This window comes from Girardinichthys multiradiatus, chromosome 17 (genome assembly GCF_021462225.1).
Source record: "Girardinichthys multiradiatus isolate DD_20200921_A chromosome 17, DD_fGirMul_XY1, whole genome shotgun sequence".
NCBI lineage: Eukaryota > Metazoa > Chordata > Actinopteri > Cyprinodontiformes > Goodeidae > Girardinichthys > Girardinichthys multiradiatus.
The window spans coordinates 18,736,280-18,862,837 of record NC_061809.1 but is presented as its reverse complement, the minus strand read 5'-3'; the positions used below and the strand labels follow the sequence as shown (position 1 = coordinate 18,862,837).

Below are 126,558 nucleotides of genomic sequence, written 5' to 3'. Positions count from 1 at the left end.
GTCTAAATAATACAGTTTTAGACTTGTATGTGGAAAATAACATTATTCCAGATGATCTGGTCAACATTCTCTCTGGCAAACTTCAGCCTGGCCTTCATGTTTTTCTGAGAGGGAAAACATTTTCAATTCAATTCAAAATTCAAAAATACTTTATTAATCCCAAAGGGAAATTAAATGTTGTTGTAGCTCATTATGAAGGTGGGCAGGAAGGATCTCCTGTGGCGCTCCGTCTTATAGCACATCTGAAGAAGCCTCTGACTGAAGACACTCTGTTGTTCATGAAGAGGATGCTCAGGGTTCTCCATAATGTTCTTCATTTTATGAAGAATACGTCTTTCCACAATGATCTCCAGAGGTTCCAGAGGAGTCCCCAGAACAGAGCCAGCCTTCTTTATCAGCTTGTTGAGCTTTTTTAAGTCCCTGGCTCTGATGCTGCTTCACCAGCAGATGATGGCAGAAGAGATCACACTTTCCACAACAGACTTATAGAAGATATGCAGCATGTTGCTGCAAACACCAAAGGACCTAAGCTTCCTCAAGAAGTACAGTCTGCTCTATCCCTTCTTGTAGATCGCTTCACAGTTGCATCTCCACTCTAGTCTGTTGTCCAGGTGAACACTGAGGTATTTATACTCCTCCACCACCTCCACTTCTTCTCCCATGATGGAAATAGTTTTTGACTTATTCCTGTTTCTCTTAAAATCTACAATCATCTCCTTTGTTTTACTCACGTTCAAAATGAGATGATTGTTTCTACACCATGCCACAAAGCGGTCCACCACCTTCCTGTACTCAGCTTCTTGTCCATCTCTGATCCACCCCACGACTGCAGAATCATCCGAGTATTTCTGCAGATGACAAGAGTCTGTCTTGTACTGGAAGTCTGAGGTGTACAGAGTGAAAAGGAATGGTGAGAGTACAGTCCCCTGTGGTGCTCCTGTGCTGCTGACTACCTGGTTAGACTCATAACCCTTCAGTCTCACAAACTGTGGTCTGTTTGTCAGGTAGTCTTTGATCCAGGAGATTGTTGAGGCCTCCACCTGAGTTTCTGGAGTTTCTGACAAAGCAAATCACGTTGGATTGTATTAAATGCACTGGAGAAATCAAAGAACATGATCCCAACAGTGCTGCTGGCTTTGTCCAGATGACAGTGGGTTTGCTGAAGCAGGTGTATGATGGCATCTTCAACTCCAACTCCACAGCGATAAGTAAACTGAAAGGGGTCCTGATGGTTTACTGTTTGCTTAATCAGGTGGGCCAACAGGAGTCTCTCTAGGACCTTCATGATGTGAGATGTCAGGGCAACAGGTCTATAGTCATTGAGGACTGATGGGAGAGTTTTCTTTGGTACCGGAACAAGACAGGAGGTCTTCCACAACACCGGAACCTTCTTCTGGGCCAGGCTAAGGTTGAAGAGGTGCTGCAGAATCCCACAGAGCTGCTCTGCACAGCCCTTCAGGACTCTAGGGCTGACATGATTTGGACCTGCAGCCTTATTCCGATTCAGTCTCTCCAGTTGCATCTTCACTTGACTTCTTGAGACACACAGGTGGAAGGGGGAAGCAAAAGAAGCATCAGCATCTTCTGATATGGTTGAAGGCAAACATGTAGAAGCAGAAGGGTCTAGGGCTGAGGTGGAAGATAAAACATTTGAGGTGTTACTGGACAGCTGTGGGACCTGTGGGTCAAAGGAGGGTGGAATGTCTGTTTTGCTGTGAGCAGGAGAGGAGGATGCGAAGATTGTTTCTGAACTGAACCTATTGAAGAATGTGTTCAGTTCATTTGGCTCTGTCCAGACCTTCATCGGTCCGATCATCCCTCTGCCTGAAGCCTGTGATCTTCTTCATACCTGTCCACACATCTCTGATATTGTTTTGCTGGAGCTTGCTCTCCAGCTTCTTCTTGTACACCTCCTTGCTGTCTCTTATCTTGACTTTAAGTTGCTTCTGTTGAAATTCATGGCTGAATATTATTTGATAAAATATTAAAATATTAATATTAAAATATTAATATTAAATATTAAATAATATTCTCATATCTATATTTACAACACTTATGTAAACTCCTCAATAATTATCTGTCTCCCTCTCTGAAGGTTCTTTTTTCTTGTTAAGCAGGTCCTTCAAGTCACTGGTGATCCAAGGTTTGTTATTGGGGAAGTATCTCACGGTTCTGGTGGGGATGATGTTATCCACACAGAAGTTTATATAGTTGGTTACACACTCAGTCATGGTATTGATGTCATCTCCATGTGGCTGGCACAGTGCGTCCCAGTCTGTAGCCTCAAAGCAACCTTGCAGAGCTTCTTCAGCTTCCTGTGACCATTTTCTCACAGTCCTCATTATTACAGGTTGCCTTTGAACAAGGAGCTTATATTTCGAGCAGAGAAAAACAAGATTGTGATCTGATTTGCCTAGAGGAGGTCTTGCTGTAGGGATGTCTGAGTCCTTGACATTTGCATAAAACAAATCCAATGTTTTGTTTTCTCTGGTAGAGCAGCTGACAAACTGTTGAAACATTGGAAGTGTAGCAGAGAGTGAAGCATGGTTAAAATCACCAGAAATTGCCACAAAAGCATTGGGATTTTGTGTCTGTAGCTTAGCAACAACTGAGCTGATGGCATCACATGCAGTGTCGGCAACAGCGGAAGGTGGAACGTAAACTGTTGCCAAAATAACACTGGTGAACTATCTGGGTAAATTATAAATAATATTTCTCCTCGTACTCTCCATGAAAGCTGGGAGGCCGATAGGTGGTGTAATATTGAGGCTGAGGATTTGCTTAGTTTGCTACAGTGTTATAGTAGGTGGCATGTGTGGCAGTAATTGTTATGGCTGGTGGTCCTATGTGCATATTTTTGTTTTTATAACTTTGTCCAAGGACTACTGATTGGCCTGCTGGAGCTATGGAAATCCCCATTTCTCACCATTTGACTGCTCAGCACTCCTCCTGCTGGATATCCCCAGAAATCGTTTTGGACTGTTCAATATTCTGCTCCACCAATCACACAGCCGACCAGCCTATATAAACTCTCCACATCGGTCCCTAGTAGCGGCTGTGATTTAACCTGAGCAGCTCGCCAGTTGCCCTCGTGTAACTTTGCTGGTGTTTACTCTTGTTTGTACAGCATATTACCTCAGTACATTTTTGTTTTACTTGGAACAGTACTTGAATTACTTTAGTACCCTCCTTTTTGCCTTTATTTTTAATTCAGCTGTTACAATAAATAATATTTTTTTACAAACTATATTCCATGGCCTTTATGTTACCACCCCATTTTCTCCCCTGGCTGAGCCGGGTCGTAACATAAATGGGGGCTCGTCCGGGATCTCCTTAAAGAGATCCTGTGACAAAAATTCCCTCATTTTGTGTGACTTAGAGGTCTAAAGGTTCAACTGCAAGTTTTTAAAGAGTTAGATATTCAAAGGGCCATTTTCAATGCTTATTACCCTGAGTCTCAAAGGCGCTAGTATGTTGAAATCAGATATTGAAGTCTGTGATGCGTAAATACTTCCTTGACAGTGAGAAAAACTAGGATGAATTCCTTTTGTTTGCAACTTGAGATGCCCCTCAAGAGTCCTTAGGCTTTAGTCCCGCTGAGTTGGTGTTTGGAAAAACACAACGGAGCCCATTGAAGGTTCTCAAAGAGAAACTTCTAGATTCTCACACTTCCCCACATCAAAACATTACATTTGCAAGTTTCGTGAATGGCTACAGTGTTCATTTGCTTCTACTAAAGAATTACTCTGTGATTCTCAGAAGTCCATGAAGCGACGTTATGACTGCTCTGCTGTTGCACGTCACTTTCAAAAAGGTGACCGAGTTTTTGCTCTGCAACCTCTAGCTCTAGCTGACAGGTTTTCTGATCCATATGAGGTACGTGAAAAGTTAAGTGAGACAGATTATGTAATCAGTACTCCTGAGGGAAGATGAAAAACTAGGGTCTGTCATTTGAATATGCTAAAGCCATGTTACACTCATGCCAAAACTCCAACAGTTTTCCCAGACAGGTCTGAAACACAGCCTAGCAGTGTTTCAGCTTTTCTAGTGACAAGTGGTGATACAGCTACACCTAGTGAGGATGGTCTAGCACTGTGTCCCATAGATTGTCAGAAACCTTGTATAAAAAAAAAAGTCTTACCTAGCCATCTTACACAGTTAACTTAGAGTCAACGAAGTGATATCCTATCACTTGTACACCAGTTTCCATCCTTAGTCAAGGATGTCCCAACTTGCACTGCCCTGCTTGACCATGACATTGATGTTGCTGATGCTAGGCCTATTAAACAACATCCCTACAGGGTGAACCCAGTAAAAAGAGCCCTGATGAAGAGTGAGACAGACAACATTTTACAACATGGGTTTGCTAAACCCAGTTCCAGTCCTTGGAGTTCCCAAGCTTGATACAGGTGAAACTTGACGGTTCTCATCATTTCATTAATGATTTCCGAAAGGTAAATGCTGTCACAGTTATAGATGCTTACCTCCTTGACACTGGGAATGCCCTGTTTGTGAGTACCTTAGATTTACTCAAAGGTTATTAGTGATTTCCACCTACTAAGCAAGCTTCAGAAGTCTCTGCTTTTGTAACGCCAGTTTTTTACAATACACTGTGATGGCTTTTGGCATGTGCAATGCTCCAGCAACTTTTCAACGTTTAAACACTGTGTTGGCTGGGGGTTCTTAGAGAGGGGCTGTGTGTGGAGCTTGCGCTGTGTGGGTGTGGCTTCATCGGCTTCTCGGCCACGGAGTTCACCTATGGGGGTGTGCCCCTGTGGAGGTGGGGATTCGTGGCGTTTGGGTTCGGGGGGATGTGTTCGATATCGGTGTCCTTGTTGGGGGTGGCCCTATGGGGAGGTTCTTGTTGGGGTTCACTGGGGGTGGGAGACTCATGGGGTTGGGATCGGAGCTCGTTGGGGGGTCGGGACTGCTCCGTCCTGGGGCGGCTCTGGTTGGTGGGTTGCTTTGGGCCATGTGGACCCCTCTTTTGTACATAGCCCCCTCTCCGGAGGTGGATGGGGGTTGTTGGGGACTGGCTTCGGGGGCGGGGGGGCCTGCCTCTGCCCCAGGAGGGAAGGGGACCACCTCCTGGGTCCAGGGGCTGGTTGCCCCTAGGGGGTACCGGCGCCTGGACCTGGGAGTATAGAGTATGCATGGGGAGTGTGAGTGAGTGTATGACGTCCATTGCTGTTTATCCTTACGTTGGGTGTGAGTGATTTTATGTGTATGCATGAGGGTTGGAGTGGGTGATTGTGACTGTGTGTGTTTTTTTGCGACAAGTTGGGTCTTGGACTGCTCCCTCTCCTGGATTAGCTTCCTCCCCGCCACACCACCTGCCGGTGGTTGGAGTCTCTGCCCGCTGGTGTACTTGTGGTTCTCGGTGTCCGGGGCTGGGTGCTTTGGTGTGTGCTGGCTCACTCCCGGTGGCTGCTTGCCGGGGCCTGGCCCCCTGGGCTTTGTCGGGCCTCTGCTTGGGGGGTGGTGTGTCCCGGGGTCTTGGGCCTCTGGGTCCATGGCTGGATCTGCTCGGGCGTGGATGGCTGCCGGCAGGGCCCGTGGGCTCGTTGCTGCGGCTCCCCGGGGCTTCTGCACTGTCGCTGCTGGGTGGTTCCCCTGGGACTCTCCACTGCTCTTCTCTGGGGGGGTTGTGGTAGTCCCAGCAGTGGTTCTCCTGGGCTTCCTGTGCTTTGGGGGGCCTTTAGATGTCTGTGGCTCGGATCTCCTCAGTGTCCGTCCAGGGACCATAGGGCAGGCCAGTGGGTCCTCACACTCGCTATTGCATATTTTTGTGGAGAAACCTTGTATACAAAAGCACGTCCACACCCATACTCACAGGTGTTAAGCTTCAGGTGTTGACAGATACACAGATGTTCTATATTGGGCTGTACCTCTCACTAAGTACATTTTACATTCAGAATTACCGTGTACTATTTTGTTAAAAAGAAAAAAAAAAAAATCAGCTGCAGGTGTATAAGCGAGCAGGGTGTAATCTTGTATTCTCTTCATCCTTCTTTCTCTCCTCCACTCTTTCCTCCTTTTCTCCCCTTTTTCCCCCATCTGTCTCTTTTTTGAGCTTCTTTTTTCTTTTTAATTTCAGTCTCCATGTCCGTAACAATTGAAATATTCCCAAAGAAGTTTATAATAAAGTTTCTTTTATAAATATCAAGCAGAGCTTTAAAGCATTAGCTGTGATGCTCTGCTTGTGAAAGTAAATCTGTTGGGCAACTTCTTGGCACTCAGACAACAATTCTGAGCGCTACTCTGCCGGACAGGACACGGTAAAAAAATAAAAATAAAACATAAAATAGACCTAACATGCATAGCTAATTCTTTATTCATGTAATGTCTTGTGAGAGCGCTCCAGCAGGCCATGCACATCAGAGGAATAAGCTGATGGGTCAGCTGGAAAAAACATGCACTGTTTTCCACTTTTTGCATGAAATGCATGTAATAAATTTTAACTGCATTCTTTTTGCCAAGTTTTACTCATCAGTCATAAGTGTGACTTAATCACAGAAATTAAAGTTTCCATGTTCTGACTTTTAACTGACTCGGGAATTTGCCACCAAAGTAAGGCAGATGCTTTAGTCAGTGTGCAGTCTGTTGTCATGTGTTATTTTCATTTCCCTTTTCGTTTCACTTCTGAACTCTCTAAAAGGAACCAGACGTCTTGCATTGGTCTTGTGACAGCTCATTAGCTTTCCAACAGTAACATGATTAAAATGCAGTGAGGGGTTTTCAGGACAATTTCATATTAATAACTAACAAGGTCTTAGTGGTTTTGTTTACCTTTTTATTCGCATTTTGTGTCTCTACTGGTAAAGTATCCAAACAGATTGAAATTACTCAAAACACACTGTATATTAAACATATATTAGAACTTATGTGTAGGTAATCAAGTGGAAAACGTTTACAGGGAAATCTCTAATCTAAACTTTGTTGGCATTAGTTATTATAAATGTTAAATTTCCAATTTGATTAAATTATATACATCCTTATTTTGGGTTTTTTAGACTCCCTGAATAAATCCATTGTGCAAAATCCTAATGTGACTGGCTGGTGAAGCAGCAAGTTATTAAAATAAATGTTATCATGGATGAATAGACAGTTTTGCATAAACTATTTTTCTTATTCAATGATATAAAACAAAAGACAAATATAAAGTTCTCATAGTTACCAATAATCAATTTCAGGCTGTTAATGTTTACAGGGATATCGGCTAAAAGGTATATGGAGAGTAAATGCGATGGTTCAAAACAGGCTATTATCTAATGAGTTTGTCATGGTTTTTGAGTATGTGACTGGTTTCTGGAGGTGTGGCCTTGACTGAGTGGTGCAGTCACACCTGACTGCCATCAACTCATCTACTTCAGAATACTTAAGGATCTCTCTGGTGGTCAATTGGTGGTTGATGGCCAACCACTACCGGTAGTAGGTCAAGTCAACCAATAGAGCTGTCCTGAAATATGCTTGGATATTCATGTTTTTGTCCTTTCCACTCTTGCAGAACAAACATGGGAAACTACTTACCCAACCAAAATCCTTGAGCTGATTTCCTTCCCAATTGCTCCAGGTCCAAGACACTGTTAAGCCCACCTCTCACCTTTCCATAAGCTCCTCATGAACCATACATCTGTCTCCCACTGACCTCCTGTACTTCCTAGAAATCTCTGGATCATGCCCAGCACCTCATCTCTAAGCCAAACTGAACCTTTTTCCTCTCAGAGCAACCTCCACCTATTAAGACATTAAGATATCAATATAACAATTTCCAAATATGATTGCCACCAATTACATTCCAGTTCTAACCCCTGACATTTCTACCACAGATACTTAACCAACCAACCACGTTTCCTTACAATAAAATTTCTAAAACTGAGTCCGGTCTGAGTTCTCTCCGAATGTGGGTCTAAAAGTGAATCAGAACATGATGGACTTATGCAAACAAAAAATCATGTTTATGCCACCAGAAAAATGACTACTTGCAGTTCATCTCTGGTTTACAACCCAACTTAATGCAATGAATAACAAAGAGGCAGGGACATGTCACCATCAATCATGCTGTTAGGCTGGAGTAATTGGGTTTTTAGGCTTTAAACATAACTAAACAAAAAAATCTAAGCCTGACTTCTGTATAAAGTTATGAGATCCACAATATGGATTGAAGATCCAGTAGCAATTGCATTTTACTTGTTACATATGTAATATCTCTGGCCAATAATGGATTATGACTCATCATTTGAAAGCCACCTCAAATAATAAGTCTGCAAGAAAAAGATTTAAAATGTCTGTTCAAATCATTGTGTAATCATCAAGACATCTTAATTAGGTGATTTTACTGTGATGGACTCAGTTTAGCAACACTATTGGATTTGTACCTCGTGAACAAGAAGGCTGCAGCAGACAAAGTTTCATTATGCATCAAAAAGCAATTCAAATTATCCTCTTGCAATCTCTGTGGTTTCCTGAAAGGAGTTCCTAATGTTGGATTATGTTTAGCTCATAGATTGAATCTCATTTCAGGGCAAATGTGGACACTGATGGATTTGCCTGTAGTGATGTGATTGGCCTCCCTGATATAAATCAAAGCAGTATTTTGCTGTTGTACCTGGAATTTAGTTTGATTAGAGACCCTGTGCCTTGGAATCTATGGGAAAGAGAGCATTGGAGTTGTCTACAGATCACTACCCAACAGTGAGGTAGAGGACTTTGTGGAGTTTTGTCTGGCAAACATCTTAAATGTTACACGGAGCACTAAAATTGGCATAGCAAAGTTGTCTTTTAAAAAAAGGAGAATAAATATTGTGTGACAAATAACTGAGGATCACATTACACAGCCTTCTGGGAAAGTTCACTCTAAGGTACTGCAGAGAATGAACAAACACATTTTTGAAACCGTGAATTGGAGAGGTGTTGCTTTGCTTGTGACCTTTCTCTGCCAGGTTGCCAGGGTGCACCTTAGAGACAGAATGATGAGACGCTGCTCATCTGGATTCAGATGAAAAGGGTAAGATTGTTTTGGGCATCTATATGATGCTCCCCAGATGCTCCTGTCTTGAGGTTTTCTGAGCACTAATCAGGGTCCCAAGAGGTATCTCAAATCATTTCCAAGCCTGAAGCAGTTACAATGCATTTACCCCTTTAGGCTTGGGAATAATTTGAGATACCTCTTGGGACCTAGAAAGATTCACTCAGGAGAAGGATCTCTGTTTTCTATTTTTTTTTTTTTTTTTTTGCATTCTAGGATAAACTGATGGCTAGATGGGTGGTTGAGTCTTAAGCAAATTAATGGATGGCAAAACCATACATATTTGTTAAGATTATCCTCTTTGAAAGCAGTCAGGGCAAGTGTTTAGTATCTTGGCAAAGCAAGAAGTTTAAAGAGTTACAGTTTCAAAACAAACAAAAAACGTCATATGTTCTGTACTGTTTAAAATAGTTTAAATAGCTTGCCAGAGAAAGTACCATAGTGACTAAGGTTTTCACTGGATGTATGGAACATACATCTACCAGCCTCTCCCCTGAATCCTGCTATGCACTACTAATCAGCTGGCTAAAGGAAGACTACTATACTTTTCCCAGACAATTGTATCTGTTTGGAAATTTATAGAAAATATTGAGAGTCATGAAGTGAAATCTGAAGAAGTGATATCGATCAGTCTTGTTAACCGCATTCTGGCAGAATTTATTTTGAAATATATAAAAGAACACTTATTTTGTTTATGTTTAGCAGTAAGGTAGAGCTTATACTGTTAATTTGAATAGAGCACAAACAAAACAATTGAACGTAACTGATCATGAACTGCTCATGAACCTCGGTATTTGATGAATATGAATCAACAGGCATTAGTGCCATACAATGGCTATGTGGTGGTTCAGTGCTACAGTTGGCAAGCTATGATCAGTATGTCAGTTAAGCAACCAACTGCAGCCTGGCTTCCCGAATCACCATCCTAATACCAGCTTGTTATGCTTGTGTTAATCTGTAAAGAATAGAACATAAAAAAGTGAAACATTTTGCACAACAAACACATGAAAAGTGGTTCTATATTGTTATAATGTATGGCAGAAGTGTAACCCTAACAACCAGCATACTAATTTATTGGCAAGGAAGAAGACTGTTGCTTTTCTGTTTTAAATAAAAGCAATGAGATCATGTCATAGTTGCAATACTGAGTAATAACTGTTGCTTTTTTACTCAAGGTTATTAAACTGTGAGACAATCATTCTGGTCAATGCCTATTTACCATTATTTTTCTGCGTTTTTTGTTGTTGTTTTTTTTTTCAAATAGGAACACAGTGCTACATGCCATCAGTCCGTAAGCTATTTAGCTCAGCAATTAATGCTTCAGGCCTTCTGTTGTTCGTCACTACTCCACCCACAGAGCTCTTCTCACTCTCTTCGAATCACTGTTGTTTTTCATGCAAACACAGTTATTGACTAGAGTCTAAACTCCCACACATTGCTGTTATTTGGGCTTGAAGGCATGCAGGTCTTAGTCCAGCAAATAATGGCAAGTGTAGGATGAAACGCATGAAGGTAGGAGTGCCAGGAAGAAGGTCTGCATCAGACCTCTAAAACGCTTTGTTCATAATGTAATCATTTCTACCTCCTTCTGCCCCCTCTTATTCTATCATCTTCTGTGGGAGAAACAGGATGAATAAGAGTGCGCTTGTGCAGAAGTGGTGGTCATGTGAGCGTCAGCCAGGTCTATTCCAGGATATTTATAGTTCTCATTAGCCACATCCAGCTAGAGCCAGGGTCACACCAGAGTGAGTGGGAATTGTAAGAGAGAGAAATATTTTCTCACACCAGCAAACACACACAGACACACACACATTCACTCGCTTTGCACTGCAGAAGCCAACAAAATGTACAGTACATCAACATACATTTTTAGGAACAAAGATCCTACAGAGATTTTAAGTCAGTTTGGGACATTCACAGCAACACACTGTCGAGCCAATCATCTGTCAGTTTGTCTGCTTGACAAATGGAAAAACCAACTGGTACAGCAGGTGGCCCGTAGGCGTACAGATTGGAGCCTGTTAAGACCAAGAAACAAGGGGTGAAATCAATGGAATAGAACTAATGAGGGGTGAACATGCTTAGAGGGTTGTCAAGTTTGTTCTCTCCTAAAAATGGGTGCTGATGAGTTCCCTTCTTCTCTGGACTAAACAATTGAGATATTGAACTGAGCTGTTCACTCCGTTGGCATAGCAACAAGTATCAGAGCTGAGAGAATACCACTTTAGCTTTGGATACATGTTACCACAGGCAAAATACCCCATAAATTAGCTATATGACATTTTACCCACTCTGATAGGTAAGACTGACAGATAGTACATTCATGGTATGTTGTAGCATGCAACCATAAATTTATTGAATACATGGTAAAATAAAATACAGTGCTGTAAAAACCTAATTGCCCTGTGTAGAATTCTCCTGTTTTTGTTTGTTTTACCACACTTGTTTGTTTCAGATCATTAAAACCAGGTATTAAATCAGATAAGGACAATATGCTGAATAAATAAAAATAAAAATGCTGTTTATAAATGATGAGTTGATTTTCTGAGGAATAAATGTTGTCCAAACCCTCCAGGCCTTATGTGAAAAGAAAACTACCACCTTAAGTCATTAGTGAATTGTATTTAACACTTTTTATGGAAAGCTGAGTTCAATTTCTCTAGCTACAGCCAGCCCTAACAAGTGCCCGACCATTTAGATGAATAAATCACTTAAATAGAACCTGTCAGACAACATGAAGTAGAATAGGAGATCTCCAAAACAAGCTATGCCCTAATGTAGGGAACATAAAGAACAGAGAGACATCCATCAGTCTGAAGAGGGTTATCAAGCTGATTCTAAGACTTTGGGACTGCAGTAAACCACAGAGGAACCCAGAACAACATCTAAAGCGCATTATTGTCAGTGTTTATGATTTAACCAGGAAAAAGAGACCAGGCAAAAATGGCAACTATTGGAAAGTTCCAAAGTGAAAACAACTGCTGATCAAAAAGATTGTGAAGAACTGTTACCCATTTGCCAAAAAACATTTTTGGATTATGTCAAAGACTTTTGGGAAAATATTCTGTGGACAGATGAGATAAAAGTAGAGCTTTATCTCACTGGCTGAAACCAACTACTACACCAAAATACTAATACAACATACTAAACCAAACACTAAGACAAATAACCAAAACGTTTCATAGAAAGAACATCATGCTAACAGTCAAACATTGTGGTGGTAGTAAAGTATTCAGCCTGGACAACATGCCATGAGTTATAGAACTTTGAATTCTGTTCATTATCTGACCATCAGTCTAAGTCCACATCTGATGGGCACAAAAAAAGCAAAATGAAGGTTACAGAGCGGCCTACACAATATGTTAGACAAATATTGATAGATGCTGCCACCAAAGATAGCACAACCAGCTATTAGGTTTAGAGAAAAATACTATTTCATATTGATCCATAAACCCAAGCTAACCATCAGTGTATGTCAATATGCAATTTCTTAAGAGGACATTTTTCTGGTCTTATACACCCACCAACAGACCATTCTGTCAGTTGCCATGGGAATTAATGAAAACTGCTACCTATCCTGCCAGACTCTATCCTATTTCCTATAAATCCTTCATTCATAATTGCATCCTTCGTGCATTTACATAAACAGGACCACTGTAGTCATCCTAAAATTTGAGATCCAAGAGAAATATATTAGAGGTGTGTGGCCATGGTTAAAGCTGTTATGAGGACAGAACAAAAATTAGCAAGCTTAACTTGGCTGCAAATCAAACATAAATAAAAAAGGTGCTTTTTTATATTCCGGTATATACACAAAACTGCAACATCTAAGGGTTGAGTCAAATTTACTTTATGAGCTCACGGTTTAGAAATACACATACACAGCCATGCTCCAAAAAACACCTGACTAGAACCTTACTGTGAATGAAAAAGGAAGATAGATTTTCTATATTCAACCAAAGTAGGTAAAATGTTTAAAGCAAGAAAGAACTGAAATAAACTATGGGGAGTACACTAATTTACATGGATTTAATCAACCTGATGATGATGGGATAGGCACAGGGATGTTCATAAAATATTATGAAGTCATCCATTATCACTCAAAGAGCCCTGATGGGAAAGTTACCTCATTCTTTATTTATATATTGCTGAGATCTGCTGATATCTGCTGATGTTTTTCTTCTGTCTTTTACACCCAGCCAAACGTTATTTTGAGAGTTCCCTATCCCAAATAATGCAAAACTCCAAAACAATCTTTCCTAAATAATAATGAGATATTTGTGTTTTTTCTTTTTGTGTCTTGAGTGTTTTATTTTTTTGTTGTATCGTTATAATTGCTTGAGTTTAAGATTACAAAGCTTCCTGTGAAAGTTTACATTTTTATTTGTTAAATATTGCAGCCTTGCAGAACTCCCTGGTAAAAGAGATATTGTATATCAATGGGACTTTTCTGGTTGAATACAGTGGATATAAAGGTCTACACACAGTCAGATTTTCACGTTTTTCTGATGAAAAAACGACCACAAAAAGTTGCATTTCCTACGAAAATTGAGTTTTGACAAAGATAGACTCACCTCCACTCCCTGGCCATCCTATGACTCCACCGTGCGTCTCTCCTCCATCCAATCAGCGTCAGATCCGCATGTGTCTTCAATCAATCATCCTCTGAGGCTTCGCTTTTAAGGACCTCCAGTCATGGATTCCCCGCTCTTCAGCTGAGCTTCGACCCTCATCTTTGTTATGAGATTCTGCACCTGGTACGCAGTGGTGCGATGGAGCTTGACCCCAAGTTCTTGGCCACTGAAATCCACATGTCAGATGTGAACTGGGGACCTGTGTCGAAGTCAGGTCCAGATGCACACCAAACCAAGCCACCCAGGAGGAGATGAAAGCCCAATTAATATCCACCGAAATTGTCGATAACAAAGAAACCACCTCTGGCCACTGGGTTGTCCTGTCCACCATAGTCAGGAGATGGATGAAACTTTGAGATGGGGTAAGTGGACAAACCAGGTCCATATGCACATGTTCAAACTGGTAATGTGAGTTTGTCAGTGTTCTTAATTTAATTAACACCAAAACAGCTTACACTGATTAACAACCTGCTAAAACAATCTCTCCTAAATAATAATGAGATATTCGAGTTTTTTTTTCTTTTTATGTCTTTTTATGTCAACCTACTAAATTGACCAGATCAATATTGTAGACGTTTAACTGACTTGATATTACACTCTGGGTTTTTTTTTCAGTTTGCATATTCCTCTGGCTAAAATCTTGCAAATCCCTGTGGAAGAATTTATTCTACCGTAATAACTTTTGCCCACAATTTCAAAAAGGTAAGTTTGGCACAAAAACAACACTCCACATCACCAAAAGAGCATCATCCCATAGGTAGTCGATGGAACCAATGTGCTCTCAACTTATGTTCAGAAAGATCTAGGCTTCTGGTGAAGTTGGATGAAATAATGACTAGTTGTAAATACCAGTCAGCTTTGACCCAAAACATTCAGGTAACTGCAAGACAGCTAATGAAGAGACATCCTCACAAGCTTATTATAATTACAAATCATAATCTGACAAAATGAATTTCTTAACCATAAATCCTCATTTCCGAATCGAGACCAGATATGTTTCTAGTGTTGTAATTGTGGCTCAACGCCTCTGACAATTACAACCGTTAAAAACTCCATAATAATTCATAACTATTGCCGGAGATGTCACTGTTTAATCGACCGTTTCTGCCGAAACGTGTGGAACTTGAACCTTATTTTGACTGACACATCACTTTTTGCACACAATGAAACACCAAACGCTCTCTCTTTATCTATGTGAATATTTATTAATTGTCACCTACTCAACATGCAAAATTCTACAAACACAGGGGTAAACAACATCTAAATAAGCAAAATCAACAAACGGTAGTGGGTATGTATTGAGTCAACCAGCAGTTTATGGCACTACAGACGAAGGGAGAGGATATGAAAGGGGGGTGTGGTGATGACTGGTGGGGGGTTGGAGTGCAGCTTAGAGTGTCTTTTATGATCTTCTGATCATAAAACTTCCCCCCTAACTCCTGATCACAAAGGATTGATAACTTTTGGCGGCAAGCTAGCACAGTGAGATTGAAGACAAAGGTAAAATGGAGAATTTTACCATGAGGTCGTTTTAACAGTCCAGTCTTGTAACGCACCCGTGTTCAGATAGTAAACACAAACAGCTCTGAGGGACACGGCGGATCCCGATATCAACATAACACATCGAAGTTTCAACAAGCAAGGTTACATGCACATATTATTCAGAACACATGAGATCCTAACCAGCGATTCTGATCGCTTCTACAACCTCTGACCCTGCCCAGGCCTTCTAATAAAGAAATTAAAAAAAAGAAATGGGGTTTACTTGTGTCGTCTTCTTCCGAGTGAGGGAATTCGAGCGAGGAAACGTGGGGTTAAGTTAATTGTGCGTCCACAATTAACTTCAGGGGAACGGTCAGTCTTTGTCCTTTGGTCTTGACAAAAAGGAAAAATATGATCTGACCATCAAAGTCGACTTGAAAATTAAACACGGTAGCGGTTCGTCTCTCCGAAGCTCCGTGTCTCCAGTTACGTGTTAACTCACGTCTTCAATCGGCAAAAGTGAAACCTCTGGCCTTCTTAGTCCACAGACTTCAGTTATGAATAGTTTGTTGTCCAACGAGAGAGAATGAATGAAACTCTTCACCGAGTTCCTCTCTTAAAGTGGTGCGCTTCAATCACCAGATCTGGTTTCCAGCAGAAGGCGTCTTTTCAAACATGAGCGCCTCCTATATAGCATCCTGTGATGTCAGACTGGGGACGCCCAGTCATATCAGTCGCAATGCTCGATGGGATATGTAGGAGCGGGCTGTCCTGGGTACAAAATGGCCGATGCCATTGGAGGGGCACATTGACGTCCAACACGTGCAGATAATCCAATACTCAGCAAACAAGTGGTCCAACATATGTTTATGTATAACTACACTATATCCTTATTTTATTTTTAATTCTGTTTCTTCTTTTTAACATATTCAAAATAAAGTTCAATTCAGTTGAATTTATGTTCTGCTTTCCAACCCATATTTCTTCCAGCTGAGGTTTTGAGGTTGTTTGGTCCTTACCTTGCATGAGGTGTACAACGGAAGTCAACCTCACTAGCCACCAGGACCAAAAAATGTAAAAAGACCACATACACTCACGCGTTCTTCTGCCTGGCTAAAAGAAAGGACAGTGATATCCCAACCGCAGCAGCAAAAAGAACGCTTGAAAGGGCAGGATTAGGGGAAAGGAAAATCACATTCCCAGGTATGCTTACAAGTATGTATTGAATAATATCTGACTGAAAAAAGGGGTTTTATTTACCCAAAAGAGGTTAGGGTTAGCAGAACCCAACACAAGAAATACAAACTTAATATAAAGTGAGTTTACTGAACAAACCAATGATGTAACTGCCCAACAAAAGACAAAACAGACATACTGAACTGGACACAAAAGGACATAAAACAAAACCCATGTGTATTGCTTTCTGTCTGTAATGTGCCATGTGCTTGAAACAAAGTAAACTACGTTAAGACATAATTACCTAAAAGTAGAAAGAAATTAAAGTATAAGTGCAGGGGGTTATTGACATTTAGACCAGTTGTGAGGCCATCAGTCAGTAAGACCAATGCCTTACCTGTGATACTTTAAATGTCAAAAATTGGTCAGCTATCTAATTTTAGGACACCATGATGTTGTAATAAAGTTAAATGTTTACATTTTACCCCTAAACTGGTTACAATACCTTTTTGTTTCTCAGATAAATACTGTGGTGCATCTGACTTTTCTGATCACATGGAGTTGAACTTTCCACAACTGAAGTACTGTGGTGGGTTTCAACACCTGCGGAGCCGGGGCTCTACAAGGTCCAAGGTCTTGGAAATCATTCCTTGCCCACAGAATGGGTATACTCCAGAGGGCCTGTGTAGCAAAGAACTTGGAGTGGGAGCAGCTGTGATTTACATAAGGCCACTCCAAAAAGATATTGACATGCAGGTAGTATTATGTATTTCTAGTACTATGTAGTATTTGATTCTCTGGAGTATGAAATCCCTGGCAAAGAAATCCCCAGCCAATAACCCTCACAACTGAAATATGTCTGTACAAAGTCCACTAAGTTCTAATGTGAAGAAAGATGTTTCATTATGTGATGCATATTTACTTGTTACTATTGTCTCATTTATGCCAGGATCCTCCCAGTTTGACCCTCACTCCTCAAACAACTGGACCACTGGTGGAATGTGTCTACTGTGCAGAGATATTTAGCTTCTCTGAGATTCAAGGCCACAATGACTGTTGTGAAAGGTGAGACATATTTCTTGTTTATACATGAATTTGTATAGTGTAAATTGTGAAGACCTACAGACATTTTATGTTCCTAAAACATCAGTTGACCCAAAAAAAAATTTTTATTTTATCAGTGTCTCACACACTGAACTATTATTGATGTTTTAGATTCCTTTAGTGTATTGACAATGTCCTGCTATCACTCCAAGGAAAAATAACTCAGATTCAACTGCTGAAGAAACCCTTGAGAATACCCAGGCAGGAACCTCAGCTGCTGCTAGCTCATCAAGCAACCAAAATCCACTTGAAGAAAATCAAAGTAGTAGCTCTGAAGGTGCAACTGTCTTATTGTTTATAACCATAAACAATTAATGGATAAAAGTACTGATATTTATATTGTCCTTACAAAATAGAAGGAACTTTTAGCTGCTGTCCTAAAAAAACTTTTGAAAAATATATTTTTTTCCAGTTTTCACTTATAATTACCGTATTTTCCGCACTATAAGGCGCACTTAAAAACCTTTAATTTTTTCAAAAAATGACAGTGCGCCTTGTAATCCGGAGCGCCTTATATATGGATCAATTGGTTAATTGGTTGATCCATACTGGTTGTACACGGCGCTCTGTCAAAATGTTTCAGTACGACTGGTAAACTACAAAGCCGCACCGCTTGCAGCATTACGGCTACCGTAGTCAGAGGTGTCGCCGAAGTAATAGCGGTAAACACCTGTACTGTGCTTACTCCTAGTCCAACACCACTTGTGTGTGTATAACGTTTGAATGTACTGTTGCAGGAATTGCCTGAACTATATGTGATTAGAAGCTCAGTGTGTGGGGTGTATGTTTCGTGTGTGTGTATGGAAGATGTTGACATTACTCCTCCGGACAGAGGTGGCGCTGTGTGCTGCCGTAGCTGAGAATCAAGAGTGAAGGAGTGACGTCGGTATTATTGTGTGTGTGGGGTGGGTAGAGACGGCGACCGGAGCAGCGGTGTATGAGTCTGTAAGCCCTGTGTTTTTACGTGCTGCAAAGTCATTAAAAAGAACCCCGAATCTCGTCAACAACTCAGTGTTTTGATGCTGTTTCTTCATGCTCAACTCAGCAACGTATGAGTGAGGAAGTTAACCCCGAGGAAACTAGTAACTTCGGCCCTGGAGAAAGCGTCTCCCCTGTGTCATCAGACTACGGTCAGGGGACAGAAACAGGAAAGGTTAACAGTACTAACGTTTGATTTAGTGCATCAAACTGTTTCTTTTACGTGTTTACTGAATCAAGGAAAAGTTCCCTTTCACGTTTTAACTAACGTTTGATTTCTACTTCAACTTCATAGACTCCAATGCATTCCTAACGTGCGGTTGGCTCTATTCAATAGAATTCTATGTAGAGGAGACCTTACCATGAGAGTGAATGGAGTTATCAGAACGCTGGTTTGTAGTGTATTATTAAAGTTTGACTGACTGACTTATCTGACTGTTTTGTTGACATTCTCTTTAGCACAGCTCCATCTAGTGGATGCATAACGCAACCCCAGTCAAACGTTTGACTGCAGTAGCTTCTATTCTATGCGCCTTATAATCCGGTGCGCCCTATATATGAAAAAAGTTCTAAAATAGGCCATTCGTTGAAGGTGCGCCTTATAATCCGGTGCGCCTTATAGTGCGGAAAATACGGTAATTGATTTTCAGAATGGACAACAGAGCCTGATTTTTACAAGGCAGCCAACATGTTTTGCCATCACTTGCTCAGCAATGCTGAACTCAAGCCAGGGTTGGTTGCCTGGCTTGACCTCGGATCCACCGAGGAAGATCGTGAAAGGGAGATTCTGACTTTCTACAAAAAACGGGAATTGACTGGGCAAGCCCATTTTCTGTTATACTGACTGGTAGGTATCTTTCATTAAATGCCTTTTACTGCAACATTTCTAACAAGAACAGTGATTACAACTTAAAACTAAAGTGAAAACTTTAACTAGCTGAATAGTCTTTATGCCCTGCTCCACTACTTCCTTAGGTTAAAGCAGCTCCTTTATTTTTTTTGTTTTACATTACATGCCAAATTGATTAATCCAGATGTGCCTTACCACAGCAGTCACAACAACCATGATCAGGCGCACCTTCGGAAAGTTGTCGAGCTAGGAATAAAACCTATTGAAATTGACTCTTACATTATATATACAGTCCTATTAAGTCTACAGGGTAAGTCCTTGTATTTCAGGTGATGCAGCTATTGGAGATGGTGTAAAACGGCATTTCCTGTCTATAGTAATGGAAAAAATCCAGTTTGGTTTCAACCTTGACTTTGGTGAGTTTTAAAATAAGTTTATTGTATTGTTTTTTATGTTAAAAAAAAACCAAACAATTTTAATCAAACACAAGTAATGGTTGGATGAATTGGCTCTGATTAGTTGGCCCTAAAGCCCAAAATTGATCTCAAATTGACAACTGCATTACATTGCATTGTGTTCTTTAACTGTAAATTGTCTTCTCTCATGTCTGGTATTTTGACTCACCCAAATCTGTTTGTGTGACACTATGTAAATCATTATCAGAGCTAGATATTTCCTTGAACTGCAACTGATAAACCTCAGGATAATGTTGTCTCAGCAGAAATCAGCTTTTATTTGTATCTTTTGTTTTTTTTTTTACTCTCAGAGAACACTGGCAGAACTCTTCTGTTCAATGGGACAGGCGATCACAAGGTCCCATCCACTTCCAAAGCCCTGATTGATGGAGACCTTTTCCGAGTAGCTGGACGTGCCATAGGACATTCTTTTATTCATGGAGGCCTTCGATTGACTGGACTGAGTCCAGCAATGTTGCAGCTAATTGTTGGAAGTAATCAGGAGTTTGCTGCACTTGAGCTTGCTGACTGCCCTGATACAGATGTCCTTGATATGGTGTGTGAAGTTGTTTTTATTGTCATGACACAAATGTTTTTTAAATTCACTTCAATTGATTATTCCTATTCTTTCTTGCAAATATGTTTACTTTGTGCTTAACATAAAAGCATAGACCATAAAAGTGAAATACCGTTGCCTTACTTTATTAATTGCAGCTTCATAGTCAGAGAGAACTGGCCCCACAGGAACGATGTGAGGTGAACAACTTAGCCTTTGGCTGGGATCTTCCTCCCATCAACGATAACAACAGGAGGTGGTTGGCAGAGAAAATTCTACAGTATATGAATAATTATAAATGAAATTAAATACTTTATCTTTTTTTGTCAATTATTCTATTATTTATTTGTATTATTTTTTTTGCTGCTGAAATAGCCACATATATATATATACAAGCACACACTTATGCGCACACATGCACACACACATATATATATATATATTTATATATGAAATTTTGCATATACAAATTTCACCCATTAGTTAGGCTACCTCCTTGTATGTCGTTTTTTTAATTCTCCACCCTTTTATTGGGTAAAAAACAATAAAAGTACTTCAACCAAACCAAATTATGCTATGTATATTGTAAAACAGATTCACTAGTGTTATAGTGTCTTTTCTTTTCACCAGCAACTGTATCTAAATTGTGATGGACTCAGGTAATTGGCTTCTAATAAGAAACTGCTGACTGTTTACATAAATATCATTGTGGTAATTGTCATTGTAATTAGAATACTGCTTTAAGTGTAACATTTGTATTTCTATCTTTCCGATAAAAATCCTCCACTTTTATATACAATTAAGGTTGCCTTTTTTATCTGTACTTTTCTGAATGTGATATTTGCAAAGTAGCTCTACTCTGTTGATATGCCTTTTTAACTGATAGTCTTTGAAAATGTTTTTACTTCTTAGACCATCTTGAAAAGGATCATCTGGCCAATGCCAGATAGTGAGGATGAGGATGACCACAGCAACGTGGAGGAGACATGCCTGGTGACAGGCTTTTTGAGAGATTACATTGAAAAAGGTCAGATAACACGTTAAAACAGATCCGATTCCGAACACTCTTCATATCCTTGAGCTATTGCTGATTATTCACATCGAGTTCGTATTTATGGAAACATGTTGGTGAGAAATAACATTTTGTGGACAATGTTTTATTTTACTGTAGAAAGTCCAATTTTTTAAAAGCACTCTACAGTGAAACAGTGACTAATGATGTTTGGGTCAACTTCAAAAAGGTATGACTGTCTTTGTAGGGTCTTCTCAGGAACTACAACAACTCCTGAAGTTCTGGACTGGTTGGAGTATACCCCCCCAGCACCTTTATGTTGAAGTATCTCCAGAAATTACTCTGCCAGTCGCTTCAACCTGCCTCACAACGCTGAAACTCCCACTGAAGTGCCAAAGTTACCAGGCATTCAAAGAAAACCTGGAAGCATCTGTGAGATCTAGAGTTTGGGTTTGGAATGATCTGAGATCTGCTTTAAAGCAGAGGTAGGGAGTAGGAGAAACCTAACTCCCACATTTCCATGTCTGGTTTGTAGTTTTTAAAAGTTTGTCATTGTCAATTGAAAAGGTTCGTGTGGTTGCTTCACATTGTTACAGCAGGTCAAAAGTTTGCTTGAATTACAGCACACTTTCACGCAATGTCCATTTCTATACATCCCAATTTGCGTGTGAAACATTGCGCTGCAAGGCCCATGACCTTTACGCTTTTGAGATGCTGTGTGGTGACTTGAAATAGAATGTACCTGCAAGGAAAACTTTAGATATCTCACAGATGAAAGTGAAAGTCTGACTCTTTTCAGGCTGTAGATGACTACATATAACTTTTTATTCAGCTAGATAACACATTTTTATTTATCATTTGCTTAATGAGTAAAGCTGGATTAACTGTTGTTTTTTAAGCACAATTAAATTAAATTATTTTCCAAAAAATATATAACTGAATATTTTATCAGGTGTCCTAATTGTTTCTATGACTATATGTGTCTGGCTCACTTGCTTCCTCCTATTGATTTTTCTGTGCATTCCTAAGTCATTTTTTTTTCACATGCAAGATTCTGGTTATCTGCATCAGTGCAATCAACAATGTGTTACTTATTCTCTCTGAGCAGTTTCAGTGGCTTCATCAAGATTGTAACGTTTTTTTTTAGCTGATTTGACTCTTTCCAGTGACCCTTTTACTGTGACACATTTTGACTAAAACCAACAGGCAACATCACTTCCCACAGATTAGTCAGCAAATACCTTAAAGTGGATGTCAGCTACATGTTGTGTGTGGCATCCTTAGTGCTTTCCTGTCACTGTTTTCCCACAGAAAGATGGTTGTTTTCCCACTTGATCTATAACCTAACCATAAGTGTTCTTTAGAGATTTTAAGAAGACATTTAATCTATAACAACCACTTGAAACATTAGAATATCTGTGAAGTCTGCATCTATTAGCCTTTAAAAATTCAAAAATTAAAAGAAGTGAAGTGACAAGAATGGAGATACAAGAACACAATATTAAGAACATACATTTAAAATACATTTTTACTCCTTAAAATCTTTCATATTTTGTCACTTACAACCATAGCCTTCAGTTTACTTCATTGAAATTTGAAATAACAGAACAACACAATAGTACACAGGAAGTAGTGGATTCTTATGGATCGGAGTGAAAATGGTCAACAGTTTTCAAAACCTTTCACAAACAAAATCCGCAATGTGTGGAGTGCATTTATATCCTACCAACTTTACTCTAACACCTGTAAATCACATAAAGTCACATCATTGTTAAACAGAGTCCACCAATGAGTAATTTAAGGTCATATTGTTTTGCAAAGTGGTCAGGGGTTTGTTAGAAACATTAGAGAACAACCAGAAGCATGAAGACCAAGGGAGACAGCAGACAGGTCAGGGATAAGGCTGGTAAAACTTTTCAAAGCAAGATTAGGCCACACTTTTCAGATTTCACTTGTAAAAAAAGTTAAATCCATGTCTCATTTCCCTTCCTTTTCACACTAACGCACTACTTTGTGTTGATCTACCACGTAAAACCATTGATAATTTTGCAAGGCACTATATAACATGTTGCTATGGTAATATCCAGTTCAGGGAACTGATACCTAAAGTGTATTTTGAAACTAACTTAAGAACTCTTGTCTGATCTACAGACTGGAGTAAAGTTTTATCAGTAACAATGTAGCCTACCACTATCAGTGTGTGAATGTGTACATGAGTAGATGGATGACTGTAGTGTTTAGCACTTTGGATGAAAGCTCCATACAAGTGCAGGCCATTTTACTCTCTACCTAAACCTGTATCTAGACATGAGGAAACAGAGTTCTCTCAAACCCCATGAGGGATATAAAACCTGCTGGCTGACCTGACTGCAGGACCAGCTTCAAAACAATGCCCAGGCATTCTAACTTCTGCCTCCATACCCTCCTGACCTCTTTAATGCTTTTATGAATGTGGTACAATCCATGACCAAGTGTTACCTGGTGGCCTTTGCGGCTGGATTGCCAGTGAGAAATAATAGCAAAGGCAGAGGAAGGTGGAAGTAGCAGTTGGTTTATTCAGGCGCACACTGTTCAGCCTAACAGCATCAAGCCCCTTAACAAGACACAATTGCAGCCTTAAATAGGCACAGCTGATAAAAGGACTAAACCATTTTCTACATGGAATTTAACATCTCACAACTTCCAACTCAAACATACATTTTATCAAATATATACATATTCCCCCTTACTTTTTATAAATATTTTATATTTTTTAAACCTACACACCAAAACACCATAAAACCTCACAAATACTAAATGCACAAATCCCCCCACATTTTCCATGGTCTCTCCCGGAACCTATAAATGGTGTCTTAATCCCCCAGGGAAGTATTTGTCCAAACACCCTGGAGAGGACACAGAAAAGACAGATGAGTCACTTCTTTAGCACAACACTTCTCCTTCAATAACACTTTTAAACAGATTTTACACAAACATTTGCTCACGTTTCAAAACAGTAGACCTTATTTGCTCTGACTAACAATTCTCCTTTCACAGACACCCACCCCACTTCTTAATGAGGAGCAGCTGTGCAGAGCCTGGAACAAAAGGCTACATGCTCATCACTAAAATACTCAATAAATATTCAATAAAAAGTTCAAACTTGTGTGCAAATGATTATGTGCAAATCCATGCCTAAAGTGCAGTGCTAAATAAAGTGTTAAAATGCTAGATAAAGTGCTTTTAATAAAGTGGAAAGGTGCTCTCAAAGTGCTATGAATTACTTAAATAGGGATAGTCCAAGTTATGAAGACCTCTTCATTGCACCAAGGTATGGTAAAAAAAAAAATATATAAAGCAAAAGCCAAGGAACAAAAATGAAATTTGTTTTACTAGTCGCACAGCAGAACTGTGCCTATATGGGGCCTTGTTTTGTTGTGACGATTCTAGTGGTGCCATATTTCAGCCTAATTGTATCAACGGAGTTAACTTCTGACATACAAGAAAACAACAGAAGCAAACTCAAAAGTTAAAGTGCCTGACTTCCCTCATTAACTACAAAGAACCTCCTGCTGAATCATTGCTGCAGCGATGGATAGAGAAACCAGATCTCCTCTATACATCTCGAGAGTCATCTTTCACTTCAGTTACAGCATCAGGCTTATTTCCCTTTTTAACTGATGTTTGTTGCCTTTGGAAGACCGTGCCACATAGACTCCAGGTGTATTTGCATAAAGAGACAGAGATGCACTATAATAGCAGCTGTTAGTAAATGTACTATAGGAGACACTACAGGAGCACAGTAAGCTTAAAATCTGCATTTCTAATCATTTGCCATCTTAAAACAAAAAATTGTTCATGTGCAAATGATCTCTGAAAAATATCAAAATACACTCAGAGTCCATAAGAGCCCTTGAGGGAAACATATGTCCACAAGAGATACTGAATTTGAACACAAAGGGGCTTCTATCATTTTCTGCTGCAATCGGACTTGGCCATCTTAAATGTCATTATGTAAGTCTGCCATCTAGTGGTTCATGGGCATATTAATTTCCCCTGAATTGTGTCCTTTCATTTGCACAGCAATGACCTGTTTGAAGAGTTTCAGTCAGGCTTCAGAGCTCATCATAGCACTGAAACAGCTCTACTGAAAGTCACTAATGATATTCTTATGGCCTCAGATAATGGACTTATGTCTGTATTTGTCCTCTTAGATCTCAGTGCTGCATTTGATACAGTCAATCATAATATTCTCTTAGAAAGGCTGGAATATGCTGTAGGGATCAGGGGAACAGCGCTAGGCTGGTTTAAATCTTATCTGTCCAACAAATTCCAGTTTGTTCATGTAAATGATAAATCATCTTTAAACTCCAGGGTTAATTGTGGAGTACTACAGGGTTCAGTACTTGGGCCAATTCTCTTTACTATATATATGCTTCCAATAGGTCAAATTATCAGGCAGCATAGGATAAATTTTCACTGTTACGCTGATGACACTCATCTTTACTTACCCATGAATCCTGATGAACCCAACCAGTTAGATAGACTACAAGCATGTCTTGAAGACATAAAAACTTGGATGACTTGAAATTTTCTGCTTCTAAATTTAGACAAGACAGAAGTTGTCGTCTTTGGACCGGAGTCCTTAAAAAAGAAACTGCTTAGTCAGTCATTTAACCTGGAAGGCATTAAATTGACCTCTGATAATAAAGTAAAAAACCTTGGTGTTATTTTTGACCAGGACATGTCATTTAAATCCTATATTAAACAGGTTTCTAGGGTTTCCTTCTTTCATCTCCGGAACATTGCCAAAATTAGAATTATCATATCCAGGAGTGACGCTGAAAAACTAGTCCATGCATTTGTTACTTCAAGGCTGGACTATTGTAATTCTTTACTATCAGGATGTCCACAAAATGCAGTTAAAAGCCTTCAGCTGATTCAGAATGCTGCAGCAAGAGTTCTGATGAAAATTAAAAAGAGAGATCATATTTCTCCTATTTTAGCTTCCCTTCTTTGGCTCCCTGTTAAATCCAGAATATAATTTAAATTTCTCCTCCTCACATATAAAGCCCTTAATGATCTAGCTCCATCATACATCAGAGATCTGATTGTTCTATATGTTCCTAACAGAGCACTTCGTTCTCAGACTGCAGGTTTTCTGGTGGTTCCTAGAGTCTCTAGAAGTAGAATGGGAGGCAGATCCTTTACTTATCAGGCTCCTCTCCTGTGGAACCAGCTCCCAGTTTTAGTCCGTGAGGCAGACACCCTGTCTACTTTTAAGGCTATGCTTAAAACTTTCCTTTTTGATAAATCTTATAGTTAGAGTGGCTTAGGTTATCCTGAGCTATCTGTGTAGTTATGCTGCTACAGGCTTAGGCTGCTGGAGGACATAATGACCACTTTCACCCTCTTCGCTAAATTCTCACACTACTCTCTAATTCTGCATTATTTGCTGTTATTTCAGTTTTTAACTTTATGTTCTCCCTCTTTTCTCTTCCTAGAAGCTACACCTGGCCTGGCTCTGTGTCTACCTGTGACACCTTTCTGGAGAGGGGCATCTTCCAAGCTTCTGTTGGCAACAATTTAATGCTCACCATCTACCGATGATCCACATAGCCCTGTCTTTTAGTGTTTAACCTTTTCTCTCTCCTAGACATGGCAATTGATTGAGCTTTTACTGTGACTAACTCTATGTGCCCTCTTTCAGACTCTAACCTTGAAAACTGGCTCAGAGTTTATCTGTTCTTTCTTTCTAGGTGAAACGACTAAAGGAGCTACATCCATTAACATTTACTTTTCCTTCCCATAGAACGTACTCCTGGATCAGTGCTTCTTTGTTCTCTTTGTGTCTCTGCTCTGTTCTCTCAAACCCCCAGTCGGTCGTGGCAGATGGCCGCTCACACTGAGCCTGGTTCTGCTGGAGGTTTCTTCGTGTTAAAACTGAGTTTTTCCTCTCCGCTGTCGCTACATGCATGCTCAGTATGAGGGATTGCTGCAAAGTCAAAGCCAGTGACTGTCCACTGTCTCTACATGCTCATCCAGGAGGAGTGAATGCTGCAAGTCACTGACTCGATGCAATCTGCTGGGTTTCCTTAGACAGAAAAACTTTTTATCCAATTTGAATAAATAACTGAATCTGACTGCACTGTTCAATGGTTAGTTATTAATAGGAATGTATGTACCTGACTTTTGTGAAGTGCCTTGAGACGACATGTGTTGTGAATTGGCGCTATATAAATAAACTGAATTGAATTGAATTGAATTTACTTGTCAATTTGTGTGCGGACAAGTTTAAGTAGAACAAACACAGAACACTTAAAATGTCGAGTTTAAGTTCATTTGCAGTATCTTTTAGTTTTCACAGCAAATACAAAAGAGTAAACACATAATATCTATTTCGAACATGATTTCAGTTTTATCTCAATAGGGAAGAAGTTCCTTAATTGATCCCCATCGCTGAGAAGCATTACACGAATCCACCAGATAATTTCCACTGGATGCTCCAAGAGCCCCAAAGCAGCAAGAGAAACCAAAGATCAGTGAGTGTCACCCTGTCGGCATTTTTAAATCAGTTTGGGATTTTAAAGGAGAATTATTGAAAATAAATCATATTCAGTCTAAAGAACGTGACAGAGATGCCATTTTAAATAGTGTCACCCTTATTTCATTGTATAGCAGCTTGTTAAAGTTTTGACATAATCCTTTTTCTGTGTATATGTAGAAAACGGAGCTCCACTCCAAAGGAGGCCATTTAATGCAGTTAAACTGAATCAATAATCTTATTTAGTTAAGTGCCTCCTTGTTTCTTGATGGACAAATTGACAAAACTTGTTGCTGCAAGATGGGTTGGATGCTCATCTGTGTCGTTATGGTGGGTCTGCACCTACGGAAATCCACCACCAGCTCCTAGGTTTTCCCCCACATTGATCAGGAGATGGTTCTGCGCTCTGTACTCCGAGTCGCCCTCACCTCTAAAAAGGCTGACTATGGCAGAGTAATCTGAGAACATTTGAAGATGGCAACCTGGGGATTTGACCGAGAAGTCTGCAGTGTAGAGGGTGAACAAGAACAGTGCTAGCACAGTGCTCGGAGGGGCCCCCGTATTGCAGACCAGCCTGTCAGAGACAGCCCGGTGTCCTCACAGACTGCAGATGGCCAGCGAGGTAGTTCAGTATTCACTTGGACAGATGGTGGTGCGCTCCTAAAAACTCCAGCTTGTCCCTCAGACGTCCCGGTTGGATGGTACTAAAAGCACAGAAAAAATCAAAGAACATGATCCTCACAGTGCATCCAGGCTTCTGTGGGTGGGTCAGAGCTCAGTGCAAGAGGTAGGTGATGGCATCATCCACCCCAGTGGCAGTCTGCAGGGGGGTGTCAAGAATGTTTTCGCTTGAGAGGCCAGTTACAGTGCACTATGTGCAAATACAGATATATAACAAATAAAAAATTGTAAATAAAGAAAAAGTATGGTAAAAATAAACAATTCCAGAGACAGGCATGACTGACAGTAAGTCCCCAACACAAACAATGGAACCACACAGTGCCTCAGTTTGGGCCATCACAGGTCACCCACTTTTTGCTTTTGACTTTTTGCCCGCATGTGCACCATCGTCCGATTTTGTTTTTTTGGCCTTGTTTGTTCAGTCTGCTGTGACTCTGTTGAGGGCTTCAACCTCAGGTTTCAAAGCAGGTGTATCTGACAGCAGAGGTGAATTTTTGGAGCCTCGGATGAAACCCACGAGTTCTGGGACTGCAGCAAAAAAATTAGTTCCTTCTCCAGTATCGCTACTGGAGAGGGAACAAATTCCTACTCCACATCTGATGTGATGCGCATCACTTTGAAGTCCACTGTCATCCTCACAATAAAGTCACAAAACTTTGAGCCGGTCACAAAGATGTGAGCCAGTTAGCTGTGTCAATCACGCTTGTGTTGGCGCTGCTCACACCCCACCCCATGTGTACCGTCGCTAGAGATTGCCACTGTGCTGGTTTGAGGTCAAAATATGGGCAGGTCATAGTCAATGTAAAGCAGATCGCTGCTGTTTTGTCCCTACCAGTAAATGTGGCATAGCTGTTTATCTGCCGTCTTCGGTGGACCTGTTTACTATCCAATGCATTCGCAGCAGGCGCCACTGTGGGTGAGGAACTGTGGAGGGCAGTAGCACACCAGCGAGCAAGGGGGACGGACCTTTAAGGTGTGCTAGTTCAAACTTTAAGGCTATGTCCACATTTTTCTCAGAACTCCCTTCTGCAGCTTTAATGGGACGTGTAATTATTTAATTGTGCATTTTATAATTTATTAGTATACATAAATATTTAAAGATGCATTAAATAAATTAATGGTACAATTAATTATTTAATGGGACATTTATTTATTTCATGGGGCATTCACATTTGTTTATTTCATGATATATTTATTTAATTAATTTGTTCCTTTTGGCCCTCCACGGGGGACCAGGTCAACTTCAGACAATGGGAGCAGGTCTTTTAAATCCCTTGTCCAGTCAACATTCTTATATGGATTAATTCCACTGATCTTACTACCTTTTTCAAAGTAACAAACCTTTGGAACGGGGTCCAGCTTGTTTTCAGTCTGTTCCTTCCTCTATTCCTCGCAGCACCTTATGTAAACTCAGCGATGGAAACTTTTGCCTGCAAACATGAGGACTGCAGGCCACAACATATTGCAATATCACTGACACAACCAACGTTTACACATAGAGCTTATTTGAGTAGGCAATGTGGGAAGCATAGTGGACCTTGGATATGTGTGGTTTACATAATGACCCCATCTATTTAGAGTTGATGCAGGCTAGCCTCTAAGGCAAGTTTTGTTAATATAAAAGGTAGAAAGAAATTATTGTCTGATGGTGTGCTTGTTAATTACAACTCTACATTTAGCTCAAATAATTTGTATTAATGTGTGATTGCCTGCATAAAACTGCTTTATGAAAATAAACTGCCAGCCAACATATGTAGGTGGGCCCCAAAAGGGTAAATATGGGACCTAAACCAAAAAACCTGTTGTGAATCTAGGCCATCTTATCACCCATCCAGCTGGAGCAAAATTCCTTTGCGGCCCTTATATAGACATTGATCGGTAATGAAAGCCACAAGCTGCCTCGCCTCCATGCCTTGCCACATTGATGCAGTAATTTATGCAAAAGGAGGCCCAATCAAGTATTAATTTCACAAAAATAAACATACTTGTCAGAAGCTTGACATTTCTGTTGAAAAAAATCCCTTTTTATCAATCTTATGAAATATTTGAATTTTCCAAGACACTGAATTATGGGTTGTCATTATCTGTAAGCCATAATCATCACAATTACAAGAAATAATAGCTTGAAATATTTCAACACATGCGTAAAGAATTTATGTCAATTTCATTTTCTGAAATGATTGACAACAAATATTGAACTTTGCACAATATTCTAATATTTTGAGATGTGCCTGTAAATGTTCACAGGACAGGCTTAGAATATTTTCTGAATTGTATCTGTTTTAGGGAACAATGGAAGCCATCTAAAGCTGATGGTGAAAACCTCCAGAAGGGAGAGCCACTGGGTTTTGTGGTCCAAGACGACCACCGGTCATGGAGCCGACAACACACTGATGGTACTACAGCTGGCCATGGCAGAGTTTAGTTCCTTTATTTGTTGGTTAATCAAAAATCTAGCCAGGGTTAAAAATGAAATAATAAAGGCATACAAGAGTTGAAAAACACATTTATGGCACCCCTTGTGAGGAAATTTAAAATGGCTTAAAATAAATGCATTGCAGCAGAATAATCTTACTTAATTTAAATACATTTATCCTGTACGAAAACAATTCCATACTACAAAAAATAATTGTTTTTGTACCCAGGTTCCCTTACAGTGTTTCTTTTGGGACTCGGGATGATTCTTTTTTTTTTGGCTAGAGAATAACTGATGAAGACCAAAGTAGAGCGAGTCCAAAGATGACATGTTTGTTGTGCTAAAATCAAAATAATAAAAAAGGTGATTCTTGCACATGAAGAGCATATACTTTTCTAAATGATTCAGGTCTGGTGAGCCATTTCTGTGTTGAGTTGAACTGATGTTTTAGTTCATTATCAGACTAATAATGCTAATTTTCTGTTTTTTGTAGAGTTCACAAGATTGTTATCTTTTTTTTTTTTTAAATGTCCTAGTATTTCAAATGATACTAGTCAATCTAATAGGGTTCCCAGGGCTATTTGGAAGAGTGTCGGATAGCATCAAATGTGCTCCACCATATTTAACACTGGGCGTGAGATGCTTTTCTCCTTATTCATTCTTTTTTTTCATGCCATGTAAAAAAAATTCTTATAATTAGAGTCCTCATAGCATCTAAAAAACTTTACACACTTAAGTTTGTGGTTTGTGAAGTATAAATTGAAAGAACACATTTAGAAAATTAATTAACCTGTTTTAAAGAGTTTTCAAAAATTTAGCAATTTTTCAACTGTCCATAGTCTTAAAGTACTCAGTCTTCTTTATATCCTTTCATCCATCCTTGTGTTCCTCCTACCTTCTTTATGTCTTTCCTTGTGTATTAGCTACCTTTCTTTCTTTCCTTTGGCATTCCTTCCATCCTTTCTTTATTCCTTTGGGCCTTCCTTTTTTCCTTGTGTCCTACCTACCTTGTTCCCTACCTCTTTCCTTGTGTTATTTCTTTCCCTGTTTAGGCCTTCTTTCCTTTATTGCTTCTTTGTTTCCCCCTTCTTCATGTTTCTTTTTTGCAGAATACATATTTAAAGCCAGTCTACTGTAGAAATAAACACCTTAAATTTTAAAGTAAACGTTTTTTGTATTCCAAAGTGAGATTAAGAACTGAGAACCCCGGATTATGCGGGAATGACCGCGTATGACCCTGCTTCCAGTAGGACGACAACTATGAACATTCAGCCAGGGCTACAATGGAATGCTTTAAATTAAAGCATATTCACCTGTTTGAATGGCCCAGATCTTCAAGTACAGATCTAAATCTAATCGATAATCTGTGGCAAGATTTAAAAACTACAACATTTACGTATATGTAAATATAAAAAAACGCTGACTGACCTAACCGATTGTAAGATAAATGTTTATTCTGTGTGGAAAATATTTCATTCAGAAATGTCACTTTGTCAAATCAAGTCCAGTTACCTTTACATTCCAAATGTATTGATCATCATTATTATTATTTTTGGTAGTAATATCATTATATTAAGAAATTTAAAAAACGTTCATTAAGAAATTATGTCACAGAGAAATAGGTGTGCAGACCCAACACACATGGCAAGCAGCATTCACACTATTATGTTTTTATGAACAAAGAATGTACTGTAAGTCATTTTAATTGCTTTTAATTTGGCATACAACAAGAACCGTTTGCAGGGAGTTCTGTCTCACTACATCTGCTGTATTGATGCATTAAACAAATTACACAGTCAAACTGCTTCAGGCAAAGATCAAATTGTATCTTTTTTTTAGTATTCCTATTTTTTTGTTCTTTTTGTCATCTGGATATGTGCCATGTTCTTTTTTGGTCTTAAAAGTTTGAAACCTGGGTGAAACAAATCCTGCAGCTTTATATCCCGGGGCTGTCTGTGAGAAAAGCAGCTATAGTTTTGAAGCTACAGTTTATTTTGCTTAATGTATCCATTTGGCTGTATTTCCATCTGTCAAACATTCAACACTACTTGGAATTACTTGGCAGTTAAAGTTTGGCTTTAGAATCAAATTAAGACCAGGGAGAAACATTCACTGTTGGGTAAATATGGTAAATCTTTCTCTTGGGAATGGTTCCAGACAAATTCATAGACAGTTTGCATTAAGTTGCTTGGCTAGTAAGGATTTCATACTTGATTCAATGCATTCAAATGCATTAGTAACAGTGGCAATTCTAGCAGATCCCAATAGAATATGCATTTTCATTTAAGGAAATTGTATTTTTTTCTTTTATGCTTCATGAACCTAATTAATCAAATAAATCAGCATGTGCATTTATCTATTTTATAAACCTTCTTATATTGCAAGGTAGCAATATATTTTTCCCCAAACTCTTGAAAGGGCTTCTATCTAAATCCACTCAAGTTTGGTGTAATGCCTGCTGCCTTTGCGCCATTTCTTAACACGTGTTTTTTTTTTTTTTTTTTTTCTACCACAACTTTTCCTTAAAACACCTTTTGAAGAGCATTGCTAGAAGCAGACTCTGAAGAGGCAGCTTAAATTAGCTAAAATAAATGCTTCAAATACATTACTTTGTGTAATGAATCCCTAAAATACACAGGTTTCAGTATGTTAATGTTTTCTAATATAACTAACTTTATGATGATATTCTAATTTACCCTAAAAAAAAAAAAAGTACAGTTAGGGACCAAAATCAAGTTTGGTGTGTTGGATTTCCTCCACACCTCTAGAGGGCACCCCATTATTCAGCCCTACCAAAGCAAGCGATTGGGTGTTTTGCTCTGTTCAAATACAACGTCTTTGAAACGTTAGCCAACATTTCTCTGTAGTTGTTCAGGGAGCGGGACCGATAGGAGGAAACGAATTTACATTTCAAATGCTTTTGAGTACTTGTTTATAGTACTGTGGACATTTTATTTTAACCAGAAGTTTATTTGGTTTCCAGAGAAGCGACAAATCCTGCCAACTAAACTCAACTTCTGCATTTTACCTCGTGGCTTTGTTTCAGTCGGGAGATGTGTTTAGAGACGATGGATACTGAAACAACGAAATTCTCTAAACCTGAGTATCTGCGACATGGATCTATGCCTACGTGGACGCCTTTTCGTGACCAAAGAGAGGTGAAACGTTCCTTCCAGCAGAACCGAAACACTGCGGCCGTCCAGAAACACCCCAGTCGGGAACTGATGTTAGCAAAGCGGGCTAAACTCGGCCCGTTTGTTACGGACTCTGGGAAGAAAAAGAAGAAAGGGAAAAGGGGACTGAGGAATGACGAGCTTGCTGCTCCGGCCTGTATGTATCTTCCACCAGCTGGAGGGATGGCGCCTAGAAACACCACGCAGTATCTGATGAGTAACGTATATGAAGACCTGACCGTGGAGCCGATAATAAAGTCATCTCCTCATGTGTTATCATGTAACATCTACAACGAGGCTCTGTCTCCCAGCAGTGTGTCCGCGGCACTGGACTCCTGCTTTGAAGACATTCTGGAGTACCAACTCAGAGACTTTGAGGAGCTCTATGACTTGACCTGGAAACCGGAATGAACCAGTTCGCATGGCCCTGTGGAACGGGTCCGACTCGGTTTGCAGACTCAATGACTGATCATGAGGAATTGTATAAAGGTGTGAAGAGTTATATTTGTAAATATAAATTGTATGATTTGTGTCGATGTATAGACCAGGTCATGTTATGTGGTCTGTTTCATGATTCATGGTTGGGCTTTATCTGTCCCACAGCGGCGCTTTTGGACGCTGCTTGTCCGGTAGGGGGCGCTCCCGAGCTCTTCATGGCGGCGTCAAGAGGAATCGACTAAACCGCACCTTTCCTCAGTTTTCATCCGGTCCACGGATTGTAAAATCCAGGTAAACCGGGGGAAGTGTGTACTTTGTGTTGCACTGGATTGTCTTTTATGACAGTAGTGGATTGTGATGCAGTACTTCACACAGTCACTGTTGTCTGAGCGTTTTCCAGGTCTCCATTGGCAGAACACGTGACCCGACTGGGAGAGAAGAGCAAGGAGGTCAGTCTTTATGACTGGCGCCTGGTGACATTTACTGCCACATCATCCTGACTTGTTTGGAGCATATAAATTAAATGTGTTTGTCCTGTTTAAGAGATTGTGTAATAAATTATTTTATATTTTTGATGAAAATGTAACTAGCGTGGTTTGTGACTTAAACGCTTAAAAAAATAATAAATCAGCACATAAACTATCACCTTTTAAAATGACCAGTAAGGTTAATATCCTTTCTCTCTCTATAGACTGGTACAGATTTTTACTGGTGTTTATGACTTTCTTTATAAGAATTGCCCTCACGGTGGAGCTATTTTGATCGCTAGGAATCGCTTCGTTTTGTGTGCCACCGCATCACTTTTACTTAAACATAAATGTGCATCAACATATTTTCCCAATTTTTATACGATGAGCGCAGTTGCGTTCGGCCCTCATGCATAACATATACACCAGTCTAAGTGTTAAACATTTGTAGAGACATTGATTCTGGTTGGATTTTTTGGTGCAAAGCTCCTTAAGTAATGCCTCCACCTACTTCCCATGGCCAGAAAAACAATGCTTTTAAAGGTTGTTGCAGCAGTTGTCAACTTGTAGCTTTAAAAAATTTGTTTTTAGATTTTTATCCCTTATTGCACATATATTATTTATTATCTGGGACTGGCAGAGACGAATGGCAGGAACATTGATTCCGAGCCGGTTCTGTGTTTAATCAAATATGAGTGCATTTACATTAAAAATGTCTCCACCTTGAAGTTACATTTTCAAGGAATTTTAATGCAGGGTACTCAGGGAAAAAAACATGGTAGCGTATTCAAAAAGTGTATTATAATGGGAACTAATGTCACCAGAATTGTTGAAAGGGCATGGTTTGTTACATTCAGTTATAAAACTTAAACGATAGAAAAACTTCTACTGGGTGATATTGGATAACATTTGTATCGAATGCCAGTTTTGGGGTGCCCAGGTCCAGTCCTGGAGAGCTACTATCCTGCAACCTTTAGATGCGTCCTTTCTCCAACACACCTGAATCAAATGAATGGGTGTCACCAGGCCTCTGCAGAGCTGGAAGACATGAGAGAAATCAGACGTGGTTTAGGTGTGTTGGAGAAGGGATGCATTTCAAAGTTGCAGGATAATAGCTATCGAGGACAGGACTTGGACACCCATGGTGTAAATCGCATTAAGAAAAAAGTAAGTGAATCATATTTATGTTTTATCTTCACTTTTTTTACCTTTTGTGTTGGCTATGGCATTCAAAACCCTAACAAGACTCAAGGAAGTTAAAATAAAATATTTTGAACTTCCTTTTTAGCTCTATGCTAATACCTTTTCAGGATTTAGCATTTAGGGTGGGTGCAGTCCAGTTCTCGGGTTCTCACTAGCATCTCATTCAGAGGTCTGGTAACAAGTCATTTGATTAACATGCCTGCTACCAAAGGGCTGTATCTCGGCATATTAATGGAAAGTTAAGTGAAATAATTTTTAAAGAGATGCATGAGGCATGTACTCCAGCTGGAGTCTGTTTTAAGAGCCATCATGTTATTCCAGTCTGTTGAGGCAATCCTGAGCTGAACACACTGCCAAAAGTACCAATACCTGGCCTAATAACCGCAGTATCAACTGTGCTTGACTGGACAACAGCTGGTTTGACATAATATATTTGATTAAAAAAAAGAAAAAAGGAAGTTGGGTTTTCGTTAGCTGATCATCAAAATAACTCAAATCTTAGCATATATCAGTTTGTATTGAATTTAAATATTTCATTTGTTTTTGTTTGTATAGGATTGCTGAGATAAATTAACCTTTCATTGATATTCTAATTTATTGACCTGTGTGTGTCATCAGTGTCGGGAAGCCCTAAGTAAATAACTTGATGCTCTTGCTTGAAATAGGCCAAACAATACTCAGCACAGTAAGATGGTTTTTGAACATTTAATTCCACAAGGGGGCAGTAGTGGACAACAAAAGACAAAGGGGCAAGCTCATGAAGGTCAACTTCAGTTGATTCCGCTGAAAGAGGTGTTGATTATTGCCGGTCCGCATTTAGATCATGCCGCATGGCATTTGTTTCAGGAAAGGGCACATTGCGACACATGTTTCATATTAAGTCTAATGGCAGGCAGCTCAAATTACAGGTTAGCCAACTGGGGGATGCTGAAATGTTACTCCTGAAACAATCCTCGTTTCAGCTCCTGTAAGTCCCTGCACACTGATAAGTTAATGGAAATCAGATATGAGAGGGATTTTAATGGGGGAAACTATTTTGGTCTCTTGTAGAGGTTTTAGACCCCCACATAAAATGTCTTTATGGGTGGCGGTGCTGTTATCTTGACTGTCTGATGCAGAGGCTGATGGCTTGTAGAAAGGGGCCATGGTTGTTGTGGAGTGACGCATTCGCAGAGGCCGTGGGTTCAGAGGCTGTCAGTCTTTAACAGCTCTCTGTGGTCCAACTGCCGAGTGTGATGGTCAGCAATTACACCTAGAGGGCCCCTCTCTGTGTGTGTGTGTGTGTGTGTGTGTGGGCAGCATCTTGGACAGAGCTGCTGCTGCTGCCTGATTGATGTGGGCTGCATGCAGCATCGATCCACTTGTGACTGGCACAGTGCTGTGAACAGCTTCTCTTATTAGCTGTGTTTTGGTCATGTTAGGCCTAGGATTTTGAAAATTTCAGGTGACAAGGTTACAAGAAACTCCTGTGGGAGTCTTGTCATGTTGAAGAACCCTTCAAAATGTCCACAGGCCTTTTCAGTATAAAGAAAGCTTCTCCAAGCAGATCATCCTGCTCTGGTCATTCTGTAATTTACCCCCACTTCAGCAGAAGTTTAGTCACGCTAAGAAGGATCTTTAGGCTTTTGATCTCCCTTTAAACGAAAGGGGACTTTGTGTCTGCGGACATTTGAGCCCCACTCACAAGGAGAAGATGCATCACGGATAAATGTCAGTTTACAGCACACGGGGAGGGAATTAGAAGGTAATCTTCATCCGCCAGTCCTCTGCACCCTACACCGAAGCAAAGCTGACACTGACGAGGGTCCACTCTTCCTGCTGTATGTTTTGGTGTGAGCCACAGGATGTAACTCACATCCCGTGTAAGAGAAATCAGATAAGAAGAGATATTTGTGTGTATGAAAGCAAAGGAAGATGTAATTTAGGCTCCCATGAGGAGGAATTCTGGCTTTGGTCATGATGCTGAGAGAAGTGACTCAAGTGTAAATATTTTAGCCCTTTTTTCTGGTACTTCACAAGAGTTTTCCAACTGAAATATGTGAATTTGTGGGGGTGAGTAGAGTTGAGTAATCAGAGTGCTGGAGGATTTGCAATAAGACCATAACCTTGTCATTTAAACAAGGTGGCAATAGGCGTTGCACCTCGGGTTAAACAACACAATTTAAATATCTTTAGAATACAAAAGCTACTTTAGTGAGGGATGTAAACCCATGTTTAATTCAGTAGCTCAACCTATTGGGAAGCCATTTTAAATACAAAAGAGCTTACTGAAAAGAAACCAAGAGTTTAAGTTGCTTCCTACCACAGTAGGTGGCAGCACAGGGTGCAACATGCAAGCCTTCAAGTGGTTAAAAGGCAAAAAAGCAAATCATTTCCATAGATATGTTACAACTTATTTTCTGTCTCATATGAGTTCTGATGAGCACTAAATTAAAAATAGGCACAGGCTTATGAAGTACACAAAATGAGACAGAGACCATTTTTATGTAAGAGCTTTCATAAGCTGCTGAGTCACGTCGAGAGAAAATAAACCACAGAAGAAATAAGGACCTTCTTTTTTTTCTGTAATCAGAAAAATTATGACTGCTGTAGTGGGTAATCAAACAGAAATTTAAATTACAAGTATGACTGAAACAAAGCAAATTGATTTATTTAAAGGTCATTAGAAAAATATAGATTTTAATATAAATTTCAAGAGGATACATGTTTGTATTTTTGGAAGTTTAAATTTAAAGATGAACCGAGAAAATGTTTTAATTCAAGATAACGAAAGTTTAGAAATTTCAAGAGAGTTTTCAACATTTCTTTTAAAGATGCTTTTTCTTTTAGGGTTAGGTCTTTATTTCTTTCAATCAAGCTCTGGGACATGGATTATAGTTTTAGACCCTGAATGAAAAATGAGAGCTCTTTTTTATTTGCTTGTTTGAGAACACAAAGGAATTATTTCAGTAGAAATTGAGCTGTGAGAGGGAGATCTGTGTCCTTTACAGGAAAATGACATCAAAGGTGACAGGGGGACGTTCAGGTGGTCGTGGTAACCTGATGACACTGAGTGACCTTAGAGTCACACGAACGCCCCCATTCCTTCAACCTTCAGCCGACTGGGACTCGCATGACGGCAGTTACTCACATATGAACACACATCTTTCTAATGTAGTTTAGTGGAGCATGAGTCACCCAGAAGTGCCAAACACAACTTTTCCAGGATACACTGACACAATAAACAATAAAGAATATAAACAAATTTGAGACCTTTTTTTTTTTTTTTTTTTTTTAAAGAATAAAAATCAATCAACTCATTATTGCCAGGTACATTTTAACCAGTTATTAACCTTCAGGATTTAATGCACATAGGGAGAAGACAAACACTTTATAAAATAAGTTGGGTATTGGACTCAGCAGCTCTTATGTTAACCTCTGAACAGCGAATGTTTATCTTTAAGTGAAGCTTAACCATTGGCACACAGCTAATGGTTAATCAGACATGTTGCATGTCAGTCGTTATTCTCTTCTCCTACCAACTGGACTTTTCTTTGTTTATTCGTCAACTTTTACTATCTTGAGGTCGGGGTTTGTGTTGCTCTATTCCAGGAACAACCGATGGTTGACCTCACACAGAAAAGCATGTGATCATTGTTCCACTGATAAGCTTTAGCAGTATGAGGTTCAAGGTTGTGCTCAGAGCCACTTCAACAATGCTGGATTTATCCTGTTGTTGAAGATCAAATCAGCATATTTTGGGTCATAAACTTGTGTCTTGATGGGGTTTGACCTGCAGTATATTTTTTGTGCTGATGTTTCTGGTTTCCCATCGCCCTGAATTTAACATGAGACATTTAACCAGGAGGAGACCCACTTTTTGCTTTTGATTTTGTATTGTGACCTAAAAAGAAACAGACACTAAAATAAGCAGGCATGTACTCACACAGACAGAAAATGGGGCAAGGAGAAGGGGGCACTGACGTTATCTATGCCTTTAGGGAATTAACCCCTCTGCAATATAGGCTCATTAGTTAAAATGGACTATGGTGAGGAACTGAAGGCTGTTTGAACCACATCTATTTCCATCCTCTGCTGCCTGCTTTGCGTCTCCTCTCTGAGGAGATTCAGCAGAGGTCGTTAATGGAAGTTGACCCAGCAGTTTCCGGGAGCTCGACAGGTAGGGAATGAATACAACATGGACACTGTGTCCAGTGGTGGAATCTGCCGAACGCAGTGGCAGGAATCTAACCGTGTCAAGGACATGAACGGAGAGCCAGAGAGGGAGACATAACCTGCTTTATTAAAATGTCTATTATACAAGCGCTCACACTTTCGAAGGTAAACACTTTTATTTGTTCATCTGCAGAACAAGATAACTGACTTCCCTCAGTTTTCCAAATTTAACACAAGTATGCTAGATTGATTGAGCTAACGTTTGTGTTCCCAAATTTGGCCACTTTGAAATATCTTTTAAAATGTCAGGGCTGCATTTTATGTGTGGCAGTAGCTGCTGGTTTGTGCATTAGGGATAACATAAGTGAAATTAATGACAGCTGAACCGTGTTTAGAGGTTCTGTCAAGACCCGAACACAAACGGGTCTAAAAAAATTATACTGAGGTGCTCTGAACTCAACAGGTTGTTCATCATTTGTTTCCAGAAGTAAGTTTTATTGTCAACAATTACGTGGCATGTTGCCTCATTAAACATTGTCCTAACATCTTTATAGCGTCTTTCTGTTGTTTCCAAGTCTGTTAAAATAATGTGTGACAGCTAACTTTTATACACTGCTCAAAAAAATAAAGGGAACATTCAAATAATACATCGTAGATCTGAATGAATGAAATATTCTCATTGAATACTTTATTCTGTACAAAGTTGAATGTTCTGACAACAAAATCACACAAAAATCATCAATGGAAATCAAATTTATCAACCAATGGAGGCCTGGATTTGGAGTCACACACAAAATTAAAGTGGAAAAACACACTAGAGGCTGATCAAACTTTGATGTAATGTCCTTAAAACAAGTCAAAATGAGGCTCAGTATTGTGTGTGGCCTCCATGTGTCTGTATGACCTCCCTACAACACCTGGGCATGCTCCTGATGAGACGGTGGATGGTCTCCTGAGGGATCTCCTCCCACACCTGGACTAAAGCATCCCCCAACTCCTGGACAGTCTGTGGTGCAATGTGACGTTGGTGGATGGAGCGAGACATGATGTCCCAGATGTGCTCAATCGGATTCAAGTCTGGGGAACGGGCGGGCCAGTCCATAGCTTCAATGTTTTCATATTACAGGAACTGCTGACACACTCCAGCCACATGAGGTCTAGCATTGTCCTGCATTACGAGGAACCCAGGGCCAACCGCACCAGCATATGGTCTCACAAGGGGTCTGAGGATCTCATCTAGGTACCTAATGGCAGTCAGGCTACCTCTGGCTAGCACATGGAAAGAAATGCCACCCCGCACCATTACTGACCCACTGCCAAACCGGTCATGCTGAAGGATGTTGCAGGCAGCAGATCGCTCTCCATGGTGTCTCCAGACTCTGTCACGTCTGTCACATGTGGTCAGTGTGAACCTGCTTTCATCTGTGAAGAGCACAGGGCGCCAGTGGCGAATTTGCCAACCCTGGTGTTCTATGGTAAATGCCAAGCGTCCTGCACGGTGTTGGGCTGTGAGCACAGCCCCCATTTGTGGACGTCGGGTCCTCATACCATCCTCATAGTCTGTTTCGTCCTGTTTGTGCACACATGCACATTTGTGGCCTGCTGGAGGTCATTTTGCAGGACTCTGGCAGTGCTCCTCCTGTTCCTCCTTGCACAAAGGTGGAGGTAGCGGTCCTGCTGATGCGTTGTTGCCCTCCTACGTCCTGCTCCACGTCTCCTGGTGTACTGTCCTGTCTCCTGGTAGCGCCTCCAGGCTCTGGACACTACGCTGACAGACACAGCAAACCTTCTTTCCACAGCTCACATTGATGTGCCATCCTGGATGAGCTGCACTACCTGAGCCACTTGTGTGGGTTGTAGAGTCCGTCTCATGTTACCACGAGTGTGAAAGCACCACCAACATTCAAAAGTGACCAAAACATCAGCCAGAAAGCATAGGTACTGAGAAGTGGTCTGTGGTCCCCACCTGCAGAACCACTCCTTTATTGAGTGTGTCTTGCTAATCGCCAAAGATTTCCCCCTGTTGTCTATTCCATTTGTACAACAGCTGTGAAATTGATTGTCAATCAGTGTTGCTTCCTAAGTGGACAGTTTGATTTCACAGAAGTTTGATTCACTTGGAATTATATTGTGTTGTTTAAGTGTTCCCTTTATTTTTTTGAGCATTGTAGATTAGGGTAAGTAGGTAGCTGTTTTTGTGGAGGGTGATTACAGGCACAGAATCATAACGAGAAAATAAAATAGATAAAAACATCCTACAAAGTAAAATATCAGAAAAAAGACTGATTAAACAACGGTTTTAATAGTGATTTAATGACATCCACAGAGTCAGCTAAGAGCAGCTCTAATAGAAAATTGCTCCTTGGTCTTGGGGCCACAGACTGATGAGTCACACTTAGAGCAAATTTGACAAAGCACAACATTGTGTGCTATGTGTATGGTCTTTGTTGCGTGTATCTCTTTGTCTTTCTTGGGTGGAAACATTAGCCACACCATGGCTGTCATTTATTTTGTGTATTCTTTGTTGGACTATAAATAACTGCGATATTAATCTAATTTTATGATTGTATTGTATTATAATCATCTGAACTGATTTTATTTCTATATAATTGACAACGAATTAGATATGTTGCACTTCTAAAGGGTCTTTGAACACTTGTGAATTGTGAATTGGTGCCATTTATACACTATATTGTCAAGTATTAGGTCACTTACCTTTACACACATGAACTTGAGTGACCTCCCATTCTTAATGCATAGCGTTTAATATGGTGTCGACTCACCCTTTGCAGCTATAGCATCTTCAGCTCTTCTAACAAAGCTGTCTACAAGTTTTAGGAGTGTGTTTAGAAGATGCATTAACTAAGCTACCAGAAGCACATTTCTGAGGTCAGGCACTGATGTGGGATGAAAGAAGGGGCTCAATCTCTGCTCTAATTAATCCCAAAAGTGTTATGTCGAGTTCCTCCACAATAAACTTGCTCTTGATGTCCTTATGGAGCATATGGGCTTTTTTTAAGGCAACAACAAAATTGCTACTTAATTGTCCTTTCACAGGGCAGGACTATGTTAGGGGCAGGATAACAACTCTGGAAAAAAAAAGTTACCACTCTGTTGTGTCTGAACCATCATTCTGTTGTTTAATGGCATCTTCATTCAAGGGCCATTGAGCGTCCTCATGTTGTGCCTATTGTAAGTATTGTAAGAAAATACTGTATGTCTACACCATGGCTGAGTAATAGTACTGGAATTGATATCTGATTCATAGTGTAAATTAGAGGCCTAAATCAAAAGACAATTTCATAGTTTCATTCAGCTCTTGTTTAAAATATAAAATACTTACAGTGATCAAACTTTAATTAGATTATTCAATTTAAAATTCATTTTTTGAAGCACAAGACCAACTGTCAAACCTCAAATCAACATTACTTTGTACTTAATAACTATGGTGTACTAAGTTAATGTTTTTTGCAGAATTACTTTTTGGTTGTGCAAGGGTCAACTGAGTCGTGGTGAACTAAAAGGAGGGAGCACCGGGGTGGCTTGCCCAGGGAGCTCTAAGATCCGCCACTGGTGGCAGGACCCAATCTGTAAGATGGCCAAAATGAAATCTCTAAGCTTAGTGACTTCCTTAACCTGCAGTTTTTTTTTTTTAAAGCAAAGGCAAGTGTTAAATTATACAAGTGGGATAATAAAAGTTAAACTGTATCCACCCAGGTGAAATTCTGCCTTTTCTTGCTTGAACTGGTTCGTGTTTTCAAAAGATCAAGGTCTCGTTTGTCCTAAAAAGCTGTTCCATTTTATAAATCAAATTCCACAGTTAATACATTGCCTTCCTCTTTCTTCACCTCTCTGGGGATAAATGTTAGAGTAGCAAAAGGCTAATCTTTGTCACTATATACTTAACTGTCTGGGTTGCATCAGGTGGGTGAAGCCACATTTAGAAGCCAGGGAAACGAGTATTACAAGTAATAATAAAGGCATGCCAATACCATTATGGTTTCTTTTCATGTTAGCTTTTGGGTCACAGTGCCGTGTGGCTTCTCTCTTTATTTTTAATGGCACAACTCTGTTTTTTAATACAGAGGAGATAGCAAAAATACTTTCGTCTTTCTAACCATTGGATCAGCCACATTTTTCAGCGAATCTTTTAATTAGTTTGAGCAGTGCAGTGACAGCGACACACAGGCTCACTAAACGCTGTAACTGCATCGGAGGTGCAGCTGTGTCTTTGTCAGATTATTGTTGATGGCAGCAGAATATAAACAACAGATGGTCACGTTAGCACCTGAACAACATGTCAGCTCTAACCGTTCAGCTCTCGTCTCCAGCCTGTAGATACAGTTCCTCTCTGGCAGCAGTTGAATTTATTAGAAAATCGCTTTGCCTTTTCATTTTGGATCATTATTATATGGAGGGGTGTGATGACTACAATATATTTAAAAAATCCCCCCTCATCTATGTGGAGCATTTTGGCATAGAATAACATGCTGTTACTTCTGTGTTTAGAGGTCATGATCTGTTTGTCTTCTGATGATGCTGGTCATTTTGCCCTTTGCTATTTCACACCTTCTCAGTTTTGAATGTTTTGGGTCAAACTTTGGCACAAAATGAAGCAGTCTTCCACTGGTCACCTGAAAGTCCAAGCCTGATTTGGTTATGCAGCAGAACAATGATCCAAAGCACACCATCAAATCCACCTCTGAATTGTTTCAAAAAAGACCAAAGGTTTCTTATTGGCCTAATCAAAGTCTGGTCTCATATTCGATTGATTTGCTGTGGTGTGACCTTGAACAAGCTGTTCATGCTTGAAAAACCCTCCAGCATTGCTGAATTAATTACATTTTGCAGGATAGCGATGGAAAAAGCTCAATGCCAGTTATTACAACACTGGATGGCAGTTGATAAAAATTCCAAATGGCTTGAAAATTTTCACCTTTTACATATACGTTACAGCATCTAAACTGTTGACCTGATTGTGCAGTTTTTCTTTTTTCTAAAGATTAGTCTTCAGTGCTCCCAGTAATTTAGGAAAAACAAGCACCATTAATGAAAACACGTTTTTGGGGATGTATTTGAGCTGATTCTTCCTGCTAGCAGCAGCTCTTTCTGTTTTTATTTGACTCTGACTTTGTTGTGCACCTCGATAGAAATAAGTATTAAGATTGAGTCAATATGGAGCTGTGAGTTTTGGGAACAGCTAAATAAGATGCAGTGAGATCAATATGATGAGAGAGCCAGGGACGACTGGAGGCTCCCACCCCTCCCACCCATCACCTGCAACAAGGCACGCTGCCTGTCAGCTATTTGTCACGTGGTACACAAAGAGACACAGTGTTCCTCTCTCACCACATTACTCTGTCACTGCCAGCACTACTGAATTTGGGTTTGAGGCACAAACTGTGCTCAGATACAAAGAAATGTCTATCCAAAAGCCAAATTTAAATTTGTGAAAACTACTTTTTAGCAAATTCCATCAATATCACTTGTGATCAATAAATGCTCATAAATCCATGAGTGAAACAATAGGCAAACACAATGAAAAAACATTTATGGAAGAAGGTGAGAGCCTCGAGGATGAAAGCTGCAGAATCGATTGTGCTTATTCTGCCTTGCAAGTGCCAGGGGAAAAAAAGGAGGTAGGAAAATTGATTTAGTAAATTCTCTGTGATAAAGAATGACACACACTCTCTTGCCACCTCAGATGATGTGTGAGAAAAAAACAGAAAAGTGACAAAACAGCAGTGTAACAAACAATGCATTTGCCTTTGTGAATGAAGACGCACCTGCAGCATCTGAAGACCTCCCAGAAGAAATGTGTCAGCCCGTCGATACAGATCTGCTTCAGAATCAGTCATCATTGCCTCTGCAACTGGAGCACTCTGCTACCATTAATTTGATATCATGCTATATGTTTGGCTGACTAGATATTCAGGAAATAAAGAGTCACCTGGCTTCTAAACTGTTACATGAAATACTGTCTGCCTTTAGGTGGTAGTGTGTTTATTGCTCACGGTTTGGGTTCACAGGATATGTGTGTGCCCGTGTGTTTCCATTGGTTCCAACATGGGCCTACGGTGACATCTGTTCGCCCCACATCCCTGACAGGTGCTAGTTATGACTACATGGCCTCATGCAAATACAAAATGGACCCCCTATCCAATTAAATGCAGTGCTGTTGATGTAGCCTGATGTATTCACTAGGCATCTTCTATGTTTGGTGAAAAGCAGGCAAATAAGTTGGAAACTGAGTGGCGGAGTGTTAAATTCTCTAGTTGTCCCCAAAGTACCTGATTATTCAAGAGGGCATCCCCCAGGGCTCCACATTGGGTCCCATGTTATTTATTATTTACATAAATAACTTGTATCCAAATGTAACTGTTGCAAAGTTTACTTTTATGCATCATGACACTATTTTTCGTAGCTCAGCGTATTCATTAGCAAGTGCAGTAGAACATTTACCTTTGACATTTATCATAAATATCTCTAGAAAGATAAACTAGATAACGATAAAAAAAAAAACTAAAAATGGCTGGCTTCTCAAAACAAATGAGTACAGGAGAAAATGCTGTTAGTTACAATAAATTGTTTTTATTATTTAACAGGTACTAGTTTACAAATATCCTGGATTTTTCTTGTGTATTTGTCTTGTGAATATATGCAGGGTTAATTTGAGTTATATTTTTGAAACAAATATTTTGGATGTTTTGCAGTCCTATTTACTGTGCAACTGAAATGAAAGCAAAAGTAATGTTTAATAAAGGCAAATACTTAATATGTCACATATAATTTTTCATTTTAAGGGGATTTTAAGAAGTCAGTGAAAATCTTGTCCTAAATATTGATAAATATAGTTGTTCGTTGGCATCAAGTCTATATGCTGGGGGGCCAAATTTATATCATCCTTGAGTACAGGTCAGAGGCTGTGCAAAAATATTTTAAGGGCCGCACTATGGACACCCCTGCTTTAAAGTATTGTAACACTTATTGAACAGTTAATCATTAACAACTGTACAAAATATTAAGTCCACAGTAAAATATTGCATTAGTTTATTATTCTTCAGGCTTAAACCATTAAAATCACAGATGTATAATAAAAAAAACAATTAAGCATGGACAGCATACCTCATTCCAGCTGCCCATCCCTTAGGAATCTACATGATTACACAATTAGCTGTACAGTCTGTCATAATTTAAGTCTGTCAAACACCAACATTTCAGGTTAAAGGTTTTTATAAATACCAATCGCGACAAAAACAAACAAAACAAACAAAAAATAATAATAATCTCAACACTTGTTGTGTGGCTTTCTGCTGTTTTTTTGATGTTGCAAAACTGTTTGTGTGATGGCAGCAGTGCTTTCCTACAAGCACCGAGATGTCTTATAATGTTCAAGACTCATATGGATGCTAATATTAAGATTTAGCCTTACACAGTTTGTGAAAGCATATAAAGAAATCTGAAAATAGTTGACTGATTTCTCAATGTCTTGATTTAAGTCCGATTAGCTGGATCAGTTAGCTTGGATTTAATTGAGCTTTAACTTTATTCTTAATGCATTCTTCAAAGCCTTGCATCATAGCCGTCTCTCTCTTTTTCTTTCACATCCTACAAGTCTGTTTCCCTTGACAACCATATCTACTGTTCACAATCTTGCACATGAGGTGGATCTCTGGGACAAACACAGGATAATAAACAGCCAACCTCCTTACCTATCCTTGTGTTTGGCTATGCGAACTTAGGTCAAGGCAGGAGTTTAATTAAATGTCACATCTCATTTACTTTTTTTAAAAAATATTTTTGATAAAGGTTGTTTTATAAATGAACAGGATTTCACAGTAGGATACATGTAAATCATATTTAAGCCTCCCACTCATCCTGAAATGGACAGAACTGCAAATAGATTGACATTTTCCTCCTTCCACATTCATTCCTACAGTCTGGAAGGATCTATTCCTGTAGCGTCTGCAAGCGAAAGTCATTTCCGGTTCGTCAGCACAAATGCAGTATCCACCACTAGCCACCCGAACTGCATTTTTTTTTTTCTATCTTTCCCACTCCAGAAGTCCATTTCCAAGGAGAACAAACAGTCCTTTTTCTTTCCTTCCATCCATTTTTCCCTCATTCATCCGTCAGTGTAATTGCCCTCCCTCCAAAAATAGAAAGGAGCTGCCACAGACTGTCAAAGAGCCAGTGGTTAAAGTGTCCTTAAGGAGACAATTCAAACACTTGGGGAGTTTTACTTGGTTCTGAATAGTTTGTGGAATAGTTGTTCACACCTCAGCTGTTTTGGCCCAGTTGCAGGAGTTAGGCAAGACTTGAACCTTCAGAGTTATTCTTTAAGAAGAGAAATTTATTGCAAAGTCCAGTTATGAAAAAAATGGCTTTGATTCTGAGCATAAATAACACAGCGACACAATTATTGTCCCCTGCTTTTGTCTAAAATTACTTAAAAGATATTAGGAATAACTTCTCTTATTTTCATCCAAATTACACGCACATATTTACTTTATTCTACTCAGCAGCACATTTCTTGAATCTCATTATGCATCTTTTAGTTACTGAACAGTATTTATTTTTTATGTTGTAAATTCACCCTTACTTTAGTCCTTTTTTTAAAATCATATTTCTACCTTACGTGAGTCTGCATGCTTCCATTTTACTAAATTAGATTAGAGTTTATATGTTTTTTTTTTTGTTTTTTTTGCTTAATACAAAACATGAAAAGTCAGAAAAAAGAAGAAAATAAGTCCAAAAAATTCAGAGCAATCACTGAAAACATTACAAAAAATATTATGCATTGCATGTTATGAAGATATTCTTGTGACAAAACTATCAATACACCTCCATCATCATCATCAACTTTATTTATATAGCACTTTAACACCAGCCACAGCTGAAACAAAGTGCTGAACATCAGGGATAAGATAAAATAAAAAGCATCAAATAAAATAAAGCTAAACACACAACAATGTAAATAACTTAAAAACTCAATAGAAACATAGTAAACACCAAACAACAAAACAAATAAAATCAATATCTATAAAAGTTGAGTAAAATCAAGTCCCAGTTAGGTTGAAGGCCAATGAGTGATACGTTTTTAGACGAGTCTTAAAAATGGACAGTGAAGGGGCCTGTCGAATGAGCAAAGGTAAAGTTCCAAGAACCTGCTGTCAGGTTCCTGGAAAACCAGTTAAAGCTCTTGTAAAGATTCAAAGAAGAAATGTTTCTTTTTTTCCTCTAATGTCTAAGAAGCCTCATGCTGATGCAGGGAGAATTGGTTGTTTTAGCCCCTATCTTATACGGCCTGCTGAACCAAGGATGGCTTTATGGACAAAGAAAAGGGAGAATTCAACAAATTTGATTTCCATGAGCTCCAGTTCTACCTCTGGAGAGTGAAGATGAGCAGACTCCACCTGGCACACCTCCTGTCTAATGAGTCATTTGACGCTTGAGTGTCATCTCTATGTAGTGGTGCAAAGCCTCCTAGGGCAAATTCTTGTTATTAATTCCTTGGTTAATTATACTTAATTGCCTTTTATTTCCTCTGAAGGGAGATTTCAGGAGATCACCTAATGCTCCTCGCATGAAGATTGGTTCTGTCAAGCAGTAAGCCTCAGTAAACCTACCTGGAAGTTACCTGGCTCCATGACTGCTCCTAAGGAGCTCCTAATATCCACTCGATACCTCCCTGTCCATTTGTTAAGGCTCAGCTCTGGAGCTCCTCGCTCCACTTCCTGGATTCCTACCCAACAGCGCCACACTCACCACGACAGCCTAGTGATCTGACGTCATTCCCCTCAAGCCTGTAACTCACGTCCTCGCAGTAATCACTTTCCTGCACACCATTTCTGTAAGGAGATGATAATCTTACATGTCTCCTCCTCGCAGATATTTCTAGAACAACAAAGGGAACCATCTGAGATTATATGTATATTTTTTATCTGTTACATGTCTTTTTGAGTCTCTTTGAGTCTCCTGAGTTGGCTGTGGGCCTGAAAAATTGCCATCCAACATGATAGTTTGTCCTGTAAGGCATTATAGGTTTGATGTGCAGGGCAACAACAAAAAGGGTATGAAGATGTTGTAGCTCCTCACCCTGTCCCCTAGGTAGAACCGAGCTACCCTTTTGTGGAAGCTCATTTCATCTTGGATTCAGTATCTCGTTCTTTCAGTTATCACCCAGGTAAATAATAGGATTCAGGGCAGGTCCTAAAAAAACAAACAAGTTTGTTTTCTTAAAGCTGATAAAAAATTCTCATTACTCTATCCTCTCTGTTAGACTGATTAAACTCCAGTTTGCTCTTCAGTTATTACTTCATGAATTCAACTTTTGTCCAGCACTCAGTCAGTAAAATGCATTGTCTTGAAGCAGACGTTACTTGCTGCAAGGACATCTCCCTCGGCAGAAACAGCCCTGAAAGTGTTTTCCGAGATCTCTCTGATCTATTGCTATGTCTCACTTTGTCATCTCCTCCCTTCTCTGATTTTTGTCTAATCAATCAGTTTTTCTTACTGGCACTGGAAAGGAGAGAGTAAGATGAGATTTACTGTCTACCCTTTTAACCCATTTTGTACAGCATGTGAGTCTGCAGGATAGAGGTAGTAACACAGAGCTCTCACGTGTTGCATAAGCTTGTGTTCGTGATGCGAGGAAGCCGTCACCATCACCCTCTCTGTAAAGTGTCTCATCTCTGTCATTAGCCAATCTTGTGAGTCTGCCTCTCTGCCAGCCTTGCTGATAAAATGCTAATGAGGCCTGCACACTGCAATTACAAAAAAAATAAATAGATAAACACAAACACACCAGTGCAGATCCACACATCGCTTGTTGTCACCCATTAGGGGGCATTACAGCCCCCATGTTGAGCTCCGGCTTACATCATCAAGCAAACTTCGCTCTGGATTATCGTATTAGTTGGAAACGTTTCATTAGTCCAATTAAAATCTAAATGAGAACATTTGTCTAGGATGTTGAAGAAATGTGCGAGAAGGAAAAAAGGGGAGGAACTTCATTAAGACAATCTAAACAATAACCAAAAACATTTATTGCCCCTCGGAGTAAGGTTTTAATAAGCACTGTCGGAAAGTAAACAATTAATTTTGCTTTACTTTCATTAGAAGTTCATAAGTCACCTGGAAAACTAGCTTTTTCATCGTGTGCCCTCAGACAAACACAAAGATACAAACGAAGTATCTTGGACACCTTTGTTATCGCACAGAGACACACTGAGTGAAATGGGGAGGCAAATTTTATGTGACAAAAGGCCTCTTCTGTTCTGGCATCAAACCGGGGACGTCACAGCCACATGACAGGCGCCTTCAGCCAGTGCAGCCACCCACACAGGGATTAATGTTGGGGGAAAAAAAGTGATCTGGCAACACACAAAAAATGTGGTTCAAAGTGGCCAGGCATGATCACAGATTGTGTCAACTCAATACTTTTAAAAATTCTTAAAGTATACTAGCAGAAGACAAGGATGATTTGAATAAAGAATATAAATTAGTCTAAGTGATCAATAAATTAGAAATATGTAATCATCAACAATGCATGGTAGAGAGAGAGAGAGAATTGGTAGTGCAACCCTGTCTAAGGTTTTATTTCCGAATACAATATTTTCCTCTGAAAGTTTTTGTTCGTCTTCACATTTAAACTTGAGGGGCATCCTATTCTTAATCCATGTGGTTTAGTATAAAGTTAGCCCATCCTTTTGCAGCTATAACAACGTTCCAGGAGGTTAAGGAATGTTAGTGAATTTCTGACCATTCCTCCCGAGGGCCATTTGTGAGGTCAGACTCTGATGTTGGACAAAAAAGCCTGGCTCACACTCTCTGCTCTGATTAATTCCAGAGGTTTGGGAACAGGACTGTCTCAAGGCCAGTCAAGTTCTTCCACACCAGAGCAGCTCATCCATGTCTTCAGGGGCGTTTTATTGTTTAGTGGTGTGCAGTCATGTTGGAACAGGAAGGGTTCATCCCCAAACTATTTCAGAATGTTGTGAGCATGTATTACATCACTAATAGTAGACCTTGGAATATTTAGAAATATTCAACAAATGGAGTCATTGCACAGGTGGCATCTGATCATTGTACCAAACTGGAAATAACTGAGCTAATGTCTACTTTTATAGAAGCTGTCTGCTTCTTAACTAGGTGCTGGATTTTGTACACCTATGACCATAAAAGTGTTTGGAACCACTGAATTTAATGATTTGAAGGGGTACAATTATTCCTGTTTATCTTTAAAACCATGTTGGTCCTCTTCTCAAAGCAACTCCTGAGATATTCTCTCAGGGCATGTTTTGATACTTGATTTGCCAACATCTTCAATGTAAAATGTGACCCTCCTTTTGGAATGTTGAATACATTCCTCTATAAAGATTTATTTATGAAGTAAATGCCAAATACAAAAACATTTGATATTTTTCTATATAAAGCTGTTCAGCAATTGGCACAAGCTACTTCTAGCTTTGTTTAGGATTCACACTTTGACCAAAGAATGAATTAAAATATGCATTAGAGCAGTGTTTTCAATTGGTTGGAGGTGTGCATAATTGTGCCAGAGCATAGCAGTTGTTCATTCATATCATGTATTTTCTGCTAAACAAAATTTAAAAAAATCCTGATGTCATCGGACTATATATCCAGCCTTTCAGCAGGTACAAGTATACTTTGTACAGCTTTTTTTTCCCCATGAATGTTGTATTAAGTTTATGACAGTTTTTAGCTCTGCCACTAGCATGTGACATCTGCGTACTTTGATCCAATGGTCATCAAGTCAATAAAAACAGCCTAATAAGCTATTTTCATTTTCTGGCAGTTGTGTTTCAGCTTTTTGTTTTAGCTATACACATCTAATTTTGTTTTGACCACAGGTAAAATTTACAGTATGAAATTTGCAGTTTAAATTCTAATCTCAATAAAAATCATTTTGGACATTATGATGTTGCCTCTTTATTTCTGCAGAAATAAAGTAAAATTAAAAATCCTTAGTTTTACCCTAAGAACTACTTGTTTGGTGATCTGGGTTTCACCCATTCTTCTCAACCCCTCTTGGTAGCTGACGTTAAACATGTTTTTTTGGGTTGAAAACATAAACCAGTATGCTTGGATAAATCCTCAGCTGGGCCCTGCTGTGTTAAATCTACCCAGGGCTGAACCGGTCCATGTTTGAACCAGGATTGGGTCAGCTACCCAGCACTTTTTAGGGGATGTCATCTATTTTGTGTGGCAGAAGCCAAAGCTTGCTGCAAAGCTTGCTACAAATACATGCTGCAAATATTTGCAGCATGTATTTGCAAAAACAGTTTTTTTTTTTTTTTGGGTAAAATAAAAAGATTAGATTTAACTTCCTCAAATGTTTTCATAATCCCCTTCTGTGAGCCAATGAAATCTTGGATTTGTTTTATTTCTCTATATGCCGGTTTTAACCTGCTATTAGTTCTGCATGCATGGTACAAACCTAGTATAACCCCAAATAATACTGCACCTTATGTTGGCTCACTAAGGTAATGATTTCTCAGGATTAAACAGAATCTGAGTCAATAGCTTCACGTGCCAAAATGTGTTTTTTTGTTTATGATTCAAGCCTAATTCTTCTTATTTGTGTTGCACTACAAGTTTGTACACTGTGATCCTTTTTAATCACAAAAAGGGGATTAGGTTTGTACATAAAGGTTAATGGTTTCATTTATGCTGATTAATCTGCAGGTCTCATGAACATATTCCACTAAATAATTCCTGCTTTACAGAACAGCATGAATGTAGCACATACAGTAGGAGGTTATATTTTAGGTATTTCTTATTCAGAATGTTTTAATCTGGTATAGACATACGGTTGTCATGAGTGTTCAGTCAGGCATCCGTGCTGTTTCATGTGAGAGAGAGGGACAAAATAACCTTGCTAACATGCAGTTGCCAGGTAGAGCTATGCAGGGATTTTACGGGGTAAGAACGCTGTCAAAAACAATGTGTATGTAAAGACGGAAATGTGTGCATATTAGTCAATAGTTGTCCAAGATGACGGACCAAGAAACTACACTACAAAGCCAGGTAATGTTAAAAAGTTTATATATGTCTTAATGTCGTTAATATATGCTCTTGGTCCGTCATCTAGGCACTAGTGCTGCTGCTTCTTCTTCTGCTGGCGGTTCGCAACAACTTCAGAGGTGCATATTGCCACCTACTGTACATCATTGTATAACTCCACCCACTATATTCTATGTTTTAGTTTTGTATTTCAGAAAAATAAGAACAATGCTTTATTTATAATACTTTTGGTTTCCCCCAATCTCGTCTCTGTTCCTAATATTCCTTTTAGACTGAATTATCTCCCATTACCTTTTTTCTATCATCCAATCCCAGCACTACCTTTACTGGTGGTAAAGGTAGTGTGACAGCGCATGCGCAACGCGAATCGATTAACTCTGCGCTCCACTAACCAGCCTGAGATCACATGCCAAGTCGCTGATGTAAATTCGTATTCTCATAGAAAAGAAATCGTACTCACAAACGGTTATAGCATATTGTATTCATAAAGAATAAACCACAATTGTAAACTTGAACTTTGTGTTTGTAATTTCTGGAAGCTGTAACATTTTATTTTGTATTCTTATAGAGAAAATATACAATACCTCTTTTGGATTTTACTTATGCACAACTATTGACTAATATGCACACATTTCCGTCTTTACATTCACATTGTTTTTGACAGCGTTCTTAACCCATGGGATTTGATTTTAAGTGTGTGTGTGTGTGTGTGTGCATGCGTGTGTGTGCATGCGTGTGTGTGCATGCGTGTGTGTGCATGCGTGTGTGTGCATGCGTGTATTTTGGAGAAATTACTAAGGGAGACTGTGCATGGTAAAATGGTTTTGTTGACTCTGTGGAAAATCAGTGACATGTCTCCTTCTCTGCCTGCCTCTGCAGTGCCTAGAGGCGGGCCACGTGGCTCACATGGTGGCGCTCTGACTCAACATCTTTGACACTCAGTCCTCTTCTCACCTGAAAGCCTCCTCTCTAATCCACTTGTGTTTCCTCTACCGCTATCTCCAATGTCCTCTTGTGCCTCTCTCTGTTTTCGCTCCTGTGTTGACAGAGACTGAATGGCACACCATCTGCCGTGGGCATGCTGCTGCAATGTAGTTTACAAAAGGAAATGTTTTATCAGCATTGCTTCTTGCATGGATTGTGACCTGGCATGGCTGCACAAATCCAGGCACACATATATATATATAAGTAAAAGTGGGAACATATGAGTTGATGCAAGACAGTTATTCAAATCTGAACCCTAAGTGTGATGAATTTCATTATCATTAAGACAAACTGATGGAGGGAGGGGTGGATGAGGGAGGAAAACAAAAACGGAGCGAGGGTTGTTTAATTCTGTCTGAGCTGGAAGCCTCAGCCCCACAGTCAGAACATGGAGGCTTGTCTCTTCTAGTTCCAGAGAGCGAGGTGAAATGCCCCGTGGAGGAGATGCTTGGGCAACAACCAATGGAAAGTCGGTGTGAACTGAATTCACATGCCTGTGTTAGAGGCGTGGGATTTCTAATTAGGGTATTTAAATCAGGGGAGTTGGTGTATGTGTGTGGAAGATCTGGGTGCCTGGATGTGTGCAGTTCTGAAGAAAACAAATATTGGTCCTAAATTACCTCTATAACACTAGCACACAGGAGCTGTTTTTAGCCACTGTACAACCGCAAACTTCATTCCATTATATCTATTTTCATCAGACTGACAAAAAGTAGTGCATTTTTCAGAAGTTTAAAGAAAGAAATACATGGCTTTCAAAATCTATTAAACGTACAAATCTAAAAAGTTAATATAATGTTTTGCTATAAGCCAATCCATTTTGTCGCTGGTGGTATTCTGCTGAATGTTAAACCTTTGCCCCGGTCAGAAGACCTTTGCAGTTTCTAACAGGATTTCTTCTGCCTTTTATATAGCACCATCTATCCATGGTGAAGATTAGCATACCCACAGCAGGATGCCACCATCATCATGTACAGCTACAATTTTCTTTCATACCATTAGCATTTTGCATGTAGGTCAGAAACTCCAATTTTGGTTTTATCTGACCAGAGCACTTTCTTCTACATGTACGGCAGCTGTGCTGTACTTGTTTTGGTGTTGCATTTTGCTTACATTGTACAGTGCTTTATGGGATTATTAGTTTCTAGGAACTAAGCTTTCTCAGGACCTGAGGTCGTCCTCACACATAGACACTGTTTGGAGGCTCGACTTCCTATGGCAACTCAAAAAGTACAACCTTCCACAGGAGCTGATCTTCTACACTGCCATCATTCAGTCTGTTTTTGGTCTACTCTATCTCTGTGTGGTTTGGCTCATCTACAAAGCAGGACCGGTTCAAACTGCAACAAACAATTACATTTGCAGAGAGGATCATCAGGGCTGACCTCCCCTCCATCCAGGACTTCTATAGGTCTAGGGTCAGGAAAAGGGCAGCTAACATCTCTGTTGACCCTACACATTCTGGACACAAACTGCTTAAGCTTTTACCTTTCGTGTCAGCGCCACAGAGCATTAATAGCAAAAACGAACTACCACTTGGACAGCTTCTTCCCCCAGGCTGTCTCTCTGTTGAACACAATGAACACCTCACAGCTAGAGTAGTCAGCTACTCTGCAGGAAACAAATAAGCATACAGCTCTATCACAAGTGACCAGACATAGCATTTTGCTTGGTGGCCCACAAAATAAATTTTAGTGTCATCTGACCAGAAAACCTTCCTCCAAACAGGTGAGGACTCAACCACATATCTTTTGGTAAATTCAAAACATGCCTTTGTATTTTTAATACTAAGTAATGACGTTTTTCTGGCCATCTCTAAAGAGTGTATGGAGGGGGGAATACTTTTGCAAGCAAGTTCATACAAATCTGAACGCTAACTTAGAAAGGGAAGAGAGTTAGTGCATCTTCTTTCCCTCTTGTACAACTTTTCATCTCAGCTCCGGATGGCACACAAACACACCGAGAACAGAGATATTGACATGCGTATCTTTCAAAGCAGACCTCATTACTGTGAACATTGCTATTGAACAGTGACCATTAAGCATAATCAATCCCAGAGCTGTGACTGATCTGTTTTCCCACAGTGCAGCAACCAGACATGAAGACATTTTCAGGGAGATTTCTCTTTGATTGTAAAGATTTAAAAAAACTCAACTGCAATATTTATTAGCACACACTGCACAGTGTTTTCACAATTCAGCACCGTAAGGACTTACTGGTGCGTAATGCATTCTATTTTGGTAATGATCACTATTTTCATGTAACATAATGCAGACTGTCAACAAGAAATTATATCCAGGCATGTCTTTTTAATCAATGGGCTTACAGAAGATTCATGTGCTGGAACTTACTAGTGCTGCTATATGGAAAAGTAATTTTCTCGATAGTTTTATGAACACTTTACATGCCCAGGCCAAGCAAATGTGCATTAAGAATAGGAACATTTAACATGTCCAGATGAAATACCCTCCATAAGACACATCCAGTTCTGTGTGTAATGTTCAAGAGAACATTCATTCTACATACAGTGAAAAGAAACTATGTACGTTCAGAAAAATACAAGTATTACAAAATCTGTTCTTTTTAGAGAAGAAAAAGTTGCTGCACATCATCTATCGAAGATTGAAAGGTGATTTCCAAACAATATGAAGTCTATCAATCTACAATCAAATATTTAATATTTAATATTAAAACTATTTTCAATTAGGACAATAAGGAGGACAATTAAGACTGGAAAATTATGGCATACTTGGATGGTTACCAGGAGAAAATAAGAATATATCAATGCAACTTAGGCTTGTCAAGTTGCATCAGAATGAACTACAAGACCTCAGACAATTCCCTTTACACAAATGGGTCCAATGTAGGGATGTTTGATTATGAAGCACAGAACCATGTTTAGAGAACACCAAACTCAACATATCAAAACAAACACCTCACACCAACTGTTAAGCATCATGGCGGTGAGGTGATGATTTGGGCTGATGTCGAAGGCATGAAACTTGAGCATCCATTCACCTATGATCTCTACTGTATATTAAATTATTTTAAAGTTAAATGTGAGGTAATCCGTCCAACAGCTTGGTACAAACTGAGTCATGCAACAAGGCATTGATGCCAAACATAGCCCAGGCCCAGTTAAGGTCCAGACCATAACCCAATTAAAATGCCATGGTAAGACCTTAAGAGAGATATTCATATACAAATGCCTGCAAATCTCAACTAAGGAAACACTATTATAAAGTGGAGTGGGTCAAATTCCTCCTGTAACTGATAAAGCCAAACAGAAGATGATAACGGAGTTATTGCCTCTAAAGGTAGTTTTACAAGCTATTGAATCTTTAGGTATATTTAGTTTTTCGAATGACTGAGAAAATTGTTATTCATAGATTTCCTTCAAAAATCATAACAGCTTGTACAATGTACTATTGATTAGAAAAATTACTTAAAAGTAAATCTAAATTTGTATTGTTTATTTATTTAGATGTAACAGGGTCAATGTAATATAATGTAAATACCTCACAGATGCACTTAGAGTGGCTACCATTTACTGAAATTGTACTTTAAAGAATTCTAAAAACTGTCCAACAGAATCATTCTTTTCTCCTAATTAGCTTTTCTGGGAAATATTTTGAATCATTTTTGCTGCATTCCTGTGTCTCTGAAAAATAAAGTGGTTCAATGAAAATCATTACATTTCTGTCTTTGTTCCATTAGCTTTTTGATAACTTCATATGATACCATAGTAAGGTTTTGAAGCATTATTGAGAGCAGCAGTAGTGAATCAAATATCTTTTTTTTCCTCTTTAATTTTAACTGAGTGGTGATAGAAAACTATACGTTCCAAGGTTCCCTGAACATAAGTGATTGGATCAGTTAATGTGCTTCTGTATAACTTGATGCTGAAACTTTGTATAAACACAGTGAGGAGTAAGTTTTTACTTAGAAAAAATTTATGTTGGCTACATGTGATTTGGACATTTAAGTCTTTGCAACTTGGCTTCTGTGTGTAAATGTAACATCTTAACATCATATATGGTCAGCTATGCACTAGCCTAGCATGATAAACATATTTGTTATTCCAGAGGTAAAGTGGTGCAAGCAGCTAAAGGATATTGTACCTGTTTGTTACAGTAGGTTCATGTAAACTAACTCCTCAACTAATTATTGGAGCCAAAACGCTGCTCTGTGATAAACAGAAATGCAGGTGCAACTATATAAACAACTGTCTTGGATTTATTCTATTTTGATCATTTTGTTTTAGTAGCTGGTGAAGCAAAGGTGAGAACAGGCCAAAAGGGATGAGAGAGTGAGCAGAGAGGCTTCAGGTGAGTGCAGCTAGGTTTCAGTTATGTGGGCTGTAAGTGTGCTATATCCAGGCTGATAAGCTTTCACATCTTCTTATGGAATACCACATTTGTTTGAAAAGTAGCTTTTATCACACAATTGCCACTTTATCTATGGGACTGCAGTGAGCTATGAACCTGTAAATCTGCAGGGAATAATGTTTTAGAACCAAATTCTCAGCGTTCATCAGCTTAGGGCTGGATGCTGTAAATAAACCTTAATTTCTATCAGTAATTTTCCTTGTTTTTCACTCCTGAGAAAAGTGGTGGAGCTGATGTTGAAACTTGTTTGAGTCACTGAAGGTTCGTGGTCTGTGTGGGGTAGTCACAGGGCAAGGAAGGCTACAATCATTCTGAAAACCTCTGGTATTTTTCTGTTGACTTGGCTACCTTGACATTGTTTTATTTGTTTTCCATTGTTACTAAATAACTTTTTCAAAACATTTGCATGTTAAAACAATGTTATCTGAAAGAGCATTAGAATGATACACATGTTGTATGTAGGTTAGACATTAGGGCAGTTTCAGCTGTTTAGAAGCTGAATTGATTTAAAAAAATTATTTAAAGAAATATATTCCCACAAATAAATAGCTGGAAATACAATACATTATGTTGGTGGAATTTACACCTTGCATTGGCTAATTAAGAATATGCTCATGTATTAAATCAGAGGACATTTTTTTAACAGACATTTTGTTGATTTAAAAAAAAAAGACAAATGTTTCAGGTAAATTGAATGTTAACAAAAATGACCAAAAAAAGATGACAAAACATTTCTGGACATGTTTATTTTCTGTTATCAGAACCTCTGGAAACTCCACCATGTAGTACCAAATAAAAAGCTTCTCTTAAGGGAAAGGAATAAATCACAAATAGGCACTCAGCCACCGATGGTAACACATCACCACATAGGTAAGTTAATTTTTACATTATTAAACTGCATGCATATTCTCCTATTGCCAATGATACTACGAGGTGATAATTGGTACACAGTGTTCTGCATCCAAGGATGTATTTGAGTCAGACTGAACCAGTGGAACCACGCTGAATCCTAAACAAGGACTTAGTTAATGATGAAGTTTAGGAAGAAAACAAATTTATTTTTTATAATCAAAGCATGAAAAGCTTTCCATAGGGAGGAGACTGCTGAAGTGGCAGGGAAACACAGCCACATCCTCTCTGCAGTTATGACTCTTTGACTATTTGGCTCGTAACCTGTTTTCTTTAGTTTACTTAAGTTTGCAGGAAGGTGTTTCTACAGTTTCATAAATTCAGCACTTTGCATGTGGATTTTAGGGGCAAGTATTTCAGCAGCACTCTATTCGGGTCTCTGCTATACATGCCTGTAGGTACATTTCTCTTCAGTCAGCTGGCAGATGATCTGGGTAGAAGGGTTGTAAAGAGGCGAAGGAGTTTTTTAATCCTTTATTAGAGGTCTGCTTTAATTCTTCATGGCATAGATTAAACACGATGTCAAAAACATTCCTAAGATATTTTTGTAATTTTTGACATGATGGCATCGCACAGTTGATGGATGCTGCATGTTCATAATACACCACATCTTAATTGTACTCTGGGATCACGAGATCTGGCCAGTGTGCATTGGTAGTACAGTGAACTCATTTTCAGGTTCATAAAACCAGCTTTTGATAGTTTAAACTTTGTGACTAAAAATATATATGAGGCTGGTTGGAACGTTCAAATCACTGTGGTGAGTCCGGTTAGAACCCCAAGATAAATCCAGTCACGCTCCAGTGTTTTAAAAGCTTGAATTTCTGTTTATTCCTCACTTGACAGAAATGTGTGGTTTTCAATTTACACACACACAAGGCAAAAATAAATTGGAAACAAACGGTGAACACCAATGGAAGCAAAACAAACTTTAACTGTAAACTCTACTGCAGCGCCTTTCTCATCTCTGCTCTCCTTGTCTGCCTGCTGCTGTCTAGGCTCCGCCCCTTAAAGAGCCAGCACGAGAGTCCCTTTTGGCAGCCTTTTCCACAGCCGCCCCTCCATTCACTTGTGAATACAAACAACAACAAAAAATGCTGAGTCAAAAGGGTAGATCAATCATCCGTAGGCAAGGCAGGTAGGCTGACAAGTCTTGCCACGTGTGTCTGGTCCAAGAAAAATTTGAGAGACCTTCCCCACCGGCCAAAGGGCCTGCGGAAGGTGGTTATTCACAATCATGACCACATCTCCTACTTGTAGGTTGGCCGATTCAGTCTGCCACTTCTGGCGGGCTTGGAGTCCTGGCAGGTAGTGCTTCAGGAAATTATGCCAGAAATGATCAGCTAGAGTTTGGCTGTGCCTCCATCTTGTTCGCCCGAGAATCTCTGGGCCATCATAGACGACTTGTGGCAGTGAGGCATCCCGCCGCCCCATGAGGAGATAGTTGGGGGTAACGGGTCAGGATCTGTTTCAATCAAAACTGTGTAACACCTCTTCAGTGACAGTTTGGGCTCCAATGATGACTTGAAGAGCAGTCTTTAGCGAGCAGATTTCTCGCTCCCCGCAACCTCCGAAGTCGGGGGATCCAGGAGGTTTGAAGGCGAATTTGATTTGCTGGCATGCTAGCTGCTCTTTGAGGTTAGGATAAAGTGCTTGAATTGCTTCCTGCAGCTCACACTCTCCTCCTCGAAGTTTGTCCCCTGGTCACAGAGAATCTCCTTGGGTTTCCCACGCCTAGCTATAAAGCGTCTCAGAGCCAGTAACAACTTATCTGTGTCCATACTGGGGATCAGGTCAAGGTGGACTGCTCTTGTAGTTAAGCATTTAAACAATATTCCCCACCTTTTCTCATTACTGCATCGGATCTTGATGGTGTACGGCCCAAAACAATCAACACCTGTGGAACAGAATGGCGGCTTGAAAAGGCGCAGTCTGGCTGGAGGGAGGTCCGCCATCCTGGGTGAAATTGGATGAACTTTCCACCTCTTGCACTCAACACAGGATCTCTGATTGTGGCGTACTGCTTCACGTCCACGTAACACCCAGTATCTCCTTCTGATCTCAGCAAACACCCTTTCTGGCCCAGGATGCTGGAGCTTATCATCATAATCTTGTATGATGAGTTGGGTCAAAGCGTGTCTGGGCCCCGAACAATGGGGTACACTTAATCTAAAGCCAGGTCAAGATTGCGGCGTAACCGGCCCCCTACTCTGATGAGCCTAGTTTTCTCATCAAACTCAGGTGCTAGTAGAAGAAGGCGACTGGATTTGGAAATGGGTTTGCCAGCCTCTAGCTGGGTGACTTCCTCAAGGAATCACTCTATTTGGGCTTGTTGTAGCTTGTTGCAGCGCACAACTCTAGCCGAGGAACAGATTGTTGCTTCTTAGGGGAAACATGAGACCGAGCTGCAAGAAATGCGACCTCAACTTCTCCCTCTGGACTCTCTGTCCTCAGATAAGCCACTGATCCATGTGCCTGTTCAGAGGCATCACAGAACACATGGATGTCTCTCCTTCAGTTGGGTTGGTTCAGTCTGGGACTGGTGTAGCACCTAGGCAAGGTGCTACACCATGCATGCCACCTTTGCAGGAGCTTCTCAGGGAGTTGTGGGTCATCCCTATCCCTCCTTTGCTCCCAAAGGTGGCGCACAATAACTTTGGCTCGGGTGGTATAAGGGACTATGTAGCCAAGAGGGTCATACTGGATAGCTAAAAATCTATAGATGTTCCTCATAGTAGCCACTGAGCAATCATTGTGTCTTTGTTTGTAAGTGAGGGTGTCAGCCTTACAATTTCAGTGTAGTCCGAGGGCTGGCTCTTGGATGTCGGACTGACCTTGACTGAGCCACAACTCACAGCTGGATGACTTGATGTCCGGAGGAAGATGGAGAATGACATTTGGATTGTTACTTGCCCAATGCCTTAGCTCAAACCCCCCATCAGCCAGAAGGTGGCGCAGTTTGTCCCATGTCCAAGTGTCTTGGTGGCCACTGGACATGGGAGACTCTGTAAACAGTTGTCCACGTAAAACGACTTGTTCATGGCAACATGCACGTCGTCTTCTGGTTGGCTGTGGTCTGTGACGTGTTTCTGCAACGCGAATGTTGCATAACAAGGGCTGCAAGTATTTCCAAAGGGAAGTGCCTGCCACTCGTAAACATCAGGGGGAATGTCCCGCTTCATGTCCCGCCATAAAAACCGCAGCAGGGGTCGATCTGCAGATGGGAGCCTCACTTGGTGGAACATGCCACGGATATCATTGCTGAAGGCTACAGCATGCTCCCAGAAGCGTAGTAACACTGCTAGCAAGGGAGGGCCAAGAGTGGGACCTGGTAGGAGGAGCTGGTTCAGGTTGTAGCCTTGGTATTGGAATGAGCAGTTATACACTACCTGGTTCTTCCCATTATGCTGAACCATATGATGGGGTATATACCAAGCTTCAGCACTGGTCTTCAATTGGTGGTCCACCAACTTCACTACATAGCCAGCTTCAACAAGCTTCTCGATCTCCCTCTGATAGGCAGCAGCTTGCTACGTCCCTTAAGGCCCAACTGTTGGCAGCCAGCTGGAGCAGTATTGTCTGCTCAAATCCATCGTCTAAGACTGCACTGCATAAGTATCGAGGGACCTGTCACCATTCCTCAGGAGTACCTTACTGATCTTCAGTAGTACCTTGCAGTTGTAGACTGGATGGTCAATGTACATGACTTTGTTGGTGGTATTAACAAGGCAGCTTTCTACTGAAGGTGGTGCTGATGTTGGTTCCTCCTCTACTCTCTCATTCACCTTGTTCAACACAAGCAGATGTCTCCTACCACAGGTCTTGCAGGGAGCTGTAAGTGTACACTTTGTAGCTTGGTGATTACCTCCACAACGCCAGCACTTATTATTCGCTTTAATCCATGTCACCTTCTGTTCTTTGCTCAGGTTCTTAAAGTTAGAACAGTTGTTCAAGAAGTGCTTGTCATTATCACAATAGGGACAGTAGGCCATTACCTTCTCTTCTCTTTTGGATTTGTGGGCTGGATGTCCAAGAGCAGATAGGGCTGCCACACTGCTTGATCCTGAAACCATCTTACTTTGGGATTTGGGAGTGCGTTTGGTGTCAGATTTCTTGTTAAACAACTCCTCTTTCTTGGGAGGCTTCATGCTGTCTTCCTGAACTTCTAACTCGTATTGTAGCCAATCAGCAAAGTCAACGAGGGTGGGAATGGACACTCTTAGGGGGTGGATAAATATATCTTAAAGCTGGCGTTGAGGTCATGGGGAAGTTTACTTAAGAGCCTTCAAACATGAGAGCCGCAGATTAACTCTACTTGTCCTCTTTGTCCCAACTGTTCTGACATGCCTACCAATGACCACACATTAAGGGCAAACAAACGGAAGCTTTCAACATCACCGCTGTGCATATTTGGACCATCCATTAACTCTGCAATCTGTTGCACTGCAAGCTTTTGGGGCTGTCTATACATCTTGGTGAGAGCCAGCATTGTATCTGTGTAAGGTGGCCTGGAGGTGCAACAGGAGTCTGCCACAAATGAACCCTCTTCACACCTGAGGTGGTCTGTAAGGATCTGGTACTTGTATCTTTCAGTGGCATCATCTGGTGATAGATTCTCTAGGGCAATCTTCATTTGTGCAAACACTCTGGGGTCTGGTGATGTTAAGCTGGGGATGGTGGGTTTTGGCCCCCTGTATGTGGTGTCTGTCTGTGGCTCATTAAAGCAGGGTGTTTGGAGAAATGAAGAAGTTCTACCTGCATAAGAAGGTGCCCTCTGCTGGGGTGTGGCTGCATAGTACGGGTTATAAGGCAGACCACTATGGGGTTGGGAAATTCTGCAAGGACCGAAATCTTGTGGTAGGTTTCCTTGGGAGCTGAGTGTCGGATATTGTATCTGCTGGTATGCTGCAGCATTGGTTGGGAGTTGGTAGTGTCCATAACCACCACTATATACACCTTGAGGTGGAGGAGGTGGGAATAGGAGCTGGTGGGCTGATGGCTTAGACTGTAAAGCAACCATCAGGCTCTGGAATTGTTTACGGAGCTCAGTGTTCTCTTGGCGTATCTCTTCGAGAGCAGCACTGAACTCAGGAACTTAGTTGGTCCGCTGTTTCCCGGTGGCTGGGTCCATAGACTGGCTAAGCTCCTGTTCTTGCTCCTCATCGTCCACCAAATTCATCATGTCGAAGCTCTGGCTAATTGGAGATCTTATGGTTGGACGCGCCGATGTTGTTGGCTCTACTGATATTCCCAAAGCATCTGTAACTGCTGTCTGGAATTTATTCTGAGCCCCAGGTCCACTTAGGTCATAATCTGATATGTAGGAAGGGACTGACGGTTGTCGTTTGGGTCGAGTGTCCATTGCTGTTGACTCTTGGTTTTGCATCCTTAACCAGCAATCTGCTGATCCGGCTCGAAGGACCATTAAAAAATAGGGACTATAATGATGCTGGTTGGAACGCGCAAATCACTGTGGTGAGTCCGGTTAGAACCCCAAGATAAATCCAGTCACGCTCCAGTGTTTTAAAAGCTTGAATTTCTGTTTATTCCTCACTTGACAGAACTGTGTGGTTTTCAATTTACACGCACACAAAGCAAAATAAGGTGGAAACAAACGGTGAACAGCAACGGAAGCAAAACAAACTTTAACTGTAAACCCTAGTGCAGAGCCTTTCTCATCTCTGCTCTCCTTGTCTGCCTGCTGCTCACTGATTGTCTAGGCTCCGCCCCTTAAAGTGCCAGCATGACGGTCCCTTTTGGCAGCCTTTTCCACAGTGACATTGTGCATTATCCTGCAGGAAATAGATGGGTACACTCTGGTCTAAAAGGGATGGATATTATCAACAATACTCAGACTCAGTTAGTACTATTGGTACAAAGTGTGCTACAAATTGATCCTTCACACCATTATACTAACAACATCAGCCTGAACCGTAAATATGAGGAAGGATGGATCAGTGTTTTTGTACTTATGCTAAATTTTGACCCTAAATGGGTGTAAGGAGTGATTATTTGACCTACTGTTGCCTTTCTGTCATCTCAAACAAGTCTCCTCATTCCTCTCTTACATCCGATATTGCTGGATATTTTTTTTGCTTTCTTTGTAATCTTTCAAAATTGTTGTTTGTGATTCCACTAGATCAACAATCCAAACCAGCCAGTCTGGTACCAAACACCTTGCAATGTTCAAAGTCATTTTATTCTTCCTTATTGCAATACTTGGTTTGAACTTTTTAAAATCATCTTCACCTCATCTAGTCCTTGTGGGACTGATCCTGTTATGCAGATTTTATGTCTTTATTCAATCTTTTTGGACTTTTATGTCTTGGAACCCATCTCTGATCTCTCTCACCGGTTGATCTGAACAGACCTACTACTGAGCAATTTAAAATGGTGTGCAAACCTGTTCAGTTCTCTGAGTTACAAAAAGGTTTGTATCAAGTGTGAGGGAGAGCTGTGCTTCGAATGGGTGGGTCCTGTTACACAGACTGCCTGGGTGCTTTAGCTGCCAATGCAATCTCTCATCGCTCTTGATTAATTCAACATTTGACGTTTTCTTTAAGACATTTCAAGTTCTTGTACCATTAAATAATAATTTAGATAATATCGCCAACTTTGCATATTACACACCTTTAAGATATGGCTACCATCCTGAACATGTAACTTATAAAACTTTCAAGAAGTGACTTATTTTTACTGTTTGCTGTGTATCTCTGTCTTATCAACAGACCAACAGTGCCATACCAACATCTTTTAAGAGTCATTTCTAAGTTTGGATGCTGCTAAGTCTTGGCAGGAAACCCAACACCCCTCATTGTCCCCAGGACACATGCACTTCACACATGACATTTGAAGATGGTGCATTAAGAGGATGGTTGATATCAATATCAGTTGTGCGTATTTCTATGTAGATTTTGTGTGTGTTTGTTAATTAAAAGTTGACTGCATTTACCGAGTGTAAAGATAAACATTCTAGGTGTGAGGTGTTTGACACTGCAGGGTTGAGGGAGAGAATGAATAGGAGTACCTCGCAGTAAAATCACACTTTCTGATGGTCTAGGAGAAGGTTTTAATAGGTTGCTGCAGGGGAGTGTGACTCTTGTTCAAAATAACCATTGGCTCATGTGCCTCCTTGCAGCTGTGAGTGTGTCGCCAGGTGATGTCACTTCAGATTTGTCTTTGTCAAATTAAAGCTCAAAGGTAACATCAGCATTTGTTAAATTCTTGAGGTCAGTTTAAAGTTAAGAGTATTTGTACAAAGCTTTATAGCAATCCAAGTCATTTTAACTCCACAGCCTAATGAAAAATGGTAATTTGCTGCTAATTTTGACTGAACACTAATTGGATCAAAACCTCAGTAGAGGTTGGATTTGGCTCCCCTTCCACTCCAATTGCCTGAATACAAGTGAAAGAATTAGGGAGTTTATGAAAACACCTCTGACCTCTTTAGTCACAATGTCAAAGTGTATAAGCATGAGAACTTTGAGGCATTGTGGCACACTGGATCAGCACCCTGTCTGCCTTCAGCTAAGCCCGCTAAAGTCAGTGTTATTCCAGCCATGACTCTTCCCATCACTGCTTCTACACAAATGCTTCTACCTAATCTCAAAAGAGAGGAATGTCCCTATTCTCTGTTTAATTGTTAAATATGGCATTCTGATCATGCATGCATTAGAATATCAATCTCATATATTTGGGCTTTTAATAATTTATTTCTGACATTCTTTTTCCATAGTTAATTGGAAAACATTCATCTGCAATGAATTGCAAGAATAATGTGCACAAACTGGAACTAAAGATTTTCTGTATCCACACAGTCTCAAAATGATGCATACATGCTCAAAATATTACATGTACTGTATGTAGGGCAGGGGCTGCTGCGCTTGGCCAGGTGGTTCAGCAGGCTTGACAGTGTGCTTCTTCACTTGCTGTCATGTCAGGGGAAAGCGGATCTAGGGGCGGTGGGCTGGGGGGTGACACGGGTGTTGCAGTGTGTGTTGTGGAAAGGTTGCGCCTCCTTATTTTGGATAGTCACCAGTATTTGGATTGGCTAGGCGGTAACGGTGGAGCTGAGCTGGTTGGTGGTTCTCCCTGGGCTGACGTCACAGTGGCAGTGATGTGGTGGTTGTGGGGACATGGAAGGGGCCGTCGACCTGGGTGTGCGCCGCCGGCCAGGGGCTGCTGAATTTATCCCGTCTTGTTGTGGGGTCAGGGGGTCGTGATTGTGCTTGACTACAATTGGTAGTTTCTTTTTACAAGCATAAAAAAGAGTCGACAGCGGTAGCTACATTCACCAAAATTCAGAACATTGGGAAGGTCCAAGGAACAAAGTCAAGATCTAAGATGGTGAATTGTAGATTTACACCGGTAAAGCTATGCACCTATTCAGCTTGAAAGTAACATTTTGTAGCTTTTTTTATTTTATTTTACAATGCAGTTAAAATTATGATTTGATGCAAAACCATTTTGATTTAATATTTTCCTAAGCTAAAGCCTTATTTCTAATGAGTGTATTATAAACTAAATGCGGAGCTTTGTTGGGATATATTTTACAAATCTTTTTCTTTTTAACAAAAAGATCTGTAAAATAAAAATAAAAAGGTGAATCACAGGAAAGTTCAGCTCATTTTAGTTGAAATAAGTATGCAAATTGCTTTGACTTAGTCTACTAATATTCAATTTAACAATTAATTTAGTTAACATGTAGTGTTAACAAATATTTTGTTACCCTCTGAAGTATTTATCTGTTTGAACTGAAACATGATTATAGTCATATAATTTGCCATTTGCTCCATTTTAACTACAACTGAGAAAATATGGTTGGGTATTAGCTTACTTTTGCCAAAACTGACTGCTTGTGTTTCCATATAGAAATATGTAAATATAGTGAAATTGGCTAAAAATTGCCTTTCGGTCTTAGACACAGTACTTATTGATACAACAGACTAGCTGATGTTGTTGAGTGCCTTCCTCAGTCTAATGTCACCATCAGTGGGGGGCTGATGGTCCATATGAGTTCTCAGTGTGGTGCTGAAGCTAAAGACTGAAAATCTAAGTGAGTGTTTAGAGGTAAACACATGCCACACGTTGCTATTGATCAAACTACCAGTACTCTTAGATGCATGCTGAGCAGAGCCAATCACTGCCGAAGACACTTATGTTCTTGTCTTCGTTTGCTTGATTGCAGAAAACGAACCCCACATGACATCTTCTGATGAATTCATGTTTACTGTCAAGCAGGACGGTGGCAGCAAATATATTTTTCTAAATGATACCTCATCACATACCAAGGAGTGTGCAGCTGTCATCCAGTACCATGCCATTGCACTTTGAGTGGTGCTGTTACCATGGTAACAGTGTCCTAATTTCTACGGTTCTCTGCAGCAAATTCTTGCAAAACATTTTTACTATTTTTATTTTGTTGCTTGGTGTCTGAAGTTGCGTCAGCATTGATGTCAACAAATCGAACTGAAAAAAAATCTTGAAAGTGTAATTGCAGGCAATTGAACAAGTTTGGTCTGACACTGTCTGTGACAATGGATTTCAGATTGTTTTAAGAATTGCAGGCAAACACTTTTCTTTGCATTCTTTTTTACAATGTAAGTGGTGTTAATTATAAAGTATGTGTGCATATCAAATTACAATACCATGGAAAAAAGGCTAATTCAGTAGCTTAATTAAAAAGCTAAAATCTTTATAAGTAGATTCATTACATATAGTGATAAATTTTATTTGTTTTTACTTATGTAAATTGTGATTATAACTAACAGCTTATGAAAACTTAAAAATTCTGATTCCCAGAAAAGAAGAATTTTACGTGAAACCCTTAAGTTTTTAAGTTCATAAATGGTTTGCTATGGCCTTCACAGTTATGGGAAAGACTGCTTACCTCAGTCACAGACGCCCTTCACCTTGGATTTTAGAGGGTAAGCTACAAATTGTCATTGCTATAGAGGTTGTGTCTAGGAAAATGTTGAAAGGTTTTGTGGAACGAAAACATGTGATAGAAAAATATGCACAAGCGACTGGGATAACTACAGCCTAGACAAAATAGTGAAGCAAAGACAATGTCATAAAAGTCTTTTTTGGGATAAATACAACCTCATTGAGGACTATATAGCCTCTGTACATGTTGTGCCCGCTCTACCAACTGAGCCACGCAGACCTTCAGCATAGCAACTTTTAAAGGACCTTATGCTTCCCTTTACTGACAAGCATGTGAAGATGCTGCCTTGGCACCTGTGCACACTGCCAAACGTACCAACAACTGCTTTCAAGATATCAGTGTGCTTAACTGACCTTAACTCCATACACAATGTATGGCAAATTGTCAGGAGAGAGAAAGGGTAACAATTGTCCAAGCTACCGCACCCTGTTGGTGGTCAGATGCCTTGGAGCTCCTCCGGTCCTTGGTCCCCAGAAGCAATCACACACTCTATCTAAAGAATCTTAAAATGAACGAATCTCAAACAGTTTCTAACTTTTAGCTCCTTTAATCTAAATTTAGGCAGATGAATGATTACAGAGATCAGCACTGAGGCTCCCGTCTCGGACCGTCGCCGTCTGTGTAAGGATGACGAAGAGCCCCAAAAGAAAGTCACATGTAATTTTATATCTGGCACTCCAATGCAATGGAGTCACCTTTGTGGTGTTTATGTGTTAGATTGTGTAGTAGCGGGTGTCCATCCTTAATCTAAGTGTGCCGTGGCTTTCTAATCAAACCAGTTATACCGGCTGCTCCACTATCAAACCCAGTGCCCCAGCCTCAGGTCATTCATGACAACCCTTGGGCCATTTATCCTTGTAATGTTTGTCGATGAGCATTCTTATCCTATTATAACAAAATGGAAACATTAGAACTTATACTTTATATTACTATGGTATAAATGGGAAAAACAGCTATGAGTCATATTAATAAAGGTTATTCCTAACAACCCCCCTGATGAGGTGTCATTTAAAGGGACCTCACTAATTTAGATCAGTTAACTCCCTAGGTAGTGGGTAGCGGACCACCTGCAACTGGGTAACCACCCCCCGAAACAATCATTCAACCCTGTATGTGTGTGTTAAACCTATATATGACAAGGGAATCTCCTTCCAGCTGTCATGTGGTTCCCCACCCCAAGGAGGAACGCCATCTCTCCGGTAGACCCCTGGTTGTGTCTAAGCAACAGTTGATACACCTAGATGAGACAAGTCTAACCCCATCAAACCTGTATGTATATGATTTAGAGAAAAGAGAGAGAAAGGACAAGAGCCTGAGACACACCAGAAAATTCTGTCTAACATCATGTGAATCAGTTAATGTAGACCCTAAGTGTTGATTGTCTTCGTCCATCTTCTCTGCCCCCTGAGCGACATCCATCACCAAACGTCCTTTGACAGGCTCAGCTACCTGAAAAGGTTAGTCTTAAAATGGAATATAGAATTATATGTTCATACCGGCAGGTTACGCCAAATTGTAGGTAATTATCAACTACTATTATTATTATCATGAAAGCAGGCCACATAGTGGCTTAATCAAACCCTCAGATCCTCGTCAAACATATTTCATCATGATCAAGGGCAGTGTACCGGTTTAGTACAATTAGAAAACCTTTTACATTAACGCAGCCTCCATTTATTACTTAACACATGTCCTAAAAATCAACCTATGGAGAGGTGAACACATAACCAAAAATAACCTGCGAGGTCATACTAATACTTTCATTCATGACATGTGCTTTACTAATTTCACTTCATCAATCTGTCATTAACTTATCTGATACATCATTCATACCATTAAATAAAATATTCTGATTCCTTTAATATCAACATTATTCATTAAGTCACAGAAATCACTGTAAAGGATATCGGGTCAGATGGCGGCAACCTTTTCACTTATGGGTTATCCTCTGTCAATCCAGTGAGCCTGATCACGGCCCCCTCTTTCTTACACCCTTGATTTGAGGGGCATGACCCCTTAACTATTGGCATCTGACAGGCGGTTGGCACTCCCGGACCCCCTGAGTCCATGAAGCCCATGGTTGTAGTCGCGCACCTAAGGATGTTGTGTAAGCTGTAGCAGTGAGCGGTGCGGCAGATAAGCAACAAGGGCAGATATATTTAATTATGGCAGCAAAAAGATGATTAGAAAAGGCCACAGAATCATTCATCCATAACAATCCCCCTGTTGAGGTGGGAAAAACCCACCTCACATCAATCAATGTGTCTAGTGCATATGGACCTAAGCTAGAATATGGCAGGCAGTTCCTTCCGGCCATCGCATAACTCCGCCCCCCAAACGGAGTGCCATCTCTCTGGTTACTGCCTGCAGGCCTCAGTGTGTGCACTCCCTCTGTTTCCCATAAAAAGACCTATGCTGATGTGTGTCTGAAATTTAAATGATTGAAACATCGCAAATTGATAATAATGCCCTGTTGAAAAATTAAAACAACACAAATAATAAAAAGCTAGAACACAGCGGAAATGAGCAACACAATGTGTATCAGTATATTGTAGGCCCTGAATCGTAAACCCTGTTCAGTTATCTATTGCAGTTGTCTGGTCCGGTCCCTCTCCTCATAGCACAATATCATAAATTGTCCAGCACTTTGGTTTGGTTCCATGAAATCCACATCATCACTTGCGCTTAAATATTCAGTGGACAACATCAGTGTGTGCTCTGGCACCACCTCCATTTGATATTCTGGTAATCTCAAACCTCTGGTATCACTGGAACCAATCACACGATCAATGCACCTGAGGATGAGAGCTGGAATACACGTTGCACAACAGCATACATAAACTGCGATCACCACAACAGTCAATGAAGTGAATATACTCACCAGTAGGTTTCCCCATTTTCTAAACCACGTCTCGAACATGTTTGTGAATTGTTCATCGATTCCTGAGTGTGATTTTATTTCGATGGACAGTGATTGAAATTCTTTTAGGGCCTTCGTTAGAGATCCATCAGGTTCTGTAATTGTTGGGGATAAAAGAACAACAAGCCTCTCCAAAAAGACCACACAACCGTTCTTCTTGTGCTAGGATCATGTCCAAAGCTATTCCATTTTGACAAGAAATAATTTCAACATCCTGTTTACACACCCTTTAGCTGTTTCTCCTGTTTTGCTGTGGTGTCATTTAAAAGATTAGAATCGGTTCTAACAGGAAGCAGTTTGTATTCTAGCAGACATATCAAATTCAAAAACACATTATCTGAAAGGTTCCCCCTGACGAACTGGGCCAATCGGTGTCAGGGCATCGTGGAGGGAGAGGGTAACCAGGGCACAGCTTTCCTGTCCAGTCAATAGGTAGTCACCCCCAAAGCAATTATTCCCCATAAATCAGTTCTGTTCAGCAGCAAGTAAAAGGTCAAGGCCTTCTATCAAGTTAATTTACAATCTACGTTGCAAACAACATAATCTATAAATAAATAACTCAGAAGCACATGGGAAGTTATAATATCTATTCATGAAGTTATTTGAATTGATTAAATAGTTGGACACTCCTTTAACCCTTCATGCAATTTATTCCACAATTTCCCACATTCACAGAAATAAACATTTGTTTGTTGATTATTCAAAGTTGTACTTTAGAAATTCTTCTCCCCTGTGTAATTTTTGATTTTGTGACCTTATTTCAAATTTACCGGGACATACTCCTTCAAGCTTTAACCCAACAAATAGAATTTTCATTGTTTATTTCTTTGTCACGTTCCCTCTGTTGAAGTAACCCAGCCCACTCAAAAATGTATGAAACATGTTCAACATAATTGTATTTTTTTAGCTGAAAGCAAAAAGATGATTAAATGTTAACATATGATGTTATGGTTACTGGAAATTAATTTAGTTTCACAAGCACATTTGTGATGTGTTAGCTGGAAATGAAATGTTAAGTCAAAAGATATCCTATCGAACCTATTTGTATGTTCTTCCTCAGGTGCTTTCTGACCATCTCTGAGGATGGCTGTCCCTCCTGCAATATAATCTGCTTACCCTAATTTTGTTCTCATCCAGAGTTCCATTTGTTTCTCCCGTTAGTTCTTTGGTTAGAGCCTCCTGTGTGTTATGAGACAAAAACTTTACAGCAGATTAAAATCTTTGAACATGTCAGTTGTTCTCTCTGTGAATCCAGACTGGGTGCACACCCTGACTGAAGAGAGGAGGTGAAAGGTCAGGGTTTGGTTCTTCCTGTCGGCACCTGATGGGGAGTTAAACCCATGAGCTCAGTAGGTGATAAACTTATGTAAAACATCACCAAGGGCAGCGCATCCAGACACTGGATTTTTGTATCAGCACAAACTTTAGCCAATTGTTTTTTGGTTATGTGATTAGATCTCTTAGCCAACTTGGTGAAAGTGTCAAGCACATCTCTACATCCTTTCATTCTGTTGTCAGAACCCATAAAATCAAAACAATGTCCTATAGGGCTTGTTGGGAACATGAAATGCTCCAATACCTGTTTTTCATGAGAATCTTATATGTAGATAATATAACAGTCATCTTTTCACCTTTTGCCCAAAAATCATACTTATATTGTAACCCAGTTAGTTGCTACTTTATTGTCCGTTAACTAGTAGCCAAAGTTAGATATGTTCAAACCGTTATTTTCCATAATATTTTTGAAATCATTCCCCAGAACAAAGTATTTGCATCATTTACCATGAAGGTGTCCAGTGTTTTGGACAACCTACTTTTCAAGCACATTGATAATTTGATTATATCTACCTGAATTAGACCTTTAGGGTCCTTCCCCGTAACCTCTACCCCCAATACTAGATAAAAGTAATTTGCATATTCTGTACAAACTTAATCATACCATTATTTAGTTATTCATTCCTGTTAAATATGTGATCACAATAAACAGGCATTTTTTCCCCCCCAATATATCCATTTCCATTTACCATCCTATGATTATTATTATTTCTTTTTGTTTTCTCTGAAGTCTAAAGGTTAGTCAGACAAACATTTGAGACAAACACTGAAACAGAAATTTTGACAAACACTTAAGACACACAACACATGCCGGCTTCAGCCTCCCCTCTTAAAGAAGTTTGGGCGGCCAAATCTTCAACCATCAAATTATTCAACCAGAACCCTATGGCAGAATGACAGGTTCTATTTGGTTCTGTTCCCATCCCAAAGAGAATTTAAATCCAATTTGACCTCAAGAAAATTCATAAAATTGTCACATTATTGTTCTGTTGAACGTTTTTCTCTTCCAGCTCGTAAAAGAGTTTTCACACAACTGGTGCTGCCAATCCTAGAAAATGCAGATGTTAGTTATGGCCATGCCACATAAACTAATCTTCATCCCCTCAAACTTTGAAATACTTAGTATTTAGAAATACTTAATTCAATTTAATTCAAAATATCGCCTGAGAAATACTGATCAGTTATTTGTTTTGTGTTTTACACCAAGAAATAGGAAAAATTAGACATTTTGCATTTCAGTTTAAAGCTTCATCAGCTTGGAATACTTTGCCTCACTTACTTAGCTGTATCACTGCTATTTATATTTACTTAAATGTAAAACATCTCACTCTTGCTTTCATGAAGAACAAAGGTTCATTTATTCTGGACTTAATCCTCACAGAGATATGCACAGGAACTCTGTATCTGAATGTGTTGTCTTATTTTGTGTCCTGATGTTAAGGGTATTTCTGTGTGATTTTTTTTTTTTTCACATTTGTTTGATTTGTATTACTGTTGTTTATCTTCTGTTCAGCAAGGACCCTGTCAAAAATGAGATGTTACATCTCAAGACGTTACCCTTGAAATAATCAGGTGTCAGTGCTGCCAATTATACCTTTTATTTATTTCCATACATAATATGTGCCATGATAGGGTTAAATAAAGTCAAAATCAGGTCGAAGGACATGGGATCTTCCCTGCAAATGTTTCTGTTTCGCCATGATAAAGCTGCTCTCTTGTAATCATCTGGTTTCGTAACAATTTTTGTGGTATTCATCAGCAAGATTATAACGGCTTTGAATGTTCTGTTCTAATCTAGCTTTATTTAGATCTATATATATTTTCTAATGCAGGAAGTCCTTATCATATTTAAGAATGGGGTCACTAGTTTTTATTAGTTGCTATTATTCTAATAATGCTAAGTGCTAATTTCATTAGTTCTATTGCTTGTTTTACTGTCTTTCTATACCTCGATTGGTCTGTTTTTATGTGTGGGATTCAAGAAGGGTCAGAGTATTGTGTTCATTAAATTGCAAATGTAGTAAGTATTAAATCTGAACCATAGATACCATTTTTAAAATCTGGTTCAATTACATTTAACTATACAGTGCCTCGTGAAAGTACTCAGCCCCCTTCAACTGGTCAACCTCTTGCCACATTTCAGGCTTCAAACATAAAGATATAAAATTCTAATTTTTTGTAAAGAATCAACAACAAGTGGGACACAATCGTGAAGTGGAATGAAATTTATTGGCTGTGTCAAACTTTTTTAACAAATAAAAAACTGAAAAGTGGGCCTTGCAAAATTATTCGGCCCCCTTGCGTTACTACTTTGTAGCGCCACCCTTTGCTGCAATTACAGCTGCAAGTCGCTTGGGGTATGTCTCTATCAGTTTTGCACATCGAGAGTCTGCAATTCTTGCCCATTCTTCCTTGCAAAACAGCTTGAGCTCAGTGAGGTTGGATGGAGAGCGTTTGTGAACAGCAGTCTTCAGCTCTTTCCACAGATGCTTGATAAGCCTTTCTATTCCCCCCGTGAGTTCGCTTCGTTCATCCTGGTCAGTGTTTACGTCCCGCCGCAAGCTAACGTGCAGGTCGCACAGCGCATGCTCGTCGACCAGATACTGAGTGTGGAGCGGACCAACCTGGACTCCTTGGTTATTGTCGTTGGCGACTTTAACAAAGGTAATCTCCCCCACGAACTCCCCAAATATAGACATTTTATTAAATGTCCGACCAGAGAGGACAACATTCTGGATCACTGTTACACCACCATCAGAGACTCTTATCACGCCGTCCCACGTGCTGCACTGTGCCAATCCGACCACATCATGGTCCACCTGATTTCTGCATACAGGCAGAAACTAAAGCTCTGCAAACCTATTGTGAGGACAACAAGGAAGTGGAGCAGTGAGGCTGTGGAGAATCTTCAGGCATGTTTAGGCTGTACAGACTGGGATGTGTTCAGGACTACTACCAACAGTCTGGACGAGTACACAGAGGCTGTGACTTCCTACATCAGCTTCTGTGAGGACAGCTGTGTACCATCATGCACCAGGGTGAGTTACAACAACGACAAACCCTGGTTCACAGCTAAACTCAGAAGGTTAAGACTGGATAAGGAAGAGGCCTTCAGGAGTGGGGACAAAGACACATACAGAGAGGCAAAGTACAAGTTTGGCAAGGCTGTGAAAGAGGCCAAACGACTGTACTCTGAGAATCTCCAAAACCAGTTCTCAGCCAACGACTCTGCATCTGTGTGGATGGAAAGGGCTCAGGCAAATCACCAACAACAAGCCGAAAGCCCCCCACTCCATCAACAACCGACGCCTCGCCAACGACCTGAACGAGTTCTACTGCCGCTTTGAAAGACAAAGGGACAGTCCTGCAACCATCCCCCACGACACCCCCCAACACCTGCAGCCACAATCCACCTCCCCAACCTCAAGAGGGGCCTTGACACCTCCAACCCCCACCCTGAAGGTCCCCCCCACCAGTCCCCTACCCACGCCAGGGACAGCTCTTTCCATCCAGGAGAGGGACGTCAACAAACTCTTCAGCAGACAGAACCCCCGGAAAGCTGCTGGACCGGATTCTGTCTCATCAGCCAGCCTGAAGCACTGCGCTGATCAGCTGTCTCCAGTCTTCACAGACATTTTTAACACCTCACTGGAGACATGTCATGTGCCAGCCTGCTTCAAGTCCTCCACCATCATCCCTGTTCCCAAGAAGCCAAGGACCACAGGGCTTAATGACTTCAGACCCGTCGCCCTGACCTCTGTGGTGATGAAGTCCTTTGAGTGCCTTGTGCTCTCACACCTAAAAGATATCACCGACCCCCTGCAATTTGCCTACAGAGCCAACAGGTCTGTAGATGATGCAGTCAACTTAGCCCTTCACTTCATCCTCCAGCACCTGGACTCCACAGGAACCTATGCCAGGATCCTGTTTGTGGATTTCAGCTCTGCCTTCAACACCTTCGTCCCAGCTCTGTTCCAGGAGAAGCTCTCCCGACTCCACCTGCAGGTGGATCACTGACTTCCTGTCTGACAGGAAGCAGTGCGTGAGGCTGGGGAAGCACGTCTCTGACTCCCTGACCATCAGCACTGGTTCCCCCCAAGACTGTGTTCTCTCTCCTCTGCTCTTCTCCCTGTACACCAACAGCTGCACCTCCAGTCACCAGTAAGTCAAGCTTCTGAAGTTTGCGGATGACACCACCCTGATTGGACTCATCTCTGATGGTGATGAGTCCGCGTACAGATGGGAGGTGGACCATCTGTTGGACTGGTGCAGCCAGAACAACCTTGAGCTCAACGCTCTAAAGACATTGGAAATGGTTGTGGACTTCAGGCAGAACCCAGCCCCACCTGCCCCCATCACCCTCTGTGACTCCACAATCCGGACCAAAACCTCACGCCACAAGAACAGTTTTTTCCCATCTGCCACCAGCCTTGTTAACAAAGCCCATAAACCACCCTGACACTCTCCCTTTCCCCCACACCCCCCTTTTTTGCTGACAGGACACGTGTAACTTGCAACTCTATGGGTTACATTAACGCTCAGCTTGGACTCCTGCTTTACTTGCACTGCCATACTTGCACAATGATCACCTGCACTGTTGTACCGCTCTGGCATCCTATACTGCTCTACATTTACTCTCACTCACTTAAAACTGTGCACATATATTTATATTATATTGTAGATATGTTTATACTGTTTAATTTGTATTGTATTGCACCAACAACTCCAAAACAAATTCCTTGTATGTCCAAAAACGTACTTGGCAATAAAGCTTTTCTGATTCTGATTCTGATTGGTTTCAGGTCTGGACTTTGACTTGGCCATTCCAACACCTGGATACGTTTATTTGTGAACCATTCCATTGTAGATTTGACTTTATGTTTTGGATCATTGTCTTGTTGGAAAATAAATCTCCGTCCCAGTCTCAGGTCTCTTGCAGACTCCAACAGGTTTTCTTCCAGAATGGTTCTGTATTTGGCCCCATCCATCTTCCCATCAATTTTGACCATCTTCCCTGTCCCTGCGACAAAAAGCAGGCCCAAACCATGATGCTGCCACCACCATGTTTGACAGTGGAGATGGTGTGTTCAGGATGATGAACTGTGTTGCTTTTACGCCAAACATATTGTTTTGCATTGTGGCCAAACAGTTTGATTTTGGTTTCATCTGACCAGAGCACCTTCTTCCACATGTTTGGTGTGTCTCCCAGGTGGCTTGTGGCAAACTTTAAACAAGACTTTTTATGGATATTTTTGAGAAATGGCTTTCTTCTTGCCACTCTTCCATAAAGGCCAGATTTGTGCAGTGTACGACTAATTGTTGTCCTATGGACAGACTCTCCCACCTCAGCTGTAGATCTCTGCAGTTCATCCAGAGTGATCATGGACCTCTTGGCTGCATCTCTGATCAGTCTTCTCCTTGTTCGAGATGAAAGTTTAGAGGGACGGCCGGGTCTTGGTCGATTTGCAGTGGTCTGATACTCCTTCCATTTCAATATGATTGCTTGCACAGTGCTCCTTGGGATGTTTAAAGCTTGGGAAATCTTTTTGTATCCAAATCCTGCTTTACACTTCTCCACAACAGTATCTCGGACCTGCCTGGTGTGTTCCTTGGTCTTCATGATGCTCTCTGCGTTTTGAACAGAACCCTGAGACTATCACATAGCAGGTGCATTTATATGGAGACTTGATTACATACAGGTGGATTCTATTTAACATCATCAGTCATTTGGGACAACATTGGATCATTCAGAGATCCTCACTGAACTTCTGGAGTGAGTTTGCTGCACTGAAAGTAAAGGGGCCGAATAATATTGCACGCCCACTTTTCAGTTTTTTATTTGTTAAAAAAGTTGACACTCTCGGCGGCGTTTTTAGGTTCTTTAAGAGAACCGCAGGACCTTTAAACCATGCCGAGGATGCGCATCTATCTCTGCATGTTTACTCACAAGGAAGTAAGCAGCTTTAAGGACTTTTAAGAAGTCCAAGGAGCTATCAAAACCTAATACTTCCCCTCGGTAGTATCTTTTGACTTTTCTTATGGAAAGGTCGGGACCTGTCAAAACCGAGATTTTGCATGCCTCATTCAGGGAGGTAGCTTTTATATTGTGTGCGAGGGAAACCGATCTTCCCTTGCATACAATAAAGGAACTTGAAACCTACAACCCTAGACCCTAGTTTCTTTTAGAAGACTGTACCTTTCTTCCCGGACTACCACCGTCAGGGTCGCACCACTTATCTACACGCCTTACGGTTTAACGCGTTCGCAACAATTATTCGGAACCATTTCTCTGCCTCCAAGAATTACAAAAACAGCTCACTCAGAACTACCAACACAGCCAGAGTGTTTTTACAGGAAAAACACTTGAGATTTTTAAATAGGAATCTTCCTACCTTTTGGTTTGCGGCCACTGCTGTGAGACGTTGTCCTTCCGTGGCAACTCTATCAAAAAGTGGTTTTTGCTTCCGGAACCTGGCGGAAACACCAATTTGTCCGAGCTACTGCACCTGTTGGCGGTCAGATGCCTCGGAGCACCTCCGGTCCTTGGTCCACAGAAGCAATCACACACTCTATCTAAAGAATCTTAAAATGAACAAATCTCAAACAGTTTCTAACTTTTAGCTCCTTTAATCTAAATTTAGGCCAATGAATGATTACAGAGATCAGCGCTGAGGCTCCCGTCTCGGACCATTGCCATCTGTGTAAAGATGACGAAGAGCCCCAAAAGAAAGTCACATGTAGTTTTATATCTGGCACTCCAATGCAATGGATGTGCACTCCCTCAGTGATTATCAGTATACTATGTGTCACCTTTGTGGTGTTTATGTGTTAGATTGTGTAGTAGCGGGTGTCCATCCTTAATCTAAGTGTGCCGTGGCTTTCTAATCAAACCAGTTATACCGGCTGCTCCACTATCAAACCCAGTGCCCCAGCCTCAGGTCATTCATGACAACCCTTGGGCCATTTATCCTTGTAATGTGTGTCGATGAGCATTCTTATCCTATTATAACAAAATGGAAACATTAGAACTTATACTTTATATTACTATGGTATAAATGGGAAAAACAGCTATGAGTCATATTAATAAAGGTTATTCCTAACACAATCCAGGTGAGTTGAGGCTGATCTTATAGCAATCTTGTCACCTCCTTGCCATGCTGCATTGATACTGTAATGCATCCAAAAGGAGCCCCAATCAAATACTGAATGCATTTACTGTGCAATACATGGACATACTTTTTAGTAGGCTAACATTTTTTGTTGTAAAAATCTTTTATTTGTTGTATGTGATATTCTAAATTTCTAAGAATTGAAATATTGACTTTTTCCTTGATTTCAAAATCTGAATAGTTGAACCACAGCCCTTTCTTTCTTCAGATGTTGTCTCTATTTCAGAAGAGGTTTAATACAAAGAACACAACAAACAGAGTCCATGTCCTAGATCAGGAGCCCTTTTGTATGAGTTATTACATCAGTACAGTGAAGCATGAATGTAATCAGCCTGTCCCTCAAACTCTTAAATTGGCTTTGCGTCATAATCCTCTTAGCCATAACTCAAGTTCTGATGAAATGCACCTTTTTTGACTCCAGAATTTTCTACCATAGAAGTTTCAATTAATACATTTGGATACATTAGTCTGTGAGCAGTCCGCTCCTTAGACAATTACATTTTGTGGCTTACCCTCCTCATGCATGGCTTGTGAATCTCAGCTGGTCAATTCTACAGTCAGTAGTCTTCCATCATGTGGTGGGTCCTAACATTTTGTATTAATGTTGTTTCAGACTTGTATAATATTAAAATTTTCTGACCAACAGAATTTGGGATTCTTTAGCTATAAGGCATATTGATGAAAATGAGCTACTTGCAATAAATTAGTTTCAGTTTTTAAAATGAACTCTTGAAATAAATAAAACTTGGTTTTCTATTCTATGCACCTGTATAAGTATATGTAACATTTAGATATTGTTTTAAAGCTTTATTTTTTCTGTGTTGGCCTTCAGCACATATCCACTTATACTTCAGCATTTGCTGAAATCAACATTAATACCTCAATAAATGCCCTTCAAAGAAAGGCTGGCACTTGTCTTCAGATAGATAAAACCACTTTGCTTCACCTGTGTAGGTTAGAAAAATGCCAACTTACAAATTATAGTTTACCCTCTAAATGGAAAGTCAAGATGTTGCGTTACAGCTGCAACTAAACAAAAACGTCCAACAAGCCACTGCATAATCAAGGCACGGCAGCAGAGTCTTGAAAAAAACACTCACTTCATAATTTGCCAAGGTAGCATCTTTTCATCAAAGACAAGAAGTAGAAAGCTCTGCAGCACATCACAAACAATGTGCTGCTCTAACAGTTATAATTTTATTGACCTTAAATCATGCCCGAGGGGATAAATTAAGGGTGGGAAAACAGATATAGCTTGACTTACTTAGAGATGTGTTTGTTCTTATGCATATGTCCTAGAAGTCAGTAAAACATTACATTTTAAGAATCCAAGTTAAAAAAATTTAGGAAAGAGAGAAATGCATGCAGAGGTCTTAGAAATGCACAACCCTATTTCTCAGGAACTTTATTTCCAACAAGCTGGATTTATCAGGGTGCAAAATATTTTTGGCCCAAATTTGTTGCTATGTTACCCATTACCACACATCCCACCCTGAAGCAGGGGTGGCCAGCTCCAGTCCTCAAGAGCCCGTGTCCTTCATGTTTTAGACGTTTTTCTGGTCCAACATCCCTGAATGTTAATGGGACACACCTACAGAACCTGATCACATTACTGAGGGAGTAATTCAACCATCTGAATTATCTGCGTTACAACAGTGACACATCTAACGCATATTAGACACCGGCTTTTGAGGACTGGATTTGGCCGCCCCTGACTTAAAGGTTTGGTGTAGACCCAGAAGTCCTACCTCCTGACCAAGCTGTTTCTGTTCTCCAATTTTTTTCCACCAGAACCATTTAGGCCCTGTCTAAAAGGTAAAAATATGTTTCTTCTTTCAAAAACACATTAAAAAATATATTAACGCTCTGAGGAGCTCGGCCATCTGGGAGGAGCTCGGAGTAGAGCCGCTACTCCTCCACATCGAGAGGAGCCAGTTGAGGTGGCTTGGGCATCTATACCGTATGACTCCTGGACGCCTTCCTCAGGAGTTGTTCCAGGCACGTCCCACTGGGAAGAGGCCCAGGGGACGTCCCAGGACACGCTTGAGGGACCATGTCTCTTGGCTGGCCTGGGAACGCCTTGGGCTCCCCCCGAAGGAGGTGGAGGAGGTGTCTGGGGAGAGGGACATCTGGGTGTCTCTACTGAGTCTGCTGCCCCCGCGACCCGGTCCCGGATGAAGCGGAAGACGACGAGTACGAGTACATATGCATTAAATATATTTTATTTTAAAATTCCAATATCTTAAATTAAAATACTTAATTTAAAAACAAATAATAAATAATAAATAATAATAAATTATTATTATTATTATCATTATTATAATTATTATAAATAAATAAAAAAATGTTATTTAAACCCACCACAAGGCAAATAAGCCACAAAAGGTGTGAGTGCTGTATTCAACCTTATTAATGGAAAGTTGAGTGTAAGGAAAAATGTGGTAGAAAGAGGAGCACAAGCAACAAGGATAACAGCACCCTATTTAGATGAAAGGAACTTTGCATGCCATTTCAAAATCAAAGTTGCAGATTCTGGAGGAAGAGGGGACAGGACCAAAATCCAAACTACCCAAGGTCCAGTGTCAGGTTCCACAGTCAGTGATCATCTACTAATGCTGACCCAGTTTTTTTTATCAAGTCCAAAGAATCTGAGTTTCACTTTTTAAATTGAATTACTGAAATAAGTTAATTGCTCAGTTATATTCTAATTATTTGACATGCACCAGTATTCCCTACCAACAGTTTTTTTAAATAAGAGTTTGCTACTTCCATTCCTCTGTCAACTCCTAATGTACGATTTCTAAGACAGAAAAAAGTTGGGTTTGTAGATATTCATCTTGAATGAGTTTCAAAGATTTCATCATCTAAACTTGGAGCACATCAGTGAAAGAGGAGCATCTGAAGAGTACTTAAGACTGGCAGTCTCCAACCCTGTCAAAGTTGCACTCTGTTGAATGTCACTCTGTGTTCATTTGCTCTATTTTCTTCTTACAACCTTCATCAGGGGAGTTGCTCCACATTTTATTCTTAGCATTTATTCTCTCCAGGCCACAGAAATGATGTTCTTGATGTGAGAATACCAAAGGTTCATGGTTCATTTGTCACCTGTATCGACCGCAGACCACCCACTATCTATCCCCTACTTCTCCTTTTAATGTCAATGGATGTCAAATTCCCTAATGCACAAAATATCATGGTAGTTTCACAGATATAATATAGCCATACATTTTGTGGAAACTGGGCTATGCACAGAGGAATAACACATGCAGCTACCCCTGCTGAGTCTGTCTTACACAAACTCCTAGACTCATTCACACTTGATTCACCCCATGATGTGTGCTGCAGGTGTGTGAAGTGAGTCCATGCCAGGAAAGCTCTCGCATTTATTGATTCCTCTGATCTATTTCTCTTTCTAGCTCATCCCCACTTCTGAGTTCACTGCTATTTCCCTCAGTGTCATGGTGACATGTAAAGACACATGTGGCGTCACTAACATTGTGTGTTCTGGACGGATTGCCAGTCCTGAAATAGATCAACCTTTTTGCTTTTCTCTTTCCGTTACCTCTTGGTTCTCTTATCTTTAGTGTTTATCTCGCTGTCTTTCTGTCAGCCTTTGCTACTAAATAGCATTGATTAAACTAACATCGGAGGAGGTTGTGTGGAATTGTGGATTTGTTTTAAAGGTTACAAAAGTCTTCTGTCTTGGAAGGATTACATACAATGTTTAATATTTGTAGGAATATCAATGGTTGGGAAATAAAGGGCATACGAGGCCACAACTTAGTTTTAGATCAAACAACTTTAAATATTAAAGATAACCTGGTTAAATTCAAAATGTTGTTTTACAATGCTATTTTTTTCATTAAGTAAAAGTGGTTCTCCAACTCAACCTAGCCATATGTTTAAAGAAAAACTAACCCTAAAAAAGATTATACTACTACAATTAATGTTTAGTTAATTTCTGGGATATTTACATATCTTTACTTAGGGTACCAAAACTGAAGCTATAGTGTGGTATATAACTAAGCTTTGCTACATGTCTATATTTAACTTATTTAAAGTTGTTTATCACCCTTATGATCTGTCTATAGAAGGGCAGAGAAAATAGACTACACAAAGCAGCACAATAATAAAGTTTCTCAGTGGAGAGATGTAGAAGCCAATTGGATGGGAATGGAGCTCAAGCTAAAGTGCCTGGCACTCTTACAGTGGGTATTGTCAACAATGAGACACCCTCCCTTCCTACCCACAGTGAGCCCCGGAAAACTAATTACCAGCATGTCAGATCTTTAGCTAGCCACAGCTACTGCACCAGCTAATGTGACACCCAGCCTTCATCGCAGAACAATGCGGCAGGAATGTTGCATCCTGGGAGAAAACACACTGGAAAGAAAAGCCATGTCTGTCACAATCACTCAGACAGAATTCAGTTACAAAAAGAAACATTTAATTGAGTCAAAAGGTTTACTTTGATCCTTTTTGTTTGCCACAGTTCATGACATTGTAGAAGAACAGAGTAAAGATGCTTTTATGTAATCCTGAAAATGGCAAGGTAAAATGTTTAGTATAAATTTATTATGGTGATTCTGAAATTAAATGGTCTAAAATGTGGAAATTCTTAATGTTGTCTCTAACATATCTAATATCTCATGTGCAAGAAACATCAGTACGATGGTTCAGGTGAATAGTATTGACCATTTGGTGCAGCTGCTTGGTTAGATCCTTGATGTTGTAGCCAGAGCTGAATTGGTTTTTAACTGGCTTACCAGTGGGAAAGAGTAGGTTTTCTTTAGAGTTTTATTTTATTTTTATTTTTTTTGGCAGCGCTAGTGGCCTTTATTTTGTCATTTTTCTTTGAAAGTAGGCAGACAGGAAATAGGGCAAAGAGAGGGGGAAGACATGCAACGCAGGTCACCCTGGACTGGACCAGGATACAGCCGCATCGATGGCCGAAGCCTCTCTATACATTGGCCACCCAAATAGCTTTTAATATATTTAGCAATATTTTGTACATAAACCATTTATTTATTACCAAGGTAGTTTGCATTCCCATTTTAATGGTTTAGATAAATAACAAAAATACTGAAATTCCCTTTACCGATGCTGCTGTGGTGTTTTATGAAAAGGTGACTTGACAAGTTGTTTTGTTCCCAATCTTTAGTTTATAATTCCATGCCACACATGTCTGGCTCTTGTGATAAATCCTGCTGTCAACTGTGGGTGGTGTCAGTTTTAAGCATATCATCTGTCAACACACATGCTACAGATACACATGGACACATCCCCAAAACACAGGCCCCGCCTCTCTGTACTCATTTAACATTCAAGGCCAGGGGATAATAACTGTGAGTAAGGTTTGCATGTGTGTCTGCATATGGGTTGGTACGGGCTCTAAGCCTGCCTTCAGGCTGCATGAATGTGTGCTTTGTGTTATTTTCTTTTTTCTGTGTATGTTGTTAGCAGGGAAGACAGCCAGGCACATGGCAAGTGTGTAAGCAGGTCCAGGAAGCACCTGCGCCCCGGTGTTTTTGTGTGCGTGCATACAATTGTGTTTCTATAGGTAGGTCTGCATTCATGTTGAAGGGTGCTCTCCTCATCACTGCACATGTCACTGGATGTTCTGAGGTGATCTTGCTATTTTTACCAGCTTCTCTGTAATTGGTCATTAGTGTGCTGTCATCTCGTTCAAGTGGAAAATACTCAATAGAAATCTAGTTGTTTAAAGAACTGTTGTACTATCTTTTCATTCTGCAGTTGTTGTTGTTTTTTTTTTTTTTTGTTTAAGCTTTAAGATTATGCAACTTTCTATCCAATGTCATAGATGTTTTAAATTTCAAGAAACCTTAGAAAACCTGTGTAAGATAGATAAATCTAGTTCTATGGTATGTGTATATTTATTATAACAGTAGTGTCTGAACTTTGTGACATAGGGGCTAAAATCTTTAAGTTAAAAACACTTGAGGACCACAAAAATATACATATTTTAAAAATAAAAACAAAAAATAATTGTTTAAGCAATTTCTTATTATCTGCTCAATAATATGCTAATAGTCACCAGGGGACTGGTGCATATCTGCAGCAGTCATTGGGTGGTGGTGGGGTACACCCTGGATAGGTCACTGGTCCATCACATGGCAACACAGACACAGGACAAACATTCAGGCATGCACACACTCATCCCTAAGGGCAATGTAGAGTAGCCATTTAACCTTACAGCCATGTTTTTGGATTGTGGGAGAAAGCCAGAGAACCTTGTGTTTCTACACTGCAAACTCTTTGTATAAAGTCCCCAGTCCAGGATTCAAACCCAAGATGTTTTTGATGCAAGGTAACAGTGCTACCAACTGCACCACTGTGCACCCCTGTATTCGACCTTCGTACTGAAAAAACCTTTTGAAAAAGTCACAGGGATCGTAGTTAGGGATTAAAAAATATGCAAAATTTGAAGGTAATTTTTGACATGCATTCTAGACCAAAAACATTATCAACGTTTCAAAAAGGAGTATCCATGTGATCTGGAAGATGAATTGTGGTGAGGATACACTATTTACTTCAAGTTATACCACTTACAGTAAAGTATCTGATGGAACAGATGTCTCAGCTATACACAAGTTGCATGATATATAAAATTGCAGTTGCCACTGTAATATTGCAATTGCAAAGGACTGCTTGAATGTAAAGTATGTTTTTACAAGAATGTAAGGACATATTGTGAGTGATGACTTTCTCTGAGAGCACTCTTTCATGCATTTGTTCCCTCTGTTTATACAAGGCCACGATCTGTATCCTCCGTTACAACATCCCTCAGTAACAGAGGAATGATTGATATGAACTTGAAGGCATTGTTGGGACTCTGCTTCAAAAGCTGAAGGCTCCATTTTGATTCCTCTGTTTTATACAATCATGCATATCACTGCATGGCTGAGAGCAGGAGCTAGAATGGTTGTTATTCATCTTGAGTACCAAACCAGGTTGTAGATATGAAGCATGAAGGTGCAACTGGAAATTCGAATAGCTTTTTTTTTACATGTACATCGATTGGCAACTTTTGACCTAATTTAAAATGATACATTATAATAACTTTATTTTAACCCATTTTACAATATTATATTTGACCTGCATTCATCTTTTTGTGCTCAATACGGAAGCCCTGAAGGCAAGTGAGAAAAAAAATCTAGATTAAAGTATTTGTAAGTTGTTGTTTTTTTCTTAGTTTAGTTTTTTTTTCTGTTCTGCCCTGAAAGGGAGAAGGACCTGGCAGAGGCATACAGAAAGGGGCGGGGACGGACCACACGACTGTATGCCGTCACTGTATTAATGAGGGTACTCTCCTCGTCTTCTATTCCCTGTGAAGCCCACACAATCTTTGTACCGTCGGTTGCAGGAAGAACATCTTAACACTGCAAAAGGAATCGGGTTTTCTGACTTGAATGATGCTGAAAATTACAGGCTGTACTCTGCGGGGTGAGTTATTTCCAACTCCCGCTGAAGCCTGGGTCTGGTGCGAGCCTTTGCGTCTCCGAAACTACCATAGGGAAACTAAAAGCAGGCTCATTTCTCTTTTAAAAACATACCAAAACATATTTTAAAACCAGACTTCTAGATTTTTTAAATAAAATATAACTTTCTGCACTCACCTGAACCTGGCTGGCTGGTTGGCTGGCTTTGCCACCCCTTTTGAGTGGGCAGAAGTGATATTACAAAAATACACGCTTAAAGAGGACAAACATGTTTTGTTTTGTTTTGTTTTTCCACTTGCCTTTCCAGGCTTGAGACAAGAAAAAAATACAGACTTAGATAAAAAAAAAAAAAAGATTTATTTTCTACTCTGTTCATAGATAAAGAAAACAGTTTTTTTTTTTTTTACAATGAGTTTTTATTCAGCTGTTGTCACCAAAATATAAATATGTTAACAAATAAATACATATATAAATCATTAACAGGTTCACAAAAAGTTAGGTCCTTGGATGTCCACTGTGATTAAGCTTGCTTAGTTACATAATCTGACTTTTAGATGCAAATCTGTAATTACTATCATAAAACTTGGCCCAAAATGCGTTATACCCTTGTCAGATCTAGATGTAAAAGTATTTTCATTCAACAATTAAGTTTGTTTCTGATTGAAAATGAGGCAGGCATCTCTCAAACAATAATACAACATTGTTTAAAAAAAAGTTTGATTATTCTTTTAGTCAAGAGCCCTTGCCATCTGCCCAGCTAAGGGCTGAGCACCTCTAAATGTTAAAAACCAAGACTGGCCTCTGTTTGGAGATGCTTTGCTGCAGCAGGACATGGCAGGTCGCCATCATGGGGTCCACTGTGAATTCTAACATGTTTTACTGGGTCCTTGCAAAAAAAGAAAGGAGGCCATCTCTAAAAAAACGTTAACACTGAACAGAACTGGCCCCGGAACATGACGATCCAAAACATACCTGTAAACCAACTGAGGACTGGCTGGGAAATGGAAAAAAAGTCATTGGCTAGGTCAAAGCCCAGGGGCCTCATGTACGAACAGTATTTTTGCACAAACACTTTGCGGCGCAATGTTCTACGCACAACTTGGCTTGTACAGAAATGAGCGTTGCATAAAAGTGCTTGAAATCCACATATATTTTTGACATGCAGTGAAAATGTGCAGTAGCCAGGCCAACTTTTTCAATGGACCATAATAAACTACAGAGAACTAAAACTCACCTAAATACACTGAAACATGACTCAGTTCAGTTTTACTGAAATCATGGAGCATCAAACCTGATTTTTTTTTTTTTTCATGAATTTGAGCTTTTATGGTTTAAACCTGGGCGATGACACTGAATCACTTCAAGCCTTATACAATAACATAACACACCTCAGAAAAAGATTTAAACAACCTCATTCGGATGTAAACTGTAAAATTTCCTCTGCTTTTGTCCCCTGTAGATGTAAATGCATGTCAGTCTGTGAGCTGAGGAACATAAATGCATGTGAATCATCTAAGGGTCCCTTTCATTTACACTGAAAAAGAAAACTGTATCGGATCTGCAGATTAAATCCAAACAAGTCAGGTCTGTTGATTCCTAACGTAGACAAGGTGAAGATAATCAAACATGTCCATAAATAGATGCATAATTGTGTTATTGTGTAACAATAACAGCTTTGGCTCAGCTGGAGGGCATCCTCGACAGAAGATGTCGGAGGGAGCGTTTTTTTTCAGAGATCGTACTGATCTGCTGGCTGCATGGCATAGTAGCCGGTTTAGATTGCCTAGGGCAATCATCTGGGAGCTCTGCATGGAGCTGGCCCCAATGTTACAGAGGGAAACCTGGAGGAACCGTGTGTCTCCAGTGCCAGTCCAAGTTCTCACTACCCTGTGGTACTTTTAACCGGAGCTTTTCAGAGGGAGCAGATTTTCTATGTTTTTATATGACATCCTGAATGGTTGTAAAGATTTAAAGTAGACTAATTCACATAGTGTGTGTGGTGAGTCTCCTAATAGAAATATAGGAGGCATATTCACATCATTACAATGATCAGCATTGAGCTATGAATGAGTTAAGTGCAGTAGCTAGACTGTGCCGTTTGGTTTAGATACACACAATGTAGTTTTTGGTTTGGTAACTGACCACAAAAACCCCTCATGGAGTGTAGACACAGTCTCTATTGGCATTTTTCCGCCAAAAAGAACCGGTTCGGACTCTAGCAGCACCGTTGCCATGGTTATTTGTACAGATGGTGGGTGCCTTCCTGCTATTTATACTACTTTACATATGCATTCATGGGTGGGGACTCGGTGGTCCAAACACCACGTGCAGCTACGCAGAATTCACCGCAATGTATGATGGGTACACGTGCGGTAACATGTGTACGCAGTTTTGTAGGCCACATCTGAATTTGTCCGTGCACTGCAAGTTTCAGAATTTCTCCCTACCACAAACTATGAATTACTATGAAAGTTGCGCACTCTTTCGTACACGAGGCCCCAGATGTTGATTTTTTTTTTTTTTTTTGAGACTCTCTGGGTGAAATTAAGCAAACTGTACATGCAAGAAACCCCTTAAACATCTCACAGCTAAAGCTGAGGAGTGGGGCAGACTTTCTTCAAACCATTCTCCTGTTATGGTGCGTTCACACCGAACGCGGATTCTGCGATAGGAGTGGCTGGTTTACATGTTATCCCTATGTAGAGGCACGTTCAGGAGCGGCGCGGTGTGAAGGAGACGGAAGACGCAGCGCGGAAGGCACGCCGAACGGAGCAGGAGCAGAGTGAGAGCAATGGATAAGTTGAAAAATCTGAACTTTTTCCTAAATTCACGTCGCGTCAACCAATCAGGGACTGGATGTGGCTGTGACATAGGGTGAAAGACCGCAGCGGAGAAGAAGCGGTTGTCAGTGAAGATGGAGGACCAGATCATGGTGACGGTGTGCAGCAAGCCAGAGTTGTATGACTCAACTAATTACTTTTACGAAGACAAGTACCGAAAGGACTGAAAGCTGAAAATCTGTCTGATACAAGAAGATCAGAGGATTCATAAACCGATCAAAGACCCCACCCACACTCTGGTGCAGGTGAAAACCCACTGAGGTTTGTTTCCAAGGAGACCCCTTGTTTTTCAGTCGACCGCAACGGTTCCTCATATTTTCCCCGTTTTGGACTGATGAGAAGTTTACCGTTTTTGAGTTGATCGCGGACGCATGACACTCTGGTCCCCCCTCCCATTTTTCTTCAGACCTACGACTTATCCTCACGCCAGTTAAGAGAACAAATCCACGTCAAAGTAATTTTGTTCTTTTTATATCAAATCAGATAGGTGTATGTAGAGGTCTGGGCAGGGTGAGGCATTGTTAAGATGATTTATAATCACCAGTAGTTAATCCAAGGTATTAACCTGTTGATTGAAGTGTTTTAAGCTGAGCTGTTTTGATTTGCTGTGCAAGTGTGCTGAATCGCGGAGCGTGGATGCGATCAGCAAGGTGCATGTCCATGTTTTTCTCCAGCTGATCCCACATCAGCCAGGAGGTAGAAGTTGGACATTTGAAAATGTTTCATTCAAAGCAGCTGCGGTCTTCGCTATGGACCACTCCTTTGTCCCAGTTTTATTACTAAAGTTTTTCCACCGAGTTCCCACCTCAGAGTTTTATGACCCTTTGTTCGAGATTTGGGGCAATCAGCTGCTAGTGGCTAAGAGGGCAGTCCCACCATTCTACCAGCTGATAGCCGCCATCGAGACATCAGCACACCAGGGGGGCTTCACTTTCCAAGTATACCCAAATTGCACATTTTGTCCATAAAACTGCTGGTTTGATCTTCATAGACATTCAATGCGCATATGTTTCGTTTTATTATTAGTTAGGTAATCATTATACTCTTTTTGTAGCATAGTGCATGTTAGGTAGGTGAAGGTTTTTGGACCAGAGTAGTAATTATATTAGGGCTATACGGTTTCAATAAATGTTCACAAATATAAAGAGAAGTGTTTGTGTTTATTTCATGCAAGAGTGATTTATCTATCAAAATAAGGTCAAAGTTCCCTCACCGTTTGGTAAAACAGCTGATTAAACAGTGATATTTAGGGTGGTTTAGGTTAATAATTATCAATTATTAATTATAATTAACTAATTGTAATTATTAAGTGCTTCGCGACCTCTTATGGTGTGCTGGCTCTCCACTCTGTACTGGTCACTGTTGGAACCTTTTGGCCAATGAGTATTGGTTTGATCTGTTCTAAGTGTGCAACATAGTGTAAAGGCTGTGAAAAATGTGCAAAAGTGAAACAAAGGTCATTAAGACATGGAAGGAAATGTGTCTCCTGTTACTATCTGGGTAAATGATGCACACGAAGGTCTGCAAAGTCTTAATGTCTTCCTGCATGTTTGTACCTCCTGTATGAGACAAGAACAAGGTCAGATATTAGGAGAGAGAAGTCAATCAAAACAAAGCAAAACCATTATCTGTTTTTGGCTGAATCTTTATTGATTCTGTAGCACGGAGGGAAAATTACTATTAGCTACTTGAAGTAATTACATTCATTTTTGTTTTTGGTCCCAGACAGATCCTTGGATTTCTGCTATGAATAAGTTGACCTAAATATGACAAACATGTTTTTATGCTTTTCAAAACTTAATTTCTCCCATATTCTGTGGGTGAGAAGCCTATCACGTGTTATGAACTAATTTACAGTAGGTAAGAAGATGAGGACTAAGTGCGTCAGCAGTGATGATGCAGATAAATCCTATTGGACGATGAAGTCTCTGCTAACATCTTTACAGCATTGCTTTTGTTTGATTGAAAAGATATTGATGGCCTTTCCAGCTCTACAAAGTATTGATTGGATCTTGAAACCAATTTTAGCTCAGATTGGAGTCTAACAGTGCTCTTGTAATGTAATATGGAATGCATGTCCCTCATTTGTCATGCTAACCAGACTTATGAGTTAAATATAGTCTTCCGGTTTAGCAGAGCAGGGTTTTAGGTTCTATTTTTAGCATTCAGGGCAGCACATGCAAGCTTTCTTTTGTCGAAGCAGATGATGACATTTCAAAAAATCTGGACTGTGTTTACAAAGAACAAATTAATCACAATGGATCCATATACTAAGTGGTTCAATAGCTGAATTTTCATCACTGAATAATCTCTAGTGTGTCAGTCATAGGAAATACTATCCAACAATCAAATGCAGTATAAAAAAATATTTGAGATCTTTATTAAAGAGTGTAACTGAAAAAAATCGAAGGATTATTGCCACCTCTTGCTGGCAACTAACCATATTACAGTGTGTGTGTGAAATGTCATAGCCTACCAAATAATGCATCCAAGCAGTCCACAGGCCACATTCCACACATAGGTATTGCAATGAAGATTGTGATTTGATATATTTTGCAAGTGTAATAACAACTGTCATAGGCCACTAGTGCCACAAAAACTCTAAACAAAACGTGTAGACATTTGTCGATTGACACCTAGTGCAATACTTTATTAAAAGCAATGTTGTATATATGCTTAATAATTCTGTAGCTTTCAAGTGCAATAAAAGAAGACGCCACATGTCATCAGCAGGGTTGGGAGTAACGGCGTTACTTTTTCGGTAACGGAGTAATCTAACTAATTACTTTTCTCATTTCCGTAACCCTGTTATGATTTACAATGTAAGGCGAGGCCTTACTACAACTCAATAAGCGGGGTTTAATAAGAGCACAGTCTACTGCTGCGGAGAGATCTGCTTTTCTTCTGCAGCTGCGGTGTGTTTTTTAAAGCTCTTTAAGGAAAAGCGGGAGGGGGGCACAGACAAATAGTGGCATACGTGACGCTGATTGACTGAGAAGACATCAGGTAAGCGGGTTTTCACCACACAGACAGAGTAAACCAACAGCAAGAGAGAAACATGATGATGGAGGGGAGTTTTGTAAATTCAAAGACAGCGTTCGAAAGTTGGAAGTGTAGGCAATATTTCACGTTTGCTGAAGTTAAAAGCAAAAATGCGCATGTGATGTGTAAATTATGTCCGGGAACAAAGAAATTATACAAACAGAGGTTTAATTTTTCTGGTCAGCAACTTGTAACATCATTTTAGATTGAAAAGTAACTGAATAGTTACTTTGTCAACTTTGCCTTTGATAGTGCATTAAATGAGTTACTAACTCAGTTACTTTTTTAAAACAACCAGTTATAAAATTGAAAATTGGCCATACTGCTGTCACATGGCTCACTGGGGTACATAAGACATTAAAATTACACAGAACAACAAAATGGACTTCAGGAACTTTGGATCTGTATCTGATCAGGACATCCTTATTTTGTCAAATATTTGTACTGTACAGAAATGTTTGTTGTGGTTAGCTGCCATAATTATTTTTTGTTCTAGAAAAGGGATAAAATTTGTAAAAACACCTTCATTGCTCCCTTCAAGCTCACCACAATTTTAAACTGGTTTGATATTTCTTCACACCATCATTTGAGTCTGATGTGGGAAGACTGAAAGCAAACTTGTTGCAGCATAAGATAAATAGATTCACCTAAAAGTCTGTCACATGTTCTCTACTATAACATCTCGTTTTTTGTAATGATTTTGCTCCAGGAACACATGCCCTAGACTACCCTGGATCTTCTTTGGGAAAATATTCTTTAATGTCCTTGAGTCATGTATGTGTCTCTAAATTGATCATGATAAGATCAGAAGTGTTCCCTCTTCCTGCGATTCGGTTAAAACCTGGGGAGATGAAGAGCAGTGTTTTAGATCAGCAGGCTGTCAGGGAGGAAACGTGGTGGGGAACTAATTCAAGACAACTCCTGGTGTGCAGGAGGAATGAACTAGGACTACAGCAGAGTATACTGTTTTATATGTTTTATACGTTTTTAAAACATTTGGGTACAAAAAAACACCTGATTTAAAGATAATCGTCATATTTTATCTTGCATTTGTTTGAAATTTTTCTCATTTCATCCCCTTGAACATTCATAACTGATACATTGCTCATTTAAGTTTGTAGTTTGGAGATAAAGTAATTAAGAAAAATCAGATTGTTAGATCCACACAAAGGACTGTATTTTGCCGGGTCAAATCTCAAGCTGGTGCTCAGAAATCCATGATAGATTACATTTTGAAAGGAGACAGAATCATGGGCGCATGGATGTGTGGCGGAGATTGAAAACAGTTTGGAGATAAGGGCCCTGTCAGCGGGACTGCAGGAGAAGATGATAAAAATCGGTTCTGACTGTGCTCTGTTCTCACATCCACCTCCTACCCAGCGTCTGCATCTTCCTCACCCTATGTGTAGAGGTGGGATACAGCAAAGACTAGAGCAGTGGGAGTGATGGGGAAGCAGAGTGTAAGAGAGGAAAAAATAGAAATCAGACATTTTTATTTCTAAAGAACCTGCTTCTGTTGTTGGTATTTCTCAGCATCAGTTGAAGTTTACACAAGAGCTAATCATTTAATAGTTTTAAAAGTCAATAGTTTTTGAATAGTCCCCCCCCCCACACACACACACACACACACACACACACGCACACACACCAACCGACCCAATGTCATGTCTTCAAACTGTTTAACACAGGCTGTCAGAACTTCGTTCATCTAAGAATCGTTCAAGAGGCCCAAGGTAACACTGGAGGAGCTACACAGATCCACAGCTCCGTTGGCAGAATCTGCTGACGGGACTATAGGTTGTGCATTCCATAAATTTGAAGACTGGTTTCAAGAAAGCCACAGGAAAGGCCTGTTTTTGGTTTGCCGCAGGGTGTATAGGGGACACCAAAAAATTAACACTCCACCTCACTATCCTCCAAACAACATCCTCATGTTGAAACGCAGTGGTGGCAGTGTCATGCGGTGGAATACTCTAGCTGCCTACCTGTTAAAGACTCTGAGATCTCTGGAGTGCAGGGGGTGCTCCTTAAGATGCTTTTTGACTCTGTGTTGGCATCAGCCCCCTTCTATGATGTAGTTTGTTGGAGCAGCAGCTTATCTGCCGCTCAGAGGAAGCTGTTAGATAAGCTCTTCAGGAAGGCCAGCTCTCACCTACAATGGCCCCTCTACCAGGTGCAGGGGGTGGAAGACAAAAGAAATCTAGCAAACATAACATCACTGGACAATGTCTCTAACCCCATGCATGAAGCTGTTGCAGAACAGGAAAGCTCCTTCAGTGAAGTACTGCTGCACCGTAGTTGCACAAAAGAGTGTTATCAAAGATCCTTCCTCCTAGCAGCCATTAGACTTTATAACCATCACTGCTCCCAACAAACTCAATAGGTGTTCTACATCCCTGCTGTTATTTGCAGCATTTAGCAAAGACTAAAATAACGTTTTAAAAGACGGCTATTGTAACCATCTACCTGTCTCTGACATGGGACATATAGGTACCTCACAGCATTTCAATGAGATGAAGGTGTGGGCCTTGACTCGGCCCAGGACCTTCTATTCCTCAGGTTCCAGCTAGTCATTGATGAATTTCATTGTATGTTAAAATTCATTGTCATGTTGTAGGGTCCGGTTCTGCTTAAGCATGAATTCTTTTAACAGATGCTCTCATTTTCTCAGGCCTCCTCTGATACATCATAGAATAAATGGGTTCTATTCTGGTGAGCTAGTCAGATCCTGTTGCTACAAGGCAGTCCAAAACCAAAAACGTCCAGCTCCTTGAAATACAGCTGGCTGAAGTTCATTTCATGACATGCTGTATTCAGGTAATGCCAAACATCTGACTGACTGATTGTTTTTAGACCTCTTAGAATTCATACCAGACACATGAGTTGCTGCAGCCTTCTTTATGTAGGCATCAGAGAGGTATTCAGATCTCTCTGTGATGTTCACTCTCACTCCACAGTCAGGAGCACACCGAGCTAAATGTCTGAGGTTTAAATGCATGGCATTTCATAGCGTGCCCTGATTTTTTTAACACAACTGTGCCCATTAGGTTACAAAAGTCCACTTTATCCGAGTGGTGTTTTTATTTATTATTTAAAGTAAAATCATTTTTGTGAGTTCAGCAAAACAGTTTCACGGTAAACGTCAGGTCTTAGGGATGCACAATAAAGAAAAAACATGTAATAGAGATGTTGTTGAATTTTGCATATCAGTTAGGTTTGGCTCAAATGTTCATCACTCTCTTTTCTTTCTTTTTCCATCACAATGTCCGAACCACTGCTAGTGAGCTGTAGCTTCTCGGCCACTTAAAATGCACTTTAAGTGTGAGCATTGAGGGCACTAAGAGTTTTATTATTGTATGGCACTTGAAACATAATATTCTGCAAAATATTGCCTGAAAACAGACTTATGTGGTTGCAATATTGCACAGAATGACATTGTGTTTCCTATTAAGATTTGCTATATTGTGCCATGGCAACATATTTGATTAAATTATTTTATTAAACATCAATTCATGTGTGTTTTCTTTTTTTTTTTGGATGTGTAGACGGCTTACAGCTGTGTTTCCTGAGGGGTTTTGTGTTGGGAGTGCTGTGGGAATATGGGGTTGCTGGGGAAAATTTGAAGGGCTACCCAGTCCCTGAATACCCAAACCAAAAGCTGCTTGGATTTTCAGTGCAAAGTCATGCTTGTTCCCAGCGTGGTCTGGACTTTTCAAGCCCTGCCCCTTGTCATAAATGCTGTTTGTGATGCTCATGGACTGGATCTAATGGCATAGTCAATGAAAGGGAGGGTGTCTGGTTTGGGACCACAGTCATACATTTGCTTTTTAAAGAAGATGTTTCTCCTGGCATGTTTAAGCCTTTAACTTGAATTTGCACTAATATACTTTGCCACCAAATGTGTCTCTTCTGTCCTGGGAACCTCTTGGGATGTCTGAGTTTCCCTACAAAACCTTTTGAAACTGGATCTAAGATAGGGTGAGAACAATAGCTAGATGGATGAAACTAACAATTCAGTAAGTGAAAAAATTAGCAGATTCTGAGTTTCTCAGTATTTATTATAATTTTTTTTTTGTAATTTCTAAATTTGGCTCATTGTAATTTGAATATTGTAAACTCTTTCAGTGGACAAGATCTTATTTGCAGTGTCACCAAAACGCTTATTGTATTTTACTCACAGTAATAAGGGAGGAAATAACGCCCCACTGCCTCCAATCCTGGGACTATATTGTGTGAGTAAATTAAGTTGATGTTTTTACCCTGAGACTAAAATGAGTAAACCTATGAAAAATATTTTGTTGCTCTGGAAGCAGCATTACATAATTCTGCAGTATTCTGAACACCACTTATTAAACGATGCTGCCTCGAAAATGCAGTGAAGGCAGAAGGCAGAGAGCGCTGCATGCCTAAATGCATTTGTTCATGCATGTCCTGTATCTCTATGCGGTTATGTTGGCCTCTCTCATGCAAATGCAGTTTGCAAAGATTGTAGGTGGTTTGTGACTTGATGTGGCTTTCACATTGAATTACAATCACATCAGACTGCCCCTTCAAGGGTGATGCATTCCCCATCTCTGTCACACACAGAAATATACAAATACATTCATACACGCAAGTTAAGTCGACTGCTTTAAGCTAAAATTTGATAAGGCAAGAATTTAAATTTAAGGAGGTTTCATCCCAGGAGCTCTTCTGTCTGAAGAAGACAATTTGATGGGGCAGGACTCCATGGACAGTTGTCAAAAAGGAGCTACAGCTGCCAGCAATGGGAAACTGGTGTACTTTTGGGGTAAGAATTGGGATGGGTCATGGAGTTGGATTGAACCATGTTCAAAGCCTTCATTTCATAGTCCACTGCTAAGACCTGTAGTCAAAGGTCACAAAGGTGAGTAGTAGCACGCAACAACAAAAAATGTTGTTTTTGGAGGTGGTGAACTGGCGTACAGAACTTGGTAGGCCATTGGGAGGTGAAAAGTGACCTTTTTAGAGCCCCCTGACCGGGGGGGGCATGTAGTCTGTGTCAAAAATTGTCTGACTTGGAGGAAGCCTCCAAATAACAAAAAAACGTATCTGTTTAATGTAAATTAAAATGAAAAAAAAAATTTATTTATTAGATTCCACACAGTTGAATCCAGTAGTGAAGGAAAATTGTAGTTTGAATGCCAAAAGAAGCTTGGAAAACGACTGACGACCTATTTTTCTTAATTTACTGGAAGTAATAAGAAGCTTTAGACTTGCAATGTCTAACAAAAAAAGATTATTACCAAAATGTTAATTTATTTCTCTAATTCGACTCAGAAAAGGAAACAGTGACTCCAGATTTACTCAAGTCCATACATTTTCCCTGACTTGAATGGACTTGGCTTCACAGTCCTCTAAATCCTGGGGTTATCCCTGTTGATTCTTCACCTCATTTGTTTTTCCTTCCACTCGACTTTCCATGAGTATGTTTGGATAAAGCACTCTGTGAAAGGCTAGCTGCTTTAGCAATGACCTTTTGTATCTTACCGTAGTTGTGCAAGGTGTCATTGACTGTTTTTTGGACCACTGCCAACTTAGCAGTGTTCCCAATTATTATGTAACCCATAACATTGATATTTTATTTTATCATTAATTTGATTGTTTATTGTTAATTTGTGTTGATAAATGTATTATTTAAATTAACAAGTATAATCACTTGAAACACATCACCCTGTGTGCAATGATTTAGTGTCACATTTTGAGTCAATATAGTGTAATAAATTAACTTTTTGATGATATTGTAATTCATTTACATACATTTGTAAGCATATGTATTGATTCAACCAAGTGAACAGAGTTTAACAGTCCAAATTATTTTCCGTTAAAGAGTACATCTCTTTAAGATTCCAATTAATTCTCGTTGCACTAAGAAATAAACTGTTGATAGAAATGACATGCTTCTTATTTTCCAGATGTCTGCCTTTTTGCAAAATGAACTGGTTGTGCATGGGTCCAAAGATCCCCACAGTTTTCCAATCGAACCTACAGAACCAGAAACAATAGGCTAATTTTGATTAATGACCAGAGGCTAAACCACTCTCAATAATAAAAAGGCCACTTGCAGTGGAACCTGATTGATTAGCTCAAGTAACAACCTGTATCAATGGCAACTTAATGAAGTAACTCCAGTAAAATTACACCTTTTGTTGCCTCTTAAGATTTTCTTTTCACCTCTGTCCAAGATAACATTTTTAGTCCATTTGCATGTGCTGCTTTGGGTGTTGTGTTGCTCTATGTAGATAAAGCTTTTATAATGAATACAACAGAACGCTTTACATTTCCGATATATATTTCATCTTTGTTTTTTCTGTCAAATTCTTTGGTCGAGAAATTCCGATAACCAAATGTTAAACCAGTTTTAGAGTTTGCAAGAGAAATGCATTTATGCAAGAGGTTATGTAAAAAAAAAAATCTTAAAAACATTATTATGGTCTAGTAGATTTTTTATAATATGTGCTTACTGTGTCCACATCACACTTTCTATGCAACTAATACATTTGCAGCATGTGTAAATGTGATTTTAATGTGAGCTCACACAGCTTCATTTGCATATTCCATATATATACTGCAGCATGCAAATCAGATAGGCAGCATCTATTACATTTCTCACAGACAGGGAGAGGGTGAGCAGAAAGAGCCTGGAGACATGTTGCCCCTGCAGTTGCACAGGACACCTGTCTCCCCTCCAGCTCTGTCACAGCTTTAAAGCCATGCATGTACACGCAATCCTGAGAGCAATTCTGACAGTGTGCTCAGCAGTAATTTCATATGTCTCATCACCCCCCACTGATTACCAAGAACCTTTAACAAAGGTGAAACTGAGCAACATGGGGAGTTAAGAGAGACTATTGATTTCCATGCAGTTCAGTTGTTCCAATTGCACAATAAGAGTGGTTGTTTTATTTCAGGTCATTACTTTCTCAAATGCCAGACTAATATTTCTAAGCTATAATGCATACAAGGTATAGTGTTAGGCAGCAAGGAGCACAGCTACACTGCCAGTTTTGTGTGCACAACTTGTAAAACATTTGAGATGACGTTCACTGTGAAAGAGCAGTACGTTTGATTGTAATGGCGGCTGGTTGCAGCTTTAGCTGGAGATTCGATCACAGCACAGGCATCAGCTGAAACACTGGATGATAAAAATGATGTTCAAATCAAATTGCTATGTTTCATAAAGTGGGAAAACAACTTTTTCTGTGAGTTTTTGTTTGCATAGGATTAAATGGAATAGCTTTGTCATATGTCGAGCTGAATTATAAACAGGTTGTATCAAAACAGCGAGGAATGCTAGCCTAAGCATTCCCTTTTTTTATTAGGAAGAGAAACATAAAAAACGACAGGGTTTAAAAAGAATATTACAGCTTAATTATGTATTTTGAATACATATGCCAAAGGTTTTGGTCTTGAATGAATATGAAAAATCCAGCGTTAAAGCAAAATATTAAAATGCTTAGTTTGCCAGTTTTTAAAATTTTGTAAAGATAAGAGAATTTATATTTATGGATAAAGAGTTTTGATAGGATAATGAGTAGGGTAATCACATAAAGCTGAGAATTTAGTTTTCTTTAAATTCAATGTAATCAAACAACATATTTTTCCACAGATCAAAATTGTGGTGAATTTGACTTTTAATAAAATTTGATAATTGGCTCTAAAGCCATTTTGTATATAAGAACACAAGGTGGAGGGGCGCTTCAGCCATGAAATCGTTTAGCATGTTCATTCATTGGAGAATGAGCTTCTCAGTTTGTGCACAGTTTAGGCTGTGAATCCAAATATGGCCATGATGCTGAAGTTGGTATCTTATTTATAGCTTCTAATTCAGTGGTAAACTAAAGCATTATTTAAAAATTTCTGAGTACTTCTGATTTGGATGTGATTTAATCTCTAGTTTAAAATCTAAAACGCTTTATCTGGTCAAACCTGTACTACAGTAATCTACACTACAAGGAACCTTCAACTTGCCAACTAACAAAACTAAATACATACATACATAAATGCATACTCATACAAGACCTAGACATTCTTACAATACTGTTTTAGATTTACAAGACGTGTTTGTATTTTTCAAAATTCAAAAGCATTTTCAATGTTTTTTTGCATTAACATCAAAAACTGGGCGCAAGAAAGAATGGTTCATCCAGGGCACCAATCATGCAGCAACTGGGACTGATTATAGCAGAATCAACAAGCCCCTTTTATTTATGAACACTTGAGGATTCATGTAGTGTGATTATACTCTTTTTTTTTTTTTTTTTTTTTTTTTCAGGGTGCCACATTTAGTGGAAAATATTTTGAAGTCTACGCAGATTTCAAATATTTATGATCTGTGCAGAGTATTTAAAATAGTGTAAAATTTGGGGGTGTATTTGTCCCAGGCCCTTCTCTTCCTACTAATGCTCTAGTGCAAAGTGGTGTAAAATGATATCAGTTATAACACCATTGTCTCATTCGTTCAGTTTCACTCCTTTTACCCCTTTGTGGCATACAAAGTAATTACATTTCTTTCCTTTAGACACCTCACATGCACCACGCCCTTGTCTCAAGGCTCTCAGACACATTACTTTATTTAAGCACGACCAATTTAAATATACTACACATTTAGTCTGCTGTAATAAAGAGCCTGAAGCCCATAAACTTCTACTGCCTTTCACACATCTAAACGATTTTCTCACATCTATGTAAGAGCCTTTTTTTTAATTAGACTGTTATATTAATTACATTTGAGTCATACCTAATTAACTTTCCTCCATTATTGTGTATCATAACATAATCTTAATATCATTTGGAGGGAATTTTTTTTTTGAATGAAGCAGCGTTTACTGTGTGAGTTCTTTGTATCCTCCTCTTTATGCATCTTCAGTCCAAAGGTCATTGGTTAACACAATCATTCCTGTGAATACATAATTGGCTTAATCATGAACTTCCTTAAGTAGAGCATTTCGGGGTGCTGTCACTCAACCGTTTCCATTCAGAATTCTCTCACTCTATCTCCATTTCTCCACTGAGCAAAGCATTTTATTTATGGCTCAGCATTTATGTGGAATAGATATATTTTGATGATGCAAAGCTCCAGCGGAGAAGACTTATGATCTATTTTTGTGCCAAAGCACATGGGACTCATGTGCCTGGTAATAAAATGCCCTTGATGTGTGCCCTTTGTCTCGCAGGGAGAAAACGCAGCACATGCATACATAATAGGAAGGAAACTATTTTGAGATTAACTTTTTTTTCTCTTCTTTTGACTGTTATTCATTTGCCTGCTAGTGAAAAATAGATGTGAATCACTCACTGTGGCGGTTCTCCAACTTCTGTTCCCTCTCAATGCTCCAAATTCTTTTGTCCTGATTTTTATTTTTTTTATCAGATAGTTCAATCTGCTCTTATTTACTCTCCATGCTTTCATATGTGTTTGTTTTTATCTCTCTCACATGTTGGCCTTTTTTCTCAGCTTGGTGAAAAATGTAATGCACTTTGAGTTTGAATACTGCATACAAGGTTTTAAATTCCTCATAGCTTCCTGTTTGCAGGTTATGGAAGTTTTCAATTGGTATAAGACCAAGTTTGAAACAACACTTATAATATGGTGCAGATGCATCTCATCCCAGGCTTACAGCTACTGAAATTGGACCATTAAATTATTTTTGGTGCATAAATGTAACGCTTTAGCCTACTCAATCATGAGGAAGACTAATGGTTTTGAATCCAATCATTAACATCCTACACAAGGAGGGTAAACCTTAAAAGGTCATAGCTAAAGACGTTTGATATTCAGAGTGCTGCATATAAGTATATTAATGGAAAATTGAGTGGAAAGAAAAAAGTGTGCTGGATAAAAGAATTAACCTTAAGCTTGCTTTTGTCACAGAACTGTATCGGTCTGAGAACAGTAAATTCAATTTTTCAGGAATGAGAGTGGACTGGGGTTTTGTTTAATGCTTCTGGGACTAATTCATTCCTCATTCCTCTCCCTGTTTTAAGTATAATTTACATTTGAACCTGGTATTTAAGTCTGTTCAACTAAGTAAAGCTGTTGTTTATTTGATATTCTCCCAGCTGTACTACTTAAATATATATATACATTTATGGAAATTTGTGCAAAATAACGGTCTGCCACCTCTTATTTTTCTAGCTGCTTTCTAAACTTTTGTTTCTTTTGCTGCAACTAAGCTCTTATTTCTCAACTCTTCTTCACCATCTCTTTAGTGAAAGTGGTTGGGTTAAGGATATTTTGGTAACCACTGCATTTTCCTGGGTTATATTACTTTCTGTTACTTTCTCCCAGATTTTAACGTTATTGCCTACTTCAGCTAAATCCATACAAGGCTGGGTACTGTTGTAGATAGCACCGACTTTCTAGTGTCAGATCTGTTACTGCAGTGTTAGAGAATATATTTTGTGCAATGACATGAGCTTACAGTATCTCTGTTTTATACTGTAAGACATTTTTTTCACACATTTTATGTTTTTTTCCTTGAATTTGGCTTAAAGCGAGTATACTATATTATAGAGAGCACCATGAAATTTTAGCATAAAAGTCCTGGAGTCCCGAACACATTTTGTGTTTGGAATTGTCTGCTCACATTATCATTATTTACCCTGTAGAGACAGCATTGCAATGCATTTTAGGTATGAGGAGCTGATTAAGTAGTAGTCTCGTTTAGCATTAATTTCTAAAACCCATCGGATGTTTCTTTACATAACTTTATGATTGATTAAAGGAATTTTGCACACTTTGAGTTTTCCTTTTTTCCAATATTAAAATTAAATTATTCAATCCCCTGAAAGATGGTAGGTTAGCAGAGCCAGATTTCCATTTCTGTACTTTGTCTTTTTTAACAGATATTTTTAGTAGTGGAAATCTACTACAATGAAACACCAGCTATACATTGATTAGGCCTAAAATCATGTCCACTGACAGGAGACATTAAAAAAAAAACTCTTCATCTCTGTATCATGGCCCCGTTTAATGGGTATATGTTGGGAAGGAATTAGGCATTAATTTCTCAAAATTTCTGTTATAGAAGTAGGAATGATGCAATGATTTGAGTGAGATTGAGATGGACAACTTTATTATAGCTAGATAACTGGATCAGAGCATCTAATAATCTGCTCCTTTTGTGCATTGACTCTATTCTGCAGTGGTCAGTATGAACTAAACATGGTCCAGTAAAGGAGCAGTGATGAACTGGCAACTGGGCAATCGGTAGCAAAGGCCCATTGAATCACATGGGGAACCATCTGGATCAGACCCAGGGCTGCATAGCTGCAGAACACTGAGGGTGTTGATTCTAGCCTCTACAGAAAAAAGAATAATGGGGACGTGAGAATCATAAATGAACCATGGAGCAACAGAAAAAAGTGTCCTGGTCTGATGAATCAGCTGCCTTTTTTTCCTTTTGCATTGATTGTGTTGAATGGCTTGGTTGCTTGACCAGCAACACGTGACCCTATAGGAAGAAGGCAAGCCAGCGGAAGCAGCGTGATGTTTTAAACATTGTTCTGCTTGAAAACCTTAGGTTCTGTTTTCCATGTTGGTCTTACTTTGATGCCAACTTTCTAAACATTGTTGCTGACCATGTACACCCTTTCATGGAAGCCCTAATGCATTTTCTCTCCACAGATGCCACAACTGGTTCAGCATTTCTGTGTTTAGCTGTCTCACCTTCCTGGAGGAGGGCATCCGCTGTGCTATTGCTGCTAGCAACTTCATGTTCTCGTTGTAGATGATACACTTTGCCCTGTCTTTTTGAATATTTCTGTTTTTCATCCCATAGACTTTTCAACTTGTTCAGTTTACGTGTTTTTTTCCTGATCACTGAAAGAGCTATACACCATTAAATCTGTTCTTTAACATGAAAAGAGCTCATAGACCTGTGTTTTATTTTATTTTTTGTTTTGTTTTTTTTGTTTGTTAATGTGGGCCTCCTCTGTCTTCGTAAACCTCCAGTTCAAACTTTTTGTCACGTGAACCAAAATTGTCAATTCAAAAGAACTCGCGGGCCAACAAACTTAAAAGCTTGTAAAAAAAACAAAAAGTACAAAAAAGATGTATTAAATGTTTTTCTTTTACCTGTTCAGAAACATTTACAATACAATGTATAAACTAAGCATGTAATGTTTTATATAAACAAAATAAATGTACTCAGAAATGGGGATGTGCAAATAATTTTGGACTGAAAAAAGAATGTGTTTTTAATAAATTGTTTAAAGGTGGATTTAGGTGCACCAAAGTCTGCTTTTGACCGAAAGTCACTGGATAGATGTCGTCCTATGGACTGTGAAATTAAAGAGAATGCAAAAAGCTGGTCATTAAAAGACAAATACTTAGTGGTGTAGATAACATTTTCCATTGTAAGAAGATTTTAGTTTGCAATAAATTTGCCCTAATTAAAAAAATAGTCTCAATCTATATCAACCATCTGTGCTGGCAAGCCAAATTTGTATTATTCTTGAATTGCAGTCTGTAGCCACACAGAATAAGTCCAGTGGCTGCAAATGGTTCCTGGGCTGCATTTTGGACACATCTGGTTAAGGTCAACTGGAGATGTTGATGTGGCCCCCAGATCTTAATCCAATTGAGTATCTGAGGAAGGTCTTGACAAAAATATCCAATCCATGGAAGCCCCATATCAAACTTATAGAACCTCAATGACCTGCTGCCAATACCTTGGCGCCAGATACCATCAAACACCTCAATGGGTTTTTGGCAGCAAAAGGGGGTCCAACACACATTTTGGCAGGTGGTCAGAACGTTGTGCATAATCGGTGTTTGTAGTTATATTTCTTCTTTCTGTGAAGCTTGAGAAAATGTTAGCTAAGCTGAAGAACCTGATGAAGGTAAAGTAAAAAGAAAAAGCAGAAAAATAGTACAGCTACGGTTCCCGGGGCCCAATCCTCTCCTCATGGATTAAGAAGGTGGAACACCCCGAACAAACAACACACATCACTGACATACTAGGCTCTGCCTTGTGTCAGAAGTGTCCTGTCCTGTCCTGGTGATACAATGCTAGAGATTATGGACAAAAGGATACTGTGGTTGAGAGGGTAAAATACACCATATAAATCAAGCAGGATATATACTAAGGACTTGACTGTCACTATGACCTCTTTTAAGGTTTCTGTCTCAGCCAATTATTAACGATGCTTTCAAATTTGAAAAGTTATTTCTATTAATTTAAGACTGACCATCAAATCCCACAAGGCCACCCTCAGAAACTATGCAGGAAAGTTTATTAGCATGAAACCAGACACTGAAGGTCTGATTCATGTTTCGTTGTTCTTCTTTTAGATTTTATTAGACTTGCTTCACTAATGAAGCCAAATCCAACTATGACGGATAGAGCTTGTTGCTCTGCATGACCCAGACTCTGCAATATACAGTACTGCAATGTGGCAAGGGATTATCAATGCTGATGCTGAGTTTTGAGGGCAAGCTGAATACTGAAGGTGCTGCCAGTAAGCCTCTTTAACCTTTATCAGACTGTGGATAGCATCTTACAAGAACTCAAAAGACAGAGGGAGGAAAGAAGTGAGATGAGTGGGAGGGATAAAGAGTCTTAAGAGTAAAACAAAGTAGCACCGAGTTTGTTGCAGAGCATTTCTCGCTAAAGGAATAAAAATTATTAAGTTTATTCTTGACAGTGAAATAGTTTGTGTGGGTTCACAAAAAAGGCCAAGTCCTGTCTGTCCATTATGTTGAACTGTAATTTGTGCTTTCTTTTCTACACCTTTAGAGCACTGTCTTTATTTTGTTCTTCTCCTGGCTGTTAAGTCTGGGTGGCTCTTAGTCTATCTGCCTGGTCTCTTTATTTCACTGCCCCTCTGCTTGTGTGGTGTACTGATAAGAAAGTGGCTATCCTGTTTCATAGGAGAAACCATGGCAATGCATCAGCCACATGTTGACATCACTGCATGTTAAATATAACCGCTTCTTCTGCCACACAACTACTTGTTCTGTCCTTGATCCTCGCCTGGCTATAAATACATGCTTTCCTTCCCATAATTGCAGCCCTAACAGGCTTGTTTGGTTGGATGGGAAATAGGAAATGTCTGGGATAAATGAATGAGTTAACCTTCCTGTACATCCATCTGCGTTTCAACACTGTGGATGTATACATTCGCAGTTCATGAGTTTTTCTCAATACAACCTAATTAAGGGGTTCAGTGGAGATCACAAAGCTCTTTGAGATTATCTCATTTAGAACTTGCCTCTGAATGACCTTACATGGAACAGACTATAATGGTGCCTCAATGCAATTTGTTGTTTTAGCTTTTGCTCTAATTAACAAAATGCATAACCAACAGAGGTGTAGTATCCTGTAGTTTCATTGGGGAGTAGACTTCAGTCTTTTTCAGGGTAAAAAATACAGCCAGGTCAAGAATAGGCATGGAAAATTGGGGAAATGACAACCGTGGCACTATTCATACACTTAATGAACTCTTGAGGTTTATTGTTATTTTACACCCTTTTTCCTTGAAATCCACAAAATGAAATAACAAAATCTTCTTTTTTAAGCAAAGGCATCATTCTTATATCTCTATATAAGTATTCAGCTGACTACGCATTTCAAATGCTCTAAGAAAAATCTTGATGTTTTTACAATGTAATGAGTAACATAATTTCATAAATATAAAAGAGATCATCCATGAGTGTGACTCCTTGCTCAGCAATGTCTCTGGTTCAGTCTGCATTCAGTCTCCATGGTAACCCTCTGTTGTACAATCTGGCATTAGTCTCTAGTCTTACCAATACTGGTGTTGGGTTTACCTCTCATAGACACCACAGCATCAGAATATATACCTACAATCACATCAGACATAACATTATGACCACCTGCCTGGTATTCCATTTATCCCTATTTTGCTGCCAAAATATCTCTAAGCCATCAAGGCATAGACCCTGCCACAACCCCCATCTTGGTGTCTTCTGCAGTGCTCGACACAAAGATGGTTGCAGCAGATTCTTGAACTCCTGGTTGCAAGGTAGGTCATCTGTGAATTGAACTTTTGAACATCACATTGATGCTCCATTGAATTGAGATTTTGGGAATTTGGAAGCAAAGTCAACAACTCAAACTAATTGTTATGCTTCTCAAATCATTTCTGAACCATTTTTGCTTACTGGCAGTGTATGTTACTGGCAGTTTTAATTAAAAGGCGTACATGGTCTGCAATGGTGCTTAGGTCTGCGGTTGGTGTCAAATTGATGGACATGAATGACATAGATAGATAGATTAACTTTATTGTCCAAAGGAAATCTGTCTTGGATACAAACACTAACTGCTGCACATTACAAAAATTAATAGACATCACATAACATTCACTTATATCCACCTCCCCCTTAGCAAATTGCACAATGTAAATATTTAATCTATAAGATCAAAATGAAACGAATAAATACAATGAAAACACATAAATTAAAAGTACTATTGACCGTTACCTGTAAGTTCCGTAATCATATTTGAATGTTTTTATTGATGTTTAAGGCTTTGATGGAGACTGGAACAAATTAGTTCTTGTAGCGGTTCAGTCTGCATGCAGGAACTCTTGAGGCGCCGTCCCGACAGAACAAGCTGAAACTCTGAGTAAAGGATGTGAGTGTGGTCTGAGATAATTTTCTGTGTCTGTCTGGATATTGTTTCATCAAAGATAGAAGTGAGGGATTCTGCTTGACTCCCATCAGCTTCATAGTGCTTTGTATAAGCCAGGTGAGCTGGGCCTTCTTTTGGACAGACAGGTTACCGAACCAAGCTGAGATGCTGTATCTGACAATGCTCTCTATTACGGCATGGTAAAAGAGCAGCATCACCTTCTGACTGACACCGAAGGCCATCGGCCTGAGGAAGTCAACCTAAGCATGCCTTTTTGAGTTTATTGTCTATTTGTATTCCCAGTTGTTTATAAAAATCCCCCCGTGGGCCTGTGGTCTCCAACAGACTAATAAGGACTCACATGCAAAAAGCTCTAAATGTTTGCAAAATAAACATCACCAACATCTATCTAGTATTTTCTCCTTTTCTAAGACACTAAAAAGAAAGTGCTGCTGCAGCACATCACACTACACAATTTCCTGACATTGTGTAAAAAGCTTCACCCATTTGTTTAAACTTTAAACTCCTAAACTGGCCCCATCTCCACGAGGCAAAAGTTTATGTGTGAAACTTCTGTTCTCTACAACATTGTATAGAGTAAACGGAAGTAAATGTAACATTTAATTAAAAGCCAATGGTTTCATTACGTTCCTACTAAATCCGGTCTTAGAAGTAAATATGAAACAGTTTTTCTTGAGAAGGCCCTACTGTCTACAACTTTCACTGGTGTACATTAGGAAGGTTGCAAGAGGAAAGCCTTGCTTGTTGTGACTCAGTTTCTAAGCAGCCACCTCATCTTCACAGCCTTGCAGGTCCCCACAGGCCGGTGCAGGACCATCCAATCAGAGATGGGTGCCAAAAGGCAGCTGCTGTGCTTTTCAACCGGGAAACGGTCTCAGGTCCGGAAATGTGCTTGGTTGCTCATGTGAGAGTGACCGTGAGCGTGCCAATATGGTCTTCAAGTGAATTTAATAGAATAATATACCTATGTCCCTATTTATAAATATTATATTCACTGAAAATTTTTTATCTCTTGAAAAGATATTTATATTTTGTGTCTTGGTCATGTATTTTATACTTTATATTATTTAAATATTAAAGTAAAGGAAAATACTGGTGTATCAGTTTCAAAATCAAGAATATGAAATCCAAAGTTATCACCAATGTTATGCATTAGTAAATGAACGTTTACTTTTAATATATTTGAGTCTTGTCTTGACCTATGTAAGATTTCTATTGACCTCAACATAGTGATTACAGTAACCTCGGTGTAACACTGGGCTACATAAAGGTCACATGATCTCAATAGGCCTTAATGAAAAATTGTTAATTATTGAGCTGCAATGCCTTGCAAGGCAGTTGAACGTTTGAAATTAATTTTTTTAAAGACTTTTAAACCCCTGATGGAGCTTGGGAGAGAGGCATGAACACCAAAGGAACCCTCAATGGATCTTGGGAGCAGGAGGCAGAGACAAGCCTACCGGAACCCCCTCTTTGGAGAACTTGGGAACAGGAACATGAGGCAGTGGCTGACAATGTTGTAGTTGTAACTTAAGCAGCGATAGCTTGAGGCTAGGAGCGGGCTGTGGTACTCAAAGGTGACAGTGAGCAGGCTCTGATGCTCTGAGCTGCACAGAGGAAGTCTTAGGAGCTGCTGCTGTGTAAATGTTAATTGCTGCTGCTGCTGCTGCTGCTGCTGTGGACATTGGAACCCTGAACCTTGGACCTGAAGGACTGAGACGAGGTCATTGTGGCACGTTTGAAGGTGTTGGACAAATAGACTGACAGTCACCCAGACTGAACAGCCAAGATTAGAACTATATGGTAACAACTCTCTGTCAATAATGAACACAGAAATTAAGTGAATATGGCAAAACCGAAACCCAAAAGCTCAAGGTTGTGGCATCTTCTCTGCTTGCTTAGTACAATTGAAGTGGTTTAAGAGGTCAAGATGATGCCTCTGATTATGGAATGTTAATATTAGACATTAAGGGTCATAATTTTTTGACCTAGGGCCAGGTTGGTTTGGATACTTTTTTGTGGTAATAAATAAAATTATTAATGGAAAACTGATATCAGGTTATCTTTATTTGACATTAAAATGTGTTTGATCGTAAGAATGTCTTAGGGGCAAATAGTTTTTCACAGCGCTGTACTTATTTGCCCCTCAATTTAGTTTAGGAGCTTTTGGGAAAGTTATTCAACTATAATGTTTTACCAATAGGATCATACCTTAACGTTCCTTGGGAAAGAATTGCCACAATGTCATTGTTCAACAGATTTAGAACATGGTAAAACCTTTTTTTTACTAATATCATGCTAACCTTTTCATTTGAAGCCTGTGGACATGGTATTATGCCACCAAAAAAGGTCACGGGCCAGACTCCCAGGAATATTGATGTCCACATAAAAAGACAGTATTTAAGATTTATTATATTATATTATATTATATTATATTATATTATATTATATTATTCATTCATTTATCTTCTATACCACTTATTCCATAGTGGGTCACGGGGGAGCTGGTGCCTATTTCAAGCAGTCTACGGGCAAGAGGTGGGGTACACCCTGGACAGGTCGCCAATCCATCGCAGGGCAACACAGAGACACACAGGATGAACAACCATGCACACACTCATTCATACCTAAGGGCAAATTAGAGAGACCAGTTATAACCCTACAGTCATGTTTTTGGACTGTGGGAGGAAGCCGGAATACCCAGTGAGAACCCACGCATGCATGGGGAGAACATGCAAAGTCCAATCAGAAAGTCGAACCCAGGACCTTCTTGCTGCAAAGCAACATTGCTACCAACTGCATATTATATTATATATTATATTATATTATATTATATTCAAGTAAATTATACATGGCATCCCATACTGTTACAAACATTATAAGATGCCAGCCAAGCCACTTTGCCATGTATTTTCTGGACATGTCACAATTTAGTGGAAGGAGTGTCAGAACACATAAGGCATTTATAACCCACATACTCCATAGTTATGAACAATATGCAAGTGCTGCGCGAATGTGAAAGTGATCACATGACAAAGCGTCTTAATCTTAGGCAACGCTATGCAGATGCTCTATCTGCACCACTGAAATATAACTTGCGCAAAGATGCCAAATATCTGAAATTGTCGGAGTACTGGGAGTTTTCTGTCCACCTGCTTTACCTGCTATTAACCCCATCCAACCTCTAGATGGAACCAGAGGCATGGTAGGAGCTGAGTCCACAGCTGTTCTCCATCAGCCTCATCAGGAGAGGAGCTTAAGAACCCAATGCTGCCAACACTCCGGTGCCTGAGTGTTAACCTGCAGTGGTTACCTCCAGTCCCGAGCTTCTGCATCCAGTCTGCTTATGCAGAAAACCCAGATCCTCTCTTTGCAAGAGAACTTCAAGGATTATCTTCTCAGTTGGCTGCATTTGAGTTTCAAGGCTCCTCAGGCTACCTGTGAACAAACCTGGCTCACCCTCAACCGTGCTCCCCTCCAAGATCATCCACCTGGTGCCACCTCTACCTCAAGTGCAAGTAAGACAGGATTACCTGGACCTTTCACTTACCCGACACGCTCCCGGAGTTTCCATCCATCTTTCTTCTCCTCCCCCCTGGCAGATCTCCAAATCACCCTCTGTAAGCAAAATAAATCAAGATCAACAACCCAGAATATTTTCTGCCACTTACCGTTGATCCCTTCTCCATACAGCGGCGAGTTCCTGGTTCTCCAGCATTCAAATATATGTCATAATAAACTTGTTAAACCTTTCCTGTTTCCTGAGTGTATTTTTGCATGTGGGTCAAAGCAGCTAGAAAAACAATGACAGAAATGCCTCTTAGGGCAGGGCAATCACACCAGTTTTCTGATTAATTGTACAATTGATAAATTAGTGCTCGCTCTGCAAGATGTGTAACTGTGCTGTGGAGTGTAGCTTCACAGCGTCCATTCACTATTGCTCATCTTTAGGAATGGTTTTATTCTGTTACTTTCAGTAAGCATATAAATCAGCAAAATTCAGATCTAATGAAATAAACTTTTGGTTTGAAATATTATCTTTGGAACGGCACAAAATTAGGAATTTGTAAAGCTCTGATGTTATGGTTACATCTTTTGATGTCTTGTCAATTTTAATTTTTTTCTCAAGTGGAATTAATCCACATTGTCTTCTCTATTTCTTTGTCCATTATAACGATAACCAGCCCAGTCCTTCTGGCTTTTAGCATTGCAATCATTAAGATTTATATTAGAATTGGCCATAAAATACTATACACAGCTAGATTTATTTTATGTATAACAGTTTGAATGCATGGGTCCTGAAATATAGGAGCTTACTAAATATTGCATGTAAGCAGTCCTTTGTGATTGTGACACTACACACAGCAAAACTGCAACAAAGATTACTATTCAATATATTGTGAAACTCTGTAGTTATAGTTAAGATGCAATACTGAAATTATTTGAGGATATAAACCTGAATATAACTAAAGAATAAAATGGTACCCATCTTTCTTTTTCTGAACATTTGGCTAAATATTTGAGGAGTTATAAATTGCAAATATTTGCAACTCTGAAGAACTTGCAATGTATGTGACGAGAAAAAAGCAGCTTTTCTTAAAACCTAATATAGTTGCTACATAGTTGCTTTTTCTTGACCTGTAAGACTTGTGGGGTAGTAATCATGTCTCTTATTTACAAACTCTTGGCCTTTTTTGTTCAGGCAATTTATGGGCGAGTATTTACAAAATCGGTTTTGAAAAGGGCTACACAATATACACACCAATATACACATTGGTGTGTATATTGTGTACACAGTGTTTTAAAAGTCAAAACAAAAATATCATAAAAATAGGTTTTTCGAATTTGGGATTGAAGATAACCTCCACTGCATAAAAATGTAATCAAGCACAGCCTTTGTACAGAATCCTGGGCACATCCTGTTATTCTGCAGGCCCAGGCAATCTGGACTCATAGCTGAGAGGGATAATTGGTTGTGTCACTGACAACAGCAAGGCTTCACCTACCCAGCTTTCACTTAAGCTGCAGTGCCTGAAAATTGGATGGTGAAATTGCCTTTTGGGGAAGTCTCCTCTGTTATGCAGCACCGTCTAAACCCAAATTCATTCTGTTCAGATCTTAGATCTGAAGGGAATAAATTCTATTGTGGGTTCCTGATGATCACTTGAATAAATATTAGGCAATGTTATGTTTATCGTACGCAATCGTAATGTTAATTCTTCGAGCTTTTCTGTGATCTGGTTGGTACATATATATATAGTTTCCAAATTTTGCATATATGTGCAGCACAGCAATAAAATGTTTTCAAATTCAGGAGATAATAAAACTGTCTGCATAGCTTTTTTCTTAGTAGCGTTAAAAGAACTATGACCCCAGGTTGCCTCTTTTACGTAGAATTTCCAGATTCCCTGGTTTTCCTCCTAAATGAATGAATGAATTAGTCTTAATGAGTAATTCAGAAACCTGTATGGTCCGGTTCAAGCATCTCTCCACCTCCAGTATGACTTAGAAGATGCTGGACAATAGTTTTTAGGGCTTTAGGAGGATAGAAGGCAAGGAGTGGTGGAGATAAGCTGAAGGATTGGTGAAATGGAGATAAAGTGCATATTTTATCCAAGTAATAAATATTAATGCAGTGTATTTTAACCGGTAGTGGCAGTATAATACTATGTATTTCAAGCTTGAGTGTACAATAAACCAGTATTTTTATAATGATAACCCATCATTGTGCAGGGTAAAGATGGCAAACCTTTTATTTGCTGCAGGTCTTGTGAATTGCAAAAGCTTAGTGTCTGAAGAAAGCACTTTTCCACAGTCAATGATGATGTAGGATTGTATGGAGCCAAGGCAAAAACAGTTATTGCACCCAGAGTAAATGTGTGGTTTTAAATTGAAATTATGGCCTCTTCTATTTGTCAAATATAGGGTTGTTGATTATAAGTCTGTTTTTCATGATAAGTCAAACTTATGACACAAATTTAAATTACACACACTCTATATACAGTATATGGTTTCACACTTAAACTATAAAATGTTTAAAAAAAACATTGTTGCCTTCAACTTCTCAAGTATGTGCTACTTTATGTTGACCTATCAGATAAAAACCTGAGTAAATTTAGTATATCTAAATTTGTAGTTCTAATGTGACAAATTGTGAAAAGTTCATGAGACTCAAATGGCTTTGGAAAATATAACGTGCCACCACAGATGTCCAGGAATTTGGAATCACTGTAAATGTTGATGAGAGGAAAGTTATCATAAGTAACAGCATTAAACAAAAATCCTTAGTGATTATCTGTATATATATATATATATATCTGCCTCAAACCGTATAAAAAAAGATACACACATGTTGTTTTCAAAGTTTCAGTTGATTTGTAATTGATACTATGAGGCAGGCTGGCTTGTGGAGGTGACTTAAATCCTCATTTCCTCATGGAGGAGATTTACCAGCAGTAGAAAAAATGTAGTGACTAGAGGGTAATGACCTCCATTTGGGATTATATGTAATTGAAAATGTCCAACTGAAAATAACTGTTGGCTAAATGGCATAATGACTTCAGCTCAGTGGCAAAGGGCACTTGCTTGTATTTTCGAGTGGGTAATATTGAAGAGGAGAGACATAAGAGCAGGCGTGCTCTTGTTTTGTCTCTGAGGGATTTCTTGTTGTTACATCTGCAGCTGCTCCGCTCGCTGACTGAGTGGCCCTCTCTTCTAACCGGAGTCCTTCATCTCCCCGAGGTCACATGATTCTTTTAAGACCTAACCTTAGACCCTTCACCAACTCGTCATCTGGGGTTGCCATGGTGACATATTTCATCAGGACCGATGTGGCGTGTTGGAGGTTTATTTTTAACTGCCAGCTTTGCGGGCCGGAATGAGCATGAGCAACGGAGCAACGTTGTCAGAAGGGGGGGGGGGGGGGGGGGGGGGGGCTGTGGACATTTAGGGGCTTCCAGTGGGGCTTCCCAGCTTGTAGTGAGATCATGCCAAGGGTGTCCTTGTTGGAATGTGAATCATCTATCTACATGATCTGTTAATACAGTATTATGTAACACTGGAACCTGGAAAGTCAGTTAACAAGTAATCCTGACAAATGGAGAAGGGGGAATTCTGTATGTTTAAAAATGCTCCAAGTGGCAACCCCAGATAATTTGAGGGTGTTTTTCCAAATCATTTGAAACTGAATGCTTAACATCAGGACCCGTTTCCAAAACAGCTTTTTGCATTTGTCTATGTATTAATTTTCTTGTTTGTTGAAGCTGCTCTTTTTCAGAACATTTAGTTCCTTGTAACTGAAATAGTTTCCATGCATTGTGGTTTTCTAGCACACACCCTTTTTAGGAAACCATGTGAAGAAATGAGCCTAATTAAGATTCTCTACTGTTACTAAAGCCACTCGGATGTTTATGATTTACTTCACTGTTATGCTGTGAGAATGTGCTTGTCCAGTGGAAACTTCTTGTTTATCTGTTCTTATGTCTTGTAGTCATGACTGAGTGTGTGATTAAAGGCTTTCTATCTTGTCAGGGATGTGATTATGGCTTCATCTGAAAGTCCAGTATCCTGATCAGTTAGCTGACATTTTAAAGTGGGCATAAAGAAAAGATAAAACATGTTATCGCAGTTGTCACAAGAGGTCTGGTGAGCTCTGAGGGGAATTCTAACCCTATTAATAGGGTCAAGGGGTCCCTCTACCTCATCACATCAGTGAACCTGTACAGCAGTACAGAACATCACTGTGGCACAGTGCTGATATAACCAGCTAAAGATTGGATGAGTTTCAAGAGAGCATTCAGTGCCAAAAAAAACAAACTATTTACCATTTACACATTTCTTCTGTTTTCCTTGTTTGTGTTTATGTAATCAACCACATTTTTTGTTTTCTTTGTTTGAGTAGCTACACCAAGGTCTGTTTATTGCCAGACCTTAGAGTCAGGAAATAACATGAAGTATCATGCTGGAATTTAATAAAACTCAAGAACAGATGAGAAAATAAATCATTGAAACTATCAGTCTGGAAAGGGTTATAAAGCAACTTGTAAAGCTTTGCAACTCCAGCAAACCACATTAACAAACATTATTTACAAATGGAAAAAACATAGAACAGCCGACCAACATTTACACCAAGTTAATTGACGGATCTTTCAGAAGGTCTCATTTGTCTCAGTTAAGGTCATGGTTCAACAATAATAGACTGTTCAAAAATGGCATCCATAGGGGAGTGTCAAAGTGAAAAGCACTGCTGACTAAAACAGAAACACACAAAAGTGCCTCCTACATTGCTCAAAATGAGAAAAGTCTACTTTTTAGAAGACATCCATTCTGTTAGATCTGCCATAAAACTAACCCAGCATTTCAGAAAAATATGAACATGATTTGTTGTAAATAATGGGCTCTCTAGAAGGAAACCCAGAAGGAGAATGTCAGGTTATGAGTTTGTAATGATAAACTGAGGCACAGTTTGGTAATGCTGCAGGGCTATGTTCCAAAACACACCAACAAGTCAATTAGTCCAATTTTTGACTTGTATCTAATTGAAATGCTGTTATATGACCTTTAAAAGGGTAAGCCCTCCAATGTGGGCACCTCCAGGGTGTCATTACCAGTTATCAGCTGGTGATGTCAACAGATCTGTGGAAATTGATGTTATGGTTCCTGACAATATCATCCAGTTGTAGAATGTAAAGGTAGAATAAAAAGTAGTGTGCAGAACCTTGTGGAACACCATAACTAGTTGGGTGAATTGCATGATTACATAGAACTGTCATGTTTTGTAGGTTGAGAATTTGACCAAATTGTAGACATGAATTTGGAATGAACATGCTGAAGATTTTATTTAAGAAAATGGAAAACTTTACAGGGCTTGAACAAGGAGAACAGGATATGAAGCACAGGCAGAGTAACAAGAGGAACCAGTGAAGAACAGTGACAAGCAGAGAGCTTATATACAGAGGAAAGGGTGGAGAATGACATTGGATGCAGATGAGCTAGTAAGGGGGATTTGGAACAGCTGTGGATGAAAGCAAAACGGGGAAAATGAGGAAAAGTTAGTAACAAACTATGGGGGAAAATATTCTAACACTGATCTAAAGGATAAACTAAAATACACAGAAAATAAAACACAAATAAGTAAAAAACTAAACTTAACAAGATGAACTCGCATGGCAACACCTTTCAAACAATAATGAACACAGAAACTAACTGAGCTTCAAAGCCTTTCGAACATAAACAACAGTGAAATTATCAAAGCACGAACACAAATGAAAACCAGAACTCAAACACCCAAGGATCATGACATTACCCCAAATATGAACAAACTAAAGTCTGTCGGATATAAATTAAACCACTGAGCACCTTTTGTCAGGTGTTTTTCCCCAGGCCCTGGCAACTTGGACAAGCTGCTACTACAGAACTACAGGACTATATCAAACCTCCCCTTCATCAGTAAGATTATTGAAAAAGCTGTGTTTCAACAGTTAAACAACTTCCTAACAATGACCAACCGCTTCGATGTCTTCCAGTCAGGCTTCCTGCTCACCACAGTACAGAGACTGCTCTTGTCAAGGTGTTCAATGACATCTGTATAAATGCAGACTGTGGAAGAACCACAATGCTGGTATTATTGGACCTTAGTGCAGCATTTGACAATGTTGATCAATACATTTTATTAGAGCGAAAACTGTGTCAGCCTTTCTAGTACAGCATTCAATTGGTTTAAATCCTACTTGAAGGACAGGGACTTTTTTGTGTCAGTAGGTAACTTTACATCAGAGACCACAAAAATCACATGTGGCATTCCCCAAGGGTCCATCTTAGGGCCCCTCCTATTTAATATCTACATGCTCCCCCTAGGATTTTGAATAAATAACAATGTAAGTTATCATAACTATGCAGATAACACACAGCTATACGTTACGATGTCACCAGGTGACTATGAACCCATTCAACGCTTGAAAATGCTTAGAAGAAATCAATACTTGGATGTGCCAAAATTTTCTTCAGCTGAATCAAAACAAAACTGAGGTAATAATATTTGGACCAAAGGAAGAGTGTTTAAAAGTTAGCACACAGCTTCAGTTAATACAGCTAGAAACCACCAATCAGGCTCGTAACCTGGGTGTAGTGATGGACTCAGACCTGAACCTTCAGAGTTACATAAAGACAGTAACAAGGTCAGCCTTCTATCACCCAAAGAACATCTCCAGGATTAAAGGACTAATTTCTCAGCAGGACCTTGAAAAACTAATTCATGGGTTCATCTTTAGTAGAACTGATTACTGCAACGGTGTCTTCACAAGTCTGCCTAAAAAGTCAATCAGACAGCTGCAGATCCAGAATGCTGCTGCCCGCGTTCTCACTAGAACTAAGAAAGTGGAGCACATCACCCCGGTTCTAAAGTCCCTACACTGGCTCCCTGTAGCTCAGAAAATAGACTTTAAAATACTTCTGTTAGTCTATAAATCACTGAATAGATTAGCACTGAAATACATTACAGACTTGTTGTCAGTGTATCAACCACCCAGGCCTCTCAGGTCTTCTGGCTCAAATCTACTCTGCACACCCAAAACCAGAACCAAACATGGAGAAGCAGCTTTTAGTTCTTATGCTCCACTAATCTGGAATAAACTCCCAGAAAACTGTAAATCAAGATTAAAACCCTATTTATTTAGAGTGGCCTTTGAATGAGTTATCTAAACATCATTAGTTAAGTTTTCAGTCCAATTTTCTTTTCATTTTCTTATCCATCATTGTATTCTTTTTTTTAATTACCTCTGTTGTTTGATTTTCTGTATTATTGTAATGTTTTTCCTTATGTACAGCCCCTTGAGTGCCTTGTTGCTGAAAAGCACTATATAAATAAACTTGACTTGACTTGACTTGACTTGACTTGGAAAGCAGTGACCTATTTTGATGTTCCAATCTCCATAACAAGAACCTGTGCTCGATGGTGTCAACGCAGCTCTAAAGTAAGTAAACACCATTTTCTGAAGCAACAAGTGGATCTATTGTTTCCTTAATTAACACACAAAGCTCTGCCTGTCTCTAGCATACATTTTGACTTGTACTGTCAGCCCAGTTTAACATGTACGGTAATTATGATAATTTGTCAACATCAGAAAAAGCTCTTTAACGGGTTTGCCCAATATGTTGAGGTTGAGGTTTTTCATTGGTTACTTAAACGTTCCTCTTGGGGCGCAGCTTTCTGCACCTGTGGCGAATCAGTGCTTTTTTGACATTTTTCAAAGTCACTCCTGGCAACTTAGAACTGCATGTGTGAATGCCACTCAAACATGCAGATGCAAATGGAAGAGTCAGATAATGACAAGACAAAAGAGAGTGGCGCATCCAAAGAAAATTTGGTCATTTATTGACAAAATAATTTCACAAGGCTTTTGCTGAAGGATAAAAAGCGGTTGAAGGAATTTTGACTGGACTAACCACACCTAAAAATCTCGCAGCAGGCAAGTGACCATGGATGAATTTATGTTCAAGTAGAGAATATTGTTGTCACCCCCCTCCCCAAAAATTTTTTTTTATCCCTGGCTGTCATGGATTATCAGCCATTTGGTTTTACATACCCCACGCCTAATTTCCTGCACTGAGGATAGGTCAGTAGGAGTGCTCACTCTATCCTTTCTGTGTGATAAGGGACCACTTACCCATTCTCATTAGTAAGGTCTTTTTTTTTAAGAAAACACCATTGTCAGACAAAAAGCAGGAATGCTATGCTATTGCACATGTTCTGTCTTCATCTATATATAATAATAGTAATACGGCTTTTGAAAAACCTTTTCCACAGGCTCTTTTATGTGTCAGAACATTTAATTTATACATTTTTAATATTTTTTTAAACATTGGAAAGGCTGAATATGATTTATTTGTTTGATTTTCCAATTAGTTTTAGGATTTTTGGTTCTCAAACATTATATTTGCAATTAAATAACACAATATAATCTCAATGATTTTTGTTTAAATGCAAGTCTTGGGTCCTTTTTATCATCATTATCACTTTATTCTGCCAGAGCATCTGGACTTCATGTCTTTTCTGCAAAGAATAATTTGACAGGAATTTGTTTGTAAAAACTAGCCATTGTGTTCTGTATTTCATTTATCTTTTGTGTAGTATAGATCCAGGGGTCATGACCTGTCAGTTACAACTACTAAGAACAGACAGACGGAAAGGGAGCCAGAGGACAAGTGGCAGTTTTACTCTGCTGATGCAGTGGTTTTTGTAGTGCATTTCTTTGTGCCCCTGGGATGTTTGTAATTTTAGCTCAATGGCATCAGCCTTCCACAGAAGGAACTGGAAACAAAGGTTTATTCAAAAAGAAAAAAGAGAGAAATAACAATGTTTTATCCTGCAGTGAGTTTCAAGAGTGTCTCTTGTGCTAAAGCTAGACTAAAATGCTCTTATTTCAGTTATCTCCCTCGGTTGCTCATGTAATGGTGTGTTCCATGCTTACTGATGCCGACTATGTTGATGTCAGAGCAAAAAGCTCAAATCAGCTTTGGTGGCACGCTGAGTGTAGGGGGCGGGGGAGCTACAAGTTGAAGGTATGACATAAAAGAGAACAAGACATATGAAGTCTTTGACATGGCAACACAATGAGCAGAGGCAATGAAGCATGCAAACACTTGCACATCTTACGCCGCAGTTTGTCTTCAACATATCATACTGCAGAGAAGGATTAAGACGCAGCTGCCGCATGGTGCCAGAAACAAATAGTCTTGCAGCTAAAGTCATGATCAGATCAGCAGAGCATGTTAACAGGAGGTTTGTGTTATGCACCCGACAGGAAGTTGCCATGATGTGATCTTCATGCATGCAATGGTGCAGCCTTATGCAGTGCAACACAGTCACAGAGCTGCAGGCGGACATTTGTCCTCGAACACCGGGGCTACTGCCCACACATTGGCTGAATAAACATTTGCAAAGGGATTTCAGAGATTTGGGTAAATAACTGAGGTGCTTGACTATTGGGCAGAGTGGTGTTTTACTCTCATCACATTATTGGTCAGAGATTCGTGTTTGGAAGGATTTAAAGAAGCTTTAGCGATTGGATGAAATGATTTTGAGTGCTCTGCTCCCCTGCAGTATTAGCACATGGCTTCTTCAGAGGCAAGTTCAATACTGAAATTAAGTTAGTTCTTAACTTTCATTGAAACAATTTAAACTGTTTCCTGGTAAAGATGTCAAAATAAACATGTGCATTGCAATGAATTATCATATCCTAATAAAGTTAATTTATTACAATAGTTCAATTCAAAAACCGATACTCGTATAAATTCATTGGAGACACAAGGAGATATGATCATTTCTTTATGGTGATTTTGATGATTATTGCTTATAGCTTATGAAGATGCAAAATTTTGATTCATGGAAAATTCACATTTTACATAAACCTAGTTAAAGAAAAATGTTTCTATCACAGACATGAGCTCTCCTGTGCATATTTTATGCAGTATTGAGAGTTGGGGTTCCTTTTGCATGAATTTGCTACATCAATGCAACATGGCATTGGAGACTGAGCCCTCAGGTCATATGCAATGGAAGATCTGGTGTCTCATCTTTAGTACTATATCGATTTTATATGAGGTTTAGGTCAGGCAAGTTCCATAACTATTAAACCAGGTATTGTTACTTTTGGCAGTGTTGGGAGGTGCCAAGTCTTGCTGTAAAATTAAATAATCATCTAAGTAAAGCTTGTCAGCAGACGGAAGCTGATTTCTATCAAGTTCACTGATTTTGAACTTGATAAAACAAAGCGGACCAACACCAGCAGATGACATGGCTCCACAAATAAATCACTGACTGTGTGTCCTAGGGGATATGGAAAAGGTTGCAGAATGATGTACCTTTTTCTACAACACTCTTTTCTTCCACTCAACTTTCCATTCATCTGCTTGAATACAGCACTCTGTCTGCCAGACAGCTAATAAGTCAGCGCTCTTCCCCATTATTGTGTAGGCCATAATATCATAATAACATGACATTTCTGTATTGGAATCATTTTTCATGGGCTTTACGTAATAATACAATTTTCTGAGAAACTGAAGTTGGGGTTTTTGGTAGCTCTAAGCCATTTTATCACCCTGTGCACAGTACATAATTATTTGATGCAATAGAAATTTCACAATTTTAACTAAATTATTGAAATGCATTAGTTAAAATTTTCCAATGATATTCTGATTTATTTAGATCCACATGTAAAAAGGGATGCACCTGCCAGGTGGGCACCTGCACCCCTGGTTGGATGATTTATGGAGCCTGAAAACCATTTCTGTACAAGTTCAACAATGGATCACATTCTTCTTAAGAGTTATTAGTGTCTGGTTTTTCTTACATGTGTTAAAGCAAAGCATCCAGAGATTATTCACTAAATTACTATGAGGAGGATAGATTTTACTTTCATGCATATCTGTATCCCCAGTATTTTTATTGCTTTGCAGCAGTCCAAATAGACAAATATCTTCTTTGCAAATGGCCTGAGTGGAGTCAGAATTCTGCTCATTAGGACAAACATGCTGTGCTCCGGAGATAGCATAAGGGCTATTCACCCCTCCCTGGCACTGAGCTGAAAGTAATACCAGCCTGAACTCACACTGCTGACACACGAGCATCATTCAGCTGCCCTGCTCCCCATTTACCTCAGCGCATCACTGCACCGCCAGCAAGGTAACACGACTCAGTGTAGTAACAGCACGAATAGACAGGGACATTACAGCCCTGGGGTCTCCCCCGGCTGTCAGTCTTATTCACACCCGGTGGATTTTTTATCATTGTCTCCAGCATTATGCCCCGTCTGTGGTGGTGTCCCGCCCAAAGTAATGACCTCATCTGACAGCACAGCTGCCAGTGGGCAGCAGACTGCTTATGAAACCAGCCCATTCTATCCCTAAAATTTTGAGGTTGTGCAACTGGAGCAGGAGCAGAGTGTACCCATGTGTGCAAGTTTTATTTATTTTTTTATTTAGTAGAAAGTCAGGGATTATGCAATAGGGGTGATATTGTCTGCGAGAAACAAATTCTGAGCTTTATTGTTCTATGAATGGACATTATTTTGTATGCACATATGAACTTACACACATACACCTTGTAAAGTTTGACCATACGTAAATAATAGATAGCAAAGTGATGTGTCAAAGTCCTTGGAGTGGCCTGGAAAAAGTGGAGATTAAATATGCACCAACACTGACCTCAGCCAGGCCATATTACACAGTCACAACTGGACTGATCAGCACAATAAGAGTATTTGTCAGTGAGAATCTAAAGCAATATTGATTAAAAGTAGTTAGTAATAAAACGGATAGATGTACCAGCTGCCCAGATGTTTGTTTCATGTTTGAAATTCTGAGATGCAGAAATGTCACAGCTGCCATAATGCTGAAATCCTTCTTTGCACTTTGTATCTCCTTTGTCTGCTTTAACAAAATTAAATGGCAAGGAGGGAATAAAAATTTTTCTTTGCAACATAATCTTCTAAAATCCATTTTGCACTGGATGTTCAGTATAAACAAAATTCATTTGTCACACTGAAAACGG

General features: G+C 39.6%; 1 protein-coding gene and 1 long non-coding RNA gene across 4 annotated transcripts; both read left to right on the top strand.

Moving 5' to 3' along the window:
- Window positions 1-6,230: 6,230 nt before the first annotated feature.
- On the top strand, window positions 6,231-31,218 carry LOC124883157. Of its 3 annotated transcripts, XM_047390112.1 has the most exons (13): window positions 6,231-9,007; window positions 13,429-14,024; window positions 14,278-14,364; window positions 16,135-16,347; window positions 16,841-17,076; window positions 17,270-17,385; window positions 17,577-17,701; window positions 19,582-19,668; window positions 20,019-20,263; window positions 21,176-21,290; window positions 21,523-21,760; window positions 27,685-27,796; window positions 30,766-31,218. In XM_047390112.1, the coding sequence occupies exons 5-12, from the start codon at window positions 16,876-16,878 to the stop codon at window positions 27,698-27,700; spliced, it is 1,143 nt and encodes a 380-aa protein (XP_047246068.1). In that variant the 5' UTR covers window positions 6,231-9,007; window positions 13,429-14,024; window positions 14,278-14,364; window positions 16,135-16,347; window positions 16,841-16,875; the 3' UTR covers window positions 27,701-27,796; window positions 30,766-31,218. The 3 variants fall into 3 exon arrangements, with proteins under 3 accessions (XP_047246068.1, XP_047246070.1, XP_047246069.1); XM_047390114.1 differs by lacking the exons at window positions 27,685-27,796; window positions 30,766-31,218 and adding an exon at window positions 20,422-20,519 and having other exon boundaries at window positions 6,235-9,007; window positions 21,523-21,556; XM_047390113.1 differs by lacking the exons at window positions 6,231-9,007; window positions 13,429-14,024; window positions 14,278-14,364 and having other exon boundaries at window positions 15,640-16,347.
- Window positions 31,219-36,013: 4,795 nt separating this feature from the next.
- LOC124882799 lies at window positions 36,014-107,566 on the top strand. Its single transcript, XR_007041993.1, has 3 exons — window positions 36,014-36,140; window positions 60,514-60,622; window positions 107,021-107,566. It is a non-coding gene; the product is annotated as an uncharacterized LOC124882799 (long non-coding RNA).
- The last annotated feature ends 18,992 nt before the right edge of the window (window positions 107,567-126,558 follow it).

What these genes read in the sequence shown, in the direction of transcription:
- LOC124883157 (XM_047390112.1), top strand. Translation starts at nt 16,876, where the DNA reads ATGGAGTTGAACTTTCCACAACTGAAGTACTGTGGTGGGTTTCAACAC. An exon ending in CACAATGACTGTTGTGAAAG is followed by an intron (nt 17,386 to 17,576) that starts GTGAGACATATT and finishes TATCACTCCAAG; the next exon opens with GAAAAATAACTCAGATTCAA. An exon ending in GAGAGATTACATTGAAAAAG is followed by an intron (nt 21,291 to 21,522) that starts GTCAGATAACAC and finishes CTGTCTTTGTAG; the next exon opens with GGTCTTCTCAGGAACTACAA.